This window comes from Leptodactylus fuscus, chromosome 1 (assembly GCF_031893055.1).
Source record: "Leptodactylus fuscus isolate aLepFus1 chromosome 1, aLepFus1.hap2, whole genome shotgun sequence".
NCBI lineage: Eukaryota > Metazoa > Chordata > Amphibia > Anura > Leptodactylidae > Leptodactylus > Leptodactylus fuscus.
The window spans coordinates 369,984,573-370,128,751 of NC_134265.1; the positions used below are offsets into that span (position 1 = coordinate 369,984,573).

The 144,179-nt window shown below is 47.1% G+C and overlaps 2 protein-coding genes across 2 annotated transcripts in view; one reads left to right on the forward strand and one right to left on the reverse strand.

Annotated features, from left to right (window-relative positions):
• Nucleotides 1–18,796: 18,796 nt before the first annotated feature.
• Nucleotides 18,797–82,101, forward strand: LOC142188720 (disintegrin and metalloproteinase domain-containing protein 33-like). Its single transcript, XM_075261963.1, has 23 exons — nt 18,797–18,930; nt 41,250–41,329; nt 59,899–59,972; nt 67,263–67,341; nt 67,932–68,008; nt 68,095–68,284; nt 68,657–68,722; nt 71,816–71,887; nt 72,173–72,339; nt 72,563–72,647; nt 73,762–73,904; nt 74,311–74,488; nt 74,569–74,658; nt 74,779–74,974; nt 75,192–75,300; nt 75,609–75,813; nt 76,310–76,387; nt 76,764–76,872; nt 77,896–78,034; nt 78,924–79,026; nt 79,162–79,407; nt 79,494–79,618; nt 79,916–82,101. The coding sequence occupies exons 1-23, from the start codon at nt 18,834–18,836 to the stop codon at nt 79,971–79,973; spliced, it is 2,766 nt and encodes a 921-aa protein (XP_075118064.1). The 5' UTR covers nt 18,797–18,833; the 3' UTR covers nt 79,974–82,101.
• Nucleotides 82,102–90,045: 7,944 nt separating this feature from the next.
• LOC142189559 (uncharacterized) overlaps nt 90,046–144,179 on the reverse strand; it is a 222,967-nt gene continuing 168,833 nt past the window's right edge. Inside the window, exons 4-15 of the mRNA XM_075262174.1 lie at nt 129,671–129,903; nt 129,453–129,594; nt 128,963–129,203; nt 128,731–128,817; nt 115,484–115,585; nt 105,708–105,812; nt 100,708–100,806; nt 97,401–97,499; nt 95,164–95,262; nt 92,888–92,986; nt 90,398–90,496; nt 90,046–90,254 (exon numbers count right to left, since the gene is read on the reverse strand). Of these exons, the coding sequence (XP_075118275.1) occupies nt 90,046–90,254; nt 90,398–90,496; nt 92,888–92,986; nt 95,164–95,262; nt 97,401–97,499; nt 100,708–100,806; nt 105,708–105,812; nt 115,484–115,585; nt 128,731–128,817; nt 128,963–129,203; nt 129,453–129,594; nt 129,671–129,903 (1,614 nt within the window). The remainder of the gene's footprint in view (nt 90,255–90,397; nt 90,497–92,887; nt 92,987–95,163; nt 95,263–97,400; nt 97,500–100,707; nt 100,807–105,707; nt 105,813–115,483; nt 115,586–128,730; nt 128,818–128,962; nt 129,204–129,452; nt 129,595–129,670; nt 129,904–144,179) is intronic.

Below are 144,179 nucleotides of genomic sequence, written 5' to 3' on the forward strand. Positions count from 1 at the left end.
ATATTCCCTGTTAGAGTTTGGTATCTCTATCCTGTCAGGGGTCAGTATGTGGGGGCAGGTTTTGCACCTCTTCTGTCCACATGGGAATGTTGCTTTGTTAGTTGGAGGTGACAGTGAGCTGCTAATCACCATATTCCTGAGGTTTGGTGTCTGTAGCACAGGAGAGGGGGGTCTGGAAATATGGATGTTAGACGATTGTCTTTTTGCAGTAGTGGATGTAATTTGCGTGTGATTCCTCTCAGCGTCTCCAGGTGGGGGTTGTATGTGACAACCAGGGGCACCCGAGTGTTCTCCTGTTTGGTATTGTATTTTAATAACTCCGATCTTGGTATTCTTGTGGCCCTGGTGATTTGGTTATCAATTGTTCTATGATGGTAACCCTGCCTCAAGAATGTGTTTTTGAGGCCCCCAAGGTGTTCGTCCCTATCTGCAGGGTCTGAACACATGCGATGGTATCTGATGGCCTGGCTGTAGACAATGGAGTTCTTTATGTGTTTGGGATGAAAGCTATCCCATCTTAGGTACATAGGGCGGTCAATTGGTTTCCGATACAGCGATGTCTCAATTTTGTTGTCCTGTATCTTGATATAGGAAATACTGTGTGATAGGAAACCATTCACACCATTCCACCGATGGTTACTGAGCCTTTCCCCCTGGTGGTCAGGGGGGAGCAGGGGTTCTGACCTCTTATAGGGGTCTGCTTCTCTCCTCCCTCTTACCTGACAGCAGAAGACCTTTTTTTGTTCTTTCTTCTTTTTCGGGCTACTTCGTCTCCCCCCGCCGGGGGAGCTCTCTGGCTTGCGCACACGCTGGCCGCGTCTGCCGCGCTGGAGTCCGGTGCTTCCCTGTGTAAGGGGGAAACTTCCAGACCTAGGAACCTTTCTCTAGGTTCCCGGGTACGCCACTAGAAACGAGCGGTTTTTACTTGAGGAAGGTCAGGGGGGGTCCCCCTCCCAAGAAGGACCTGCATCCTAGAAGTTTTTTTTTTGGGGGGGTCCCATTAGCCGCAGTTCACTTGTTTGCCCCAAACAAACAGAAGGGGCGGTTCCCTCCAGAAGGCCCCACCATGGGGGCAAGTTGGTTTAGTGCCGTTTATCTCTCTTCTTCCTCAGAATGTCTTCTTCTTCCTCTTCTGTTATCCCTCCACGGAGGAAAGCGATGTCAAAGAGGAAGCACCTTGCGTGTGCCACCTGCAGAATCCCGCTTCCTGACGACTCCAAGTACCGCTTTTGTCAGGGATGTAGAGCTCCCTCCTCTGACCCCCATGCGAGAGATGGTATCCTGGGTGAAGGGATTTGTCCAGGATTCCATGAATAGAATGGAAACGGCCGTCTCCCACCTGGCCAAGAGACCGCGCCTGGAACCGTGTGAATTGTTCCTTCCACCCCTGGAGAACCTGCGCCTCAGAGATGTGGAGGAGTCGCCGGATTCTGAGGAGGAAAAAGATTTTCCCCATGGAGAAGATGTCTAGAGTGTTTAAGACACTCAGGATCAGAGACCGGGATGGCGGAGAAGGCTCAAGCCGCAGATCCCGCACCTTTAAGCCTTCTTCGGAGATGCTCTGCCTGATGGAACGAGAGTGGAGGCGCCCAAAAAAACCTTTCGCCCCGTTCAGACGGTTTAAAGCCTTATTCCCAATCTCTGACGGCCAGTTAAAATCGTAGGGTCCTCTGCCCAAGGTAGATGTGGCAGTGGCGAAGCTATCTAGACGCACGGTCCTCCCGACTGAAGACGGGTCGAGTCTAAGGGATCCTATGGATCGACGAGTGGAAGGATCCCTGAGGCGAGTTTATTCGGCCTCCTCTGCCCAGGCCTCTCTTGGCATTGTTGCCAATGAGGTAGTCACTGGCCTGCGGGCAGAGCTCTCGTCTCTCGCCAAGGACATCGACTCCGGAGTGGATCGGGACGACCTCCTGGCGGCGATGTCAGACATTACCTTGCTGGTGGATCACCTAACGGAGGCCACCCACTTCCAGACCCGATTCGCCGCCAAATCTATGGCATTATCCACTGCCGCTCGCCGGCTGAAGCCTTGGAGAGCTGACCTCACCTCCAAGAACAGCCTATGTAGACTCCCCTTTGAACCCGGCCGGCTGTTTGGAAAGGAGCTCGACCGCATTATGGAGGGATTGGCCGACTCCAAGGGCAAAAACCTACCGCAGCCCTTTGAAGGACAGAGCTCCTCCTTTCGGAGTCGGGGAGCCTCTAGAAGAGGATCCAGAGGCGGTCCGGCAGAGGAAGAGGTCGGGGCTCCTCGCGTGGGCGTAAGAGAACCTCCTTCTAAATTCCCCACCTCTTCCCCAACCTTCCCTGTGCTGGGCGGTCGTCTTTCCCACTATGTGGATGCCTGGCCCCAAAGTATTCTGGACCCCTGGGTCATCCAGACGATGCAGGAGGGTTATAAAATCAATTTTATTTCCCAGCCGCCAGAGAAGATGGTAAGAACCCGCCCTCTTCAGGGCTCCAAACAACTTCATCTGGATAAATCGATTCACGAGTACCTGAATCGCTTTATCTGCAAAGTGCGCTTCCGCATGGAAACCATCAGGTCAGTGCTGCCATTTCTACAGCTTGGAGATCACTTCGTCACTCTGGACCTGCAGGACGCCTATCTCCACGTACCCATCTTTCCGGCACACCGAAAGTTCCTAAGGATTGCCGTATACATAGACGGGAAAGAGGCGCACTTCCAGTTCGCAGCCCTCCCGTTCGGCATATCCTCCGCCCCCCACACCTTTACAAAGGTCATAGCTCCGGTCGCTGCCGCCCTGCGCCTTCAAGGCATATTCATAGTCCCGTATCTGGATGACTGGCTTCTGAAGGCTCATTCAAAGGAGGTTCTTACCACGCAGGTGCAGACCGTCGTAGCTCTACTAGACAAGCTGGGGTGGCTGGTAAACTGGCAGAAGTCAGTGGTGGTGCCATCAACTCAAGTTCAGTTCCTGGGACTTATTCTAGACTCTCTCTCAACATGACGATCTCTCTACTCTCCTCTCGTACGGAAGATTGCTCGGGCGGTTCATCACTTATCTACTACACGGAAGGTCACCATCATGACGGCGATGAAGGTCCTCGGATTGATGTCCGCCACCATAGAAGCAGTTCCTTGGGCTATGGCTATGGCATATGCGCCCATTACAGAACGAGATCTTGAGAGTCTGGAATCACAGTCCTTCAGGTTTACAGAAGCCAATCCAGTTAACCATCAGCAAGCCGGTAAACTCTGCCCTGGTGGACCCATCTGCGAGATGGGAAGTCCTCGGTCCAGCCCGCCTGGACCCTGTTGACGACAGATGCCTCCCTCACAGGATGGGGAGCTCATCTGGAGGAGACCCCGGTACAAGGTACATGGAATCAGCGGGAGAGGACGCACTCATCCAACTGGCGCTAGCTTACCGCAGTTCATTGAGCCCTTCTGTCGTTTGCACCGGTTCTGCAAGGAAAAGCGGTCAAAGTAAGATCAGACAATCTGACGACAGTCCATTATATCAACAAGCAGGGAGGAACCAGGTCCCCTCGCTCATGCAAGTCACCAACCTGATCTTCTCCTGGGCAGAACGGAACCTCTCCCAGCTGGCCGCAGTACATATCCAGGGCCGCCTGAACATCCTAGCGGATCAACTCAGCAGAGGCCGGCCGACCGCAGGCGAATGGTCCCTGAATCAGGACATCTTCCACTACCTGACCAGGAGGTGGGGTCTCCCCGAGGTGGATCTGATGGCCACCCAACACAATGCCAAAGTAGAAAGGTTTTGCTCCCTGTACCGGGAAGACAACCCTTTGGCTGTGGATGCCATGTCAATACCATGGAGGTTCGAACTGGCATACGTGTTCCCTCCCATCCCGATGATACCGAAGGTATTGGCGAAACTCAGGCAGGACCAGACTTCGGCTATAGTGATCATGCCGTTCTGGCCAAAGAGGGCATGGGACTGTTGTACAGGAACAGCTAAGAGGGTTAGCAAACTACAGGCCTTAGCGGCCTCCAAACCCTTCATAACCTTCTTTCCAGACAGAGTACAGCTGAAGTTCATCCCAGGATTCTTGCCGAAGGTACCCACACTTCAGAATACCAACCAGGTAATCGCCTTGCCGGCTTTCTTTCCCTTGCCTGCTTCAGAGCAGGAGGAGAAGCTACACACACTGGATCTGGTAAGAGCACTACGTAGTTACCTGGATCGTACAGCACCGTTCCGAAGATCAGAGAATCTTCTAGTTAATGTGTTTGGCCACAATAGAGGCTCTAAAGCATCAAAGGTAACCCTGTCTAGATGGATCAGAGAGGCCATTAGTTGTTCCCTACGGGCTCAGAATCTTCCTGTTCCAGATTTCCTACGAGCCCATGCCACCCGAGCAGTGGCGACATCATGGGCAGAGACACGGTTCCTCTCTCTAGAGCAGATATGTGCTGCAGCCTCTTGGAGCTCACAGCTGACTTTTGCCAAACACTACAGACTGGACTGGCGTACAGCCGATGCTACAGCATTTGGGCACTGCGTCTTGGCATCAGTCTGCCAGGAGGTCCCGCCCTAGGGGAGATAATACTTGCTAAATCCCCAGTTGTGCTGCTGTTGGGCGTAGGGGGAAAGAAGGATTATGAATGATAATGTGTTTTCCCTTAGCCCAAACAGCAGCACAAGGCTCCCTCCCTAGGAGGTGCTATTGTACAGATTTTGTGTATGTGTGTGTACCACTTTGTAGTTACTCTCTGTATACTATACTTGTTACTAACACAAGGGAGGAGCAGGTCTTCCGGCCTCTTATAGGGGTCAAAAGCTGTTAGGTAATTAAAAATTCCACCTGTCCTAACAGCTCATAGGGGCAGGAATACCCCAGTTGTGCTGCTGTTTGGGCTCAGGGAAAACAGATTATCATTCATAATCTTTCTTTCCCACAGCCAAAGGATTATTTTATCCTATCCTATCTTATCCTGCACAGGCAACAGAATAGATGTAACCACCCCATGGGCCCCATTGAAGGTCGTCATACGATTCTGTGTCTATGAGGGCGCAAGCTTTCCCATCTTTGGTGCGTGAACCTCCAGGCCCCGGCTTGTGCCACCTTGATGATCACTTGTGGGTAATGTCTCCAAATCTTTCAGATCTAATCTTACTGTGAGTGAGAGAATCCTCATCCCTTCAACTATTTCTCGTACCCTTTTTATTTGGCTGAGGGGGCCTTTGTCCTTCCACCATCCATAATGCGAGCTGTGACAGTGTAAGGACAGTCAGTCGACCTTCTTTGTACAGTATTACTGACGCTCATCAGTAGAAGGTCCAAATATTCCAATTCTATGGGATGGATCTCCCCAACTATTCCAATTCTATGGGATGGATCTCCCCAAATATCCCAATTCTATGGGATGGATCTCCCCAAATATTCCAATTCTATGGGATGGATCTCCCCAAATATTCCAATTCTATGGGATGGATCTCCCCAAATATTCCAATTCTATGGGATGGATCTCCCCAAATATTCCAATTCTATGGGATGGATCTCCCCAAATATTCCAATTCTATGGGATGGATCTCCCCAAATATCCCAATTAAGATAATTAGTCCATTCCAAAAACCATTCAGATGACCCCTCCCAAATAAACAGAACGTATCACTGTATCTCTTGTATAATTTGATACATTGTGACCACTGATGACAACTACAAATAAATAACCCCTGAATAAATTTGCAGAGCTGGGGGGGGGGGGGGGTCGTCCCAGTGCCCAGTCATGTTCCCTTTGTTTGCAAAAAGATCTTCTGCTCAAAAGTGCTGTAAGAAAATCCTGCTACTTCTTAGGATAAACTCCTTTGGTTTAGGAGACGTCTTCAGTTATCAGTTATATAGGTTGAGACTTCCTCCATACCCATATCATGTATAAGGGTGCATTCAGACTACGTAACGCCGGGCGTTTACGAGCGCTCCCATTGAAGTGAATGGGAAGTGTTCGGCAGTCTGCCGTAATGCTGGCGTGTACGGCTCTCATACACGCCCGGCGTTACGTAGTCTGAATGCACCCTAATACTGTACAATGCAGTAACGTCTAGGTATACGCTGCTCAGGACTAGTGATCTAGGTATATATTCTGGTGAGCCATATCTATAGTGGTCAGGATGACGCTGGTGAGTCCCAGTGCTCCGGTATATAGGCTTCCACCTCTTACCAATATCCTCAAAAGAAGTCGCTCTATCTCTGACACCACCACCACAGCAGCACAGGGTATTTCAGGAGAGGGGTGACCTGTCCAGTCATGTGATGCTGTTGGTGACCTCAGTATAGCCTGCGCCTCCTGTCCTACATAATGATGTCATCAAAGATCTTCTCCATCTGTAAACATTTCCTGCCCAGTTCCTGAGACATCTGGAATAACAAGATCACGTGTCCGACCAAAGAGAACATCTGCAGCCGCAACCACCGCCGCACCGCACCCTGGTGTACACAAGTGACCTGACAGCAAGCAAATATACTGTATATACCGTATACTATGGAATCAGAGTATAGAGAAACCAAGTGCAGATGTATCTAATCCTATCCTGTGTGATACTGTATACTGAGCCGTGTATCTAATCCTATCCTGTGTGATACTGTATACTGAGCCGTATCTAATCCTATCCTGTGTGATACTGTATACTGAGCCGTATCTAATCCTATCCTGTGTGATACTGTATACTGAGCTGTGTATCTAATCCTATCCTGTGTGATACTGTATACTGAGCTGTGTATCTAATCCTATCCTGTGTGATACTGTATACTGAGCTGTATCTAATCCTATCCTGTGTGATACTGTATACTGAGCTGTGTATCTAATCCTATCCTGTGTGATACTGTATACTGAGCTGTGTATCTAATCCTATCCTGTGTGATACTGTATACTGAGCCGTGTATCTAATCCTATCCTGTGTGATACTGTATACTGAGCCGTGTATCTAATCCTATCCTGTGTGATACTGTATACTGAGCTGTGTATCTAATCCTATCCTGTGTGATACTGTATACTGAGCTGTATCTAATCCTATCCTGTGTGATACTGTATACTGAGCCGTATCTAATCCTATCCTGTGTGATACTGTATACTGAGCTGTGTATCTAATCCTATCCTGTGTGATACTGTATACTGAGCTGTGTATCTAATCCTATCCTGTGTGATACTGTATACTGAGCCGTGTATCTAATCCTATCCTGTGTGATACTGTATACTGAGCTGTATCTAATCCTATTCTGTGTGATACTGTATACTGAGCTGTATCTAATCCTATCCTGTGTGATACTGTATACTGAGCTGTGTATCTAATCCTATCCTGTGTGATACTGTATACTGAGCTGTATCTAATCCTATCCTGTGTGATACTGTATACTGAGCTGTATCTAATCCTATCCTGTGTGATACTGTATACTGAGCTGTATCTAATCCTATCCTGTGTGATACTGTATACTGAGCTGTGTATCTAACCCTATCCTGTGTGATACTGTATACTGAGCCTTGTATCTAATCCTATCCTGTGTGATACTGTATACTGAGCCTTGTATCTAATCCTATCCTGTGTGATACTGTATACTGAGCTGTATCTAATCCTATCCTGTGTGATACTGTATACTGAGCTGTGTATCTAACCCTATCCTGTGTGATACTGTATACTGAGCCGTGTATCTAACCCTATCCTGTGTGATACTGTATACTGAGCCTTGTATCTAATCCTATCCTGTGTGATACTGTATACTGAGCTGTATCTAATCCTATCCTGTGTGATACTGTATACTGAGCGGTGTATCTAATCCTATCCTGTGTGATACTGTATACTGAGCTGTGTATCTAATCCTATCCTGTGTGATACTGTATACTGAGCTGTGTATCTAATCCTATCCTGTGTGATACTGTATACTGAGCTGTGTATCTAATCCTATCCTGTGTGATACTGTATACTGAGCTGTGTATCTAATCCTATCCTGTGTGATACTGTATACTGAGCTGTGTATCTAATCCTATCCTGTGTGATACTGTATACTGAGCTGTGTATCTAATCCTATCCTGTGTGATACTGTATACTGAGCTGTGTATCTAATCCTATCCTGTGTGATACTGTATACTGAGCTGTATCTAATCCTATCCTGTGTGATACTGTATACTGAGCTGTATCTAATCCTATCCTGTGTGATACTGTATACTGAGCTGTATCTAATCCTATCCTGTGTGATACTGTATACTGAGCTGTGTATCTAATCCTATCCTGTGTGATACTGTATACTGAGCTGTATCTAATCCTATCCTGTGTGATACTGTATACTGAGCTGTGTATCTAATCCTATCCTGTGTGATACTGTATACTGAGCTGTGTATCTAATCCTATCCTGTGTGATACTGTATACTGAGCTGTGTATCTAATCCTATCCTGTGTGATACTGTATACTGAGCTGTGTATCTAATCCTATCCTGTGTGATACTGTATACTGAGCTGTATCTAATCCTATCCTGTGTGATACTGTATACTGAGCTGTATCTAATCCTATCCTGTGTGATACTGTATACTGAGCTGTATCTAATCCTATCCTGTGTGATACTGTATACTGAGCTGTATCTAATCCTATCCTGTGTGATACTGTATACTGAGCTGTGTATCTAATCCTATCCTGTGTGATACTGTATACTGAGCCGTGTATCTAATCCTATCCTGTGTGATACTGTATACTGAGCTGTGTATCTAATCCTATCCTGTGTGATACTGTATACTGAGCTGTGTATCTAATTCTATCCTGTGTGATACTGTATACTGAGCTGTATCTAATCCTCTCCTGTGTGATACTGTATACTGAGCTGTATCTAATCCTATCCTGTGTGATACTGTATACTGAGCCGTGTATCTAATCCTATCCTGTGTGATACTGTATACTGAGCCGTGTATCTAATCCTATCCTGTGTGATACTGTATACTGAGCTGTGTATCTAATCCTATCCTGTGTGATACTGTATACTGAGCTGTATCTAATCCTATCCTGTGTGATACTGTATACTGAGCTGTATCTAATCCTATCCTGTGTGATACTGTATACTGAGCTGTATCTAATCCTATCCTGTGTGATACTGTATACTGAGCTGTGTATCTAATCCTATCCTGTGTGATACTGTATACTGAGCTGTATCTAATCCTATCCTGTGTGATACTGTATACTGAGCTGTGTATCTAATCCTATCCTGTGTGATACTGTATACTGAGCTGTGTATCTAATCCTATCCTGTGTGATACTGTATACTGAGCTGTGTATCTAATCCTATCCTGTGTGATACTGTATACTGAGCTGTGTATCTAATCCTATCCTGTGTGATACTGTATACTGAGCTGTATCTAATCCTATCCTGTGTGATACTGTATACTGAGCTGTGTATCTAATCCTATCCTGTGTGATACTGTATACTGAGCTGTATCTAATCCTATCCTGTGTGATACTGTATACTGAGCTGTGTATCTAATCCTATCCTGTGTGATACTGTATACTGAGCTGTGTATCTAATCCTATCCTGTGTGATACTGTATACTGAGCTGTGTATCTAATCCTATCCTGTGTGATACTGTATACTGAGCTGTGTATCTAATCCTATCCTGTGTGATACTGTATACTGAGCTGTATCTAATCCTATCCTGTGTGATACTGTATACTGAGCTGTATCTAATCCTATCCTGTGTGATACTGTATACTGAGCTGTATCTAATCCTATCCTGTGTGATACTGTATACTGAGCTGTATCTAATCCTATCCTGTGTGATACTGTATACTGAGCTGTGTATCTAATCCTATCCTGTGTGATACTGTATACTGAGCCGTGTATCTAATCCTATCCTGTGTGATACTGTATACTGAGCTGTGTATCTAATCCTATCCTGTGTGATACTGTATACTGAGCTGTGTATCTAATTCTATCCTGTGTGATACTGTATACTGAGCTGTATCTAATCCTCTCCTGTGTGATACTGTATACTGAGCTGTATCTAATCCTATCCTGTGTGATACTGTATACTGAGCCGTGTATCTAATCCTATCCTGTGTGATACTGTATACTGAGCCGTGTATCTAATCCTATCCTGTGTGATACTGTATACTGAGCCGTGTATCTAATCCAATCCTGTGTGATACTGTATACTGAGCTGTATCTAATCCTATCCTGTGTGATACTGTATACTGAGCCGTGTATCTAATCCTATCCTGTGTGATACTGTATACTGAGCTGTATCTAATCCTATCCTGTGTGATACTGTATACTGAGCTGTATCTAATCCTATCCTGTGTGATACTGTATACTGAGCTGTATCTAATCCTATCCTGTGTGATACTGTATACTGAGCTGTGTATCTAATCCTATCCTGTGTGATACTGTATACTGAGCTGTGTATCTAATTCTATCCTGTGTGATACTGTATACTGAGCTGTATCTAATCCTCTCCTGTGTGATACTGTATACTGAGCTGTATCTAATCCTATCCTGTGTGATACTGTATACTGAGCCGTGTATCTAATCCTATCCTGTGTGATACTGTATACTGAGCCGTGTATCTAATCCTATCCTGTGTGATACTGTATACTGAGCCGTGTATCTAATCCTATCCTGTGTGATACTGTATACTGAGCTGTATCTAATCCTATCCTGTGTGATACTGTATACTGAGCTGTATCTAATCCTATCCTGTGTGATACTGTATACTGAGCCGTGTATCTAATCCTATCCTGTGTGATACTGTATACTGAGCTGTGTATCTAATCCTATCCTGTGTGATACTGTATACTGAGCTGTGTATCTAATCCTCTCCTGTGTGATACTGTATACTGAGCTGTATCTAATCCTATCCTGTGTGATACTGTATACTGAGCTGTGTATCTAATCCTATCCTGTGTGATACTGTATACTGAGCTGTGTATCTAATCCTATCCTGTGTGATACTGTATACTGAGCTGTGTATCTAATCCTCTCCTGTGTGATACTGTATACTGAGCTGTCAGAGGTCTCGGCATACATTGCGGGTCACATGTCTTATGTTAACCATTTCACAACCTCTTCTTGCGCTGCATTGATCCTCCTAGCAGTGGGGGGAGGGGGTGCCTATAGCAGGACGTATAGGAGGGTCCCATAAGGGCTGGTCAGTGATGTCTCCTGCAGAGTTCCAGGGAACAGTCTAACATGAATGCAAAGTGTGTCCCCTGCAGATATCGGCCCTGACGGATGTGACTGACATCTGGTCTCCGCATCATCATCGTCTATATGTCCCAGTAATTACCGGAGATGAGAAAATCAGTGTAAAGACATGTGAGGAGCGGTGCCCGGGTGGACTGATGGGGGCGCTGTACGTATGTGAGGAGCAATGCCCGGGTGGACTGATGGGGGCGCTGTACGTATGTGAGGAGCAATGCCCGGGTGGACTGATGGGGGCGCTGTACATATGTGAGGAGCAATGCCGGGGTAGACTGATGGGGGCGCTGTACGTGTGTGAGGAGCAATGCCGGGATATACTGATGGGGGCGCTGTACGTATGTGAGGAGCGGTGCCGAGGTAGACTGATGGGGGCGCTGTACATATGTGAGGAAAGATGCCGGGATAGACTGATGGGGGTGCTGTACGTATGTGAGGAAAGATGCCGGGGTAGATTGATGGGGGCGCTGTACGTATGTGAGGAAAGATGCCGGGGTAGACTGATGGGGGCGCTGTACGTATGTGAGGAGCGGTGCCGAGGTAGACTGATGGGGGCGCTGTACGTATGTGAGGAAAGATGCCGGGGTAGATTGATGGGGGCGCTGTACGTATGTGAGGAAAGATGCCGGGATAGACTGACGGGGGCGCTGTACGTATGTCAGGAAAGATGCCGGGGTAGACTGACAGGGGCGCTGTACGTATGTGAGGAAAGATGCCGGGGTAGATTGATGGGGGCGCTGTACGTATGTGAGGAAAGATGCCGGGATAGACTGACGGGGGCGCTGTACGTATGTCAGGAAAGATGCCGGGGTAGACTGATGGGGGCGCTGTACGTATGTGAGGAAAGATGCCGGGGTAGATTGATGGGGGCGCTGTACGTATGTGAGGAAAGATGCCGGGATAGACTGACGGGGGCGCTGTACGTATGTGATGAAAGATGCCGGGGTAGATTGATGGGGGCGCTGTACGTATGTGAGGAAAGATGCCGGGGTAGACTGATGGGGGCGCTGTACATATGTGAGGAATGCTGCCGGGTTAGACTGATGGGGGTGCTGTATGTATGTGAGGAAAGATGTCGGGGTAGACTGACAGGGGCGCTGTACATATGTGAGGAAAGATGCCGGGGCAGACTGATGGGGGCGCTGTACGTATGTGAGGAAAGATGTCGGGGTAGACTGACAGGGGCGCTGTACGTATGTGAGGAGCAATGCCGGGATAGACTGATGGGGGCGCTGTACATATGTGAAAAGCGATGCCGGGATATTCTGATGGGGGCGCTGTACGTGTGTGAGGAGCGGTGCCCGGGTAGACTGATGGGGGCGCTGTATGTATGTGAGGAGCGGTGCCGAGGTAGACTGATGGGGGCGCTGTATGTATGTGAGAAGCGATGCCGGGATAGACTGATGGGGGCGCTGTACTTTTGTGATGAAAGATGTCGGGGTAGATTGATGGGGGCGCTGTACGTATGTGAGAAGCGATGCCGGGATAGACTGATGGGGGCGCTGTACATATGTGAGTAGCGGTGCCGAGGTAGACTGATGGGGGCGCTGTACGTATGTGAGGAGTGGTGCCGAGGTAGACTAATAGGGGCGCTGTACGTATGTGAGGAGCGGTGCCGGGATAGACTGATGGGGGCACTGTACTTTTGTGATGAAAGATGTCGGGGTAGATTGATGGGGGCGCTGTACGTATGTGAAGAAAGATGCCAGGGTAGACTGACGGGGGCGCTGTACGTATGTGAGAAGCGATGCCGGGATAGACTGATGGGGGCGCTGTACGTATGTGATGAAAGATGCCGGGATAGACTGATGGGGGCGCTGTACATATGTGAGGAATGCTGCCGGGTTAGACTGATGGGGGTGCTGTATGTATGTGAGGAAAGATGTCGGGGTAGACTGACAGGGGCGCTGTACATATGTGAGGAAAGATGCCGGGGCAGACTGATGGGGGCGCTGTACGTATGTGAGGAAAGATGTCGGGGTAGACTGACAGGGGCGCTGTACATATGTGAGAAGCGATGCCGGGATATTCTGATGGGGGCGCTGTACGTGTGTGAGGAGCGGTGCCCGGGTAGACTGATGGGGGCGCTGTATGTATGTGAGGAAAGATGCCGGGGTAGACTGATGGGGGCGCTGTATGTATGTGAGGAGCGGTGCCGAGGTAGACTGATGGGGGCGCTGTATGTATGTGAGGAGCGGTGCCGGGATAGACTGATGGGGGCGCTGTACTTTTGTGATGAAAGATGTCGGGGTAGATTGATGGGGGCGCTGTACGTATGTGAGAAGCGATGCCGGGATAGACTGATGGGGGCGCTGTACGTGTGTGAGGAGCGGTGCCGAGGTAAACTGATGGGGGCGCTGTACGTATGTGAGGAAAGATGCCGGGGTATACTGATGGGGGCGCTGTACGTATGTGAGGAGCAATGCCGGGATATACTGATGGGGCGCTGTACGTGTGTGAGGAGCTGTGCCGAGGTAAACTGATGGCGGCGCTGTACGTATGTGAGGAAAGATGCCGGGGTAGACTGATGGGGGCGCTGTACGTATGTGAGGAAAGATGCCGGGGTAGACTGATTGGGGAGCTGTATGTATGTGAGGAGCAATGCCGGGGTAGACTGATGGGGGCGCTGTACATGTGTGAGGAGCTGTGCCGAGGTAAACTGATGGCGGCGCTGTACGTATGTGAGGAAAGATGCCGGGGTAGACTGATGGGGGCGCTGTACATATGTGAGGAATGCTGGGGTAGACTGATTGGGGTGCTGTATGTATGTGAGGAGCAATGCCGGGGTAGACTGACAGGGGCGCTGTACATATGTGAGAAGCGATGCCGGGATATTCTGATGGGGGCGCTGTACGTGTGTGAGGATCGGTGCCCGGGTAGACTGATGGGGGCGCTGTATGTATGTGAGAAACGGTGCTGAGGTAAACTGATGGGGGTGCTGTATATGTGTGAGGAAAGATGCTGGGGTAGACTAACGGGGCGCTGTACGTATGTGAGAAGCGATGCCGGGATAGACTGATGGGGGCGCTGTACGTATGTGAGGAGTGGTGCCGAGGTAGACTAATAGGGGCGCTGTACATATGTGAGTAGCGGTGCCGAGGTAGACTGATGGGGGCGCTGTACGTATATGAGGAGTGGTGCCGAGGTAGACTAATAGGGGCGCTGTACGTATGTGAGGAGCGGTGCCGGGATAGACTGATGGGGGCACTGTACTTTTGTGATGAAAGATGTCGGGGTAGACTGATGGGGGCGCTGTACGTATGTGAGGAGCAATGCTGGGGTAGACTGATTGGGGCGCTGTACGTATGTGAGAAGCGATGCCGGGATAGACTGATGGGGGCGCTGTACGTATGTGATGAAAGATGCCGGGGTAGATCGATGGGGGCGCTGTATGTATGTGAGGAAAGTTGCCGGGATATACTGATGGGGGCGCTGTACGTATGTGAGTAGCGGTGCCGAGGTAGACTGATGGGGGCGCTGTACGTATGTGAGGAGTGGTGCCGAGGTAGACTAATAGGGGCGCTGTACGTATGTGAGGAGCGGTGCCGGGATAGACTGATGGGGGCGCTGTACGTATGTGAGGAAAGATGCCGGGGTAGACTGATGGGGGCGCTGTACGTATGTGAAGAAAGATGCCAGGGTAGACTGACGGGGGCGCTGTACATATGTGAGAAGCGATGCCGGGATAGACTGATGGGGGCGCTGTACGTATGTGATGAAAGATGCCAGGGTAGACTGACGGGGGCGCTGTACGTATGTGAAGAAAGATGCCAGGGTAGACTGACGGGGGCGCTGTACGTATGTGAGAAGCGATGCCGGGATAGACTGATGGGGGCGCTGTACGTATGTGATGAAAGATGCCGGGATAGACTGATGGGGGCGCTGTACGTATGTGAGAAGCGATGCCGGGATAGACTGATGGGGGCGCTGTACGTATGTGAGGAAAGATGCCGGGGTAGACTGACGGGGGCGCTGTACGTGTGTGAGGAGCTGTGCCGAGGTAAACTGACGGGGGCGCTGTACGTATGTGAGGAAAGATACCGGGGTAGACTGATGGGGGCGCTGTACGTATGTGAGGAGCAATGCTGGGGTAGACTGATTGGGGCGCTGTACGTATGTGAGGAAAGATGCCGGGGTAGACTGACGGGGGCGCTGTACGTGTGTGAGGAGCTGTGCCGAGGTAAACTGACGGGGGCGCTGTACGTATGTGAGGAAAGATGCCGGGATAGACTGATGGGGGCGCTGTACGTATGTGAAGAAAGATGCCAGGGTAGACTGACGGGGGCGCTGTACGTATGTGAGAAGCGATGCCGGGATAGACTGATGGGGGCGCTGTACGTATGTGATGAAAGATGCCGGGATAGACTGATGGGGGCGCTGTACGTATGTGAGGAAAGATGCCGGGGTAGACTGACGGGGGCGCTGTACGTGTGTGAGGAGCTGTGCCGAGGTAAACTGACGGGGGCGCTGTACGTATGTGAGGAAAGATGCCGGGATAGACTGATGGGGGCGCTGTACGTATGTGAAGAAAGATGCCAGGGTAGACTGACGGGGGCGCTGTACGTATGTGAGAAGCGATGCCGGGATAGACTGATGGGGGCGCTGTACGTATGTGATGAAAGATGCCGGGATAGACTGATGGGGGCGCTGTACGTATGTGAGAAGCGATGCCGGGATAGACTGATGGGGGCGCTGTACGTATGTGATGAAAGATGCCGGGGTAGATCGATGGGGGCGCTGTATGTATGTGAGGAAAGATGCCGGGATATACTGATGGGGGCGCTGTACGTATGTGAGAAGCGATGCCGGGATAGACTGATGGGGGCGCTGTACGTATGTGAGGAAAGATGCCGGGGTAGACTGACGGGGGCGCTGTACGTGTGTGAGGAGCTGTGCCGAGGTAAACTGACGGGGGCGCTGTACGTATGTGAGGAAAGATACCGGGGTAGACTGATGGGGGCGCTGTACGTGTGTGAGGAGCAATGCTGGGGTAGACTGATTGGGGCGCTGTACGTATGTGAGGAAAGATACCGGGGTAGACTGATGGGGGCGCTGTACGTATGTGAGGAGCAATGCTGGGGTAGACTGATTGGGGCGCTGTACGTATGTGAGAAGCGATGCCGGGATAGACTGATGGGGGCGCTGTACGTATGTGAGGAAAGATGCCGGGGTAGACTGACGGGGGCGCTGTACGTGTGTGAGGAGCTGTGCCGAGGTAAACTGACGGGGGCGCTGTACGTATGTGAGGAAAGATGCCGGGGTAGACTGATGGGGGCGCTGTACGTATGTAAGGAAAGATACCGGGGTAGACTGACGGGGGCGCTGTACATATGTGAGAAGCGATGCCGGGATAGACTGATGGGGGCGCTGTACGTATGTGATGAAAGATGCCGGAGTAGATCGATGGGGGCGCTGTATGTATGTGAGGAAAGATGCCAGGATATACTGATGGGGGCGCTGTACGTATGTGAGGAGCAATGCTGGGGTAGACTGATTGGGGCGCTGTACGTATGTGAGAAGCGATGCCGGGATAGACTGATGGGGGCGCTGTACGTATGTGAGGAAAGATGCCGGGATATACTGATGGGGGCGCTGTACGTGAGAAGCGATGCCGGGATAGACTGATGGGGGCGCTGTACGTATGTGATGAAAGATGCCGGGGTAGACTGACGGGGGCGCTGTACGTGTGTGAGGAGCTGTGCCGAGGTAAACTGACGGGGGCGCTGTACGTATGTGAGGAAAGATGCCGGGGTAGACTGACGGGGGCGCTGTATGTATGTGAGCAGCAATGCCGGGATAGACTGATGGGGCGCTGTACGTATGTGAGGAAAGATACCGGGGTAGATTGATGGGGGCGCTGTACGTATGTGAGGAGTGGTGCTGAGGTAGACTGATGGGGGCGCTGTACGTATGTGAGAAGCGATGCCGGGATAGACTGATGGGGGCGCTGTAAGTTTGTGATGAATGATGCCGGGGTAGACTGATGGGGGCGCTGTACGTATGTGAGAAGCGATGCCGGGATAGACTGATGGGGGCGCTGTACGTATTTGAGGAAAGAGGACGGGATAGACTGATGGGGGCGCTGTACGTATTTGAGGAAAGATGCCGGGGTAGACTGACGGGGGCGCTGTACGTATGTGAGGAGCAATGCTGGGGTAGACTGATGGAGGCGCTGTACGTATGTGAGGAGCAATGCCGGGATATACTGATGGGGGCGCTGTGAAGGCATCTTTATTTTTCAGGATATTATTAATGAGGGGCGTTATTATTATTAAGGAGGGGTGTTGCTATTAAGGAGGGGTGTTATTATTATTATTGAGGGGTGTTGTTATTATTAATGAGGGGTGTTATTATTATTATTGAGGGGTGTTGTTATTATTAATGAGGGGTGTTATTATTATTAAGGAGGGGTGTTGCTATTATTAAGGAGGGGTGTTGTTATTATTATTATTGAGGGGTGTTACTATTATTAAGGAGGGGTGTTGCTATTAAGGAGGGGTGTTATTATTATTATTGAGGGGTGTTGTTATTATTAATGAGGGGTGTTATTATTATTATTGAGGGGTGTTGTTATTATTAATGAGGGGTGTTATTATTATTATTGAGGGGTGTTGTTATTATTAATGAGGGGTGTTATTATTATTAAGGAGGGGTGTTACTATTATTAAGGAGGGGTGTTGTTATTATTATTGAGGGGTGTTGTTATTATTAATGAGGGGTGTTATTATTATTATTATTGAGGGGTGTTGCTATTATTAATGAGGGGTGTTATTATTAATGAGGGGCGTTACTATTATTAAGGAGGGGTGTTATTAATATTAAGGAGGGGTGTTACTATTATTAAGGAGGGGTGTTACTATTATTAAGGAGGGGCGTTACTATTATTAAGGAGGGGTGTTACTATTATTAATGAGGGGTGTTACTATTATTAAGGAGGGGTGTTGCTATTAATGAGGGGCGTTACTATTATTAAGGAGGGGTGTTGCTATTAATGAGGGGTGTTATTATTATTATTATTGAGGGGTGTTACTATTATTAATGAGGGGTGTTCTTCTTTCTGAGGATCCTGCATTTGGGTGTAGGGGGGGGGGGGCCCTGGCAGGTGAGGAGACCTGGGGGATCCCTTTTGCTCATTTCTGAAGCTACTTGCCCCCCTTTTTGGTGTATTTGGGCCTCTTTGAGGACTTTTGTTTTGTTTCGCTGCTTTCACCACTTTTGCTTTTTGGCAAGAAAAGTGGGTGTGGCCTAAATGGAGATTTTTTTTTTTTTTTAATAAGGCGCAAAATGGTGCAAATGCCCCCAGACCGTGGGCAGGTTAGAAAGGGGCGAAGCGCCCAAACTAACATGTGCACAAGATACCGTCAGGGGGGCTCAGTGACACCGGCCACATGACTGGTATTAATGAGGGGCTGCTATTATTAGTAATGAGGGTCCGGCTTCCTCCCCCTCCCCCTGTAATCCGCCTCTAACATTAACCCCTCGCCCGCCGCCTGCAGACTCTCTGACAGCTGCGGCTCCGGAGGAGTTTCAGGGGCCGGGTCTGTACAGAGGTTTAGGGGCCGGCAGATGTAGGGGGAGGAGAGCAGGCAGGATATATATATATATACACATATACACAGGCCACAGAGGGGAGCTGGAAGATGAGGGCAAGACTAAAAGCTCTGACATGAGGACACACTGGAGGAGTCGGCTGCAGACTGGGATATGGATTATGGTCATTTATCTTGTGCTGTCCCCTTTAACTGCCCCACAGAAGACCCTCGGTGAGTACCCCAACTTCTGGGCTCTCCTCTTATCTCCTGGGCAGGGGAGCCGGCGCTGTGTATCCCCCCGGCTCATATAGGGGGCACCCTACAGACAATGAGGTGAAGTTACAGCCGGTCCTGTGGTGTATATACTGTATACTGTAGTAATCACTGAACACTGCCCCGACTCAGATCAGGAGATACAATGGAACTACAACATAACATGTAATATAAGAATATCATAAACATGTAACCAAACAGTGCGGGAATAGAATATCATATAAAGCGACAGAACTCTGATACACTGTAACAAATCCCTGCTATAAAACAGCACAGCGTATTGTCTGATAAAGCCACAGGACATGATCTAGGATCAGCTGATACATTGTAACCGCTCCCTGCTGTATAATATTAGGAATACTTACATATATATATATATATACACACACACAATATAACCGCTGCTATAGGAGGAGAAGGAAGCAAATACAAAGTAACCAATCTCCGAATATACTGCCCTGAGGCTTCATATAGAAATATACAATATACACAGTATACATGGTAACCGCTCCCTGCTGGGAGTCACAATGTATATGGAAACAATGTAACACGTCTATATCGTACACTAATAACGATACAATGTAACACGTCTATATCGTACACTAATAACGATACAATGTAACACGTCTATATCATACACTAATAATGATACAATGTAACACGTCTATATCGCACACTAATAACGATACAATGTAACACGTCTATATCATACACTAATAACATAATACAATGTAACACGTCTATATCATACACTAATGACACATGATACAATGTAACACGTCTATATCATACACTAATGACACATAATACAATGTAACACGTCTATATCATACACTAATAACACATAATACAATGTAACACGTCTATATCATACACTAATAACACATAATACAATGTAACACGTCTATATCATACACTAATGACACGATACAATGTAACATGTCTATATCATACACTAATAACACATAATACAATGTAACACGTCTATATCATACACTAATGACACGATACAATGTAACACGTCTATATCATACACTAATGACACGATACAATGTAACATGTCTATATCATACACTAATAACACATAATACAATGTAACACGTCTATATCATACACTAATGACACGATACAATGTAACATGTCTATATCATACACTAATAACACATAATACAATGTAACACGTCTATATCATACACTAATGACACGATACAATGTAACATGTCTATATCATACACTAATAACACATAATACAATGTAACACGTCTATATCATACACTAATGACACGATACAATGTAACACGTCTATATCATACACTAATAACACATAATACAATGTAACACGTCTATATCATACACTAATAATGATACAATGTAATATTATAATGTATTGTACAAGATCTATAGGAGCCCAGATTTGTATATTATTAGAGGAGAGACAGAAACTGATACACTGTAACAAAGCTCTGCTGTGAGACATGTAAGGAATGTGTATCTGCTAACTGCAGGGATCAGCTATATGTGATAAGAGACAAACAGAGAAGACTGCAGTATAGATAACACCACAGCAGATAATGGACAGTGTGTCAGTCATTGCTTCTCTGTACAGGTCTGGCCATTGATAAGGAGCACATTGGTCTACTGTAGAGTGTCAGCTCTTCTGGTCAGCAGGGTCTTCTCTCTCTTATTAGATTGTCAGCTCTTCTGGTCAGCAGGGTCTTCTCTCTCTCTTATCAGATTGTCAGCTCTTCTGGTCAGCAGGGTCCTCTCTCTCTCTTATCAGAGTGTCAGCTCTTCTGCTCAGCAGGGTCCTCTCTCTCTTATCAGATTGTCAGCTCTTCTGCTCAGCAGGGTCCTCTCTCTCTTATCAGATTGTCAGCTCTTCTGCTCAGCAGGGTCCTCTCTCTCTCTCTCATTAGATTGTCAGCTCTTCTGGTCAGCAGGGTCCTCTCTCTCTTATCAGATTGTCAGCTCTTCTGGTCAGCAGGGTCTTCTCTCTCATTAGATTGTCAGCTCTTCTGGTCAGCAGGGTCTTCTCTCTCTCATTAGATTGTCAGCTCTTCTGGTCAGCAGGGTCTTCTCTCTCTTATCAGATTGTCAGCTCTTCTGGTCAGCAGGGTCCTCTCTCTCTCTCTTATCAGATTGTCAGCTCTTCTGGTCAGCAGGGTCCTCTCTCTCTCTTATCAGATTGTCAGCTCTTCTGGTCAGCAGGGTCTTCTCTCTCTCTTATCAGATTGTCAGCTCTTCTGGTCAGCAGGGTCTTCTCTCTCTCTTATCAGATTGTCAGCTCTTCTGGTCAGCAGGGTCCTCTCTCTCTCTCTCATTAGATTGTCAGCTCTTCTGGTCAGCAGGGTCCTCTCTCTCTTATCAGATTGTCAGCTCTTCTGCTCAGCAGGGTCTTCTCTCTCTCTTATCAGATTGTCAGCTCTTCTGGTCAGCAGGGTCTTCTCTCTCTCATTAGATTGTCAGCTCTTCTGGTCAGCAGGGTCTTCTCTCTCTTATCAGATTGTCAGCTCTTCTGGTCAGCAGGGTCTTCTCTCTGTTATTAGATTGTCAGCTCTTCTGGTCAGCAGGGTCTTCTCTCTGTTATTAGATTGTCAGCTCTTCTGCTCAGCAGGGTCTTCTCTCTCTTATCAGATTGTCAGCTCTTCTGGTCAGCAGGGTCCTCTCTCTCCCTTATCAGATTGTCAGCTCTTCTGCTCAGCAGGGTCTTCTCTCTCTCTTATCAGATTGTCAGCTCTTCTGGTCAGCAGGGTCTTCTCTCTCTCTTATCAGATTGTCAGCTCTTCTGGTCAGCAGGGTCCTCTCTCTCTCTCTCATTAGATTGTCAGCTCTTCTGGTCAGCAGGGTCCTCTCTCTCTTATCAGATTGTCAGCTCTTCTGGTCAGCAGGGTCTTCTCTCTCATGAGATTGTCAGCTCTTCTGGTCAGCAGGGTCTTCTCTCTCTCATTAGATTGTCAGCTCTTCTGCTCAGCAGGGTCCTCTCTCTCTCTCTCATTAGATTGTCAGCTCTTCTGCTCAGCAGGGTCCTCTCTCTCATGAGATTGTCAGCTCTTCTGGTCAGCAGGGTCTTCTCTCTCATGAGATTGTCAGCTCTTCTGGTCAGCAGGGTCTTCTCTCTCTCATTAGATTGTCAGCTCTTCTGGTCAGCAGGGTCCTCTCTCTCTCATCAGATTGTCAGCTCTTCTGGTCAGCAGGGTCTTCTCTCTCTTATCAGATTGTCAGCTCTTCTGGTCAGCAGGGTCTTCTCTCTCTTATCACATTGTCAGCTCTTCTGGTCAGCAGGGTCTTCTCTCTCTCATTAGATTGTCAGCTCTTCTGGTCAGCAGGGTCCTCTCTCTCTTATCAGATTGTCAGCTCTTCTGCTCAGCAGGGTCTTCTCTCTCTTATCAGATTGTCAGCTCTTCTGGTCAGCAGGGTCTTCTCTCTCTCTTATCAGATTGTCAGCTCTTCTGGTCAGCAGGGTCTTCTCTCTCTCATTAGATTGTCAGCTCTTCTGGTCAGCAGGGTCTTCTCTCTCTCATTAGATTGTCAGCTCTTCTGCTCAGCAGGGTCCTCTCTCTCTTATCAGATTGTCAGCTCTTCTGCTCAGCAGGGTCTTCTCTCTCTCATTAGATTGTCAGCTCTTCTGCTCAGCAGGGTCCTCTCTCTCATCAGATTGTCAGCTCTTCTGGTCAGCAGGGTCTTCTCTCTCTTATCAGATTGTCAGCTCTTCTGGTCAGCAGGGTCTTCTCTCTCTCATTAGATTGTCAGCTCTTCTGGTCAGCAGGGTCTTCTCTCTCTTATCAGAATGTCAGCTCTTCTGGTCAGCAGGGTCTTCTCTCTCTCATTAGATTGTCAGCTCTTCTGGTCAGCAGGGTCCTCTCTCTCTTATCAGATTGTCAGCTCTTCTGCTCAGCAGGGTCCTCTCTCTCTCTTATCAGAGTGTCAGCTCTTCTGGTCAGCAGGGTCCTCTCTCTCTCTTATCAGAGTGTCAGCTCTTCTGGTCAGCAGGGTCCTCTCTCTCTCTTATCAGATTGTCAGCTCTTCTGCTCAGCAGGGTCCTCTCTCTCTCTTATCAGATTGTCAGCTCTCTGGCCCAGGGTCTGATGTTCTTTTAACCTTGTGTAATCTAATCCCTGATGTTTGAGGCTTCTCCTGTGAGTGTAAACACTGGTGGGGGAAGGGTTAATGAGATGAGGAGTGTGGTAGTGGGGGGTAGTTGTGTCTGGGGTCTGGGCTGATACATGACATTACACTCAGCTCTTCTGGTCCCAGGAGCTGACAGTCTAGTCCTCAGCCGGATGACAGAGCGGCACTCACAATTCTCTAGCTTCAGAGCTGAAATCTCCCAGCACCCTCTGCAGAACTTACTTCAGTGATTTTCATTTAAAGAACTGTCATCTTTTGTGGGGAATACCAATCCCCCCCCCCATTTATGGGATGACATCCTTGCTGACTCTTTCCAATAAGCTCCAGCAGATTGCTAAATGCAGCAATACCCCTCACCCACCATGCTGACTGCATCCAGCCATATCTCACATGAAGGATGACTTGTCCTCCAAGTGAGGGCCCTGCAGCACATCGCACCATGTTGTCCATGTGACCTGGCGTGTCTGTATCTCATGATATCAGTGTCAGATACCAGAACAGCCCCCCCTCCCCCCCCCCTCAGGAGGAATAGCTGAGCCCAGTGTGTGTGTGTGTATGGGGGAGTCAGGAGGAATAGCTGAGCCCAGTGTGTATGTGTATGGAGGAGTCAGGAGGAATAGCTGAGCCCAGTGTGTATGTGTATGGGGGAGTCAGGAGGAATAGCTGAGCCCAGTGTGTGTGTGTATGGGGGAGTCAGGAGGAATAGCTGAGCCCAGTGTGTATGTGTATGGAGGAGTCAGGAGGAATAGCTGAGCCCAGTGTGTATGTGTATGGAGGAGTCAGGAGGAATAGCTGAGCCCAGTGTGTATGTGTATGGGGGAGTCAGGAGGAATAGCTGAGCCCAGTGTGTATGTGTATGGAGGAGTCAGGAGGAATAGCTGAGCCCAGTGTGTGTGTGTATGGGGGAGTCAGGAGGAATAGCTGAGCCCAGTGTGTATGTGTATGGAGGAGTCAGGAGGAATAGCTGAGCCCAGTGTGTGTGTGTATGGGGGAGTCAGGAGGAATAGCTGAGCCCGGTGTGTATGTGTATGGGGGAGTCAGGAGGAATAGCTGAGCCCAGTGTGTATGTGTATGGGGGAGTCAGGAGGAATAGCTGAGCCCAGTGTGTATGTGTATGGGGGAGTCAGGAGGAATAGCTGAGCCCAGTGTGTATGTGTATGGGGGAGTCAGGAGGAATAGCTGAGCCCAGTGTGTATGTGTATGGAGGAGTCAGGAGGAATAACTGAGCCCAGTGTGTATGGAGGAGTCAGGAGGAATAGCTGAGCCCAGTGTGTATGTGTATGGGGGAGTCAGGGGGAATAGCTGAGCCCAGTGTGTGTGTGTATGGGGGAGTCAGGAGGAATAGCTGAGCCCAGTGTGTGTGTGTATGGGGGAGTCAGGAGGAATAGCTGAGCCCGGTGTGTATGTGTATGGGGGAGTCAGGAGGAATAGCTGAGCCCAGTGTGTATGTGTATGGGGGAGTCAGGAGGAATAGCTGAGCCCAGTGTGCAGGTGTATGGGGGAGTCAGGAGGAATAGCTGAGCCCAGTGTGTATGTGTATGGAGGAGTCAGGAGGAATAGCTGAGCCCAGTGTGTATGTGTATGGAGGAGTCAGGAGGAATAGCTGAGCCCAGTGTGCAGGTGTATGGGGGAGTCAGGAGGAATAGCTGAGCCCAGTGTGTATGTGTATGGGGGAGTCAGGGGGAATAGCTGAGCCCAGTGTGTATGTGTATGGGGGAGTCAGGAGGAATAGCTGAGCCCGGTGTGTATGTGTATGGAGGAGTCAGGAGGAATAGCTGAGCCCGGTGTGTATGTGTATGGGGGAGTCAGGAGGAATAGCTGAGCCCAGTGCGTGTGTGTATGGGGGAGTCAGGAGGAATAGCTGAGCCCAGTGTGTATGTGTATGGGGGAGTCAGGAGGAATAACTGAGCCCAGTGTGTATGTGTATGGGGGAGTCAGGAGGAATAGCTGAGCCCAGTGTGTATGTGTATGGAGGAGTCAGGAGGAATAGCTGAGCCCGGTGTGTATGTGTATGGAGGAGTCAGGAGGAATAACTGAGCCCAGTGTGTATGGAGGAGTCAGGAGGAATAGCTGAGCCCAGTGTGTATGGAGGAGTGAGGAGGAATAGCTGAGCCCAGTGTGTATGTGTATGGAGGAGTCAGGAGGAATAGCTGAGCCCAGTGTGTATGTGTATGGGGGAGTCAGGAGGAATAGCTGAGCCCAGTGTGTATGTGTATGGAGGAGTCAGGAGGAATAGCTGAGCCCAGTGTGTATGTGTATGGGGGAGTCAGGAGGAATAGCTGAGCCCAGTGTGTATGTGTATGGAGGAGTCAGGAGGAATAGCTGAGCCCAGTGTGTATGTGTATGGAGGAGTCAGGAGGAATAGCTGAGCCCAGTGTGTATGTGTATGGGGGAGTCAGGAGGAATAGCTGAGCCCAGTGTGTGTGTGTATGGAGGAGTCAGGAGGAATAGTTGAGCCCGGTGTGTATGTGTATGGGGGAGTGAGGAGGAATAGCTGAGCCCGGTGTGTATGTGTATGGGGGAGTCAGGAGGAATAGCTGAGCCCAGTGTGTGTGTGTATGGGGGAGTTAGGGGGAATAGCTGGGCCCGGTGTGTATGTGTATGGAGGAGTCAGGAGGAATAGCTGAGCCCAGTGTGTGTGTGTAAGGGGGAGTCAGGAGGAATAGCTGAGCCCGGTGTGTATGTGTATGGAGGAGTCAGGAGGAATAGCTGAGCCCGGTGTGTATGTGTATGGGGGAGTCAGGAGGAATAGCTGAGCCCAGTGTGTGTGTGTAAGGGGGAGTCAGGAGGAATAGCTGAGCCCAGTGTGTATGTGTATGGAGGAGTCAGGAGGAATAGCTGAGCCCGGTGTGTATGTGTATGGAGGAGTCAGGAGGAATAGCTGAGCCCAGTGTGTGTGTGTATGGGGGAGTCAGGAGGAATAGCTGAGCCCAGTGTGTATGTGTATGGAGGAGTCAGGAGGAATAGCTGAGCCCAGTGTGTATGTGTATGGGGGAGTCAGGAGGAATAGCTGAGCCCAGTGTGTATGTGTATGGAGGAGTCAGGAGGAATAGCTGAGCCCAGTGTGTGTGTGTATGGGGGAGTCAGGAGGAATAGCTGAGCCCAGTGTGTATGTGTATGGAGGAGTCAGGAGGAATAGCTGAGCCCAGTGTGTGTGTGTATGGGGGAGTCAGGAGGAATAGCTGAGCCCAGTGTGTGTGTGTATGGGGGAGTCAGGAGGAATAGCTGAGCCCGGTGTGTATGTGTATGGGGGAGTCAGGAGGAATAGCTGAGCCCAGTGTGTATGTGTATGGGGGAGTCAGGAGGAATAGCTGAGCCCAGTGTGCAGGTGTATGGGGGAGTCAGGAGGAATAGCTGAGCCCAGTGTGTGTGTGTATGGGGGAGTCAGGAGGAATAGCTGAGCCCAGTGTGTATGTGTATGGAGGAGTCAGGAGGAATAGCTGAGCCCAGTGTGTATGTGTATGGAGGAGTCAGGAGGAATAGCTGAGCCCAGTGTGCAGGTGTATGGGGGAGTCAGGAGGAATAGCTGAGCCCAGTGTGTATGTGTATGGGGGAGTCAGGGGGAATAGCTGAGCCCAGTGTGTATGTGTATGGGGGAGTCAGGAGGAATAGCTGAGCCCGGTGTGTATGTGTATGGAGGAGTCAGGAGGAATAGCTGAGCCCGGTGTGTATGTGTATGGGGGAGTCAGGAGGAATAGCTGAGCCCAGTGCGTGTGTGTATGGGGGAGTCAGGAGGAATAGCTGAGCCCAGTGTGTATGTGTATGGGGGAGTCAGGAGGAATAACTGAGCCCAGTGTGTATGTGTATGGGGGAGTCAGGAGGAATAGCTGAGCCCAGTGTGTATGTGTATGGAGGAGTCAGGAGGAATAGCTGAGCCCGGTGTGTATGTGTATGGAGGAGTCAGGAGGAATAGCTGAGCCCAGTGTGTATGTGTATGGGGGAGTCAGGAGGAATAGCTGAGCCCAGTGTGTATGTGTATGGAGGAGTCAGGAGGAATAGCTGAGCCCAGTGTGTATGTGTATGGGGGAGTCAGGAGGAATAGCTGAGCCCAGTGTGTATGTGTATGGAGGAGTCAGGAGGAATAGCTGAGCCCAGTGTGTATGTGTATGGAGGAGTCAGGAGGAATAGCTGAGCCCAGTGTGTATGTGTATGGGGGAGTCAGGAGGAATAGCTGAGCCCAGTGTGTATGTGTATGGGGGAGTCAGGAGGAATAGCTGAGCCCGGTGTGTATGTGTATGGGGGAGTCAGGAGGAATAGCTGAGCCCGGTGTGTATGTGTATGGGGGAGTCAGGAGGAATAGCTGAGCCCAGTGTGTATGTGTATGGGGGAGTCAGGAGGAATAGCTGAGCCCGGTGTGTATGTGTATGGGGGAGTCAGGAGGAATAGCTGAGCCCAGTGTGTGTGTGTATGGGGGAGTTAGGGGGAATAGCTGAGCCCAGTGTGTATGTGTATGGAGGAGTCAGGAGGAATAGTTGAGCCCGGTGTGTATGTGTATGAGGGAGTGAGGAGGAATAGCTGAGCCCGGTGTGTATGTGTATGGGGGAGTCAGGAGGAATAGCTGAGCCCAGTGTGTGTGTGTATGGGGGAGTTAGGGGGAATAGCTGGGCCCGGTGTGTATGTGTATGGAGGAGTCAGGAGGAATAGCTGAGCCCAGTGTGTGTGTGTAAGGGGGAGTCAGGAGGAATAGCTGAGCCCGGTGTGTATGTGTATGGAGGAGTCAGGAGGAATAGCTGAGCCCGGTGTGTATGTGTATGGGGGAGTCAGGAGGAATAGCTGAGCCCAGTGTGTGTGTGTAAGGGGGAGTCAGGAGGAATAGCTGAGCCCAGTGTGTATGTGTATGGAGGAGTCAGGAGGAATAGCTGAGCCCGGTGTGTATGTGTATGGAGGAGTCAGGAGGAATAGCTGAGCCCGGTGTGTATGTGTATGGAGGAATCAGGAGGAATAGCTGAGCCCAGTGTGTGTGTGTATGGGGGAGTCAGGAGGAATAGCTGAGCCCAGTGTGCAGGTGTATGGGGGAGTCAGGAGGAATAGCTGAGCCCGGTGTGTATGTGTATGGAGGAGTCAGGAGGAATAGCTGAGCCCAGTGTGTATGGGGGAGTCAGGAGGAATAGCTGAGCCCAGTGTGCAGGTGTATGGGGGAGTCAGGAAGAATAGCTGAGCCCGGTGTGTATGTGTATGGGGGAGTCAGGAGGAATAGCTGAGCCCGGTGTGTATGGAGGAGTCAGGAGGAATAGCTGAGCCCAGTGTGTGTGTGTATGGGGGAATCAGGAGGAATAGCTGAGCCCGGTGTGTATGTGTATGGGGGAGTCAGGAGGAATAGCTGAGCCCAGTGTGTATGTGTATGGAGGAGTCAGGAGGAATAGCTGAGCCCAGTGTGTATGTGTATGGAGGAGTCAGGGGGAATAGCTGAGCCCAGTGTGTGTGTGTATGGGGGAGTCAGGAGGAATAGCTGAGCCCGGTGTGTATGTGTATGGGGAAGTCAGGAGGAATAGCTGAGCCCGGTGTGTATGTGTATAGAGGAGTCAGGAGGAATAGCTGAGCCCAGTGTGCAGGTGTATGGGGGAGTCAGGAGGAATAGCTGAGCCCAGTGTGTATGTGTATGGGGGAGTCAGGAGGAATAGCTGAGCCCAGTGTGTATGGGGGAGTCAGGAGGAATAGCTGAGCCCAGTGTGTATGTGTATGGAGGAGTCAGGAGGAATAGCTGAGCCCAGTGTGTATGTGTATGGAGGAGTCAGGAGGAATAGCTGAGCCCGGTGTGTATGTGTATGGAGGAGTCAGGAGGAATAGCTGAGCCCAGTGTGTATGTGTATGGGGGAGTCAGGAGGAATAGCTAAGCCCAGTGTGTGTGTGTATGGAGGAGTCAGGAGGAATAACTGAGCCCAGTGTGTATGGAGGAGTCAGGAGGAATAGTTGAGCCCAGTGTGTGTGTGTATGGAGGAGTCAGGAGAAATAGCTGAGCCCAGTGTGTATGTGTATGGAGGAGTCAGGAGGAATAGCTGAGCCCAGTGTGTATGTGTATGGGGGAGTCAGGAGGAATAGCTGAGCCCAGTGTGTGTGTGTATGGGGGAGTCAGGAGGAATAGCTGAGCCCGGTGTGTATGTGTATGGAGGAGTCAGGAGGAATAGCTGAGCCCGGTGTGTATGTGTATGGAGGAGTCAGGAGGAATAGCTGAGCCCGGTGTGTATGGAGGAGTCAGGAGGAATAGCTGAGCCCAGTGTGTGTGTGTATGGAGGAGTCAGGAGGAATAGCTGAGCCCAGTGTGTATGTGTATGGAGGAGTCAGGAGGAATAGCTGAGCCCAGTGTGTATGGAGGAGTGAGGAGGAATAGCTGAGCCCGGTGTGTATGTGTATGGAGGAGTCAGGAGGAATAGCTGAGCCCGGTGTGTATGTGTATGGAGGAGTCAGGAGGAATAGCTGAGCCCGGTGTGTATGGAGGAGTCAGGAGGAATAGCTGAGCCCAGTGTGTGTGTGTATGGAGGAGTCAGGAGGAATAGCTGAGCCCAGTGTGTATGTGTATGGAGGAGTCAGGAGGAATAGCTGAGCCCAGTGTGTATGGAGGAGTGAGGAGGAATAGCTGAGCCCAGTGTGTATGTGTATGGGGGAGTCAGGAGGAATAGCTGAGCCCGGTGTGTATGTGTATGGGGGAGTCAGGAGGAATAGCTGAGCCCAGTGTGTGTGTGTATGGGGGAGTTAGGGGGAATAGCTGGGCCCGGTGTGTATGTGTATGGAGGAGTCAGGAGGAATAGTTGAGCCCAGTGTGTGTGTGTGAGGGGGAGTCAGGAGGAATAGCTGAGCCCAGTGTGTATGTGTATGGAGGAGTCAGGAGGAATAGCTGAGCCCGGTGTGTATGTGTATGGGGGAGTCAGGAGAAATAGCTGAGCCCAGTGTGTATGTGTATGGGGGAGTCAGGAGGAATAGCTGAGCCCAGTGTGTGTGTGTATGGAGGAGTCAGGAGGAATAGTTGAGCCCAGTGTGTATGTGTATGGGGGAGTGAGGAGGAATAGCTGAGCCCGGTGTGTATGTGTATGGGGGAGTCAGGAGGAATAGCTGAGCCCAGTGTGTGTGTGTATGGGGGAGTTAGGGGGAATAGCTGGGCCCGGTGTGTATGTGTATGGAGGAGTCAGGAGGAATAGTTGAGCCCAGTGTGTGTGTGTAAGGGGGAGTCAGGAGGAATAGCTGAGCCCAGTGTGTATGTGTATGGAGGAGTCAGGAGGAATAGCTGAGCCCGGTGTGTATGTGTATGGGGGAGTCAGGAGGAATAGCTGAGCCCAGTGTGTGTGTGTAAGGGGGAGTCAGGAGGAATAGCTGAGCCCGGTGTGTATGTGTATGGAGGAGTCAGGAGGAATAGCTGAGCCCGGTGTGTATGTGTATGGAGGAGTCAGGAGGAATAGCTGAGCCCGGTGTGTATGTGTATGGGGGAGTCAGGAGGAATAGCTGAGCCCAGTGTGTATGTGTATGGAGGAGTCAGGAGGAATAGCTGAGCCCGGTGTGTATGTGTATGGAGGAGTCAGGAGGAATAGCTGAGCCCAGTGTGTATGGGGGAGTCAGGAGGAATAGCTGAGCCCAGTGTGCAGGTGTATGGGGGAGTCAGGAAGAATAGCTGAGCCCGGTGTGTATGTGTATGGGGGAGTCAGGAGGAATAGCTGAGCCCGGTGTGTATGGAGGAGTCAGGAGGAATAGCTGAGCCCAGTGTGTGTGTGTATGGGGGAGTCAGGAGGAATAGCTGAGCCCGGTGTGTATGTGTATGGGGGAGTCAGGAGGAATAGCTGAGCCCAGTGTGTATGTGTATGGAGGAGTCAGGAGGAATAGCTGAGCCCAGTGTGTATGTGTATGGAGGAGTCAGGGGGAATAGCTGAGCCCAGTGTGTGTGTGTATGGGGGAGTCAGGAGGAATAGCTGAGCCCGGTGTGTATGTGTATGGGGAAGTCAGGAGGAATAGCTGAGCCCGGTGTGTATGTGTATAGAGGAGTCAGGAGGAATAGCTGAGCCCAGTGTGCAGGTGTATGGGGGAGTCAGGAGGAATAGCTGAGCCCAGTGTGTATGTGTATGGAGGAGTCAGGAGGAATAGCTGAGCCCAGTGTGTATGTGTATGGGGGAGTCAGGAGGAATAGCTGAGCCCAGTGTGTATGTGTATGGAGGAGTCAGGAGGAATAGCTGAGCCCAGTGTGTATGTGTATGGAGGAGTCAGGAGGAATAGCTGAGCCCAGTGTGTATGTGTATGGGGGAGTCAGGAGGAATAGCTGAGCCCAGTGTGTATGGGGGAGTCAGGAGGAATAGCTGAGCCCAGTGTGTATGTGTATGGAGGAGTCAGGAGGAATAGCTGAGCCCAGTGTGTATGTGTATGGAGGAGTCAGGAGGAATAGCTGAGCCTAGTGTGTATGTGTATGGAGGAGTCAGGAGGAATAGCTGAGCCCGGTGTGTATGTGTATGGAGGAGTCAGGAGGAATAGCTGAGCCCAGTGTGTAGGTGTATGGAGGAGTCAGGAGGAATAGCTGAGCCCAGTGTGTATGGAGGAGTCAGGAGGAATAGTTGAGCCCAGTGTGTGTGTGTATGGAGGAGTCAGGAGGAATAGCTGAGCCCAGTGTGTATGTGTATGGAGGAGTCAGGAGGAATAGCTGAGCCCAGTGTGTATGTGTATGGGGGAGTCAGGAGGAATAGCTGAGCCCAGTGTGTGTGTGTATGGGGGAGTCAGGAGGAATAGCTGAGCCCGGTGTGTATGTGTATGGAGGAGTCAGGAGGAATAGCTGAGCCCGGTGTGTATGTGTATGGAGGAGTCAGGAGGAATAGCTGAGCCCGGTGTGTATGGAGGAGTCAGGAGGAATAGCTGAGCCCAGTGTGTGTGTGTATGGAGGAGTCAGGAGGAATAGCTGAGCCCAGTGTGTATGTGTATGGAGGAGTCAGGAGGAATAGCTGAGCCCAGTGTGTATGGAGGAGTGAGGAGGAATAGCTGAGCCCAGTGTGTATGTGTATGGGGGAGTCAGGAGGAATAGCTGAGCCCAGTGTGTATGTGTATGGGGGAGTCAGGAGGAATAGCTGAGCCCAGTGTGTATGTGTATGGAGGAGTCAGGAGGAATAGCTGAGCCCAGTGTGTATGTGTATGGGGGAGTCAGGAGGAATAGCTGAGCCCAGTGTGCAGGTGTATGGGGGAGTCAGGAGGAATAGCTGAGCCCGGTGTGTATGTGTATGGGGGAGTCAGGAGGAATAGCTGAGCCCAGTGTGTGTGTGTATGGAGGAGTCAGGAGGAATAGCTGAGCCCAGTGTGTATGTGTATGGAGGAGTCAGGAGGAATAGCTGAGCCCAGTGTGTGTGTGTATGGGGGAGTCAGGAGGAATAGCTGAGCCCAGTGTGCAGGTGTATGGGGGAGTCAGGAGGAATAGCTGAGCCCAGTGCGTGTGTGTATGGGGGAGTCAGGAGGAATAGCTGAGCCCAGTGCGTGTGTGTATGGGGGAGTCAGGAGGAATAGCTGTTATCTATAGTGATGGATTTGGTGTTTATTTACGGGGTGTCCCTAGGTAGGGGCAGCTCCATCCCCCGCTTCTCATGTGACTACATTAACCCCGTCATCCCCTGGCTATTGTGACTTCCAGCTGATACATTTATCGGAATTGCAGTACCAGGAGCAGCCACTGCCAGCCATGAGGCGCTGTGTAATGTAAGTGATCAACAATGGATGTGCGCAGTGACTGGGGGGATCCTGGGGGGGGTTATGAAGCATCCCTAGAACACCCCCAGATTTATGTCCACCCCCACCTTGTGACAGGAAGCCCCCTCTCTGCTCAGTCATTAGTCCTGCATTCTTTCCCATAAAGTAGCTATTAGGGCCTGGCGTGACCTCCCCTCATATGAAACAAGACGCTCCCTCCCCCCCCCCACTCCACGAATCCCCCAACCCCCCTTTCCCCTTAGATCTATTTATAGTGGCCGTTAATTACAGGGCATGAGAGTGGACCATGAAGGGTTAAAGGGAGCAAATTGTGGAGCTCAGAGCATGTTCACACAGTGCAGGGGAGTGGAGACCCTTACATGTTACTGGGGAGGGGGGGGGGGGGGTAAAGTTGTATCCAGTGTAACAAATCCTCCTGACTGATACATTGGAACAAACTGGATTGTCTGCACTGATACAATTGTTACTACTGTATACAGTGGGGGAGGGGCACACTGCAGGTAAAAGGGGTTGTCATGGAGCTGAGAGAGGGGACCCCGAAAGCTGCACCCCCTCCCTGCTCTGAACATCACCACCCCAAAATATCTGGAAACCCCATAGTTTAGGCTTTAATCCCCCACCCCATGAAGCTTGGTGCGGGGGATGGGGGGCAGGATGTTACTCATATATCAGGATGTGTATATATATATATATATATATATATATATATATATATATATTTACCCTCACTGCCACCCCTCCCCCACTGTAGAGGCCAAGTACTGTATGATAAGTAACCATTTCAACCATTTCCCAAGGGTTAAATAATCCCGGGGCAGTCTCTAGGTCAGAGGTCGCGAGTCCTATATATAATATATACCAGGAGGACCCGGCTCCACATGCCGATATTTCATTTTTGGTTTGCGTAATGGCCTCGTAAGAATAGGTTGGTTGCTATAGAAACCTGGTGTAAAGCTGCGTGTATGTGAAAACTGAAGAACCTGCAAGTGTACATTGGTCCATTAGCGTCATGTGACCATGTGTATCTCAATTTGGATATCAGTGAAAAACCTGCGATCGATTGTTATGGAGACCTGGAGTAAAGCTGTGTGTATGTGACCTTCTGTAACAGTGTCATCCACAGCGCCCTGCCCCATTAAAGCTAACCTACAGCAGTGAAGAAAATTAGCTGGGTTGAAATTGAAACCTGGAGTAAAATTCAGATATGTGGTACTCTGTACAGAGCCGCATATCTAATCCCCTGGCGTGTGGTACTGTGTGCTGAGGAGTGTATCTAATCCCCTGGCGTGTGGTACTGTGTAGTGAGGCGCATATCTTATCTTCTGGCATGTGGTACTGTGTGCTGAGGAGTGTATCTAATCCCCTGGCGTGTAGTACTGTGTGCTGAGGCACGTGTCTAATCCCCTGGCGTGTAGTACTGTGTGCTGAGGCACGTGTCTAATCCCCTGGCGTGTAGTACTGTGTGCTGAGGCACGTGTCTAATCCCCTGGCGTGTAGTACTGTCTGCTGAGGCACGTGTCTAATCCCCTGGCGTGTGGTACTCTGTGCAGAGGAGTGTATCTAATTCTCTAGTGTGACGTACTGTGTGGTGAGGCGTGTATCTAATCCCCTGGCATGTGGTACTGTGTGCTCAGCTGTATATCTAATCCTCTGACATGTGATACTGTGTGCTGATCTGTGTATCTAATCCTGTGATGCGTGTATCTAATCCTAAAAAATATACAAACATATACCACATATAGGTACACTCTCTGGTGTAATTTGAATAGAAAATCATAAAAAACCACCAGGTACAAAAAAATATTTTTTTTTTAGCAAAAATGAAAAAAGGCTTTATTATATAAAATCCACATATAACAGTACAACATATAACAATGCATATAACTATCCATGGGCCTATATGTTTATTACATCTTGATAGGAGATTAACTATTGTGGCACGTGGCTTCTGCTATTATAGCAATACACTTTGTCCCTTATTAGCTGCAATTGTTTCATATCTGCTGCTTTATATACACCTGTGGACCTATGGTTATGTTATTTATACCAATTCATCTTCAATGTGCATACTTTCCACTTTTCCCATCTTCACTCCTATTTATTGGGTAATTCAGTTGCCCCCTTCCTCCTGTTTGTGTACCTTTCTTGCATTGTTATATGTTGTACTGTTATATGTGGATTTTATGTAATAAAGCCTTTTTTCATTTTTGCTTAAAAAAATAATTTTTTTTTGTACCTGGTGGTTTTTTATGATTTTCTATTCTGTATCTAATCCTCTGGCGTGTGATACTGTGTTCTGATCTGTGTATCTAATCCTCTGATGTGTGTATCTCAGTTTGGATATCAGTGTTGTATTGTACATGTGTTGTGACCGTGTGTATTGCAGTTGGAATATGAGTGAAAGACTTGCAGGTTCGTATTGGCTAATGGGGGTCAGGGTGTTGGGAAAGCTGTATCTCCAGAATGGAACGTCCGACATCCGCCTTGTTTTGCTGTATCTGTGCAGAGGATTTGCAGCCGTGTACCAGGAAAGTGAGCTGTAGCCACTACAAAGATACAGCAAGAAGTGAGGACTCAGGTCAGAGAGGGACTGTGAGCGCCCCCCGGCTTCCTCCTCGCTATAAGGGACTGTGAGCGCCCCCCGGCCTCCTCCTCGCTATAAGGACTGTGAGCGCCCCCTGGCGTCCTCCTCGCTATAAGGACTGTGAGCGCCCCCCGGCCTCCTCCTCGCTATAAGGACTGTGAGCGCCCCCTGGCGTCCTCCTCGCTATAAGGGACTGTGAGCGCCCCCCGGCTTCCTCCTCGCTATAAGGGACTGTGAGCGCCCCCCGGCTTCCTCCTCGCTATAAGGGACTGTGAGCGCCCCCCGGCCTCCTCCTCGCTATAAGGACTGTGAGCGCCCCCCGGCTTCCTCCTCGCTATAAGGGACTGTGAGCGCCCCCCGGCCTCCTCCTCGCTATAAGGACTGTGAGCGCCCCCTGGCGTCCTCCTCGCTATAAGGGACTGTGAGCGCCCCCCGGCTTCTTCCCCGCTATAAGGGACTGTAAGCGCCCCCCGGCCTCCTCCTCTGCTCCCTATGTTGTACCCCCGGCCCCTCCACAGGGAAATCCCTAACAATGTGGGGATTATTCTCTGCTGCACAACAGGTGCAATATCATGAAACTGATCTGGTCGGATGTCCCAGTGCAGATATAATGTACATCCCCCACCAGTGTATAATGTCCCCACCACTATATATTGCCCCATCACTATATATTGCCCCATCACTATATATTGCCCCATCACTATATATTGCCCCACACACACTACTGAGGCAGATAAGGACAACCCTTGTACCTGGGGGGCTGCTCTGACAATAGTAATTGAACATCTCCTGCCCCCGCACGCTGTGGTTTCCTGTGTTTGTGTCACTTCCTCTTAGTAATCTACAATCTGGATGATGGGTGTGAATCCTGCAGATTTACTAAGAGCGCCCTCTCCACCGGCAGATGCCGATTATACTCCTCAGCCCTCAGTTCTAGACTAGATTAGGTCAAAGAACCAGAAATATAAAGGTATATACAATATATATCACCCTGTGCACATCTTATCTGGGGTAAGTGATGGCGTTCTGGAAGCTTCCACCAGGGCCTGACCAGGGGGTCACAGGAGTCTGTCAGGGGACCCAAATCAGGAGAGCAGCTGCACATGGCTGGGGTAGGGGGTCACATCCCAGAGACCCTGAGCAGCCCTACAGGATGGCCAAAAGCCAACAAGGACTGTAGTAAACCTAGCGTAGTATGTCAGGACCCGCTGCAGGGACCGCTCTGCCCTGTCATTGGTTTAGTGTGCCAGTATTCTACAGAACAGGGTTATTTGTAGTGTCATTCCTAAGGGGAGACCCCGACCCCCTGACAAATCTGCTGACGGAGTAAATAAAGCTGTCACCACCGGACGCTGCCCAGATCCTCTATGAAATCTCCATCTCAATAAACAAGAGACAGCTGCATCCTGCCCAGCACCTGCCACAGACACCACTGCCGGCTCATGATGACATTCATCTTCCTTCCTCCTCCACTGCAGAACTCCAAATCTAGAGCTACAACTGATCTGCTCCAACTGTACAGCTACAACTGATCTGCTCCAACTGTACAGCTACAACTGATCTGCTCCAACTGTACAGCTACAACTGATCTGCTCCAACTGCACAGCTACAACCGATCTGCTCCAACTGTACAGCTACAACTGATCTGCTCCAACTGTACAGCTACAACCGATCTGCACCAACTGTACAGCTACAACCGATCTGCTCCAACTGTACAACTACAACCGATCTGCTCCAACTGTATAACTACAACCAATCTGCTCCAACTGTATAGCTACAACCAATCTGCTCCAACTGTATAGCTACAACCAATCTGCTCCAACTGTACAGCTACAACCGATCTGCACCAACTGTACAGCTACAACCGATCTACTCCAACTGTACAACTACAACCGATCTGCACTAACTGTACAACTACAACCGATCTGCTCCAACTGTACAGCTACAACCGATCTGCTCCAACTGTACAACTACAACCGATCTGCACCAACTGTACAGCTACAACCGATCTGCACCAACTGTACAGCTACAACCGATCTGCACCAACTGTACAGCTACAACTGATCTGCTCCAACTGTACAGCTACAACCAATCTGCTCCAACTGTACAGCTACAACCGATCTACTCCAACTGTACAACTACAACCGATCTGCACCAACTGTACAGCTACAACCGATCTGCACCAACTGTACAGCTACAACCGATCTGCACCAACTGTACAGCTACAACCGATCTGCTCCAACTGTACAGCTACAACCGACCGATCTACCCCAACTGTACAGCTACAACCGATCTACTCCAACTGTACAACTACAACCGATCTGCACCAACTGTACAGCTACAACCGATCTGCACCAACTGTACAGCTACAACCGATCTGCTCCAACTGTACAGCTACAACTAATCTGCTCCAACTGTACAGCTACAACTGATCTGCTCCAACTGTACAGCTACAACCGATCTGCTCCAACTGTACAGCTACAACTGATCTATTCCAACTGTACAGCTACAACCGATCTGTTCCAACTGTACAGCTACAACTAATATGCTCCAACTGTACAGCTACAACGGATCTGCACCAACTGCACAGCTACAACCGATCTGCTCCAACTGTACAGCTACAACGGATCTACACCAACTGTACAGCTACAACCGATCTGCACCAACTGTACAGCTACAACCGATCTGCACCAACTGTACAGCTACAACTGATCTGCTCCAACTGTATAGCTACAACCGATCTGCTCCAACTGTACAACTACAACCGATCTACTCCAACTGTACAGCTACAACCGATCTGCACCAACTGTACAGCTACAACCGATCTGCTCCAACTGTATAGCTACAACCGATCTGCTCCAACTGTATAACTACAACCAATCTGCTCCAACTGTATAGCTACAACCAATCTGCTCCAACTGTACAGCTACAACCGATCTGCACCAACTGTACAGCTACAACCGATCTACTCCAACTGTACAACTACAACCGATCTGCTCCAACTGTACAACTACAACCGATCTGCTCCAACTGTACAGCTACAACCGATCTACTCCAACTGTACAACTACAACCGATCTGCACCAACTGTACAGCTACAACCGATCTGCACCAACTGTACAGCTACAACCGATCTGCTCCAACTGTACAGCTACAACCGATCTGCACCAACTGTACAGCTACAACCGATCTGCTCCAACTGTACAGCTACAACCGATCTGCACCAACTGTACAGCTACAACCGATCTGCTCCAACTGTATAGCTACAACCGATCTGCTCCAACTGTATAACTACAACCAATCTGCTCCAACTGTATAGCTACAACCAATCTGCTCCAACTGTACAGCTACAACCGATCTGCACCAACTGTACAGCTACAACCGATCTACTCCAACTGTACAACTACAACCGATCTGCTCCAACTGTACAACTACAACCGATCTGCTCCAACTGTACAGCTACAACCGATCTACTCCAACTGTACAGCTACAACCGATCTGCACCAACTGTACAACTACAACCGATCTGCTCCAACTGTACAGCTACAACCGATCTGTTCCAACTGTACAGCTACAACCGATCTGCTCCAACTGTACAGCTACAACCGATCTGTTCCAACTGTACAGCTACAACCGATCTGCACCAACTGTACAGCTACAACCGATCTGCTCCAACTGTATAGCCATAAAAATATTACTAAATTTTCTAATCCTAATATGGAATCAGTACCTATGTATACTATATAGCAAGCCACATGTCCCAGGAAGTAGCAATGATGTCCCCATATCTAGAGCTGCGCTCACTATTCTGCTGGTACAGTCACTGTGTACATACATTACATTACTTATCCTGTATTATACTGCAGAGCTGCACTCACTATTCTGCTGGTACAGTCACTGTGTACATACATTACATTACTTATCCTGTATTATACTCCAGAGCTGCCCTCACTATTCTGCTGGTGCAGTCACTGTGTACATACATTACATTACTTATCCTGTATTATACCCCAGAGCTGCGCTCACTATTCTGCTGGTACAGTCACTGTGTACATACATTACATTACTTATCCTGTATTATACTCCAGAGCTGCGCTCACTATTCTGCTGGTGCAGTCACTGTGTACATACATTACATTACTTATCCTGTATTATACTCCAGAGCTGCGTTCACTATTCTGCTGGTGCAGTCACTGTGTACATACATTACATTACTTATCCTGTATTATACCCTAGAGCTGCGCTCACTATTCTGCTGGTGCAGTCACTGTGTACATACATTACATTACTTATCCTGTATTATACTCCAGAGCTGCGCTCACTATTCTGCTGGTACAGTCACTATGTACATACATTACATTACTTATCCTGTATTATACTCCAGCGCTGCGCTCACTATTCTGCTGGTGCAGTCACTGTGTACATACATTACATTACTTATCCTGTATTATACTCCAGAGCTGCGCTCACTATTCTGCTGGTACAGTCACTATGTACATACATTACATTACTTATCCTGTATTATACTCCAGAGCTGCGCTCACTATTCTGCTGGTACAGTCACTATGTACATACATTACATTACTTATCCTGTATTATACTCCAGAGCTGCGCTCACTATTCTGCTGGTGCAGTCACTGTGTACATACATTACATTACTTATCCTGTATTATACTCCAGAGCTGCGCTCACTATTCTGCTGGTGCAGTCACTGTGTACATACATTACATTACTTATCCTGTATTATACTCCAGAGCTGCGCTCACTATTCTGCTGGTGCAGTCACTGTGTACATACATTACATTACTTATCCTGTATTATACCCCAGAGCTGCGCTCACTATTCTGCTGGTACAGTCACTGTGTACATACATTACATTACTTATCCTGTATTATACTCCAGAGCTGCGCTCACTATTCTGCTGGTGCAGTCACTGTGTACATACATTACATTACTTATCCTGTATTATACTCCAGAGCTGCGCTCACTATTCTGCTGGTACAGTCACTGTGTACATACATTACATTACTTATCCTGTATTATACTCCAGAGCTGCGCTCACTATTCTGCTGGTACAGTCACTGTGTACATACATTACATTACTTATACTGTATTATACTCCAGAGCTGCGCTCACTATTCTGCTGGTGCAGTCACTGTGTACATACATTACTTTACTTATCCTGTATTATACTCCAGAGCTGCGCTCACTATTCTGCTGGTACAGTCACTGTGTACATACATTACATTACTTATCCTGTATTATACTCCAGAGCTGCGCTCACTATTCTGCTGGTACAGTCACTGTGTACATACATTACATTACTTATACTGTATTATACTCCAGAGCTGCGCTCACTATTCTGCTGGTACAGTCACTGTGTACATACATTACATTACTTATACTGTATTATACTCCAGAGCTGCGCTCACTATTCTGCTGGTACAGTCACTGTGTACATACATTACATTACTTATACTGTATTATACTCCAGAGCTGCGCTCACTATTCTGCTGGTACAGTCACTGTGTACATACATTACATTACTTATACTGTATTATACTCCAGAGCTGCGCTCACTATTCTGCTGGTACAGTCACTGTGTACATACATTACATTACTTATACTGTATTATACTCCAGAGCTGCGCTCACTATTCTGCTGGTACAGTCACTGTGTACATACATTACATTACTTATACTGTATTATACTCCAGAGCTGCGCTCACTATTCTGCTGGTACAGTCACTGTGTACATACATTACATTACTTATACTGTATTATACTCCAGAGCTGTGCTCATTATTCTTATTGTACCTGGACAGACCCCCTTCCCCAATAACTGGGCTCCAATAATGTGGCTGGGAGATCACTGAGTATTTTTTTTTATTATTTCTTTGTTAGGGGACATTCAGGGCGAGGCTGTGACAGTACAATGGCTGCTGAATGGACGAACACGGAGGTCGATGAATGCACAAAACAAGGTAACTGAGGGACCAGAGAGACTGGTTGCAGGGGGCTGAGGACATGAGGTTGCAGAGGAGAGAACATGAGGTTGCACAGGGGACTGAGGACCTTAGGTGTAAGGGGCTTGAGGACATGAGGTTGTAGAGGGCTGAGGTCCTGAGGTTGCAGAGGGCTGAGGTCCTGAGGTTGCAGAGGGCTGAGGTCCTGAGGTTGCAGATGGCTGAGGTCCTGAGGTTGCAGAGGGCTATGGCCCTGAGGTTGCAGAGGGCTATGGCCCTGAGGTTGCAGAGGGCTATGGCCCTGAGGTTGCAGAGGGCTATGGCCCTGAGGTTGCAGAGGGCTATGGCCCTGAGGTTGCAGAGGGCTGAGGTCCTGAGGTTGCAGAGGTCCTGAGGTCGCAGAGGGCTGAGGTCCTGAGGTCGCAGAGGGCTGAGGTCCTGAGGTTGCAGAGGGCTATGGCCCTGAGGTTGCAGAGGGCTGAGGTCCTGAGGTTGCAGAGGGCTGAGGTCCTGAGGTTGCAGAGGGCTGAGGTCCTGAGGTTGCAGAGGGCTATGGCCCTGAGGTTGCAGAGGGCTATGGCCCTGAGGTTGCAGAGGGCTATGGCCCTGAGGTTGCAGAGGGCTGAGGTCTGAGGTTGTTGAGGTTGCAGAGGGCTGAGGTCCTGAGGTTGCAGAGGGCTGAGGTCCTGAGGTTGCAGAGGGCTGAGGTCCTGAGGTTGCAGAGGGCTGAGGTCCTGAGGTTGCAGAGGGCTGAGGTCCTGAGGTTGCAGAGGGCTGAGGTCCTGAGGTTGCAGAGGGCTGAGGTCCTGAGGTTGCAGAGGGCTGAGGTCCTGAGGTTGCAGAGGGCTGAGGACATGAGGCTGCAGAGGGCTGAGGTCCTGAGGTTGCAGAGAGCTGAGGTTGCAGAGGGCTGAGGTCCTGAGGTTGCAGAGGGCTTAGGTCCTGAGGTTGCAGAAGGCTGAGGTCCTGAGGCTGCAGAGGGCTGAGGACCTGAGGTTGCAGGGGGGCTGAGGACCTGAGGTTGCAGGGGGGCTAAGGACCTGAGGTTGCAGGGGGGCTAAGGACCTGAGGTGGTGCAGGGGTGGAGGTCCTGAGGTGGTGCAGGGGGTTGAGGTCCTGAGGTGGTGCGGGGGGTTGAGGTCCTGAGGTGGTGCGGGGGGTTGAGGTCCTGAGGTGGTGCGGGGGGTTGAGGTCCTGAGGTGGTGCGGGGGGTTGAGGTCCTGAGGTGGTGCAGGGGGTTGCGGTCCTGAGGTGGTGCGGGGGGTTGAGGTCCTGAGGTGGTGCGGGGGGTTTGAGGTCCTGAGGTGGTGCAGGGGGTTGAGGTCCTGAGGTGGTGCAGGGGGTTGAGGTCCTGAGGTGGTGCAGGGGGTTGAGGTCCTGAGGTGGTGCAGGGGGTTGAGGTCCTGAGGTGGTGCGGGGGTTTGAGGTCCTGAGGTGGTGCGGGGGGTTGAGGTCCTGAGGTGGTGCAGGGGGTTGAGGTCCTGAGGTGGTGCGGGGGGTTGAGGTCCTGAGGTGGTGCGGGGGGTTGAGGTCCTGAGGTTGCAGGAGTTGAGGACATTGGGGGTCACGTGCAGAGGTTGCTGTGTGCAGTCTGTTTATACTTGTTGCTTCGTTGCGGTGACTTGTGTAAGTGGTCGGTGTCACCACATTTAGAGAAGTGAGACCCATATAGGAATTAACCCTTTCTATTCCGCTGTATATAATGGGCTGTTGCACTGCTGCATTGTGGGATGTCGTTTCCTGTAGTGGTCGGCAGATAATGGGGTGTCAGGCAGGGACCCCCGTATCCTGCTCTGTGCTGTATAGTGATATGTAGCAGAGCCCACACGGTACAACCATCTGGACTGTGCAGCACATTCTGCAGGATTTTGGGCCCTCCCCTGTCTCGGAGCCGCGGCCGCAGCGTGGGGTTGTCTGCCGTACTCCGACGCCGGCCAAATAACACAAACCCAGAGAAAGAGCCGAGACGTCTTATTATTACATCTCAGGAGTCTGGAAGATGAAGGACAGGCCGGGCACTCCCATCATTGTACGAGACCGCTAAGGGTTAACAACTCTTCGCCAAATCCCATGGTGACGCTCCGAGCCCTGGCCGCAGATTCCGGCTGTGATGTCATCGGGGGGCGAAGAAAAGGGAGAAAACGAAATAAACACAAACATATTAGAGGAGGAGATCCAGGGGCGCCCGGTTATGAGGCCGCGCTACCCCCAGATAAGCCTGAGGGTCTGCTGATACCCCCCCAAATCCCATGGGAACCCCCAGATAAGCCCCGTCCTCCATCTCCTCCCCCTGAGGTCTGCTGATCCCCCCAAATCCCATGGGAACCCCCAGATAAGCCCCGTCCTCCATGCTGTAAGTCCCCCCGGTCTATAATACTGATGTGTTATCCCCTGATCTGGCACGGCAGCCACTATGGCCTCCTCAGGGGCCCCGGGCTCCTCTTCTGCCCCCTATCTCCTGCTGTCACACCTGCAGGTCACTTTGTAACATTTCACCCGCTTTGTTCTGCGGTTACCGCGGTGCTGGGCGCGGACTGTTATTATAAGAGATCTGGCATGTGGCGAGCGTTATTACAGACCGCCCGCCGGTATATTACATACCCCAATAGTAACCCTTCCCTGACACTATGAAGCTCCCGACTAATACATTGTGTGCAATACAGAAGCCTTGTATAATGACACTCGGGGTACAGGGTAATGACAGGCTGATACTTGGGGTACAGGGTAATGACAGGCTGATACTCGGGGTACAGGGTAATGACAGGCTGATACTCGGGGTACAGGGTAATGACAGGCTGATACTTGGGGTACAGGGTAATGACAGGCTGATACTCGGGGTACAGGATAATGACAGGCTTATACTTGGGGTACAGGATAATGACAGGCTGATACTCGGGGTACAGGGTAATGACAGGCTGATACTCGGGGTACAGGATAATGACAGGCTGATACTTGGGGTACAGGATAATGACAGGCTGATACTCGGGGTACAGGATAATGACAGGCTGATACTTGGGGTACAGGATAATGACAGGCTGATACTTGGGGTACAGGATAATGACAGGCTGATACTTGGGGTACAGGATAATGACAGGCTGATACTTGGGGTACAGGGTAATGACAGGCTGATACTCGGGGTACAGGATAATGACAGGCTGACACTTGGGGTACAGGATAATGACAGGCTGATACTTGGGGTACAGGATAATGACAGGCTGATACTTGGGGTACAGGATAATGACAGGCTGATACTCGGGGTACAGGATAATGACAGGCTGATACTTGGGGTACAGGATAATGACAGGCTGATACTCGGGGTACAGGATAATGACAGGCTGATACTTGGGGTACAGGATAATGACAGGCTGATACTTGGGGTACAGGATAATGACAGGCTGATACTTGGGGTACAGGATAATGACAGGCTGATACTTGGGGTACAGGGTAATGACAGGCTGATACTCGGGGTACAGGATAATGACAGGCTGACACTTGGGGTACAGGATAATGACAGGCTGATACTTGGGGTACAGGATAATGACAGGCTGATACTTGGGGTACAGGATAATGACAGGCTGATACTCGGGGTACAGGATAATGACAGGCTGATACTTGGGGTACAGGATAATGACAGGCTGATACTTGGGGTACAGGGTAATGACAGGCTGATACTCGGGGTACAGGATAATGACAGGCTGATACTCGGGGTACAGGATAATGACAGGCTGATACTCGGGGTACAGGGTAATGACAGGCTGATACTTGGGGTACAGGGTAATGACAGGCTGATACTCGGGGTACAGGGTAATGACAGGCTGATACTTGGGGTACAGGATAATGACAGGCTGATACTCGGGGTACAGGATAATGACAGGCTGATACTTGGGGTACAGGATAATGACAGGCTGATACTCGGGGTACAGGATAATGACAGGCTGATACTCGGGGTACGGGATAATGACAGGCTGATACTTGGGGTACAGGGTAATGACAGGCTGATACTCGGGGTACAGGATAATGACAGGCTGATACTCGGGGTACAGGATAATGACAGGCTGATACTCGGGGTACAGGATAATGACAGGCTGATACTTGGGGTACAGGGTAATGACAGGCTGATACTCGGGGTACAGGATAATGACAGGCTGATACTCGGGGTACGGGATAATGACAGGCTGATACTTGGGGTACAGGGTAATGACAGGCTGATACTCGGGGTACAGGGTAATGACAGGCTGATACTCGGGGTACAGGATAATGACAGGCTGACACTCGGGGTACAGGATAATGACAGGCTGATACTCGGGGTACAGGATAATGACAGGCTGATACTCGGGGTACAGCGTAATGACAGGCTGATACTTGGGGTACAGGATAATGACAGGCTGATACTTGGGGTACAGGGTAATGACAGGCTGATACTTGGGGTACAGGACAATGACAGGCTGATACTTGGGGTACAGGATAATGACAGGCTGATACTCGGGGTACAGGATAATGACAGGCTGATATTCGGGGTACAGGATAATGACAGGCTGATACTTGGGGTACAGGATAATGACAGGCTGATACTTGGGGTACAGGGTAATGACAGGCTGATACTCGGGGTACAGGGTAATGACAGGCTTATACTTGGGGTACAGGATAATGACAGGCTGATACTCGGGGTACAGGATAATGACAGGCTGATACTCGGTGTACAGGATAATGACAGGCTGATACTTGGGGTACAGGATAATGACAGGCTGATACTTGGGGTACAGGATAATGACAGGCTGATACTCGGGGTACAGGATAATGACAGGCTGATACTCGGGGTACAGGATAATGACAGGCTGATACTTGGGGTACAGGATAATGACAGGCTGATACTTGGGGTACAGGATAATGACAGGCTGATACTTGGGGTACAGGATAATGACAGGCTGATACTCGGGGTACAGGATAATGACAGGCTGATACTTGGGGTACAGGATAATGACAGGCTGATACTCGGGGTACAGGATAATGACAGGCTGATACTTGGGGTACAGGGTAATGACAGGCTGATACTCGGGGTACAGGGTAATGACAGGCTGATACTTGGGGTACAGGATAATGACAGGCTGATACTCGGGGTACAGGATAATGACAGGCTGATACTCGGGGTACAGGATAATGACAGGCTGATACTCGGGGTACATGATAATGACAGGCTGATACTTGGGGTACAGGATAATGACAGGCTGATACTCGGGGTACAGGATAATGACAGGCTGATACTCGGGGTACAGGATAATGACAGGCTGATACTCGGGGTACAGGATAATGACAGGCTGATACTTTGGGGTACAGGATAATGACAGGCTGATACTTGGGGTACAGGGTAATGACAGGCTGATACTCGGGGTACAGGATAATGACAGGCTGATACTCGGGGTACAGGATAATGACAGGCTGATACTCGGGGTACAGGATAATGACAGGCTGATACTCGGGGTACAGGGTAATGACAGGCTGATACTCGGGGTACAGGGTAATGACAGGCTGATACTTGGGGTACAGGATAATGACAGGCTGATACTCGGGGTACAGGGTAATGACAGGCTGATACTCGGGGTACAGGATAATGACAGGCTGATACTCGGGGTACAGGATAATGACAGGCTGATACTTGGGGTACAGGATAATGACAGGCTGATACTCGGGGTACAGGGTAATGACAGGCTGATACTTGGGGTACAGGATAATGACAGGCTGATACTCGGGGTACAGGGTAATGACAGGCTGATACTTGGGGTACAGGGTAATGACAGGCTGATACTCGGGGTACAGGATAATGACAGGCTGATACTCGGGGTACAGGATAATGACAGGCTGATACTTTGGGGTACAGGATAATGACAGGCTGATACTTGGGGTACAGGGTAATGACAGGCTGATACTCGGGGTACAGGGTAATGACAGGCTGATACTCGGGGTACAGGATAATGACAGGCTGATACTCGGGGTACAGGACAATGACAGGCTGATACTTTGGGGGTACAGGATAATGACAGGCTGATACTTGGGGTACAGGATAATGACAGGCTGATACTTGGGGTACAGGGTAATGACAGGCTGATACTCGGGGTACAGGATAATGACAGGCTGATACTCGGGGTACAGGATAATGACAGGCTGATACTCGGGGTACAGGATAATGACAGGCTGATACTCGGGGTACAGGGTAATGACAGGCTGATACTCGGGGTACAGGGTAATGACAGGCTGATACTCGGGGTACAGGATAATGACAGGCTGATACTTTGGGGTACAGGATAATGACAGGCTGATACTTTGGGGGTACAGGACAATGACAGGCTGATACTTTGGGGGTACAGGCACATCCAGGAGGAGGACCCCGCTTCCAGCCCCCATGTCTGCGTTCCCTGGCAGTCCTCTGCTTGTGTCCTGGGATAACTCGCACCATCTGTTCGCCCTCGGCCATGGTCGGGGTCTCCGCTGCCCCCTCACGTGTAATCGGATCTCAGCACTTCCTCAGGTTGTATGGAAACCATTAGGGCTGATATTGGGTTGGGGGCGGACGTGTTGCCGGTTCTCACGGTCGGGTGTGGATACTGCAGGGAAATCATTGGCAGGATGTAACTAAAGCTGGACCCGGGGCCCCAATTGATGACTGGTGTATCTTCTGGAGGAGACATTGGGGTCTCCTGAGCCCCATAAGTTATGAGTTCCCGCTATGACGTGAGTGTCTGGACTCCCCATTATCTGGCCCCATATCTCGGTCTCTACCTCGCTGGCGGGGGCGGGGGACACTAACCCCTCACTATAGGGTTTACTGTCTGACTTTCTTCCTCTGGGATCCTTTACTTTATATAATCCTGCAAAAGAGCAAAACTGTGACCCCCGACCCCTAGAGACAGGGCTGCTTAAAGGGGCGGACAGTCTTCTTTAAATAAAGCACAATCCTTAAAGGTTCTGCTGCTTTCAAAGTGATGCTAAACAGGCGGGACCACAGACTGACACATTGTAACAAACTAGGAGAGAGTCGTCAGCAGCTGCTGCTCATGTATCCAGTCTATACAATGCTCTATGAGCTAAATAAGCTGGACTGACACATTGTAACAAACTAGGAGACATCCTTCAGCAGATGCTGGGCATTGTATGGACTGGATACGTCAGCAGCTGTACACATTTCTCTGCTAGTTTGCTACAATGTGCTGGTCTGGGCTGTGTCACTCACAGAGCATTGTCTTGAATGAGTCGGTTAGATAGTTGCAGAACTTCTTGTGTCACTGTATACACCTGGTAGTAATAAGCCTGGGGGGGGGGATACAGCAGAGATTAGATACATGTGCTTCTGCCCCATCTGTCACTGCCCCCACCTGGTCTCCATAGGATGAAACATACGGAAAGACTTTGAAGTCGCCATCAAGTAATGACATCATCCGTCTTTATCCCAATGAAACCTTTATAGGACACACATGGGGGGAGGGGCACCAATAAAAGAGGGGGCCTGAGGCAAACGTCCAAGTAGAGCCCCCTACTGCTCAAACCACATCTGGGAGGAAATCCTGACATCTAGTATCCCCCCCCCACCTCATACCCCTTACAGGGACCCTAAGGAGGCCCCCCCCGTCATATAAAAGATCAGCAGTGGGAATGGGGGGGGGTTATATAATATACAGAGAAGACGAGTCAATAAAAGTCATATCACAGCCGGCAATCTGTTATCAGGAAACTCCCCGCATGTTATTTCCTGTAATCACTTCTCATTGTATCTGTAACTACTGCCAAATCACCTGAACCCCATCCAAACCGCGCCCCGCTATATACTGTACTCACACCCTTCCTGCCAACATCTGGCTTCTGCTTACAATAATACAACCCGGTACCTGTGATATATATACCGCAGCACGTAAGACACCCTATAGAGAGAAAGTCAATACTTATATAATATATAATATATATATAACTACTATAATACTACTACTATGTACAAGAATATAACTACTATAATACAACCTCCTATGTACAAGAATATAACTACTATAATACTACTCCTATGTACAAGAATATAACTACTATAATACTACTCCTATATACAAGAATATAACTACTATAATACTACTCTTATGTACAAGAATATAACTACTATAATACTACTCCTATATACAAGAATATAACTACTATAATACTACTCCTATGTACAAGAATATAACTACTATAATACTGCTCCTATGTACAAGAATATAACTACTATAATACTACTCCTATGTACAAGACTATAACTACTATAATACTACCTCCTATGTACAAGTATATAACTACTATAATACTACTCCTATGTACAAGAATATAACTACTATAATACTACCTCCTATATACAAGAATATAACTACTATAATACTGCTCCTATGTACAAGAATATAACTACTATAATACTACTCCTATATACAAGAATATAACTACTATAATACTACCTCCTATGTACAAGAATATAACTACTATAATACTACTCCTATGTACAAGAATATAACTACTATAATACTGCTCCTATGTACATGGATATAACTACTATAATACTACTCCTATGTACAAGAATATAACTACTATAATACTACTCCTATGTACAAGAATATAACTACTATAATACTACTCCTATGTACAAGAATATAACTACTATAATACTGCTCCTATGTACAAGAATATAACTACTATAATACTACTCCTATGTACAAGAATATAACTACTATAATACTGCTCCTATGTACAAGAATATAACTACTATAATACTGCTCCTATGTACAAGAATATAACTACTATAATACTACCTCCTATGTACAAGAATATAACTACTATAATACTACCTCCCATGTACAAGAATATAACTACTATAATACTGCTCCTATGTACAAGAATATAACTACTATAATACTACTCCTATGTACAAGAATATAACTACTATAATACTACCTCCTATGTACAAGAATATAACTACTATAATACTACCTCCTATGTACAAGAATATAACTACTATAATACTACTCCTATGTACAAGAATATAACTACTATAATACTACTCCTATGTACAAGAATATAACTACTATAATACTACTCCTATGTACAAGAATATAACTACTATAATACTACCTCCTATGTACAAGAATATAACTACTATAATACTACTCCTATGTACAAGACTATAACTACTATAATACTGCTCCTATGTACAAGAATATAACTACTATAATACTGCTCCTATGTACAAGAATATAACTACTATAATACTGCTCCTATGTACAAGAATATAACTACTATAATACTACCTCCTATGTACAAGAATATAACTACTATAATACTACCTCCCATGTACAAGAATATAACTACTATAATACTGCTCCTATGTACAAGAATATAACTACTATAATACTACTCCTATGTACAAGAATATAACTACTATAATACTACCTCCTATGTACAAGAATATAACTACTATAATACTACCTCCTATGTACAAGAATATAACTACTATAATACTACTCCTATGTACAAGAATATAACTACTATAATACTACTCCTATGTACAAGAATATAACTACTATAATACTACTCCTATGTACAAGAATATAACTACTATAATACTACCTCCTATGTACAAGAATATAACTACTATAATACTACCTCCTATGTACAAGAATATAACTACTATAATACTACTCCTATATACAAGAATATAACTACTATAATACTGCTCCTATGTACAAGAATATAACTACTATAATACTACTCCTATGTACAAGAATAAAACTACTATAATACTACTCCTATGTACAAGAATATAACTACTATAATACTACCTCCTATGTACAAGAATATAACTACTATAATACTACTCCTATGTACAAGAATATAACTACTATAATACTACTCCTTTGTACAAGAATATAACTACTATAATACTACCTCCTATGTACAAGAATATAACTACTATAATACTGCTCCTATGTACAAGAATATAACTACTATAATACTACTCCTATGTACAAGAATATAACTACTATAATACTACTCCTATGTACAAGAATATAACTACAATAATACTACCTCCTATGTACAAGAATATAACTACTATAATACTACTCCTATGTATAAGAATATAACTACTATAATACTGCTCCTATGTACAAGAATATAACTACTATAATACTACTCCTATGTACAAGAATATAACTACTATAATACTACTCCTATGTACAAGAATATAACTACTATAATACTGCCCCTATGTACAAGAATATAACTACTATAATACTGCTCCTATGTACAAGAATATAACTACTATAATACTACTCCTATGTACAAGAATATAACTACTATAATACTACTCCTATGTACAAGAATATAACTACTATAATACTGCTCCTATGTACAAGAATATAACTACTATAATACTACCTCCTATGTACAAGAATATAACTACTATAATACTGCTCCTATGTACAAGAATATAACTACTATAATACTGCTCCTATGTACAAGAATATAACTACTATAATACTACTCCTATGTACAAGAATATAACTACTATAATACTGCTCCTATGTACAAGAATATAACTACTATAATACTACCTCCTATGTACAAGAATATAACTACTATAATACTACCTCCTATGTACAAGAATATAACTACTATAATACTGCTCCTATGTACAAGAATATAACTACTATAATACTACTACTATGTACAAGAATATAACTACTATAATACTACTCCTATGTACAAGAATATAACTACTATAATACTACTACTATGTACAAGAATATAACTACTATAATACTGCTCCTATGTACAAGAATATAACTACTATAATACTACCTCCTATGTACAAGAATATAACTACTATAATACTGCTCCTATGTATAAGAATATAACTACTATAATACTACTCCTATGTACAAGAATATAACTACTATAATACTACTCCTATGTACAAGAATATAACTACTATAATATTACCTCCTATTTACAAGAATATAACTACTATAATACTACTCCTATGTACAAGAATATAACTACTATAATACTGCTCCTATGTACAAGAATATAACTACTATAATACTGCTCCTATGTACAAGAATATAACTACTATAATACTGCTCCTATGTACAAGAATATAACTACTATAATACTGCTCCTATGTACAAGAATATAACTACTATAATACTACTCCTATGTACAAGAATATAACTACTATAATACTACTCCTATGTACAAGAATATAACTACTATAATACTGACTCCTATGTACAAGAATATAACTACTATAATACTGCTCCTATGTACAAGAATATAACTACTATAATACTACCTCCTATGTACAAGAATATAACTACTATAATACTACTACTATGTACAAGAATATAACTACTATAATACTACTCCTATGTACAAGAATATAACTACTATAATACTACTACTATGTACAAGAATATAACTACTATAATACTGCTCCTATGTACAAGAATATAACTACTATAATACTACCTCCTATGTACAAGAATATAACTACTATAATACTGCTCCTATGTATAAGAATATAACTACTATAATACTACTCCTATGTACAAGAATATAACTACTATAATACTACTCCTATGTACAAGAATATAACTACTATAATATTACCTCCTATTTACAAGAATATAACTACTATAATACTACTCCTATGTACAAGAATATAACTACTATAATACTGCTCCTATGTACAAGAATATAACTACTATAATACTGCTCCTATGTACAAGAATATAACTACTATAATACTGCTCCTATGTACAAGAATATAACTACTATAATACTGCTCCTATGTACAAGAATATAACTACTATAATACTACTCCTATGTACAAGAATATAACTACTATAATACTGCTCCTATGTACAAGAATATAACTACTATAATACTACCTCCTATGTACAAGAATATAACTACTATAATACTACTCCTATGTACAAGAATATAACTACTATAATACTGACTCCTATGTACAAGAATATAACTACTATAATACTGCTCCTATGTACAAGAATATAACTACTATAATACTACCTCCTATGTACAAGAATATAACTACTATAATACTACCTCCTATGTACAAGAATATAACTACTATAATACTACTCCTATGTACAAGAATATAACTACTATAATACTACCTCCTATGTACAAGAATATAACTACTATAATACTACCTCCTATGTACAAGAATATAACTACTATAATACTGCTCCTATGTACAAGAATATAACTACTATAATACTACCTCCTATGTACAAGAATATAACTACTATAATACTACTCCTATGTACAAGAATATAACTACTATAATACTGCTCCTATGTACAAGAATATAACTACTATAATACTACTTCTATGTACAAGAATATAACTACTATAATACTGCTCCTATGTACAAGAATATAACTACTATAATACTGCTCCTATGTACAAGAATATAACTACTATAATACTACTCCTATGTACAAGAATATAACTACTATAATACTGCTCCTATGTACAAGAATATAACTACTATATTACTACCTACTATGTACAAGACTATAACTACTATAATACTGCTCCTATATATAGTCCTGTATCCTCCCCCTCCGTCTATGTAGTAGTATGGCGGTGACATTATATGCAGACTCTTCATTCATTGCTTTGGCTCGGTCTGGTGAGTGTAAGTCTCCTTGGACATATATATTTATGTAGGTGGGGGGGTCTCGGGGGTGATGTCACTTTCTTGGTATCTTCCCAGCAGGGCACTGGGCTCTGGGAACTTGTAGTGTGAAGGACATTATCGGAGATGTCTGCTCTCCTTATTTGGCCATATAAAGTGACTGTTCCGCGCCGCTCCGCTCTACTAATAGCTTACAAATCCTATAAAAATTACCGCGATATGAGGAAAACTGCTGGAATACGCCCAACATTGTTAGAGGACGACTCAGAACATGGGCGGTGGGGATTAACCCCTGATGGGGCCGCTCGGGGCCACACTGCACAACTCTGCAGAATCGGGGAGAATTCCTGAGTAAGACTGACGGATTGTGAATAACTGGGAGGCTCCAGCAGATCACACGAGAGGGGCGAAGCCTCCTGAGATGTCTCCAGTGCAGAGTGTCAGTGGAAATCTATGAAGTGCTGTAATATAGCAGACTATACAGTCATGAATAAACCGTCCACATAACAGACCACGTTATCATAGGACATAGCGCCAGGCTCATCACACATCTACAATATACCGTATTATTGTCACCTGGAGCCTCATCACCATCAATGGTCACCATTAACGTTATAAATGTATCAGCAACATCATTCCCCCGACTTCCTGCGCTGATCACTCACCATCGATTCACAGCCAAAATATGTCTGGAGCGATGAGACAGACTGAGGGATCAGGTGACATGCTGCCTATAGAGGTCTATGTAAGAGGAGGAGACAGAGGCCCACAGACGTGCCAATATGATGAGAGGGAGTCATGGAGCAGGATCTCCTCTATTGTCTATGTGTAGGAGAGATATTATAGTCTCCTGAGAAGTAGCGCCTGCAGAGGGTATATAAAGTCATATCAAAGCCCAAAATCGTGTCACTCTTCATGTAGACATGCGGCAGATCCATCAACTCAACAATCAGCCCCATTACTTCATGCTGTAGGTCCATCACCCCATACTACAGGTCCATCACCTCCACATTCAGTCCCATCACCCCATACTACAGGTCCATCACCTCCACATTCAGTCCCATCACCCCATACTACAGGTCCATCACCTCCACATTCAGTCCCATCACCCCATACTACAGGTCCATCACCTCCACATTCAGTCCCATCACCCCATACTACAGGTCCATCACCTCCACATTCAGTCCCATCACCCCATACTACAGGTCCATCACCTCCACATTCAGTCCCATCACCCCATACTACAGGTCCATCACCTCCACATTCAGTCCCATCACCCCATACTACAGGTCCATCACCTCCACCATCAGCCCCATCACCTCACACTACAGGTCCATCACCTCCACATTCAGCCCCATCACCCCATACTACAGGTCCATCACCTCCACATTCAGCCCCTTCACCCCATACTACAGGTCCATCACCTCCACATTCAGCCCCATCACCCCATACTACAGGTCCATCACCTCCACATTCAGTCCCATCACCCCATACTACAGGTCCATCACCTCCACATTCAGTCCCATCACCCCATACTACAGGTCCATCACCTCCACATTCAGTCCCATCACCCCATACTACAGGTCCATCACCTCCACATTCAGTCCCATCACCCCATACTACAGGTCCATCACCTCCACATTCAGTCCCATCACCTCACACTACAGGTCCATCACCTCCACATTCAGTCCCATCACCTCACACTACAGGTCCATCACCTCCACATTCAGTCCCATCACCCCATACTACAGGTCCATCACCTCCACATTCAGTCCCATCACCCCATACTACAGGTCCATCACCTCCACATTCAGCCCCATCACCCCATACTACAGGTCCATCACCTCCACATTCAGTCCCATCACCCCATACTACAGGTCCATCACCTCCACATTCAGTCCCATCACCCCATACTACAGGTCCATCACCTCCACATTCAGCCCCATCACCTCACACTACAGGTCCATTACCTCCACATTCAGCTCCATCACCTCACACTACAGGTCCATCACCTCCACATTCAGCCCCATCACCTCACACTACAGGTCCATCACCTCCACATTCAGTCCCATCACCCCATACTACAGGTCCATCACCTCCACATTCAGTCCCATCACCCCATACTACAGGTCCATCACCTCCACATTCAGCCCCATCACTTCATGCTATTACTCCGTCACCTCCACATTCAGCCCCATTCCTTCATGCTATTTCCCCATCCGTTTATACTACAGGTCCATCACCTCCACATTCAGTCCCATCACCCCATACTACAGGTCCATCACCTCCACATTCAGTCCCATCACCCCATACTACAGGTCCATCACCTCCACATTCAGTCCCATCACCCCATACTACAGGTCCATCACCTCCACATTCAGTCCCATCACCCCATACTACAGGTCCATCACCTCCACATTCAGCTCCATCACCCCATACTACAGGTCCATCACCTCCACATTCAGTCCCATCACTTCATGCTATTTCCCCATCCGTTTATACTACAGGTCCATCACCTCCACATTCAGTCCCATCACCCCATACTACAGGTCCATCACCTCCACATTCAGTCCCATCACCCCATACTACAGGTCCATCACCTCCACATTCAGCCCCATCACCCCATACTACAGGTCCATCACCTCCACATTCAGTCCCATCACCCCATACTACAGGTCCATCACCTCCACATTCAGTCCCATCACCCCATACTACAGGTCCATCACCTCCACATTCAGTCCCATCACCCCATACTACAGGTCCATCACCTCCACATTCAGTCCCATCACCCCATACTACAGGTCCATCATCTCTGCATTTTGCCCATCCCACCTCATGCTGTAGATCATGCTATCGGCTCAATCAGAGGCATGACTCCTGTACCCCAATACAAATTCTTTAATGGGCCCCCACTTACCTTGTGGAATATTTTAGGTGTCAGAGGGACCTTTGGGACGCCCACAAGGTCTGGTGCCCCCACAGGGTTAGGACCAGGTAGTGTCCGTTACCACCCCACATTGCTATGTCCCTGAGACCTTCAGCCACATGATATAGAGACCATAGAAAGACTGGCTATATGGTGACCGGGCCTCATATACAGTCCCACGTCTGCTCCCTATGGCCCCATAGCCTCACGCGTCTTATTCATTTCACACACCATACAGTATGATCACGAATGGTTAACCACCACATATAGCTTCACATCCCATCTAACCTTCTCTGGAAATCTCATAGGAAACAATCCGGAGCTGGCATGAAGCCCCATGACGGTGGTATTAATCAGCAGGAGCCTGCGCTGTCCCACATTCCAGAGATATGAGGGCTTTCTATATACACACCGCCCTTATCTCCAATACAACATGGACCATAGAGAGGCATCCAAGACACGTGGTCACCACAGGACACCTATAGGTGCCTACACCGCCCCCCTCGTACCATATAGAAGCCCCAATAAGTACGAGCCCTTGACTTGTCTTCTGCTGTCTTGGTGGCCACAATTTCCACCCAGATTTCTTTGTTGCTGTTTAATTGATACTCTTCTCTTCTTGGTGGACAAGCAGGGGTTAAGACTTGAGGACCTCCTACCCCGAGCAGTACTCGTGTCACATTGACAGGAAGTGTAACTGATAATTATGGCCCCCAGTAGCCCTGTGGTTAAGGACCTAGATTACTATTATTGTTGGAAGTCATGGGGAGATAATAGACTTTCCATTTTCTCGGCAGATGTAGACTGTGGCGCTGAGGAGCTCCGGTGGCTAATGACCAGCTTCATGTCTTAGAAGCCTCCTCGGGGAGCGCTCTTCTCACATCTTACTAAAGTCCACATGAGAACCTTGGTCACACATCTGGATGGTGGAGTCCCTGTTTCAGGCCTTTCTGTGCCTGCAGTTTCTTCAGAGACTGCCTTTATATTGATGGGGATTCAAGTAGGAGGAGAAGTAAGAAGTAAGCTACTTCCTCCTACATCAATGGCGCCAGCGAGCAGAAAAACATTCCCATCCCACCCAAGTGGTCACAATGCAATCCCAAGGTCTTACCTGTCTGCTCCTGCAGTTTCTTTGAAGGCTTCGTCTATATTGATAGGAATTTAGGGAATTGTAGAAGTTAGCTACTTCCTCCTACGTACAGGTCAGCGGTGAGCAGCAAAAATCTGGATCTAACTCCAGTAGACCTGTTATCATCCCAAAGTTTTATACCTTTCTGCTCCTGCAGTCTTTTGCAGTCTGGTAGTAGAAGAAGTTAGCTACTTCCCCGACATTCAGGTCACCAGTGAGGAGTAAAACAATCTCAATAATCTCAAAGTATTACCTTTGTGTTCCTGCAGTTGTTTCCAGATTGGTGCTGTATTGATAGGAGGAGAAGTAGGAGGAGAAGTTAGCTACTTCCTCTACACTAAAGTCCCACCTAAAGAGTCCTGGTAGGCTTAAGTAGCTCGGTATTATGTCCTCAATGGGGGACTGTGATTTATCGCCAGGAAGAGCTGAGAGCAGGAGATAAGAGGAGCCTGGGTGACCAGGTGACAGAATACACAGCTGCAGGAGAGCTGATGGGACCGCTTCAGAGTATTGGGGGGGGGGCAGGGTTGGTATTATTAGTCTTACAGGGAATTCTTAGAGCACAGCAGGACAAGGCCCCTCAGGACACGGCTGTACATGTGATCACACCCTGCCGCTCACATGACCCGCGGCGATCAGCTGTCACGACTGAGCGCTGTGCAATGTCAGTGTGTCAGACATGAGATCCGCACCCTTATACTACAGTACAGCTACTCATGTATTACTGCTGACAACCAGCCTGTATGTATCATGTCTGAGAGGTTGTCACAGCCCCGCCCCCTCTAAGTGACATCACTGATATAATGACATGTGATCAGACATGAGATCTGCCCCCTTATACTACAGTACAACTATTCATCTATTACTGACAACCAGCTGTATATATCATGCCTGAGATGTTGTCAGTGGGGTTCTGCCCCCCTGGGGCCCCTGATTTGATGGTGCGGTACTCTATCTGACAGCTGACCTGACATTCTTCACATATTCTGCCTGTGCCAGACTTTATGTAGAGCTCAGAATAACAAAGCCGCACTAATGAGGCCGGAGATGGCGGGGTATTAATACCTGGGCTGGCGCTAGTGCCCCTTGTTCTTGTTTTTATTGTTCTTGTTGTTTGTGTTGTTCTTGTTGTACTTTTAGGTGTTGTTCTTGTTTTTATTGTTCTTGTTTTTTTATTGTTGTTCTTGCTGTTGGTCTTGGTGTTGTTGTTTACGTTGTTCTTGTTCTTATTGTTGGTCTTGTTCTTATTGGTTTTATTGTTGTTCTTGCTATTGGTCTTGTTGTTCTTATTGTTGGTCTTGTTCTTATTGGTTTTATTGTTGTTCTTGCTATTGGTCTTGTTGTTCTTATTGTTGGTCTTGTTCTTATTGGTTTTATTGTTGTTCTTGCTATTGGTCTTGTTCCTGACTTTTATTCACAGTTTGGGATGGGGGGTGAAAACTTCTACTTTATCTACAAATAAACAGAGGGAGAGAAGGTTCCTTATGGAGGTCTTTGGACACTGAGCTGTGATGAGAACCTTGTACAGTAGGCATCTCCATGGCTCTGTCTGAATCCTCACATCTGCTGTCTGGTTATATCTGGTGATATCGGGAATAAAGCCAAAGTGCCCACAATTGTTCTCTTCTTGTTGTCAGAGACGTGACATAGCTGGTGGCCAGATCATCTAAGTGGTCCAGGCCAGCAGAGGACTATAGGGGACGTGTAAGGCCAGATTCACACTTGCAGCTTCTCCTTCCTCACCAGGCAGGACTTCTAAGCTTCAGTTCTCCTGATTCTATTGATGATTTTGTCTCCACCAGATGGCGCCAGCTCGGGGACAGATCTCTGTAAAGTCAGAAGGAAGACATCTTATCTTGGAGGTGGAGAGGAACCAGTAAGTGTTTATGTTTCAGTGTGTTTGTCCTTGTTACCCTTGTGTGAACATGTGGCTTGATTAGATAATTTCTTGCTATTGTCCTACAATGCTGTTGATGGATCTCGGTTAGTCTGCGGTGAGTGTAATATGAATGAAGCTTCTTCCACCATCTCCAGCAACAGATAACGTTATCATAAGATCATATGGATCTACAGTGATCACTACCCGCACCACAGCTGGAAATGCGCCCCCTCACTGTATGTGGCCATAGTTGTGTGTAGGAGCCTTCTCTAGGGGGCCGGTATATCACCTTCCCAGCAGATCTAGCACCTGGTATCCTATGGAAGCACTCTACACGCTTAGGGATTAATGTGCTCGTACGCAAGATTTTTTTTTTTGCTAATCTCTTTTATGTATTCCCATGTGGAAACATGTCCTTCTGCCTGACATACACTTGCCCGGGCCCTCCTCCTCCCTCTGACATACACTTGCCCGGGCCCCCTCCTCCCTCTGACATACACTTGCCCCGGCCCCCTCCTCCCTCTGACATACACTTGCCTCGGCCCCCCTCCTCCCTCTGACATACACTTGCCCGGGCCCTCCTCCTCCCTCTGACATACACTTGCCCGGGCCCCCTCCTCCCTCTGACATACACTTGCCCCGGCCCCCCTCCTCCCTCTGACATACACTTGCCTCGGCCCCCCTCCTCCCTCTGACATACACTTGCCCCGGCCCCCCTCCTCCCTCTGACATACACTTGCCTCGGCCCCCCTCCTCCCTCTGACATACACTTGCCCTGTACCTCCACTTCACTCTGACATACACTTGCCCCGACCCCCCACTTCAGTCTGACATACACTTGCCCGGGCCCCCCTCCTCCCTCTGACATACACTTGCTCGGGCCCCCCTCCTCCCTCTGACATACACTAGCCCGGGCCCCCCTCCTCCCTCTGACATACACTAGCCCGGGCCCCCCTCCTCCCTCTGACATACACTTGCTCGGGCCCCCCTCCTCCCTCTGACATACACTTGCCCCGGCCCCCCTCCTCCCTCTGACATACACTTGCCCCGGCCCCCCTCCTTCCTCTGTCATACACTTGCCCCGGCCCCCCTCCTCCCTCTGACATACACTCGCCCAGGGCCCCCCTCCTCCCTCTGACATAAACTTGCCCTGGCCCCCCACTTCTCTCTGACATACACTTGCCCAGGGCCCCCCTCCTCCCTCTGACATACACTTGCCCCGGCCCCCCTCCTCCCTCTGACATACACTTGTCCCGGCCCCCCACTTCTCTCTGACATACACTTGCCCCGGCCCCCCACTTCTCTCTGACATACACTTGCCCTGGCTCCCCACTTCTCTCTGACATACACTTGCCCGTGTCCCCCACTTCTCTCTGACATACACTCGCCCCGGCCCCCCACTTCTCTCTGACATACACTCGCCCAGGGCCCCCTCCACCCTCTGACATACACTTGCCCTGGCTCCCCACTTCTCTCTGACATACACTTGCCCCGGTCCCCCACTTCTCTCTGACATACACTTGCCCTGGCTCCCCACTTCTCTCTGACATACACTCCCCCAGGGCCCCCTCCTCCCTCTGACATACACTTGCCCTGGCTCCCCACTTCTCTCTGACATACACTCGCCCCGGCCCCCCACTTCTCTCTGACATACACTCCCCCAGGGCCCCCTCCTCCCTCTGACATACACTTGCCCTGGCTCCCCACTTCTCTCTGACATACACTCGCCCCGGCCCCCCACTTCTCTCTGACATACACTCGCCCAGGGCCCCCTCCTCCCTCTGACATACACTTGCCCTGGCTCCCCACTTCTCTCTGACATACACTTGCCCCGGCCCCCCACTTCTCTCTGACATACACTTGCCCTGGCCCCCCACTTCTCTCTGACATACACTTGCCCTGGCCCCCCACTTCTCTCTGACATATACTTTCCCCGGCCCCCCACTTCTCTCTGACATATACTTGCCCAGGGCCCCCCTCCTCCCTCTGACATACACTTGCCCTGGCTCCCCACTTCTCTATGACATACACTTGCCCAGGGCCCCCCTCCTCCCTCTGACATACACTTGCCCCGGCCCCCCACTTCTCTCTGACATACACTTGCCCCGGCCCCCCACTTCTCTCTGACATACACTTGCCCTGGCCCCCCACTTCTCTCTGACATACACTTGCCCCGGCCCCCCACTTCTCTCTGACATACACTTGCCCCGGCCCCCCACTTCTCTCTGACATATACTTGCCCCGGCCCCCCACTTCTCTCTGACATATACTTGCCCCGGCCCCCCACTTCTCTCTGACATACACTTGCCCTGGCCCCCCACTTCTCTCTGACATACACTTGCCCTGGCCCCCCACTTCTCTCTGACATATACTTGCCCCGGCCCCCCACTTCTCTCTGACATACACTTGCCCAGGGCCCCCTCCTCCCTCTGACATACACTTGCCTCGGCCCCCCACTTCTCTCTGACATACACTTGCCCCGGCCCCCCACTTCTCCCTGACATACACTTGCCCCGGCCCCCCACTTCTCTCTGACATACACTTGCCCCGGCCCCCCACTTCTCTCTGACATATACTTGCCCCGGCCCCCCACTTCTCTCTGACATACACTTGCCCCGGCCCCCCACTTCTCTCTGACATACACTTGCCCTGGCCCCCCACTTCTCTCTGACATATACTTGCCCCGGCCCCCCACTTCTCTCTGACATACACTTGCCCAGGGCCCCCCTCCTCCCTCTGACATACACTTGCCCCGGCCCCCCACTTCTCTCTGACATACACTTGCCCCGGCCCCCCACTTCTCTCTGACATACACTTGCCCTGGCCCCCCACTTCTCTCTGACATACACTTGCCCTGGCCCCCCACTTCTCTCTGACATACACTTGCCCCGGCCCCCCACTTCTCTCTGACATATACTTGCCCCGGCCCCCCACTTCTCTCTGACATATACTTGCCCCGGCCCCCCACTTCTCTCTGACATACACTTGCCCTGGCCCCCCACTTCTCTCTGACATACACTTGCCCTGGCCCCCCACTTCTCTCTGACATATACTTGCCCCGGCCCCCCACTTCTCTCTGACATACACTTGCCCAGGGCCCCCCTCCTCCCTCTGACATACACTTGCCTCGGCCCCCCACTTCTCTCTGACATATACTTGCCCCGGCCCCCCACTTCTCTCTGACATATACTTGCCCCGGCCCCCCACTTCTCTCTGACATACACTTGCCCTGGCCCCCCACTTCTCTCTGACATACACTTGCCCTGGCCCCCCACTTCTCTCTGACATATACTTGCCCCGGCCCCGCCACTTCTCTCTGACATACACTTGCCCAGGGCCCCCCTCCTCCCTCTGACATACACTTGCCTCGGCCCCCCACTTCTCTCTGACATACACTTGCCCCGGCCCCCCACTTCTCCCTGACATACACTTGCCCCGGCCCCCACTTCTCTCTGACATACACTTGCCCTGGCCCCCCACTTCTCTCTGACATATACTTGCCCCGACCCCCCACTTCTCTCTGACATACACTTGCCCAGGGCCCCCCTCCTCCCTCTGACATACACTTGCCCCGGCCCCCCACTTCTCTCTGACATACACTTGCCCCGGTCCCCCACTTCTCTCTGACATATACTTGCCCCGGCCCCCCACTTCTCTCTGACATACACTTGCCCGGTCCCCCACTTCTCTCTGACATATACTTGCCCAGGGCCCCCCACCCCCCTGTCCTGAGACGACTGTAAGTGATCCGTCTTGCTTGTCTGTATCCACTCTGCCTTCTTGGCCTGAGATCCAGACAGGACGTGTATGGGATGAGGAAGTAGCAGAGGGCAGAAGTGGATGAATCAGCAGCCTGGGAAGACACAATGTAGCAAATGAGATGCTGTGGAACCCAAATATAAAGCTACATATCAGGAGTCCATACACCCCAAACACCCTGATGTGACCCTAGAGGGCGACTCTCCACCCACCCTCACGTCTATACTCACCTATTAATGTCAGAACCGCACTGACACAGTAGACGACACACCGCTATATCCAAACTACTCAATATGGCGCCCCATGGCGGGCAATAGCAAACAATAAGAGAACAAGCCCCAGTCCCTCAATGGATTTGTGAGGACGATTAGAGACAAAGACAATAGTAATAGATTATAGATTATAGATTATACATTATAGATTATAGATCCACAAAAAGGGACAGAAAGTCAAGTGATAAAAAACTAAGAGCAGGTCTGTGGCCAAGTCTGTGCGGCAGGAGATCCGGCACGGCACACCACAGGCTGTGTCTGTAAGACTCCGATCCTACACATCACCCTCTTACTGCACCCCAAAACCCAACCCCCTACCTGGAGCCTCCCACCTGGGGCTGCACCGAATCCATGGGGGATAGTCACACCCCATATAGATATATATAGATCATCACACATAAACTGTAAGAGCGGTCACACTACATACCATATACTGTTATAGCGGTCACACTATATACTGTATACTGTAAGAGAGGTCACACTATATACTGTATACTGTTATAGCGGTCGCACTATATACCGTATACTGTTATAGCGGTCACACTATATACTGTATACTGTAAGAGAGGTCACACTATATACTGTATACTGTTATAGCGGTCACAATATATACCGTATACTGTTATAGCGGTCACACTATAGAGCTGCATACTGTTATAGCGGTCACAATATATACCGTATACTGTTATAGCGGTCGCACTATATACCGTATACTGTTATAGCGGTCACACTATAGAGCTGCATACTGTTATAGCGGTCACAATATATACCGTATACTGTTATAGTGGTCGCACTATATACCGTATACTGTTATAGCGGTCACACTATAGAGCTGCATACTGTTATAGCGGTCACAATATATACCGTATACTGTTATAGCGGTCACAATATATACCGTATACTGTTATAGCGGTCGCACTATAGAGCTGCATACTGTTATAGCGGTCACAATATATACCGTATACTGTTATAGCGGTCGCACTATTTAGGGTGTTGCTGACTTCAGGCTCTCAGTTTCGGGGCTGACCTCGTTTCTTCCTCTGGAATATGAAGCAGTTTTATCAGTTCCATGTGTGGACGCCCAGATGTGTCCTGAGATAATGGGGCTGTTGTTCAGGGACCACGGCGGACACTGGGGGCGGCCCCATAATGTACAGGAGTATACCATTATACTGGACACCTATAGAAAGGGTTAATCTCCGGAGGACCCGCACACATTCTAAGGGATTGAGGTCACGTCTGACTGCGAGGCTCATAGACACAACATGGACATTCGGTACTGAGGGGATGTATTTAGGGTTCTGGTGTCTTCAGCTCCAGGTTTGGCCGTCTCATTATTGCCCCTGTTAGGACTCTTGTTGCCTCCTGTGATGTGTCTTTGCCCCCTCCCAGGGCACATTATGGCCCCCATATGTCTTACACATTACTTTACTATCTGGTGGATTTGATGTTTTTCTGCAGATTTGTCTTCTCTCCAGAACTTTCTGCTGACGCCGAGGAAAGACAAAAACATTTCCCGACAGCGAGAAAGTACAGACAGGAAATGTCATATAGTGATCAGATCATATATGTATATACTGATATATAGGTGCTCCATGTGTTACACGGGTCATCATATATGCACACAGACAGTATATACTGATATATAGGTGCTCCATGTGTTACACGGGTCATCATATATACACACAGACAGTATATACTGATATATAGGTGCTCCGTATGTTACACGGGTCATCATATATACACACAGACAGTATATACTGATACATAGGTGCTCCATATGTTACACGGGTCATCATATATACACACAGACAGTATATACTGATATATAGGTGCTCCATATGTTACACGGGTCATCATATATACACACAGACAGTATATACTGATATATAGGTGCTCCATATGTTACACGGGTCATCATATATACACACAGACAGTATATACTGATACATAGGTGCTCCATATGTTACACGGGTCATCATATATACACACAGACAGTATATACTGATATATAGGTGCTCCTTGTGTTACACGGGTCATCATATATACACACACAGACAGTATATACTGATATAGAGGTGCTCCATGTGTTACACGGGTCATCATATATACACACAGACAGTATATACTGATATATAGGTGCTCCGTATGTTACACGTGTCATCATATATGCACACAGACAGTATATACTAATATATAGGTGCTCCATGTGTTACACGTGTCATCATATATACACACAGACAGTATATACTGATATAAAGGTGCTCCGTATGTTACACGGGTCATCATATATACACACAGACGGTATATACTGATATATAGGTGCTCCATGTGTTACACGTGTCATCATATATACACACAGACAGTATATACTGATATAAAGGTGCTCCGTATGTTACACGGGTCATCATATATACACACAGACAGTATATACTGATATAAAGGTGCTCCGTATGTTACACGGGTCATCATATATACACACAGACGGTATATACTGATATATAGGTGCTCCATGTGTTACACGTGTCATCATATATACACACAGACAGTATATACTGATATAAAGGTGCTCCGTATGTTACACGGGTCATCATATATACACACAGACAGTATATACTGATATAGAGGTGCTCCGTATGTTACACGGGTCATCATATATACACACAGACAGTATATACTGATATATAGGTGCTCCGTATGTTACACGTGTCATCATATATGCACACAGACAGTATATACTGATATATAGGTGCTCCGTATGTTACACGGGTCATCATATATACACACATACAGTATATACTGATATATAGGTGCTCCGTATGTTACACGGGTCATCATATATACACACAGACAGTATATACTGATATATAGGTGCTCCATGTTACATGTGTCATTATGTAATGTATATACACACAGACAGACAGTATATACTGATATATAGGTGCTCCATATGTTACATGTGTCATATATACACACATACAGTATATACTGATATATAGGTGCTCCATATGTTACACGGGTCATCATATATACACACAGACAGACAGTATATACTGATATATAGGTGCTCCATATGTTACATGTGTCATATATACACACAGACAGTATATACTGCTTATATAAATATATAGGTGCTCCATCTATTACATCTATAACACTTTATATGATACTTTATAGATCTCTGACCCTTCCTATATCATACCCTATAGATGGCTTCCTATATGTCTCCTCACTGATATTCCTTCTTCCTTCTCAGCCTCCTGCTCTCTCCAGGCTTCTCGGAGACGCACTATACTGAGCTCGGGGAGATGGTGACTTTGACCCCAAACCACACAGTAAGTTCTTCACAAATTTCACATCTTCTTTGTGATAAGGATCTTGTCGAGGCGCCGTTTATCTGCGGCAGGATCTGGGTCACGTCTTGACACATATCTAGATAGTTCCTAGAAGTCAGGAGGATATCCTAGAAGATGTGTCAGATCTCTTCTTTCCTGTATAGCAGCAGACTGACACTGTGTATGTAACCGTTAAAGGGGAAGTCTTAATTAACCCCTTCCCAACATCCACTGCACTATTACGGCCGATTCCGGGTGTTTAACTAAGGCGACCGCTCGGAAGCTGGACAACCGCCATAGCTGCCAGGTGTCTACAGTTTTATACAGTAAACCCCCAGCGCTACTGCCTACAATCGGTGCCCGCACCAATCATGGGCATTAACCCTTCTGGGGCCTTGGTCAAAGCTTACTTAGGTGCCATTTTCTCCATGATTGCCGGCACTCGGAGTGGAAGGGGGGGGGGGGGGGGAGTCAAAAATCAAAAAATACCGTTGGCGGGAAGGGGTTAAAGCATTTCTGCGGGCGTCTGAGATGTTGGGATGATGAGAGTTGTAGCCGCACAATCACTCCCATTCTCCTTCCATCTATAGGAGCACTGCTACTACCACGGCCAGGTGAAGGGTCACGACCAATCTTCGGTGGCTCTTAGTACCTGCTCAGGGATCAGGTAAGACTAGAAGGCCATGAAGTGAGGACATCTGGGTCTTGTGTCCATTATAGGAGGATTCTCAGCATTTCTGCTCTTATTTCCAGCGGCCTCATCGTCCTGAGTGCCAACGACAGCTTCTACCTCCACCCTCGGGATGGGCCGAGCTCCAGGAGCCACATGTTGTACCAGACCAAGCACCTGCCCATTAAACAAGGGGGCTGTGGACATGACGGACACTCCTATTCTGCTACCTCTCACCTAGAGGACTACATCGCCCAGCCTGGACACCACAGGGTAAAGCACAGAGAGAAGAGCGAGGCAGGAGGGTGACAAGGAGGGGCCAAGTCTATGGATGGCCCATTATAGATGGACCTCATGGACTGGAGGTTCTCAGCCACTCCCCGCCATAGTATACTAATGTGTAAACCATCAGATTGATGTCTTCGTCTCCATTATCGGGGATGAGCTCTGTAGTGACCTGTAGAGGTTAGACCGCCATCTAGTGCTGATTGTATAGAAGAGATCTGGCCATTTGTCATCATGTATCTCCACCTGCTGGCCGAGTGTTATTAAACAGTCTGTACATTCCATGTATGCGATTCTATAGATATAGCAGAACGCCCCCTTCTGGCTGATCTAAACTCACTGGTATCTCCCACATTGCAGATGAAGAGGAATGTCTGGGGGGCTCAGAAGTACATGGAGCTGTTTATTGTGGCCGACCACTCACTGGTGAGTTTTATCTTACATATTGGAGATACAAGCCTGACTCAGATCTGACGGTGACCCCAAATTGGTCCATCTCGATTTCATCTGCTGTCTAATTTCTCTGCAAGACTGTCTCGCTCTCTGATTCTATAGTCTCAGCCTTCCTGTATGCTTGTAATGTCCTCACTTTATAATATTCTGACTGTCTGTATGCCCCCCTTCTTCATCTCCTCATAGTGATTTGTCCTGGGGTAGTTTGGGACCCCATTGCTGTCTCCTCTTTTCTACTGTCTCTGTCCATCTTCTTTCTATCTCACATATGGTTTCACACACAGATATGTCCTGGCGTTGTTGGTGACCCCATTGCTGTCCCCTCTTTCCTACTATCTCTGTCCTTCTTCTTTCTATCTCACATATGGTTTCACATACAGATATGTCCTGGCATTGTTGGTGACCCCATTGCTGTCCCCTCTTTTCTACTATCTCTGTCCTTCTTTCTATCTCACATATGGTTTCACATACAGATATGTCCTGGCATTGTTAGTGACCCCATTTCTGTCCCCTCTTTTCTACTATCTCTGTCCATCTTCTTTCTATCTCACATATGGTTTCACATACAGATATGTCCTGGCATTGTTAGTGACCCCATTGCTGTCTCCTCTTTTCTACTATCTCTGTCCTTCTTTCTATCTCACATATGGTTACACATACAGATATGTCCTGGCATTGTTAGTGACCCCATTTCTGTCCCCTCTTTTCTACTATCTCTGTCCATCTTCTTTCTATCTCACATATGGTTTCACACACAGATATGTCCTGGCGTTGTTGGTGACCCCATTGCTGTCCCCTCTTTTCTACTATCTCTGTCCTTCTTTCTATCTCACATATGGTTACACATACAGATATGTCCTGGCATTGTTAGTGACCCCATTTCTGTCCCCTCTTTTCTACTATCTCTGTCCATCTTCTTTCTATCTCACATATGGTTTCACACACAGATATGTCCTGGCGTTGTTGGTGACCCCATTGCTGTCCCCTCTTTTCTACTATCTCTGTCCTTCTTTCTATCTCACATATGGTTTCACACACAGATATGTCCTGGCGTTGTTAGTGACCCCATTTCTGTCCCCTCTTTTCTACTATCTCTGTCCATCTTCTTTCTATCTCACATATGGTTTCACACACAGATATGTCCTGGCGTTGTTGGTGACCCCATTGCTGTCCCCTTTTTTCTACTATCTCTGTCCTTCTTTCTATCTCACATATGGTTTCACATACAGATATGTCCTGGCATTGTTGGTGACCCCATTGCTGTCCCCTCTTTTCTACTATCTCTGTCCTTCTTCTTTCTATCTCACATATGGTTTCACATACAGATATGTCCTGGCATTGTTGGTGACCCCATTGCTGTCCCCTCTTTCCTACTATCTCTGTCCTTCTTCTTTCTATCTCACATATGGTTTCACATACAGATATGTCCTGGCATTGTTGGTGACCCCATTGCTGTCCCCTCTTTCCTACTATCTCTGTCCTTCTTCTTTCTATCTCACATATGGTTTCACATACAGATATGTCCTGGCATTGTTGGTGACCCCATTGCTGTCCCCTCTTTCCTACTATCTCTGTCCTTCTTTCTATCTCACATATGGTTTCACATACAGATATGTCCTGGCGTTGTTGGTGACCCCATTGCTGTCCCCTCTTTCCTACTATCTCTGACCATCTTCTTTCTATCTCACATATGGTTTCACATACAGATATGTCCTGGCATTGTTGGTGACCCCATTGCTGTCCCCTCTTTTCTACTATCTCTGTCCTTCTTTCTATCTCACATATGGTTACACATACAGATATGTCCTGGCGTTGTTGGTGACCCCATTGCTGTCCCCTCTTTTCTACTATCTCTGTCCTTCTTTCTATCTCACATATGGTTACACATACAGATATGTCCTGGCGTTGTTGGTGACCCCATTGCTGTCCCCTCTTTCCTACTATCTCTGTCCTTCTTCTTTCTATCTCACATATGGTTACACATACAGATATGTCCTGGCATTGTTGGTGACCCCATTGCTGTCCCCTCTTTCCTACTATCTCTGACCATCTTCTTTCTATCTCACATATGGTTTCACATACAGATATGTCCTGGCATTGTTGGTGACCCCATTGCTGTCCCCTCTTTCCTACTATCTCTGTCTTCTTCCTTCTCCACACATGGTTTCATGCACAGATGTGTCCTGGGGTACTTGGTGACCCCATCACTGTTCCCCTTATATTAGCTATGGCCAGGTCTTGCCTATTTTACACAAGTTCTATTTTCCTTTCTTATAGTTCTGGTCTCTTCTTTTCCTTCTTAGGTTTGGTGTCTCTAATCTTGATTTCCCATCTCTCACTGTCTCTTATGTCTCTTTTCTGTCTCCCTTGTGTTTTCACATACTGATTTCTCCTAGAATATTTAGGGACCTCATTGTTTTTTTTTCCTGTTTTTACTACATTTTGCAGATAAGCTGTTTTGTTCTCTTCTTTACAGTTCTGTCTCTCTCTTTCCTTGTATACATTATCTCAGTCTCTTTGTATGTCTCTTCTCTGTCTCACATATGGTTTCACATACAGATGGGGGTAGTTGGTGACCCCATTGCAGTTCCTTTTTCATAGCTTTCATTAACACTTACCATTACAAGCTTTGTTTTCCTCTCTTATCTTGATTCCCCTTCACTCACTGTCTCTTCTGTCTCTTTTCTGTCTCATGTACAGACATACTGATTTGTTCTGGACTATTTTGGGCCCCATCACTATCCATATGTTTTACTTTTGACTATATTTTACACCCATTTTTCTTCCTTACAGTTCTGGTCTCCTTCCTTAGGACCCCCGTTCCTCTCTACATGTGTCTATTTACCATGTGTTTCACAGACTCATGTAGGACTTGGGTTTATCAGGTCATGGTTGGTTCTTTACCACTGTCTGCGCCGTAGATCTCCAGCCATCTTCTTATTGTTACATACCGGTGTATACTGTGCAATGTTTTATACTCTGTATTACTACCTGGGGTGCGGCTGCTTTTTAGGGGCCACAGTATACGAGGACTTACAGTATATCAATGGTTTCTCTGCTTGACAGTACCTGAAACAAAACAAGAATCTGGGCCAAACCAAGCACCGTATTATGGAGATCGCCAACTTTGTAGACAAGGTGAGTCTGAAACTGACTGATCCTGGTGCAGCCAAAGACTGGCTGATCGGGCAGAACCCAGGAATAGAGACCAGCAGGGACCAGATGGGGAGGATTGGGAAAGTCAGTAATGCTTAGTCCACCACTTTTGTAAAACCAGTAGAGAACCCCTTTAGTCGATTGTTCCCATCTAACAAAAATGGGGTGCGAGTCCCCTGTCCAAGCTACCAGTCACATAGGTGGCTCTGATTCCCTCCGACTCCAGGTCACGGCTATAACTATTTCTCTCTGTTGTCACCTGAACAGTTTTACATGTCAATGAACATCAAAATTGCTCTCATCGGCTTGGAGGTGTGGACGGAGAGGGACCAGTGCGAAGTCCGGGACGACGCCAACTACAGTCTGAAGACATTCCTGACCTGGAAGCAGAAACTGAGGAGCCGGAGAAAGCATGACAATGCCCAGCTGGTCACGTGAGTGTCATTGCACTATCATCACTACTGAATGAAGTACTTTCCATGTCACAGAGGGCGCCCCCTGCTGCTTCACTTCCCATACACCCCAACGTATCACCACCAGACCCCATTCCCATCTGTTGTTCTATAACCTTCAGATTTTTAACCTCTTCACTACTATTGCTCTGCATGCGATTGCACTTTATGTATTGGTGATTGATTATGTCTATGTCTCTTTAAGGGGTGTGACCTTCAAAGGAACGACAATCGGGATGGCGCCCCTAGAGGGAATGTGCACTGCAGATAACTCGGGGGGAGTCAGTATGGTAAGAACTGGTCTTTAGTCATTAGTTATCAAGGTCTAATTATATCTTATTAAACTACTTACACTTTAGTCCCGCCCCCGAGGAGCATCGCTCTACTTACAGGGGATATACTACAAACCACATCTATCATAGAGCTGATCATGGAGGGGTGACAGCTGAGATCCCCACTGATCCTGACAACAGGGATTGTTGTACCTCCCATGGAATAAGTGTCTGAATCCCTGATGGACCCCGACGCAGGGACCCCTCCACTCCCATTCACTTCAGTGGAAGCACCAAGGCTGTACTTACATTATCTCTGGAGCGTCCATCAGGGATGCCACCACTTTTACCATGGCTGCATTCACATTGAGAAAAAAATACCCCCCATTCTCAGAATCGGGGAGGGGGGGGGGCTCATATAATCTGACCTTTGTCGTTTTTAATAATAGAGGAGTGGGCAAGTTATTTAAAGGGGAATTGTCTTCCTAGACCTCATAATGCCCTAAATCTCTAATGACATTGCCCATGACCAAATGTGCAGCCTAAGACCCCCCTAAAGGGGCCTCGATGCCCCATTAGATAATTATAGAGCAATTCCCATTCTGATCCATAGCAATAGAATGGACCCTCCCCCCATTGAAATCAATGCAGGACAGAAGACACTTGGATGTCATCTGAGTTCTTTCTGCCCAAAAGTCAGAGCCCCCCCCTTGGCCTGGACACTCAGTCGTGGGCAAGAGGCTTTATAAATGCAGTGCCCACCTGTAGCCTTCACCTAATCTTTCTGAACCCACTTCTTGCCTGGAGAGGTTTATATGGAGAGCGGCCGCTCACCTGCACGAGCGAGTCCTATATAAGTGAATACACATATGGAATCGCCTCTCTAGCCATTGTCCGCCTGGATCTACTTTCCCATACTCGGTCGGTTGCTCCTTAGCAGCACACTAATACATAATAGTGACTACTGACTGCAACCGCTTGTAGTCCGGTGCTGAGGAGCAAGTGTCAGCAATATAATAAATCCCGGGTGCGGTGCAGACTCATCGGACCGGTAATAAGAGGCTCAATAAGCTCTTTGATACTTCTTGAAATCCTTGAGGTTCTGGTTTTATGGGACGTTCTCCGTTTTTAGGACCACTCTGAGCTGGCGATTGGAGCAGCGGCCACCATGGCTCATGAAATTGGCCACAACTTTGGGATGAGCCATGACAAGGACTACTGCTGTGTGGAGGCCACTGCTGAACAAGGAGGATGCATCATGGCTGCCGCCACCGGGTGAGTGAGGACAGGGGGTGATAGTAAGGTGTGAGGGCTCAGCAGGGGATGTGTGTTACTAGGACAGGGGAATTGTCCTGTATGGGGGACATTATGGTGGACTTGCTGGACCATAGGTAGACAATATCATTACAATGGTTGTCACTACATTTTCTGAGGGGCACGGGCTCAGGGGTCAGTGGGTTGTAGTACGAATCTGCACCAAACTGCAGCAAACACTCAGCAGTGAGCCAACACGTTACGTCTCTGCGTCTTCCATGTATTACAATACACTGCATGCTGCTCGGTGCCGACCATGAATTGACATGGTATTGCTGGACTGACTTGGAGCGGGTAGCGCTTGATAGTCAGCAGTCGCAGCAGTCGGAGCACCAGCTCTAACAATCCGCCCTTTCCCCTCCTCCAGACACCCCTTTCCTCGTAAGTTCAGCTCGTGCAGCCAGCAGCAGTTGCGCAATTACTTCCAGAAGGGCGGCGGTATGTGTCTCTTCAATATGCCAGACACCAAGGACCTGGTGATGGGGAAGAAGTGTGGAAATGGCTTCTTGGAGCAGGGAGAGCAGTGTGACTGTGGAGAGCCGGAGGTAAGTCCTGGCCTGCCAGACGCTGCTACTCTCACTTACCTGAGTACTCACTGCTGACTAATGGAGACTGTCCCCAACAGGAGTGCACCAATCCCTGCTGTAACGCTAAAGACTGCACCTTAAAGGAAGGAGCCCAGTGTGCCCATGGAGACTGCTGCCAGGACTGCAAGGTGAAGCAGGGGGGACTCTAGGATATGACTGCAGAGATGTTCTGGGGTTGGAGAACCTTCCATGGTCTGAGACCTTTTATGACATGTCTTATACAAATCTTCTTTCTTCTATCTTGTTAGTTAAAATCTGCCGGGACCCTCTGTCGTGAGAAGTCAGGAGCCTGTGACCTGCCCGAATTCTGCCGAGGAGACAACCCCTTCTGCCCAGCCAATGTGTACATGTTAGACGGCTCTCCATGTGCCTATGGCGAGGCGTACTGTATGAATGGCATGTGTCTGACACACGGACAGCAATGTGTGCACCTCTGGGGACCAGGTATGTATGAAGTAATGTAACATATATGTAACCTGTAACTTCCCATCACCATGTTACAGCTCTCCGTATATACCTGTACTGATCCTGTACTGATCCTGAGTTATATCCTGTACTATACTCCAGAGCTGCGCTCACAATTCTGCTGGTCACTGTGTACATACATTACATTACTAATGCCTTCCTCTCCATCTTGGTTTCATCTCCTCCCATGGTGCAGGAGCTCGGCCGGCCCCGGACATCTGCTTCATTGACGTGAACAAGGCTGGAGATAGATACGGGAACTGCGGAAAGGACGGCCAGGGGCAGTTTGTGAGGTGCAGACCCAAGTGAGTGTCGTGTAAGCCCTAATGGGTAATGTTATAATGTGCAGAGATTGTAGAGGGCTGTATGACCAAGAGAAGACTTCCCCTCCCCCCCATACCGCACCAGGGAGCCATGGAGTGGAGGACACAAGTCTGTGGCTTTGGTTAGTCTTGGGCTTCGCTGGGCCACATCTATCTGACTGGAGCCAGTGACAATGGGAGGAGTAATATTTTGATGTGGGATGTTCTTTGTGACCCTTTTGTGCATTGGTCACCAGATCTGCGGTTACGGCTGTGCCCACCTTAGAGAATTTCTCTTGATATTTTGACAGAGATGCCAAGTGTGGAAAAATTCAGTGTCAGAGCAGCGCTCAGAGGCCCAAACACGACAATACAGTGTCCATGGACACCACCATCCAGATCAATGGCCATGAGGTGAAGTGCCGAGGAACACATTCCTATTCATTACAGGAGGAAGAAGGCGACTCTTCTGACCCAGGGCTAGTCATGACAGGCACCAAATGTGGAGATGGCATGGTGAGTATACGTATAGGATGGCGATACACATAGTACGGGGCCAACGAGATCTACCTGGATCATATCTACTATCCAGGAAGTGTGACCCATGGATGGAGACTACGTGAGGAGTTGCATGGTCCAACTATGGAGATTCTTATATTTCTAGAATCACACATGTTCAATACCTGCCCCCCCCCCCATCGTATAGACTATGAGCAGAACATATACACTGAGCCTTAGTGCGAACCACGGCTTGGTAAGTGAATGGATGGAGATGGACATGTGACTTACCTCATGCAGTAACAAGGAGTGATCATGTCAATCATCTTCCCACAACTCCCATCAGGACCAGTCGACCCTCAAACTCAATGTTTGTAGGTCTCCATGTCTTTGTCCTCCTCCCAGTAGTGGGACATGTTTCCTATTCCTATTAGGATATTACGTATCCGCTATATAGATGACGTATTTCTGTATATGAGACCTCAGTGTGACATCGCTTCATGTTCTCTTCTAGGTCTGTAAAGATAGACAGTGCCAGAATGCTTCTTTCTTTGAGTGGGATCAATGTATAGCTCGATGCAACGGGCACGGGGTGAGTCCACAGAAAGTACAACGATGTATATAGAAAGTCATGTGTATAATGAGAACCACTGCCGATGGTGGACTATACGTATATAGATCCCTCCATACATTCATGCCTACATCAGCAGAGGGTTCCTTACAATGTATCACTGGAGACAATGACTATATCAAGTGTATTACAAAGGTAAAGAACTTTTTTCAATCTAAACATTGGATTTGGTAAGGGGAGACAATCATGTGAGATCTGGAGCTGTCCTTGTGTGACATGGCGGCTCCGCGCTCAGTGACATCACTACTGACAGATTAGACATTGTGTCTGTGTTTTATACAGTTTTGCTTCTCTGTGTTTCCATTGCACACTGACCGGACCTTTCCCCATTCTCTAGGTGTGCAACAGTAACAGAAACTGCCATTGTAACGCTGGCTGGGACCCGCCATACTGTGAAGCGTCTGGTCGTGGGGGAAGCATCGACAGTGGACCTGTCCCAGATGACTGTGAGTTAGTCCTATGTGTGACCTCTCTGTGCCTGGTCTATGTCATGACTTGGGTTGAGCCGATCTTGACTTTTCAGGATCGATTTTGAAATCCAATTTCTGATCATTTTTCATTCGAACCCAATCTCGATTCCAATTCCGATCCCAATGCAAGTCAATGGGATTTTTTTACAAATCGGAGATCGAATTTTAAAAACAATCCTAATCACTATACAGCATGGAATCTAACGATTGAACGCTTTAATTGTTAGTATCCACGCTGTGTAGTGATTTTTTTTTAATCCTCTGGCTACTTAGTCCCCCCTGGTGTCCACTTACCTGCAGAGACGGCTGCTCCGGTGCCCGGTGTTCTCGTTCTTCGCCTCGCTGTCCCTGACTCCCAGGTTAGGAGAATGTGGGCAGGTACTGGGAGGTGAGACGTCACGTCTCCCCACCCTGTACCCGCCCACACTCTCCTAAGCCACAAGCCCTACCTTCTTCCTAGCTCTTTAACACTAACCTGGGAGGCGGGGGCAGCGAGGCGAAGAAGAACGAGAACATCGGACACCGGACCAGCCATCTCTGCAGGTAAGTAGCTACTAGAGATGTTAGATAGTCTCCCATTAGAATGAATGGATGCAGCCGGCGTGCAGGGGGTTAAGGCTGTGTGCCGGCTGCTTCCATTCATTCCTATGGAACCGCAACGGAGCCTTCATACTGAGTATACACTCCGCTCAGATTGAGTGGAGCGTATACTCAGTGTGAAGTCTAACATTGTTAGCTTTTCCCTCAATGCTTGGCCAGTAGCAAAGCATTGTGGGAAATAATCACCGATCTCGATCCCACCTAAAAAGATCATGTTCAGAATTCCGATCGTGATTGTGAAATTTTCTCGATCGCCGATCGGAATCCGATCTTTTCCGAACACGATCGCTCAACCCTAGTCATGACCATTAATAGTCACCAGGCAGGTGGAGAACCTGTCAGACTGTTTACCCTCCTCCGTTATACTAGTGTCAGCTAATCCGATGTTTGCTCTGACAGTTCAAGAAGGTCTCATCGTCTTCCTACTGCTCCTCTTCCTGGTCATCCTCCCACTGGTTGGGTTCGGGATCTACTATTGGTACAGAAAACCAGATTCTTCTCTAAAGAAATGGGTCCAAAAGAGCCGAGCAAAGTGCAGGTGAGTGAGATTATGGATAAACGTCATCAATATATCCCCACCATTGTCATAGGTTGACCTGGAGGCTACAGCTGTAATTTATAGGACACCTGGTCAGTGGCTTAAATAGTGAACGTCTTCGGTCCTTCGTCAGGTTGAGTTCTCATAGAGGTGCGATCTGCTTAATACTTACCTCCATGCTCTATTCCTCTATTCCTCTATGTCTTCGCCAATGCGATGGTCTGAAGAAGCTTCTATAAGGACCAACAATGATCACTATTTATGGATTGCTTATGAATAAATCGCCAATATTGAAGATACCGAGTGCCCGAAATGTGTTTATAAACTAAAAAACCCTGTCAGTGAACCAAATCTCTCAACATACTGGAGGACCGGGATATTTTCTAAAAATAACCATGTTCATTAGCAGACAAGGATTTTGGGGTACAGGGCAATGTCCTTTCCAAAATAATGGCCTTTGGACCTTGGAAGACTACAGCCCCAGACATCGAGTCCTTAATGGAACCATTCAGTGGTCTTGGTTTTGATTAAAGTAATTGGCGTAGATGTTACTCTAGGAGAAGGCTCAATGTCTTACTCAACACCAATGTAGAGTGGCGTATGGAAAGCCGGGTCCCATTGTTCAAGAGTCCTTTGTTGAAGTGATCATGCTTTTGGTGAATGGGTGATTGTTCATAGGTCTATAGTTAGCCCATAAGAGAAGAGGCTCCATGTCCTACCATTGTCTTCTCCATGAGAGCTGAATGGTGGTGTAGTGCAATACTCTCGATGGGGTCAATAGACCACACTTCTAGACTTTCATAGTGATGAAGGCATCTGACAAGAGATTACATTTCTAGGGGAAATACTACGTGTGAGCTTCTTCTGTAATTGTGTTCTCATTTTGCAGAATGGGAAGCTCTCATCGCCAGCAGACGGGCAGAGGACCTTCTAAAACAATCTTCACTCAGCACAATTTTCCTCCTCCATCCACATCCCCAGCAACACAAAAGGTAATGATGGCAGACCCCATGTGTAACCCTAAGCTCAGTCAGTCCTTGGGGTATCTAGAGACCTGAGGACTCTCTTGTTCACCGCAGTGAGCCTGTTCACTTTTTGGGTTATTGACTATACTTCTTTTTCTACAGAGTTCATGGTCCACTTTCCATGGGAAAAATGGAGCCACACAAGTCAACTCCCAGCCAGTCAACATTGTGCGTCCACTATTAACTCCAAGCAACCAGACTGTGAAGACCAGCATACAGCTGAAGCCAACAAGACCTCCTCCACCGGTCACGTCCTCCCCAGTCATCCCACCAAAGCAGGAGAACCAGTACACCAAGCTCCTGCCACCTAAGAAACCTTTACCCTCATGTCCCGTCCGGACCCCTCAGGTACCAGTGACCATGTTCTGCTCAGATTGGAAGCCCTTTCACTCCGTAACTTGTGTAGTCAATTTGTTGTTTGATTTTTTTTTAAGCTGAATCCCCCCCGAAAGCCATTGCCTGGGAATCCTGTCCACAAGGAAATTCTGGTGAAGACGCCTTCTACAAATGTCAGACCTCCTCTCACCAACAAAGCCATGCAGATGAAGTCCTCTCAATGGTAGGTCATATATCATTGTTCTTATGGGGTCTTTACCAGTGGAAACGTCCGCTGGCCTAAGGGAGTCTTATAAAAGCAAGGTTCTTCTAAGCTCTTGTCTAGAACAAAGAAAACCTTGTAAGTCGATGTCCAACTCACTATTAAGCCTTGGAACATAACTAGAGAATCCAGTCTGATGGACAGCCATTGGTAGACCGCTTTCTTCTCATACTGGGTGCAAGGGGTTTTGAACTAGCGCTCCTTCAGAAGGAGAAACAAAACCCCATTTGTAAAACTCACTTCTCTTCTTTCTTGAAGGCCAAAGCCGGGGAGTCGAGTTCAGGCGACAGCTGCAGCCTTTCAACAGAAGCAATGATGTGGACAATGATCCAGGAGTGGGAAATGAAACCAGGAACCAGGAGATACGCCATCCTGATATTTGCACTTTGAGGATGACAAGACCCTAAAACTTCTGAAATTTCGATTTTGCGACTCTTGAGGTGAGATGAGGATCAGTGATGGTACTGGAGCCTTCGTTGGTACTTCATTGTCCACAGTCTTCTGTTATGTCCTTAGAATGGAGACTCTGAATCCCGATGTAGACTCCAATGATGTCCTACTGGACCTGGTTTGAGCATCAAGAAGACTTTCCATGCTTTGTATGGACCATTATTAGACCTCCGTCAGTGCCTTATACAATTAGGAAACACGAGGATATTTGGGGTACATAAAGAATGATTCTACTCAATGTCAATCCTGTATATCCCATCCTTCATGTCCTGAGGAAACTGGAGAAAAGTAACGCTCCTCACCATGACCTTGTTATGTCCTTCAACATTTGCTTTGCTTGATACCAATGCCATCTCCTGTGGACCTCTGAGGATATCCATCAAATCAGTCCTAGAAGTCCATGACATCTCCATTGCTTGAGAAGAAAGGTGTAAAAGCAATGGACACTCTTTGTTCCAGTGGATTATAGAGTAGTCGTTCTTTCCGCCGTGACCTTGTTGTTCTCTTCCACATTTTCTGCTCCAGTTTTTCCAATGATAATTTCACTATGGGTCCATCTTTTCAATCATTGCATGTGAAATCCATGTCTGGAACTTATGAAGAGCCTGCCTCGATCACAAAGCATGTGAGGTCCATCATATACTGGTGGTCATATTGTTACACCCTGAGCCTGGCGATATACATCTCTATGCCAGCTATATACGGTATACAGTGTTACTGTACATACATATATACATGCCCATGGATCTTGGTGTGACCCAGTGTTCAGTGCAGACATTACGATAGGTAGTCAGAGGACTATATTATATACTGTCTATGTCCCGTAAGTTTCACTAAGAGTTTACATTGTTCTCCGATATCATAGGAAATGTGAATGGTGCAATATGGTCAGTGTAAGACCTGGTGCTGATCTCTGGATCCTTGCATGGTCATGTTGGTCATCTTCTCTGGACTAGTGCTTTGTAGCTTTCCAGTTGTCCCAGAACTACTACTCCCAGCATGTCGTGTGGTTGTCAGCGTATGCTGGTAGTCGTAGGTTTGTCACCGACTGGGGTTGAGCCGCTCTTGAGATTTCAGGATCGATTTTAAAATCCGATTTCCGATCATTTTCCAGCCGATCCTGATCGCCGATCGGAATCCGATCTTTTCCGATCCCAATCGCTCAACCCTAGTCAATCCTTCTCTATGGGAAAAGTCACTTTTAGGGTTGAGCCGATCTTGTGATAACCTCCGACCTCCATCCCGCTGGAAAAGATCGAGTCAGAATTCCCATGGCGATGGTGAAATTTACTCAATCGCCGATCGGAATCCGATCTTTTCCGATCCCGATCACTCAGCCCTATTGCTGACCACTGCTCACGACATGCAGAAGTTTTGTCTTCTAGGACTTTCTATGGTCACGGTTTAGACCCTGGTACTTTCATATGAGGTCACTGCTGCGTTTTTACCTCCACAGAGTGATGACATTATTTTTGATATAATAATAGGATGTGTCTACGTCTATAATGATCTATAGTGTTGATATTTAAGGTGTCCCTTTATTTATTGTCTATGGGATTCACTAGCGTCAGTCTATGGGCAGCCGTGCATTATAAGACCGATGGGTGAGGTCGTATCCAGATGGCAGATATATAGGAAACAAATGGTTTATACTGAGCTTAATATGAAATATGGTGGTCGTGTGTCCTGCGTGAAAGACCACTGGAAGTATAGGGGACGGCCATGGGGTCTGCACTGATGCCAGATTATTATAGTATTCTCATAATCCTCTTCCTGATCATAGAGCTTCATCCCTCTGTTTTGTCTTTGTATCTCCTGATATTGACCCCAGACTGCCGCGCCGGACAGCCTGACAGGTGCCTACCCCCGTACTGCTGAATGTTTACAAGGCCCCGGAGCCGACGCGTGTTACGATGTGCTGATCAGTTTGTATTGTATTTAATTCTGTGGTACAAAAAGAGTTCGTTTTTAATAAAGTTCCTTTTTTACTGGTATATTGTTTGGTTTTCTATCGATTGTCTTCTTATTCCTTGCATGAAGTTCTCCAAATATCTTCATCTATAGGAAGGGTTCCCAAACTTTTTTTTCTCGTAGACCACTTTCAAAATGTTACTGGTTTGGGTGGACCCCCTGCTGCAACATTTCTACCATATTCCCAAAACTCATCAAAAAATGTGAAGATTAGATCTAACGATGACCCCCGTCGAGTCTCCCGTGGACCCCTGGGGGTCCACCTGGACCACTTTGGGAATCACTGATCCAAACCAACAGAAGACAGACAGGGTCACCATGGTCACCTATAAATCTTGGTTTGTTGATTTTGGTACACTTTTGCGCACAGTTTGTTGTATTAAATGTAGCATACAAACCATCACCTGACATGATCTACGTGACGCCATACAAGATACTCTGATAACTTTATGGTTAACAGATTTGCAGGAGGTAGTGGAGTCTGGATGGGGATAGAAGTGTCTGGAGAAGGAGAGAAGAGGTCTACAGATGTGTCCACTAAGAGGGTGTTACAGGGTGCAAGGTGAGGACAAGACTCTGATACAATATACCAATGGTCTACAGGAACTCCTCAGCATGTAGCGGAGAAGGGCCGGAGTAAGGACTTATCTGACCACTGTGCTGTAGGACCAGGCCATCATGGAGCTGTGTAACCAGCAGCTCCATAATGCAGAAGTATAGTATAGTATAGATTGTATATAGTATAGCATAGCTATAGATTGTATACAGTATAGTATAGATTATATACAGTGTAGTGTATAGTATAGATTGTATATAGTATAGCATAGCTATAGATTGTATACAGTATAGTATAGATTGTATACAGTATAGTATAGGTATAGATTATATACAGTGTAGTGTATAGTATAGATTGTATATAGTATAGCATAGCTATAGATTGTATACAGTATAGTATAGATTGTATACAGTATAGTATAGATTGTATACAGTATAGTATAGATTGTATACAGTATAGTATAGGTATAGATTATATACAGTGTAGTGTATAGTATAGATTGTATATAGTATAGCATAGCTATAGATTGTATACAGTATAGTATAGATTGTATACAGTATAGTATAGATTGTATACAGTATAGTATAGATTGTATACAGTATAGTATAGGTATAGATTATATACAGTGTAGTGTATAGTATAGATTGTATACAGTATAGCATAGCTATAGATTGTATACAGTTTAGTATAGATTGTATACAGTAGGGGCCACACGGTGGCTCAGTGGTTAGCACTGCAGCCTTGCAGCGCTGGAGTCCTGGTGTTCAAATCCCACCAAGGGCAAAAAACCATCTGCAAGGAGTTTGTATGTTCTCCCTGTGTCAGCATGCATTTCCATCCCATATTCCAAAAAAGACATACTGATAGGGAAAAATGTACATTGTGAGCTCTGTGTGGGGCTGGCAGTCTACATTAAAAAAAAAAAAAAAAAAAGATTGTATACAGTATAGATTGTACAGTCATGGCCAAAAGTTCTGAGAATGCCACAAATCTCCTCTTGTCACATGATCTGCTCCCTCTGGTTTCTGGGTGTTTGTCAGATGTTTTTATCACATACAGAAATAGAATTGCAATCATATTCTGAGTAATAAAAGCTTATAGTGACAGTTAGAAGGAGTTAGTGCAGCGGTGTAATATTTGCAGTGTTGCCCCTTCTTCTTCAGGACCTCTGCAATTCTCCCTGGCAGCTCTCAATCACCTTCTGGACCAAATCCTGACTGATAGCCGTCCATTCTTGCACAATCAATGCTTGCATTTTGTCAGAATTTGTAGGTTTTTGTTTGTCCACCCGTCTCTTGATGATTGACCACAAGTTCTCAACGGGATTAAGATCTGGGGAGTTTCCAGGCCATGGACCCAAAATCTCTCTGTTTTGTTCCCTGAGCCATTTAGTTCTCCCCTTTGCTTTATGGCAAGGTGCTCCATCATGCTGGAGAAGGCATTGTTGATGGCCAAACTGCTCTTGGACGGTTGGGAGAAGTTGATCTTGGAGGACATTCTGGTCCCATTCTTTATTCATGGCTGTGTTTTTAGGCAAGACTGTGAGAGAGCCGATTCCCTTGTCTGAGAAGCCACCCCACACATGAATGGTTTCAGGACGCTTTACAGTTGGCATGAGACAAGACTGGTGGTAGCGCTCACCTCCTCTTCTCCCAATAAGATGTTCTCCAGATGTCCCAAACAATCGAAAAGGGGATTCATCAGAGAAAATGACTTTCCCCCAGTCCTCAGCCGTCCACTCCCTGGACCTTCTGCAGAATATCAGTCTGTCCCTGATGTTTTTTCTGGAGAGAAGTGGCTTCTTTGCTGCCCTCCTTGAGACCAGGCCTTGCTCCAAGAGTCTCCGCCTCACAGTGCGTGCAAATGCACTCACACCTGCCTGCTGCCATTCCTGAGCAAGCTCTGCACTGCTGGTAGCCCGATCCCGCAGCTGAAACACATTTAAGAGACGGTCCTGGCGCTTGCTGGTCTTTCTTGGGCGCCCTGGAGCCTTTTTGCCAACAATGGAACCTCTCTCCTTGAAGTTCTTGATGATGCGATAGATTGTTGACTGAGGTGCAATCTTTCTAGCTGCGATACTCTTCCCTGTTAGGCCATTTTTGTGCAGTGCAATGATGACTGCACGTGTTTCTTTAGAGATAACCATGGTTAACAGAAGAGAAACAATGATGCCAAGCACCAGCCTCCTTTTACAGTGTCCAGTGATGGCATTCTTACTTAATCATGACAGATTGATCTCCAGCCCTGTCCTCATCAACACCCACACCTGTGTTACTGGAGCAATCACTGAAACGATGTTAGCTGGTCCTTTTAAGGCAGGGCTGCAGTGATGTGGAAATGTGTTTTGGGGGATAAAGTTCATTTTCTAGGCAAATATTGACTTTGCAAGTAATTGCTGTTAAGCTGATCCCTCTTTATAACATTCTGGAGTATATGCAAATTGCCATTAGGAAAACTGAAGCCGTAGACTTTGTAACAATTACTATTTGTATCATTCTCAGAACTTTTGGCCATGACTGTATACAGTATGGTATAGATTGTATACAGTATAGTATAGGTATAGATAAGTAATGTAATATGAGTTGGTGACCGGTCCATCCACACGACCAGTTTCCGGTCACCTCAGGTCACACACCAGGTATTCGGGTTTGTACATGAAGAATAAATCATCGGCCTTTAATGTAAAACTTTATTCCATAAAAGAAGTAAATGACATTATAAAAACAAAATGATAATCGTCCTTTCTAATATCCATGGCCTAGATTTTAGGTGTGCGGGGTCTGACAGCCAGCACCCCCACAGATCAGCCGTCCTCACTCGCAGTACAATGTGTAGTGCAGGCTTAGGTGGTCCAGCAAAGTTCTATCTATGGGACAGTACAGCAGTCCCTAAAACCACCGCAGCAGACTGTACCACGAGTGATCGATCTGTGGGGGTGCCGGCCAACATATCTATAACAGGTGACCTAGGGCAGGCCATCAAAATTAGAAAGGTGGAAGATCCCTTTAAAGTAATGACCCTTCAGCTGCAGCCCTTATATATAGAGACCTGTCTATATACCTCTGGCACCTCCACCAGGGAGGGGCCGCCAGTCACGTGAAATGTAAAGACACAAACAGTTACTTCAGCCTCATATAAAATTACAAAAAGTATCAAAAATATTGTTCACAGCAAATTAGGGAAGGGGGGGGTTAATACTTTCCTCATTGTGCAGATACAGAGAGGTCAGCAGAACACAGCACAGGCAGCGACAACGTCCACCAGGCCGCTATGACATATACCACCCTATAGGGGGCAGTCCAGGGGTGTCCTTAGGACCTACGTACAGCCTCCGATCCACAGGGGCGTGAATACTTTATCAAACTCTAGACAGCAGATGTAACAGAGGACACTGTGACCTGGCTCAGGGTCCTGAAATAAGTCACATGATCCTGGAGGACCTGGTCCGATTATCTCAGGAGGTCCTGGGTGGTTACATTGGAGGGCGAGGGTACGGGTGGGTCAGGAGCCCCCTTGACCTCCCTCTTCTTGACATCATCTTCCTATTCCAGTCTTCTTGTGGGTACGGGCCATTGAGAGGAAACGGGGAGAAGTTCATGGATTGCGGCAAGTTGGGGAGGAGGAAGTTCTTACCGGCAAATGGAGGGAATGCAGGGCCTGGAAGAGGAGAAGGAGGCGGCGTTACATCACAAGCTCCACCCAAAACCTAAAATCTGCATCAAATAACATTGAGCTGAATCCAGTCCACCACCCGAGCTTGGCCCAGGTATGTTCTGATGTTGGGGCTCTGCATTGGCGGGAATCATGACTATCAGCACAACTTGCACTCTGATGTCCCCTTGTAACCCAGTCGCCAGGTCCTATGTACAACAGAGTCATCGCAGGGAAGGTCGTTGTAAGCGCTATGACCAACTAATACAGGTGCCTCATCACCGGTCACTGCTAGAGAGGAGCGAGTAGTATGCCATAGAGTAGGTATTCGCAGTAAAGATTCGATTCAGAGCCAGCGTTGACTGGCCGAATGCTATACAGGGTACAGTTTATGGCATTCGGCCAATCAGCGCTGGTTCTTGCTGTTATGAGGGAGCTTACTTTTTTATCAGCGCAACGGCAAGTGCTGTACAGTTAAAGCGCACGGACCCCATAGACTATAATAACTGCACCGCGCTCCTCCTAAACACTCTCCTCCTGCTACTCGTGGACTTGGTGACTCTCCTTTAGTGAATAGTGGTTTCCCCTGAAACGAGAATTTCTCCCATAGACTGTAATAGGATTCGATATTCGATCAGGTAGTCAGATATTGAGGCTCCACTCGAAACGAATATCGAATCTGGAATATTTCACTACTCGCTCATCTCTAGTCACTACTAGATCCATCACCAAATGACTCATACCATTCATCAAGAAGAGGGAGACTTGGACTAGAAGGAATATCTCTCTAAACAGGGATCAGTGTTAGTGAAGATGAAGAAGGCATGGCTGACAGAGCAGGAAAGCTGTGCGGTAAATTAAGCATTACAACAGCAGAGGAGGAACACACAGAACCCTCACAAAAAGCGACATAGACAATTTCTCCATTCTCAGAAACTACAACAAGCCTTCGGCTACTGGCTGAGCTGCCAAGAGTAGAAGTAGTGTTGCTGTTGCCACCCACATTCTTATTGTTACTAGCAGTGGTGGATGGCATGATAGCAGCACAAGTTTATTTTTGCAGGCATCTTGCTGTTCTTCTTTTATGATACGTATGCGTATGAATGTGATTTAGAGGAGGATGGGCATGGCCATAGAACAAGGAATAACTAAATACATCAATGTGACACGGGTGAATTGGGCTTACAAACAGCAGTGGCAGTACTACAGGAAATAATACTACTTGGGCCAGAAAAGATGGCAGACTGTAAAGATACAGTGTGTGCGATTTCACAGAATTATCCATTTTTGGCTACCCAGGGCCAGTTGTCACTATCTCCTATATCTACCTCTCCTCTTTTCCCCACCCTCCGGTGTCTCCAGTATCTCCTATATCTACCTCTCCTCTTCTCCCCGCCCTCCGGTGTCTCCAGTATCTCCTATATCTACCTCTCCTCTTCTCCCCGCCCTCCGGTGTCTCCAGTATCTCCTATATCTACCTCTCCTCTTCTCCCCGCCCTCCGGTGTCTCCAGTATCTCCTATATCTACCTCTCCTCTTCTCCCCGCCCTCCGGTGTCTCCAGTATCTCCTATATCTACCTCTCCTCTTCTCCCCGCCCTCCGGTGTCTCCAGTATCTCCTATATCTACCTCTCCTCTTCTCCCCGCCCTCCGGTGTCTCCAGTATCTCCTATATCTACCTCTCCTCTTCTCCCCGCCCTCCGGTGTCTCCAGTATCTCCTATATCTACCACTCCTCTTCTCCCCGCCCTCCGGTGTCTCCAGTATCTCCTATATCTACCCCTCCTCTTCTCCCCGCCCTCCGGTGTCTCCAGTATCTCCTATATCTACCTCTCCTCTTCTCCCCACCCTCCGGTGTCTCCAGTATCTCCTATATCTACCTCTCCTCTTCTCCCCGCCCTCCGGTGTCTCCAGTATCTCCTATATCTACCTCTCCTCTTCTCCCCGCCCTCCGGTGTCTCCAGTATCTCCTATATCTACCCCTCCTCTTCTCCCCGCCCTCCGGTGTCTCCAGTATCTCCTATATCTACCTCTCCTCTTCTCCCCGCCCTCCGATGTCTCCAGTATCTCCTATATCTACCTCTCCTCTTCTCCCCACCCTCCCGTGTCTCCAGTATCTCCTATATCTACCTCTCCTCCCCACCCTCCGGTGTCTCCAGTATCTCCTATATCTACCTCTCCTCTTCTCCCCGCCCTCCCGTGTCTCCAGTATCTCCTATATCTACCTCTCCTCTTCTCCCCGCCCTCCGGTGTCTACAGTATCTCCTATATCTACCTCTCCTCTTCTCCCCACCCTCCCATGTCTCCAGTATCTCCTATATCTACCTCTCCTCTTCTCCCCGCCCTCCCGTGTCTCCAGTATCTCCTATATCTACCTCTCCTCTTCTCCCCACCCTCCCATGTCTCCAGTATCTCCTATATCTACCTCTCCTCTTCTCCCCGCCCGCCCGTGTCTCCAGTATCTCCTATATCTACCTCTCCTCTTCTCCCCGTCCTCCGGTGTCTCCTATATCTACCTCTCCTCTTCTCCCCACCCTCCGGTGTCTCCAGTATCTCCTATATCTACCTCTCCTCTTCTCCCCGCCCTCCGGTGTCTCCAGTATCTCCTATATCTACCTCTCCTCTTCTCCCCGCCCTCCGGTGTCTCCAGTATCTCCTATATCTACCTCTCCTCTTCTCCCCGCCCTCCGGTGTCTCCAGTATCTCCTATATCTACCTCTCCTCTTCTCCCCGCCCTCCGGTGTCTCCAGTATCTCCTATATCTACCTCTCCTCTTCTCCCCACCCTCCGGTGTCTCCAGTATCTCCTATATCTACCTCTCCTCTTCTCCCCGCCCTCCGGTGTCTCCAGTATCTCCTATATCTACCTCTCCTCTTCTCCCCGCCCTCCGGTGTCTCCAGTATCTCCTATATCTACCTCTCCTCTTCTCCCCGCCCTCCGGTGTCTCCAGTATCTCCTATATCTACCTCTCCTCTTCTCCCCGCCCTCCGGTGTCTCCAGTATCTCCTATATCTACCTCTCCTCTTCTCCCCGCCCTCCGGTGTCTCCAGTATCTCCTATATCTACCTCTCCTCTTCTCCCCGCCCTCCGGTGTCTCCAGTATCTCCTATATCTACCTCTCCTCTTCTCCCCGCCCTCCGGTGTCTCCAGTATCTCCTATATCTACCTCTCCTCTTCTCCCCGCCCTCCGGTGTCTCCAGTATCTCCTATATCTACCTCTCCTCTTCTCCCCACCCTCCGGTGTCTCCAGTATCTCCTATATCTACCTCTCCTCTTCTCCCCGCCCTCCGGTGTCTCCAGTATCTCCTATATCTACCTCTCCTCTTCTCCCCGCCCTCCGGTGTCTCCAGTATCTCCTATATCTACCTCTCCTCTTCTCCCCGCCCTCCGGTGTCTCCAGTATCTCCTATATCTACCTCTCCTCTTCTCCCCGCCCTCCGGTGTCTCCAGTATCTCCTATATCTACCTCTCCTCTTCTCCCCGCCCTCCGGTGTCTCCAGTATCTCCTATATCTACCTCTCCTCTTCTCCCCACCCTCCGGTGTCTCCAGTATCTCCTATATCTACCTCTCCTCTTCTCCCCACCCTCCGGTGTCTCCAGTATCTCCTAGGTGGATCTTCTTTAATAATGCCATCATTTTTGCACAGTCCCTGCTGGCTGAGGCCCGTCCCTGCTCTCTCCTATATACACATCAGTGACTACTGGAAGGCCCGCCTCCGCCTCAGGTGGGGAGGAGTTCACCGGTCTCCAGGTAATAAAGGGTTACAATGGGATGGTGCGGGGTGTGATAGCAGATTCCTGACCTGTGTCTAACATGGATAGAGCTGCGGAGGAGATAAATTCAGATAAGGCAATGCCTATGTTATCCTGGGTGTGGCGCCCTTGCTTTTTGAATGGGGGGCGCATTGGCCGGGGACAGGGATCTTCATGAAGAGGAAACATGTGGGGACGCCGAGGACGAACAGAAGCGCCTAAAAGACAGAAAGAGCAACAAGAAACAGTAGAATTGTGACCGCAGATTTGGATGTGACTGGAGTATTAGACATGATGCTGGTAATAGTGCTGGTAGTAGCTCTGGTAGTAGTGGTAATAGTACTGTCTATAACTCTCTTACCCTGCAGGAGGCGCTCTTCCTCTAGGAATGGGGGGCACATTGGCCGGGGACAGGGATCTTGTTCAAGAGGAAACATGTGAGGAAGCCGAGAAGAAGAGCCTGGAAGACAGAAAGAGCAACAAGAAACAGAATTGTGACCGCAGATTTGGATGTGACTGGAGTAGAAGATGTGATGCTGGTAACTGTATTGGTGGTAGTGCTAATAGTCCTGGCAGTACTGGTAATAGAGCTGTTAGTAGTGGTAATAGTACTTGTAGTACTGGTAGTAGTGGTAATAGTGCTTGGTAGTAGTGGTAATAGTACTTGTAGTACTGGTAGTAGTGGTAATAGTGCTGGTAGTAGTGGTAATAGTACTTGTAGTACTGGTAGTAGTGGTAATAGTGCTGGTAGTACTGGTAATAGTACTTGTAGTATTGGTAATTGTGCTGGTAGTAGTGGTAATAGTACGTGTAGTACTGGTAGTGGTAATAGTGATGTTAGTAGTGGTAATAGAGCTGTTAGTAGTGGTAATAGTGCTGGTAGTAGGGGTAATAGTCCTGGTAATAGTGGTAATAGTACTTGTAGTACTAGTAGTAGTGGTAATAGTACTTGTAGTACGGGTAGTAGTGGTAATAGTGCTGGTAGTAGTGGTAATAGTGCTGGTAGTAGTGGTAATAGTACTTGTAGTACTGGTAGTAGTGGTAATAGTGCTGGTATTAGTGGTAATAGTACTTGTAGTACTGGTAGTAGTGGTAATAGTACTTGTAGTACTGGTAGTACTGGTAATAGTGCTGGTAGTAGTGGTAATAGTACTTGTAGTACTGGTAGTACTGGTAATAGTGCTGGTAGTAGTGGTAATAGTACTTGTAGTACTGGTAGTAGTGGTAATAGTGCTGGTAGTACTGGTAATAGTACTTGTAGTACTGGTAATTGTGCTGGTAGTAGTGGTAATAGTACTTGTAGTACTGGTAGTGGTAATAGTGATGTTAGTAGTGGTAATAGTACTTGTAGTACTGGTAGTAGTGGTAATAGTGCTGGTAGTAGTGGTAATAGTACTTGTAGTACTGGTAGTAGTGGTAATAGTGCTGGTAGTACTGGTAATAGTACTTGTAGTACTGGTAATTGTGCTGGTAGTAGTGGTAATAGTACTTGTAGTACTGGTAGTGGTAATAGTGATGTTAGTAGTGGTAATAGTACTTGTAGTACTGGTAGTAGTGGTAATAGTGCTGGTATTAGTGGTAATAGTACTTGTAGTACTGGTAGTAGTGGTAATAGTGCTGGTATTAGTGGTAATAGTACTTGTAGTACTGGTAGTGGTAATAGTGCTGGTAGTACTGGTAATAGTACTTGTAGTACTGGTAATTGTGCTGGTAGTAGTGGTAATAGTACGTGTAGTACTGGTAGTGGTAATAATGATGTTAGTAGTGGTAATAGAGCTGTTAGTAGTGGTAATAATGCTGGTAGTAGGGGTAATAGTCCTGGTAATAGTGGTAATAGTACTTGTAGTACTGGTAGTAGTGGTAATAGTACTTGTAGTACGGGTAGTAGTGGTAATAGTGCTGGTAGTAGTGGTAATAGTGCTGGTAGTAGTGGTAATAGTACTTGTAGTACTGGTAGTAGTGGTAATAGTACTTGTAGTACTGGTAGTACTGGTAATAGTGCTGGAAGTAGTGGTAATAGTACTTGTACTGGTAGTAGTGGTAATAGTGCTGGTAGTACTGGTAATAGTACTTGTAGTACTGGTAATTGTGCTGGTAGTAGTGGTAATAGTACTTGTAGTACTGGTAGTGGTAATAGTGATGTTAGTAGTGGTAATAGAGCTGTTAGTAGTGGTAATAGAGCTGGTAGTAGGGGTAATAGTGCTGGTAGTAGGGGTAATAGTCCTGGTAATAGTCCTGGTAGTAGTGGTAATAGTCCTGGTATTAGTGCTAGTAGTAGTGGTAATAGTGCTGGTATTAGTGGTAATAGTACTTGTAGTACTGGTAGTAGTGATAATAGTGCTGGTAGTAGTGGCAATAGTACTTGCAGTACTGGTAGTAGTGGTAATAGTGCTGGTAGTAGGGGTAATAGTATTTGTAGTACTGGTAGTAGTGGTAATAGTGCTGGTATTAGTGGTAATAGTACTTGTAGTACTGGTAGTAGTGGTAATTGTGCTGGTAGTAGGGATAATAGTACTTGTAGTACTGGTAGTAGTGGTAATAGTGCTGGTAGTACTGGTAATAGTACTTGTAGTACTGGTAGTAGTGGTAATTGTGCTGGTAGTAGTGGTAATAGTGCTGGTAGTAGTGGTAATAGTACTTGTAGTACTGGTAGTAGTGGTAATAGTGCTGGTAGTAGTGGTAATAGTACTTGTAGTACTGGTAGTAGTGGTAATTGTGCTGGTAGTAGTGGTAATAGTGCTGGTAGTACTAGTAATAATACTGGTAATAGTGGTGGTAGTGGTAATAGTGCTGGTTATAGTATTAATAACACTGGTGGTAGTGGTAATATTACTGGTAATAATCCTCTTACCCTGCATGAGGCGCTCTTCCTCTAGGAATGGGGGGCGCATTGGCCGGGGACAGGGATCTTCTTCAAGAGGAAACATGTGAGGAAGCCGAGAAGAAGAGCCTGAAAGACAGAAAGAGCAACAAGAAACAGTAGAATTGTGACCGCAGATCTGGATGTGACTGGAGTAGAAGACGTGATGCTGGTAACTGTATTGGTGGTACTGGTAATTGTGCTGGTAGTAGTGGTAATAGTACTTGTAGTACTGGTAATTGTGCTGGTAGTAGTGGTAATAGTACTTGTAGTACTGGTAGTAGTGGTAATAGTGCTGGTAGTACTGGTAGTAGTGGTAATTGTGCTGGTAGTAGTGGTAATAGTACTTGTAGTACTGGTAGTAGTGGTAATAGTGCTGGTAGTAGTGGTAATAGTACTTGTAGTACTGGTAATTGTGCTGGTAGTAGTGGTAATAGTACTTGTAGTACTAGTAGTAGTGGTAATAGTGCTGGTAGTAGTGGTAATAGTACTTGTAGTACTGGTAATTGTGCTGGTAGTAGTGGTAATAGTACTTGTAGTACTGGTAATTGTGCTGGTAGTAGTGGTAATAGTACTTGTAGTACTGGTAGTAGTGGTAATAGTGCTGGTAGTAGTGGTAATAGTACTTGTAGTACTGGTAGTAGTGGTAATAGTGCTGGTAGTACTGGGAATAGTACTTGTAGTACTGGTAGTAGTGGTAATAGTGGTGGTAGTAGTGGTAATAGTACTTGTAGTGCTGGTAGTAGTGGTAATAGTACTTGTAGTACTGGTAGTAGTGGTAATAGTGCTGGTATTAGTGGTAATAGTACTTGTAGTGCTGGTAGTAGTGGTAATAGTACTTGTAGTACTGGTAATTGTGCTGGTAGTAGTGGTAATAGTACTTGTAGTACTGGTAGTAGTGGTAATAGTGCTGGAAGTAGTGGTAATAGTACTTGTAGTACCGGTAATTGTGCTGGTAGTAGTGGTAATAGTACTTGTAGTACTGGTAGTAGTGGTAATAGTGCTGGTAGTAGTGGTAATAGTACTTGTAGTACTGGTAGTAGTGGTAATAGTGCTGGTAGTACTGGTAATAGTACTTGTAGTACTGGTAATAGTGCTGGTAGTAGTGGTAATAGTACTTGTAGTACTGGTAGTGGTAATAGTGATGTTAGTAGTGGTAATAGAGCTGTTAGTAGTGGTAATAGTGCTGGTAGTAGGGGTAATAGTGCTGGTAGTAGGGGTAATAGTCCTGGTAATAGTCCTGGTAGTAGTGGTAATAGTGCTGGTAGTAGTGGTAATAGTACTTGTAGTACTGGTAGTAGAGGTAATAGTGCTGGTAGTAGTGCTGGTAGTAGTGGTAATAGTGCTGGTAGTAGTGGTAATAGTACTTGTAGTACTGGTAGTAGTGGTAATAGTGCTGGTAGTAGTGGTAATAGTACTTGTAGTACTGGTAGTAGTGGTAATAGTGCTGGTATTAGTGGTAATAGTACTTGTAGTACTGGTAGTAGTGGTAATAGTACTTGTAGTACTGGTAGTAGTGGTAATAGTGCTGGTAGTAGTGGTAATAGTACTTGTAGTACTGGTAGTAGTGGTAATAGTGCTGGTAGTACTAGTAATAGTACTTGTAGTACTTGTAGTAGTGGTAATAGTGCTGGTAGTAGTGGTAATAGTACTTGTAGTACTGGTAGTAGTGGTAATAGTGCTGGTAGTAGTAGTAATAGTACTTGTAGTACTGGTAGTGGTAATAGTGATGTTAGTAGTGGTAATAGAGCTGTTAGTAGTGGTAATAGTGCTGGTAGTAGGGGTAATAGTCCTGGTAATAGTCCTGGTAGTGGTAATAGTGCTGGTATTAGTGCTAGTAGTAGTGGTAATAGTGCTGGTATTAGTGGTAATAGTCCTGGTAGTAGTGCTGGTAGTAGTGGTAATAGTGCTGGTAGTAGTGGTAATAGTACTTGTAGTACTGGTAGTAGTGGTAATTGTGCTGGTAGTAGTGGTAATAGTACTTGTAGTACTGGTAGTAGTGGTAATAGTGCTGGTAGTAGTGGTAATAGTACTTGTAGTACTGGTAGTAGTGGTAATAGTGCTGGTAGTAGTGGTAATAGTGCTGGTAGTAGTGGTAATAGTACTTGTAGTACTGGTAGTAGTGGTAATTGTGCTGGTAGTAGTGGTAATAGTGCTGGTAGTACTGGTAATAATACTGGTAATAGTAGTGGTAGTGGTAATAGTGCTGGTTATAGTATTAATAACACTGGTGGTAGTGGTAATAATACTGGTAATAATCCTCTTACCCTGCATGAGGCGCTCTTCCTCTAGGAATGGGGGGCGCATTGGCCGGGGACAGGGATCTTCTTCAAGAGGAAACATGTGAGGAAGCCGAGAAGAAGAGCCTGAAAGACAGAAAGAGCAACAAGAAACAGTAGAATTGTGACCGCAGAATTGGATGTGACTGGAGTAGAAGACGTGATGCTGGTAACTGTATTGGTGGCAGTGGTAATAGTGCTGGTAGTAGTGGTAATAGTGCTGGTAGTAGTGGTAATAGTACTTGTAGTACTGGTAGTAGTGCTGGTAGTAGTGGTAATAGTACCTGTAGTACTGGTAGTAGTGGTAATAGTGCTGGTAGTACTGGTAGTAGTTGTAATAGTGCTGGTAGTAGTGGTAATAGTACTTGTAGTACTGGTAGTAGTGGTAATAGTACTTGTAGTACTGGTAGTAGTGGTAATAGTGCTGGTAGTAGTGGTAATAGTACTTGTAGTACTGGTAGTAGTGGTAATAGTACTTGTAGTACTGGTAGTAGTGGTAATAGTGCTGGTAGTAGTGGTAATAGTACTTGTAGTACTGGTAGTAGTGGTAATAGTACTTGTAGTACTGGTAGTAGTGGTAATAGTGCTGGTATTAGTGGTAATAGTACTTGTAGTACTGGTAGTAGTGGTAATAGTACTTGTAGTACTGGTAGTAGTGGTAATAGTGCTGGTAGTAGTGGTAATAGTACTTGTAGTACTGGTAGTAGTGCTGGTAGTAGTGGTAATAGTACTTGTAGTACTGGTAGTAGTGGTAATAGTGCTGGTAGTACTGGTAATAGTACTTGTAGTACTGGTAGTAGTGGTAATAGTACTTGTAGTACTGGTAGTAGTGGTAATAGTGCTGGTAGTACTGGTAATAGTACTTGTAGTACTGGTAATAGTGCTGGTAGTAGTGGTAATAGTACTTGTAGTACTGGTAGTGGTAATAGTGATGTTAGTAGTGGTAATAGAGCTGTTAGTAGTGGTAACAGTGCTGGTAGTAGTGGTAATAGTCCTGGTAATAGTCCTGGTAGTAGTGGTAATAGTGCTGGTATTAGTGCTAGTAGTAGTGGTAATTGTGCTGGTAGTAGTGGTAATAGTACTTGTAGTACTGGTAGTAGTGGTAATTGTGCTGGTAGTAGTGGTAATAGTACTTGTAGTACTGGTAGTAGTGGTAATAGTGCTGGTAGTAGTGGTAATAGTACTTGTAGTACTGGTAGTAGTGGTAATTGTGCTGGTAGTAGTGGTAATAGTACTTGTAGTACTGGTAGTAGTGGTAATAGTGCTGGTAGTAGGGGTAATAGTCCTGGTAATAGTCCTGGTAGTAGTGGTAATAGTGCTGGTATTACTGCTAGTAGTAGTGGTAATAGTGCTGGTATTAGTGGTAATAGTACTTGTAGTGCTGGTAGTAGTGGTAATAGTACTTGTAGTACTGGTAATTGTGCTGGTAGTAGTGGTAATAGTACTTGTAGTACTGGTAGTAGTGGTAATAGTGCTGGTAGTAGTGGTAATAGTACTTGTAGTACTGGTAGTAGTGGTAATAGTGCTGGTAGTAGTGGTAATAGTACTTGTAGTACTGGTAATTGTGCTGGTACTAGTGATAATAGTACTTGTAGTACTGGTAGTAGTGGTAATAGTGCTGGTAGTAGTGGTAATAGTACTTGTAGTACTGGTAATTGTGCTGGTAGTAGTGGTAATAGTGCTGGTAGTAGTGGTAATAGTACTTGTAGTACTGGTAGTAGAGGTAATAGTGCTGGTAGTAGTGGTAATAGTACTTGTAGTACTGGTAGTAGTGGTAATAGTGCTGGTAGTAGTGGTAATAGTACTTGTAGTACTGGTAGTAGTGGTAATAGTGCTGGTAGTAGTGGTAATAGTACTTGTAGTACTGGTAGTAGTGGTAATAGTGCTGGTAGTAGTGGTAATAGTACTGGTAGTAGTGGTAAAAGTGCTGGTAGTAGTGGTAATAGTACTTGTAGTACTGGTAATTGTGCTGGTAGTAGTGGTAATAGTACTTGTAGTACTGGTAGTAGTGGTAATAGTGCTGGTAGTAGTGGTAATAGTACTTGTAGTACTGGTAGTAGTGGTAATAGTGCTGGTAGTAGTGGTAATAGTACTTGTAGTACTGGTAGTAGTGGTAATAGTGCTGTTAGTAGTGGTAATAATATTGGTAGTAGTGGTAATAGTGCTGGTTATAGTATTAATAACACTGGTGGTAGTGGTAATAATACTGGTAATAATCCTCTTACCCTGCATGAGGCGCTCTTCCTCTAGGAATGGGGGGCGCATTGGCCGGGGACAGGGATCTTCTTCAAGAGGAAACATGTGAGGAAGCCGAGAAGAAGAGCCTGAAAGACAGAAAGAGCAACAAGAAACAGTAGAATTGTGACCGCAGAATTGGATGTGACTGGAGTAGAAGACGTGATGCTGGTAACTGTATTGGTAGTACTGGTAATAGTGCTGGTAGTAGTGGTAATAGTGCTGGTAGTAGTGGTAATAGTACTTGTAGTACTGGTAGTAGTGGTAATAGTACTTGTAGTACTGGTAGTAGTGGTAATAGTGCTGGTAGTAGTGGTAATAGTACTTGTAGTACTGGTAGTAGTGGTAATAGTGCTGGTAGTACTGGTAATAGTACTTGTAGTACTGGTAATTGTGCTGGTAGTAGTGGTAATAGTACTTGTAGTACTGGTAGTGGTAATAGTGATGTTAGTAGTGGTAATAGAGCTGTTAGTAGTGGTAATAGTGCTGGTAGTAGGGGTAATAGTCCTGGTAATAGTCCTGGTAGTAGTGGTAATAGTGCTGGTATTAGTGCTAGTAGTAGTGGTAATAGTGCTGGTATTAGTGGTAATAGTACTTGTAGTACTGGTAGTAGTGGTAATAGTGCTGGTAGTAGTGGTAATAGTACTTGTAGTACTGGTAGTAGTGGTAATAGTGCTGGTAGTACTGGTAATAGTACTTGTAGTACTGGTAATAGTGCTGGTAGTAGTGGTAATAGTACTTGTAGTACTGGTAGTGGTAATAGTGATGTTAGTAGTGGTAACAGTGCTGGTAGTAGTGGTAATAGTCCTGGTAATAGTCCTGGTAGTAGTGGTAATAGTGCTGGTATTAGTGGTAATAGTACTTGTAGTGCTGGTAGTAGTGGTAATAGTACTTGTAGTACTGGTAGTAGTGGTAATAGTGCTGGTATTAGTGGTAATAGTACTTGTAGTACTGGTAATAGTGCTGGTAGTAGTGGTAATAGTACTTGTAGTACTGGTAGTAGTGGTAATAGTGCTGGTAGTACAGGTAATAGTACTTGTAGTACTGGTAGTAGTGGTAATAGTGCTGGTAGTAGTGGTAATAGTACTTGTAGTACTGGTAGTAGTGGTAATATTTTGGTATTAGTGGTAATAGTACTTGTAGTACTGGTAGTAGTGGTAATAGTACTTGTAGTACTGGTAGTAGTGGTAATAGTGCTGGTCGTAGTGGTAATAGTACTTGTAGTACTGGTAGTCGTGGTAATTGTGCTGGTAGTAGTGGTAATAGTACTTGTAGTACTGGTAGTAGTGGTAATTGTGCTGGTAGTAGTGGTAATAGTACTTGTAGTACTGGTAGTAGTGGTAATAGTGCTGGTAGTAGGGGTAATAGTCCTGGTAGTAGTGGTAATAGTGCTGGTATTAGTGCTAGTAGTAGTGGTAATAGTGCTGGTATTAGTGGTAATAGTACTTGTAGTGCTGGTAGTAGTGGTAATAGTACTTGTAGTACTGGTAATTGTGCTGGTAGTAGTGGTAATAGTACTTGTAGTACTGGTAGTAGTGGTAATAGTGCTGGTAGTAGTGGTAATAGTACTTGTAGTACTGGTAGTAGTGGTAATTGTGCTGGTAGTAGTGGTAATAGTACTTGTATTACTGGTAGTGGTAATAGTGATGTTAGTAGTGGTAATAGAGCTGTTAGTAGTGGTAATAGTGCTGGTAGTAGGGGTAATAGTCCTGGTAATAGTCCTGGTAGTAGTGGTAATAGTGCTGGTATTAGTGCTAGTATTAGTGGTAATAGTGCTGGTAGTACTGGTATTCGTGGTAATAATGCTGGTAGTAGTGGTAATAGTGCTGGTATTAGTACTTGTAGTGCTGGTAGTAGTGGTAATAGTACTTGTAGTACTGGTAATTGTGCTGGTAGTAGTGGTAATAGTACTTGTAGTACTGGTAGTAGTGGTAATAGTGCTGGAAGTAGTGGTAATAGTACTTGTAGTACCGGTAATTGTGCTGGTAGTAGTGGTAATAGTACTTGTAGTACTGGTAGTAGTGGTAATAGTGCTGGTAGTAGTGGTAATAGTACTTGTAGTACTGGTAGTAGTGGTAATAGTGCTGGTAGTACTGGTAATAGTACTTGTAGTACTGGTAATAGTGCTGGTAGTAGTGGTAATAGTACTTGTAGTACTGGTAGTGGTAATAGTGATGTTAGTAGTGGTAATAGAGCTGTTAGTAGTGGTAATAGTGCTGGTAGTAGGGGTAATAGTGCTGGTAGTAGGGGTAATAGTCCTGGTAATAGTCCTGGTAGTAGTGGTAATAGTGCTGGTAGTAGTGGTAATAGTACTTGTAGTACTGGTAGTAGAGGTAATAGTGCTGGTAGTAGTGCTGGTAGTAGTGGTAATAGTGCTGGTAGTAGTGGTAATAGTACTTGTAGTACTGGTAGTAGTGGTAATAGTGCTGGTAGTAGTGGTAATAGTACTTGTAGTACTGGTAGTAGTGGTAATAGTGCTGGTATTAGTGGTAATAGTACTTGTAGTACTGGTAGTAGTGGTAATAGTACTTGTAGTACTGGTAGTAGTGGTAATAGTGCTGGTAGTAGTGGTAATAGTACTTGTAGTACTGGTAGTAGTGGTAATAGTGCTGGTAGTACTAGTAATAGTACTTGTAGTACTTGTAGTAGTGGTAATAGTGCTGGTAGTAGTGGTAATAGTACTTGTAGTACTGGTAGTAGTGGTAATAGTGCTGGTAGTAGTAGTAATAGTACTTGTAGTACTGGTAGTGGTAATAGTGATGTTAGTAGTGGTAATAGAGCTGTTAGTAGTGGTAATAGTGCTGGTAGTAGGGGTAATAGTCCTGGTAATAGTCCTGGTAGTGGTAATAGTGCTGGTATTAGTGCTAGTAGTAGTGGTAATAGTGCTGGTATTAGTGGTAATAGTCCTGGTAGTAGTGCTGGTAGTAGTGGTAATAGTGCTGGTAGTAGTGGTAATAGTACTTGTAGTACTGGTAGTAGTGGTAATTGTGCTGGTAGTAGTGGTAATAGTACTTGTAGTACTGGTAGTAGTGGTAATAGTGCTGGTAGTAGTGGTAATAGTACTTGTAGTACTGGTAGTAGTGGTAATAGTGCTGGTAGTAGTGGTAATAGTGCTGGTAGTAGTGGTAATAGTACTTGTAGTACTGGTAGTAGTGGTAATTGTGCTGGTAGTAGTGGTAATAGTGCTGGTAGTACTGGTAATAATACTGGTAATAGTAGTGGTAGTGGTAATAGTGCTGGTTATAGTATTAATAACACTGGTGGTAGTGGTAATAATACTGGTAATAATCCTCTTACCCTGCATGAGGCGCTCTTCCTCTAGGAATGGGGGGCGCATTGGCCGGGGACAGGGATCTTCTTCAAGAGGAAACATGTGAGGAAGCCGAGAAGAAGAGCCTGAAAGACAGAAAGAGCAACAAGAAACAGTAGAATTGTGACCGCAGAATTGGATGTGACTGGAGTAGAAGACGTGATGCTGGTAACTGTATTGGTGGCAGTGGTAATAGTGCTGGTAGTAGTGGTAATAGTGCTGGTAGTAGTGGTAATAGTACTTGTAGTACTGGTAGTAGTGCTGGTAGTAGTGGTAATAGTACCTGTAGTACTGGTAGTAGTGGTAATAGTGCTGGTAGTACTGGTAGTAGTTGTAATAGTGCTGGTAGTAGTGGTAATAGTACTTGTAGTACTGGTAGTAGTGGTAATAGTACTTGTAGTACTGGTAGTAGTGGTAATAGTGCTGGTAGTAGTGGTAATAGTACTTGTAGTACTGGTAGTAGTGGTAATAGTACTTGTAGTACTGGTAGTAGTGGTAATAGTGCTGGTAGTAGTGGTAATAGTACTTGTAGTACTGGTAGTAGTGGTAATAGTACTTGTAGTACTGGTAGTAGTGGTAATAGTGCTGGTATTAGTGGTAATAGTACTTGTAGTACTGGTAGTAGTGGTAATAGTACTTGTAGTACTGGTAGTAGTGGTAATAGTGCTGGTAGTAGTGGTAATAGTACTTGTAGTACTGGTAGTAGTGCTGGTAGTAGTGGTAATAGTACTTGTAGTACTGGTAGTAGTGGTAATAGTGCTGGTAGTACTGGTAATAGTACTTGTAGTACTGGTAGTAGTGGTAATAGTACTTGTAGTACTGGTAGTAGTGGTAATAGTGCTGGTAGTACTGGTAATAGTACTTGTAGTACTGGTAATAGTGCTGGTAGTAGTGGTAATAGTACTTGTAGTACTGGTAGTGGTAATAGTGATGTTAGTAGTGGTAATAGAGCTGTTAGTAGTGGTAACAGTGCTGGTAGTAGTGGTAATAGTCCTGGTAATAGTCCTGGTAGTAGTGGTAATAGTGCTGGTATTAGTGCTAGTAGTAGTGGTAATTGTGCTGGTAGTAGTGGTAATAGTACTTGTAGTACTGGTAGTAGTGGTAATTGTGCTGGTAGTAGTGGTAATAGTACTTGTAGTACTGGTAGTAGTGGTAATAGTGCTGGTAGTAGTGGTAATAGTACTTGCAGTACTGGTAGTAGTGGTAATTGTGCTGGTAGTAGTGGTAATAGTACTTGTAGTACTGGTAGTAGTGGTAATAGTGCTGGTAGTAGGGGTAATAGTCCTGGTAATAGTCCTGGTAGTAGTGGTAATAGTGCTGGTATTACTGCTAGTAGTAGTGGTAATAGTGCTGGTATTAGTGGTAATAGTACTTGTAGTGCTGGTAGTAGTGGTAATAGTACTTGTAGTACTGGTAATTGTGCTGGTAGTAGTGGTAATAGTACTTGTAGTACTGGTAGTAGTGGTAATAGTGCTGGTAGTAGTGGTAATAGTACTTGTAGTACTGGTAGTAGTGGTAATAGTGCTGGTAGTAGTGGTAATAGTACTTGTAGTACTGGTAATTGTGCTGGTACTAGTGATAATAGTACTTGTAGTACTGGTAGTAGTGGTAATAGTGCTGGTAGTAGTGGTAATAGTACTTGTAGTACTGGTAATTGTGCTGGTAGTAGTGGTAATAGTGCTGGTAGTAGTGGTAATAGTACTTGTAGTACTGGTAGTAGAGGTAATAGTGCTGGTAGTAGTGGTAATAGTACTTGTAGTACTGGTAGTAGTGGTAATAGTGCTGGTAGTAGTGGTAATAGTACTTGTAGTACTGGTAGTAGTGGTAATTGTGCTGGTAGTAGTGGTAATAGTACTTGTAGTACTGGTAGTGGTAATAGTGATGTTAGTAGTGGTAATAGAGCTGTTAGTAGTGGTAATAGTGCTGGTAGTAGGGGTAATAGTCCTGGTAATAGTCCTGGTAGTAGTGGTAATAGTGCTGGTATTAGTGCTAGTAGTAGTGGTAATAGTGCTGGTATTAGTGGTAATAGTACTTGTAGTACTGGTAGTAGTGGTAATAGTGCTGGTAGTAGTGGTAATAGTACTTGTAGTACTGGTAGTAGTGGTAATAGTGCTGGTAGTACTGGTAATAGTACTTGTAGTACTGGTAATAGTGCTGGTAGTAGTGGTAATAGTACTTGTAGTACTGGTAGTGGTAATAGTGATGTTAGTAGTGGTAACAGTGCTGGTAGTAGTGGTAATAGTCCTGGTAATAGTCCTGGTAGTAGTGGTAATAGTGCTGGTATTAGTGGTAATAGTACTTGTAGTGCTGGTAGTAGTGGTAATAGTACTTGTAGTACTGGTAGTAGTGGTAATAGTGCTGGTATTAGTGGTAATAGTACTTGTAGTACTGGTAATAGTGCTGGTAGTAGTGGTAATAGTACTTGTAGTACTGGTAGTAGTGGTAATAGTGCTGGTAGTACAGGTAATAGTACTTGTAGTACTGGTAGTAGTGGTAATAGTGCTGGTAGTAGTGGTAATAGTACTTGTAGTACTGGTAGTAGTGGTAATAGTGTTGGTATTAGTGGTAATAGTACTTGTAGTACTGGTAGTAGTGGTAATAGTACTTGTAGTACTGGTAGTAGTGGTAATAGTGCTGGTCGTAGTGGTAATAGTACTTGTAGTACTGGTAGTCGTGGTAATTGTGCTGGTAGTAGTGGTAATAGTACTTGTAGTACTGGTAGTAGTGGTAATTGTGCTGGTAGTAGTGGTAATAGTACTTGTAGTACTGGTAGTAGTGGTAATAGTGCTGGTAGTAGGGGTAATAGTCCTGGTAGTAGTGGTAATAGTGCTGGTATTAGTGCTAGTAGTAGTGGTAATAGTGCTGGTATTAGTGGTAATAGTACTTGTAGTGCTGGTAGTAGTGGTAATAGTACTTGTAGTACTGGTAATTGTGCTGGTAGTAGTGGTAATAGTACTTGTAGTACTGGTAGTAGTGGTAATAGTGCTGGTAGTAGTGGTAATAGTACTTGTAGTACTGGTAGTAGTGGTAATTGTGCTGGTAGTAGTGGTAATAGTACTTGTATTACTGGTAGTGGTAATAGTGATGTTAGTAGTGGTAATAGAGCTGTTAGTAGTGGTAATAGTGCTGGTAGTAGGGGTAATAGTCCTGGTAATAGTCCTGGTAGTAGTGGTAATAGTGCTGGTATTAGTGCTAGTATTAGTGGTAATAGTGCTGGTAGTACTGGTATTCGTGGTAATAATGCTGGTAGTAGTGGTAATAGTGCTGGTATTAGTACTTGTAGTGCTGGTAGTAGTGGTAATAGTACTTGTAGTACTGGTAATTGTGCTGGTAGTAGTGGTAATAGTACTTGTAGTACTGGTAGTAGTGGTAATAGTGCTGGTAGTAGTGGTAATAGTACTTGTAGTGCTGGTAGTAGTGGTAATAGTACTTGTAGTACTGGTAATTGTGCTGGTAGTAGTGGTAATAGTACTTGTAGTACTGGTAGTAGTGGTAATAGTGATGTTAGTAGTGGTAATAGAGCTGTTAGTAGTGGTAATAGTGCTGGTAGTAGGGGTAATAGTCCTGGTAATAGTCCTGGTAGTAGTGGTAATAGTGCTGGTATTAGTGCTAGTAGTAGTGGTAATAGTGCTGGTAGTACTGGTATTCGTGGTAATAATGCTGGTAGTAGTGGTAATAGTGCTGGTATTAGTGCTAGTAGTAGTGGTAATAGTGCTGGTAGTACTGGTATTCGTGGTAATAATGCTGGTAGTAGTGGTAATAGTGCTGGTATTAGTGGTAATAGTACTTGTAGTACTGGTAGTAGTGGTGATAGTCCTGGTAGTAGTGGTAATAGTCCTGGTAGTATTGCTGGTAGTAGTGGTAATAATGCTGGTAGTAGTGGTAATAGTACTGGTACCGTGTTTCCCCGAAAATAAGACAGTGTCTTATATTAAATTTTGGTCCTAAAGATATGCTATGTCTTATTTTCAGGGGGTGTCTTATTTTATTTTTGTGTGCTGCTGCCACCACTGCGCTACGCTGAGATGCGCTTGCTGCACAAAGACTGTATGAAGAAAAACACTACTGCTGCGATACTGTCCGTTGTATCCAGTGTTCCTGCTGCTGTGGGATGAGCTGGGAGAGTGGACCCCCTGCCGCATACGATGCTTAGTATATGCACAGCGGGCAACTCCCAGCTCATCCTACAGCAGCAGGAACAGTGGATACAACGTATAGCAGCGGCGTCAGCAGCCGGCATACCTGTGCACACGGAACATCGCGCAGAATGTTCAGGCTGCAATGTTTTTCTTCATACAATCTTTGCGCAGAAAGATTATTATTGGGGGGATGTCTTACTTTTACTTACTTTTTTCTTACTTATATTAGGCAATTCATCAAAACTTCCGCTATGTCTTACTTTTGGGGGATGACTTATTTTCGGGGAAACAGGGTAGTAGTACTGGTAGTAGTAGTAATAGTGCTGGTAATAGTGTTAATAGTACTGGTAATAGTGCTGGTAGTACTGGTCATAGTGTTGGTTGTAGTGCTGGTAGTACTGGTCATAGTGTTGGTAGTAGTGGTAATAGTACTGTTAGTGCTGGTAGTAGGGATAATGATACTGGTGGTAGTGCTGATTTGTGACAGCAAATTTGGATGTGACTGAAGTATAAGTCATAATGCTGGTAGTAGTACTGGTAGTAGTGGTCATAGTATTGGTGGTAGTAGTAATAGTACTGGTAGTAGTATTGGTGAAAGTAGTAGTAGTGCTGGTAATAGCACTGGAAGCAATGGAAATAGTACTAGTAGTAGTGGTGGTACTAGTGTTAATTGTGCTGGTTGTAGTAATAGTAGTAGTAATATTACTAGTAGTGGCCATAGTGCAGTAAAGGAAGTAATACTGCTGATAGTAGTGCTAATAGTAGTGGTAGTAATAGTGGTAATAGTGCTGAAAGTAGTGCTAATAGAAATAGCAGTAATGTAATAGTACTGGTAGTAACTCTCTTACCCTGCATGAGGCGCTCTTCCTCTTGGAATGGGGGGGGCATCGGCCGGGGACAGGGATCATCATGAGGAGGAAACATATGAGGAGGCCGAGGATGAACAGAAGAGCCTGAAAAACAGAAAGAGCAACAAGAAATAGTAGAATTGTGACCGCAGAGTGCTTCTAGTAGTGCTGGTAGTAGCAGTAATAGTACTTGTAGTACTGGTAGTAGTGGTAATAGTGCTGGCAGTAGTGTTGGTAGTAGCAGTAATAATAATTGAAGTACTGATAGTAGTGGCAATAGTGCTGGTAGTAGCAGTAATAGTACTTTTAGTACTGGTAGTAGTGGCAATAGTGCTGGTAGTAGCAGTAATAGTACTTGTAGTACTGGTAGTAGTGTTGGTAGTTGCAGTAATAATACTTGAAGTACTGCTAATAGTGCTGGTAGTAGTGTTGGTAGCAGTAATAGTACTTGTAGTACTGGTAATATTGCTGGTAGTAGCAGTAATAATACTTGTAGTACTGGTAGTAGTGGTAATAGTGCTGGTAGTAGTGTTGGTAGTAGAAGTAATAGTACTTGTAGTACTGGTTGTAGTGGTAACAGTGCTGGTAGTAGCAGTAACAGTACTTGTAGTCCTGGTAGTAGTGCTGGTAGTAGCAGTAATAATACTTGTAGTACTGGTTGTAGTGGTAATAGTGCTGGTAGTAGTGTTGGTAGTAGAAGTAATAGTACTTGTAGTACTGGTTGTAGTGGTAACAGTGCTGGTAGTAGCAGTTATAGTACTTGTAGTACTGGTAGTAGCAGTAACAGTACTTGTAGTCCTGGTAGTAGTGCTGGTAGTAGCAGTAATAATACTTGTAGTACTGATTGTAGTGGTAATAGTGCTGGTAGTAGTGTTGGTAGTAGAAGTAATAGTACTTGTAGTACTGGTTGTAGTGGTAACAGTGCTGGTAGTAGCAGTTATAGTACTTGTAGTACTGGTAGTAGCAGTAACAGTACTTGTAGTCCCGGTAGTAGTGCTGGTAGTAGCAGTAATAATACTTGTAGTACTGGTTGTAGTGGTAATAGTGCTGATAGTAGCAGTAATAGTACTTGTAGTACTGGCAGTAGTGTTGGTAGTAGCAGTAATAGTACTTGTAGTAGTGGCAGTAGTGTTGGTAGTAGCAGTAATAGTACTTGTAGTACTGTTAGTAGTGGAAATAGTAGAGGCAATAGTAGTAAAAGTATTGATAATACTGGTAGTAATGGTAATAGTACTTGTAGTCCTGGTTGTAGTGGTAATAGTCCTGGTAGTAGTGCTGGTAGTAGCAGTAATAGTACTTGTAGTACTGGTAGTAGTGCTGGTAGTAGTGGTAATAGTCCTGGTTGTAGTGTTGGTAGTAGTAGTAATAATACTTGCAGTACTGGTAGTAGTGCTGGTAGTCCTGGTAGTAGTGGTAATAGTCCTGGTAGTAGAGGTAATAGTGTTGGTAGTAGTGCTGGTAGTAGTGGTAATAGTGTTGGTAGTAGTGCTGGTAGTAGTGGTAATAGTGTTGGTAGTAGTGGTAATAGTCCTGGTTTTTGTGTTGGTAGTAGCAGTAATAGTACTTGTAGTACTGGTAGTAGTGCTGGTAGTAGTGGTAATAGTCCTGGTAGTAGTGGTAATAGTCCTGGTAGTAGTGCTGGTAGTAGTGGTAATAGTCCTGGTAGTAGTGCTGGTAGTAGTAGTAATAGTCCTGGTAGTAGTGCTGGTAGTAGTGGTAATAGTCCTGGTAGTAGTGCTGGTAGTAGCAGTAATAGTACTTGTAGTACTGGTAGTAGTGCTGGTAGTAGTGGTAATAGTCCTGGTTGTAGTGTTGGTAGTAGTAGTAATAATACTTGCAGTACTGGTAGTAGTGCTGGTAGTCCTGGTAGTAGTGGTAATAGTCCTGGTAGTAGAGGTAATAGTGTTGGTAGTAGTGCTGGTAGTAGTGGTAATAGTGTTGGTAGTAGTGCTGGTAGTAGTGGTAATAGTGTTGGTAGTAGTGGTAATAGTCCTGGTTTTTGTGTTGGTAGTAGCAGTAATAGTACTTGTAGTACTGGTAGTAGTGCTGGTAGTAGTGGTAATAGTCCTGGTAGTAGTGGTAATAGTCCTGGTAGTAGTGCTGGTAGTAGTGGTAATAGTCCTGGTAGTAGTGCTGGTAGTAGTAGTAATAGTCCTGGTAGTAGTGCTGGTAGTAGTGGTAATAGTCCTGGTAGTAGTGTTGGTAGTGGCAGTAATAGTACTTGTAGTACTGGTAGTAGTGCTGGTAGTAGCAGTAACAGTACTTGTAGTACTGGTAGCAGTGGTAATAGTCCTGGTTGTAGTGTTGGTAGTAGCAGTAATAATACTTGTAGTACTGGTAGTAGTGCTGGTAGTCCAGGTAGTAGTGGTAATAGTCCTTGTAGTAGTGGTAATAGTGTTGGTAGTAGTGCTGGTAGTAGTGGAAATAGTCCTGATAGTAGTGCTGGTAGTAGTAGTAATAGTGCTGGTAGAAGTGTTGGTAGTAGTGCTAGTAGTAGTGGTAATAGTGCTGGTAGTAGTGGTAATAGTGCTGGTAGTAGTGGTAATAGTCCTGATAGTAGTGCTGGTAGTAGTAGTAATAGTGCTGGTAGAAGTGTTGGTAGTAGTGCTAGTAGTAGTGGTAATAGTGCTGGTAGTAGTGGTAATAGTCCTGGTTGTAGTGTTGGTAGTAGCAGTAATAGTACTTGTAGTACTGGTAGTAGTGCTGGTAGTAGTGGTAATAGTCCTGGTAGTAGTGGTAATTGTGCTGGTAGTAGTGTTGGTAGTAGTGGTAATAGTCCTGGTAGTAGTGCTGGTAGTAGTGGTAATAATACTTGTAGTACTGGTAGTAGTGGTAATAGTCCTGGTAGTAGTGCTGGTAGTAGTGGTAATAGTACTTGTAGTACTGGTAGTAATGGTAATAGTCCTGGTTGTAGTGGTAATAGTCCTGGTAGTAGTGCTGGCAGTAGCAGTAATAGTACTTGTAGTAGTGTTGGTAGTAGCAGTAATAGTACTTGTAGTACTGGCAGTAGTGTTGGTAGTAGCAGTAATAGTACTTGTAGTAGTGTTGGTAGTAGCAGTAATAGTACTTGTAGTAGTGTTGGTAGTAGCAGTAATAGTACTTGCAGTACTGGCAGTAGTGTTGGTAGTAGCAGTAATAGTACTTGTAGTACTGGCAGTAGTGTTGGTAGTAGCAGTAATAGTACTTGTAGTACTGGCAGTAGTGTTGGTAGTGGCAGTAATAATACTTGTAGTACTGGCAGTAGTGTTGGTAGTAGCAGTAATAATACTTGTAGTACTGGCAGTAGTGTTGGTAGTAGCAGTAATAGTACTTGTAGTACTGGCAGTAGTGTTGGTAGTAGCAGTAATAATACTTGTAGTACTTGCAGTAGTGTTGGTAGTAGCAGTAATAGTACTTGTAGTACTGGCAGTAGTGTTGGTAGTAGCAGTAATAGTACTTGTAGTACTGGCAGTAGTGTTGGTAGTAGCAGTAATAGTACTTGTAGTACTGGTAGTAGTGTTGGTAGTAGCAGTAATAGTACTTGTAGTACTGGCAGTAGTGTTGGTAGTAGCAGTAATAGTACTTGTAGTACTGGCAGTAGTGTTGGTAGTAGCAGTAATAGTACTTGTAGTACTGGCAGTAGTGTTGGTAGTAGCAGTAATAGTACTTGTAGTACTGGCAGTAGTGTTGGTAGTAGCAGTAATAGTACTTGTAGTACTGGCAGTAGTGTTGGTAGTAGCAGTAATAGTACTTGTAGTACTGGCAGTAGTGTTGGTAGTAGCAGTAATAATACTTGTAGTACTGGCAGTAGTGTTGGTAGTAGCAGTAATAGTACTTGTAGTACTGGCAGTAGTGTTGGTAGTAGCAGTAATAATACTTGTAGTACTGGCAGTAGTGGAAATAGTACAGGTAATAGTAGTAAAAGTATTGATAGTACTGGTAGTAATGGTAATAGAGATGAGCGAACACTAAAATGTTCGAGGTTCGAAATTCGATTCGAACAGCCGCTCAATGTTCGTGTGTTCGAACGGGTTTCGAACCCCATTATAGTCTATGGGGAACAGATACTCGTTAAGGGGGAAACCCAAATCCGTGTCTGGAGGGTCACCAAGTCCACTATGACACCCCAGGAAATGATGCCAACACCTCTGGAATGACACTGGGACAGCAGGGGAAGCATGTCTGGGGGCATCTAACACACCAAAGACCCTCTATTACCCCAACATCACAGCCTAACAACTACACACTTTACACACTCAATACCACCTCTCTGACAGTAGGAAAACACCTTGAAACATGTGTATTTGGCACTTGCAGTGAGGAGAGCTTGTCACCAGCAGTGAATTTGGCCCTTGTAGTAAGTTGAGGTTGGCACCAACATTTGTTTTGAAAATCAGGGTGGATTGAGCCTCTAACCAGCAGAGTTTGGGCAAATTCATGGTGGAGGGAGCCTCTAAACACCCCAGTTTGGACCAATTCATGGTGGAGGGAGCCTCTAACCAGCAGAGTTTGGGCAAATTCATGCTGGAGGGAGCCTCTAAACACCCCAGTTTGGACCAATTCATGGTGGAGGGAGCCTCTAAAAACCCCAGTTTGGACCAATTCATGGTGGAGGGAGCCTCTAACCAGCAGAGTTTGGGCAAATTCATGCTGGAGGGAGCCTCTAAACACCCCAGTTTGGACCAATTCATGGTGGAGGGAGCCTCTAAAAACCCCAGTTTGGACCAATTCATGGTGGAGGGAGCCTCTAACCAGCCCAGTTTGGACCAATTCATGGTGGAGGGAGCCTCTAAAAACCCCAGTTTGGACCAATTCATGGTGGAGGGAGCCTCTAAAAACCCCAGTTTGGACCAATTCATGGTGGAGGGAGCCTCTAAACAGCCCAGTTTGGGCAAATTCATGGTGGAGGGAGCCTCTAAACAGCCCAGTTTGGGCAAATTCATGGTGGAGGGAGCCTCTAAATACCCCAGTTTGGACCAATTCATGATGGAGGGAGCCTCTAAAAACCCCAGTTTGGACCAATTCATGGTGGAGGGAGCCTCTAAAAACCCCAGTTTGGACCAATTCATGGTGGAGGGAGCCTCTAACCAGCAGAGTTGGTGGAAATCAGGGTGGAGGGAGCCTCTAACCAGCAGAGTTGGTGGAAATCAGGGTGGAGGGAGCCTAGTATTAGCAGAATTGTGCAACGCTTATGGTGGATGAGTATGAGGATGCGGAGGAATTGGAGAGGTTGAGCAGACATGGAGTTTCATGTTGGGGTGCTATACACAGGTGGGCACAAAAATGAAGACTCTATCCAGTGGTGGTTCATTTTTATCAAAGTGAGCCGGTCGGCACTCTCAGCTGACAGACGGGTGCGCTTGTCAGTGATGATGCCACCGGCTGCACTGAACACCCTCTCAGATAGGACGCTGGCGGCAGGACAGGACAGCACCTCCAAGGCATATAGGGCAAGTTCAAGCCACAGGTCCAACTTCGACACCCAATACGTGTAGGGCGCAGAGGGGTCGGAGAGGACAGGGCTGTGGTCGGAAAGGTATTCCCGCAACATGCGCCTATACTTCTCACGCCTGGTGACACTAGGACCCTCTGTGGCGGCACTTTGGCGAGGGGGTGCCATCAAGGTGTCCCAGACCTTAGATAGTGTGCCCCTCGTTTGTGTGGACCGGTGAGAACTTGGTCGCCTACTGGAGGAACTGCCCTCCCTGCCGCCAACGTCACATGCTGGAAACATCTCCATCATATTCTGCACCAATTGCCTGTGGCAAGCATTGATGCGATTGGCCCTCCCCTCTACCGGAATAAAAGACGAGATGTTGTTTTTATACCGGGGGTCAAGAATAGCAAAGATCCAGTACTGGTTGTCCTCCATGATTTTGACAATACGCTTGTCGGTTGTAAAGCACCCCAACATGAACTCAGCCATGTCTGCCACAGTGTTAGTTGGCATGACTCCTCTGGCCCCACCGGAAAGTTCAATCTCCATTTCCTCCTCATCGTCCATGTCTACCCATCCGCGCTGCAACAATGGGACGATTCGAAGTTGCCCGGAAGCCTCCTGTATCACCATCACATCATCGGACAACTCTTCTTCCTCCTCCTCCTCCTCCTCTTCCTCCATTAAACGCGATGAAGCGGACAGATGTGTGGACCTACTCTCCAGCTGTGACGGATCGGATGCTATCCCTAACTCCTCTGTGTGATCTGAGTTATCCCTGATGTCAATCAGGGATTCTCTCAGAACACACAAGAGCGGGATTGTAAGGCTCACCATCGCATCCTCAGAGCTCACCCTCCTTGTGGACTCCTCAAACACCCGTAGGATGTCACAAAGGTCTCTCATCCATGGCCACTCATGGATGTGAAACTGAGGCAGCTGACTTTGTGGCACCCTAGGGTTTTGTAGCTGGTATTCCATCAAAGGTCTCTGCTGCTCAACCACTCTATTCAACATCTGAAACGTTGAGTTCCAGCGCGTGGGGACGTCGCACAAAAGCCGGTGTTGTGGCACATGCAGGCGTTGCTGGAGAGATTTTAAGCTAGCAGCGGCTACTGTCGACTTGCGAAAGTGGGCGCACATGCGCCGCACTTTCACCAGTAGCTCTGGAACATTGGGGTAGCTCTTTAGGAAACGTTGCACCACTAGGTTGAAGACGTGGGCCAGGCATGGAACATGTTGGAGTCCGGCAAGCTCCAGAGCTGCTACCAGGTTCCGGCCGTTATCACAAACGACCATGCCTGGGCCCAGGTGCAGCGGCTCAAACCATATTGCCGTCTCATCGAGGAGGGCATCCCTCACCTCGGAGGCAGTGTGCTGTCTGTCCCCCAAGCTGATCAGCTTCAGCACAGCCTGCTGACGTCTACCAACGCCAGTGCTGCAACGTTTCCAACTCGTAGCTGGGGTCAATCTAACAGCGGAGGAGGAGGCGGTGGCGGAGGAGGAGGCGGTGGCGGAGGAGGAGGCGGTAGAGGAGGAGGAGGAGGGGGGTGTTCTTCTCGTGTCCCTGCCAGGAATGTTAGGCGGGGAGACGAGGTACACCGGGCCAGTTTGGGAAGCAGTCCCAGCCTCAACTACATTCACCCAGTGTGCCGTCAGTGAAATGTAGCGTCCCTGTCCGCATGCACTTGTCCACGCGTCGGTGGTCAAGTGGACCTTTGTGCAAAGCGCGGAACTAAGGGCCCGCCTGATGTTGAGTGACACGTGCTGGTGCAAGGCGGGGACGGCACACCGGGAGAAGTAGTGACGGCTAGGGACGGCATAGCGAGGTGCCGCAGTTGCCATCAGGTCCAGGAAGGCGGGAGTTTCAACAAGCCGGAACGCCAACATCTCCTGGGCCAGCAGTTTAGCGATGTTGGCGTTCAAGGCTTGCGCGTGTGGGTGGTTAGCAGTGTATTTCTGCCGCCGCTCCAATGTCTGAGAGATGGTGGGTTGTTGTAAAGAAGCGCCTGATGGTGCCTTTGATGGTGCAGGAGAAGGAGATAAGACAGGACCAGGGGAGGATGAGGGAGAAGTCAACAAAGTGGCGGAGGCAGATGAAGTGGTGTCCTGGCTCATCCTCTGGAGTGCATCGCCAGCACAGTCAGCAGTGGCAGTGGCAGAGGCAGAGGCAGTGGCAGAGGCAGTGGCAGTGGCGTGAACGGCAGGCGGCCTTTGTCCTGCCGTTGCTGCCTGCCACTGATTCCAGTGCTTGGATTCCAAATGACGGCGCATTGAAGTGGTGGACAGGTTGCTCTTCTCAGAGCCCCTAATCAATTTCGAGAGGCAAATTGTGCAAACAACACTATATCTGTCCTCGGCGCATTCCTTGAAAAAACTCCACACCTTCGAGAAACGTGCCCTCGAGGTGGGAGTTTTTCGGGGCTGGGTACGAACTGGAACATCTTGGGAGATTCCGGGTGTGGCCTGGCTTCGCCTAAGCTGCTGACCCCTGCCTCTGCCTCTAGCTACCCTTTTTGGTGCTGCACCTGCCTCAACATCCACACTACTTTCCCCGCTTGACATCCCCCCTGTCCAGGTCGGGTCAGTGTCCTCATCATCCACCACTTCCTCTTCCAACTCCTGTCTCATCTCCTCAACTGGATGCCCTGACGGCAACTGCGTCACATCATCGTCGATGAGGGTGGGTTGCTGGTCATCCACCACCAAATCGAACGGAGATGGAGGAGACTCTAGTGTTTGAGCATCTGGACACAGATGCTCCTCTGTTAGGTTCGTGGAATCGTGACGTGGAGAGGCAGGTTGAGGGACAATGAAAGGAGCGGAGAACAGCTCTGGGGAGCAGGGACAGTTGGGGTTATTGTTCTGTGAAGCTTGGGAATTTTGGGAGGAAGGAGGACAAGACTGTTGGGTAATAGGAGGAGAGGAGGCAGAGTCTGACTGGCTGCTGGACAATGTGCTGTAAGCGTTCTCTGACAGCCATTGCAAGACCTGTTCCTGGTTCTCGGGCCTACTAAGGTTTGTACCCTGCAGTTTAGTTAATGTGGCAAGCAACCCTGGCACTGTGGAGTGGCGCAATGCTTGCTGCCCCACAGGAGTAGGCACGGGACGCCCTGTGGCTTCACTGCTACCTTGCTCCCCAGAACCATTCCCCCGACCTCGCCCACGGCCTCGTCCACGTCCCTTTCCGGGAGCCTTGCGCATTTTGAATTCCCAGTTAGAAATTGGCACTATATACCAGTAGCAAAAATTGTGGGTGCACGTAACCCCAATATATTCTTTGAATTACCAGTCAGACAATGGCACTGTATACCAGTAGCAAAAATTGTGGGTGCACGTAACCCCAATATATTCTTTGAATTCCCAGTCAGACAATGGCACTATATACCAGTAGCAAAAATTGTGGGTGTATATAGCCCCAATTCTATTGCTAGGGGACTTGCAGGGTATTTCTGAGGTGAAGGTGGGGGGGCACACTGTTGGAACGGGGATTTGGGGTGTATATATGGGGTATATGGGAATACACTGTCAGTGTGTTTCATTCAGGATCCTGGGAAAGCTGGGTTGCGGCGATTGAGCCCGTCAGTGCCACGTTACACTGACAAGCTTCTCCCTGGAATTGAAGTTATATGTAACCCCAATATATTCTTTGAATTCCCAGTCAGACAATGGCACTATATGGCAGTAGCAAAAATAGTGGGTGTATATAGCCCCAATTCTATTGCTAGGGGACTTGCAGGGTATTTCTGGGGTGAAGGTGGGGGGGCACACTGTTGGAACGGGTATCGGGGGTATATATCGGGTATACGGGAATACACTGACAGTGTATTCCATTCAGGATCCGCGGAAAGCTGGGTTGCGGCGATTGAGCCCGTCAGTGCCACGTTACACTGACAAGCTTCTCCCTGGAATTTAGCTCTTACAAGAGCTGTTGGTTGTCTTCTCCTTCCTATCCTAGCCTGTCCCTGCCTACCCAGAATCTAAGCCCTAGCTAACTGGACGGAAACCTCTGTCCTCGGTGAATTGCAAGCTCAGAATGACGCGAACCTGGGCGGCGCTGTTCTTTTAAATTAGAGGTCACATGTTTTCGGCAGCCAATGGGTTTTGCCTACTTTTTTCAACGTCACCGGTGTCGTAGTTCCTGTCCCACCTACCCTGCGCTGTTATTGGAGCAAAAAAGGCGCCAGGGAAGGTGGGAGGGGAATCGAGTAATGGCGCACTTTACCACGCGGTGTTCGATTCGATTCGAACATGCCGAACAGCCTAATATCCGATCGAACATGAGTTCCATAGAACACTGTTCGCTCATCTCTAGTAATAGTACTTGTAGTAATAATGGTACTAATAGTAACTGTCTTACCCTGCATGAGGCGCTCTTCCTCTAGGAATGGAGGGGGCATTGGCCGGGGACAGGGATTTTCAAGATGAAACATGTGAGGAGGCCGCGGATGAACAGAAGAGCCTGAAAGACAGAAAGAGCAACAAGAAACAGTAGAATTGTGACCGCAGATTTGGATGTGACTGGAGTAAAAGACGTGATGCTGGTAACTGTATTGGTGGTAGTGGTAATAGTGCTGGTTGTAGAATTAATATAATAATGTACAGAGCACCATGGGATTAATCTAATAATGTACAGAGCACCATGGGATTAATATAATAATGTACAGAGCACCATGGGATTAATATAATAATGTACAGAGCACCATGGGATTAATATAATAATGTACAGAGCACCATGGGATTAATATAATAATATACAGAGCACCATGGGATTAATATAATAATGTACAGCACCATGGGATTAATATAATAATGTACAGCACCATGGGATTAATATAATAATGTACAGAGCACCATGGAATTAATATAATAATGTACAGAGCACCATGGGATTAATATAATAATGTACAGAGCACCATGGGATTAATATAATAATGTACAGAGCACCATGGGATTAATATAATAATGTACAGAGCACCATGGGATTAATATAATAATATACAGAGCACCATGGGATTAATATAATAATGTACAGCACCATGGGATTAATATAATAATGTACAGAGCACCATGGGATTAATATAATAATGTACAGAGCACCATGGGATTAATATAATAATGTACAGAGCACCATGGAATTAATATAATAATGTACAGAGCACCATGGGATTAATATAATAATATACAGAGCACCATGGGATTAATATAATAATGTACAGAGCACCATGGGATTAATATAATAATATACAGAGCACCATGGGATTAATATAATAATGTACAGCACCATGGGATTAATATAATAATGTACAGAGCACCATGGGATTAATATAATAATGTACAGAGCACCATGGGATTAATATAATAATGTACAGAGCACCATGGAATTAATATAATAATGTACAGAGCACCATGGGATTAATATAATAATATACAGAGCACCATGGGATTAATATAATAATGTACAGCACCATGGGATTAATATAATAATGTACAGAGCACCATGGGATTAATATAATAATGTACAGAGCACCATGGGATTAATATAATAATGTACAGAGCACCATGGGATTAATATAATAATGTACAGAGCACCATGGGATTAATATAATAATGTACAGAGCACCATGGGATTAATATAATAATGTACAGCACCATGGGATTAATATAATAATGTACAGAGCACCATGGGATTAATATAATAATGTACAGAGCACCATGGGATTAATATGATAATGTACAGAGCACCATGGAATTAATATGATAATGTACAGGGCACCATGGGATTAATATGATAATGTACAAAGCACCATGGAATTAATATGATAATGTACAGAGCACCATGGGATTAATCTGATAATGTACAGAGCACCATGGGATTAATATGATAATGTACAGAGCACCATGGAATTAATATGATAATGTACAGGGCACCATGGGATTAATATAATAATGTACAGAGCACCATGGGATTAATATAATAATGTACAGAGCACCATGGGACTAATATAATAATGTACAGAGCACCATGGGATTAATATAATAATGTACAGAGCACCATGGGATTAATATAATAATGTATATCACCATGGGACTAATATAATAATGTACAGAGCACCATGGGATTAATATAATAATGTACAGCACCATGGGACTAATATAATAATGTACAGAGCACCATGGGACTAATATAATAATGTACAGAGCACCATGGGATTAATATAATAATGTACATCACCATGGGACTAATATAATAATGTACAGGGCACCATCGGATTAATATAATAATGTACAGCACCATGGGACTAATATAATAATGTACAGAGCACCATGGGACTAATATAATAATGTACAGAGCACCATGGGATTAATATAATAATGTACAGAGCACCATGGGATTAAAATAATAATGTACAGAGCACCATGTGATTAATATAATAATGTACAGCACCATGGGATTAATATAATAATGTACAGAGCACCATGGGATTAATATAATAATGTACAGAGCACCATGGGATTAATATAATAATGTACAGAGCACCATGGGATTAATATAATAATGTATAGCACCATGGGATTAATATAATAATGTACAGAGCACCATGGGATTAAAATAATAATGTACAGAGCACCATGGGATTAATATAATAATGTACAGCACCATGGGATTAATATAATAATGTACAGAGCACCATGGGATTAATATATTAATGTACAGAGCACCATGGGATTAATATATTAATGTACAGAGCACCATGGAATTAATATAATAATGTACAGAGCACCATGGGATTAATATAATAATGTATAGCACCATGGGATTAATATAATAATGTACAGAGCACCATGGGATTAAAATAATAATGTACAGAGCACCATGGGATTAATATAATAATGTACAGCACCATGGGATTAATATAATAATGTACAGAGCACCATGGGATTAATATATTAATGTACAGAGCACCATGGGAATAATATATTAATGTACAGAGCACCATGGAATTAATATAATAATGTACAGAGCACCATGGGATTAATATAATAATGTATAGCACCATGGGATTAATATAATAATGTACAGAGCACCATGGGATTAAAATAATAATGTACAGAGCACCATGGGATTAATATAATAATGTACAGCACCATGGGATTAATATAATAATGTACAGAGCACCATGGGATTAATATATTAATGTACAGAGCACCATGGGATTAATATATTAATGTACAGAGCACCATGGATTAATATAATAATGTACAGAGCACCATGGGATTAATATAATAATGTACAGAGCACCATGGGATTAATATAATAATGTACAGAGCACCATGGGATTAATATAATAATGTACAGAGCACCATGGGATTAATATAATAATGTACAGAGCACCATGGGATTAATATAATAATGTACAGAGCACCATGGGATTAATATAATAATGTACAGAGCACCATGGGATTAATATAATAATGTACAGAGCACCATGGGATTAATATAATAATGTTCAGAGCACCATGGAATTAATATAATAATGTACAGAGCACCATGGGATTAATATAATAATGTACAGAGCACCATGGGATTAATATAATAATGTACAGAGCACCATGGGATTAATATAATAATGTACAGAGCACCATGGGATTAATATAATAATATACAGAGCACCATGGGATTAATATAATAATGTACAGCACCATGGGATTAATATAATAATGTACAGAGCACCATGGGATTAATATAATAATATACAGAGCACCATCGGATTAATATAATAATGTACAGCACCATGGGACCTAATATAATAATGTACAGAGCACCATGGGACTAATATAATAATGTACAGAGCACCATGGGACTAATATAATAATGTACAGAGCACCATGGGATTAAAATAATAATGTACAGAGCACCATGGGATTAATATAATAATGTACAGCACCATGGGATTAATATAATAATGTACAGCACCATGGGATTAATATAATAATGTACAGAGCACCATGGGATTAATATATTAATGTACAGAGCACCATGGGATTAATATATTAATGTACAGAGCACCATGGAATTAATATAATAATGTACAGAGCACCATGGGATAAATATAATAATGTATAGCACCATGGGATTAATATAATAATGTACAGAGCACCATGGGATTAAAATAATAATGTACAGAGCACCATGGGATTAATATAATAATGTACAGCACCATGGGATTAATATAATAATGTACAGAGCACCATGGGATTAATATATTAATGTACAGAGCACCATGGGATTAATATATTAATGTACAGAGCACCATGGGATTAATATAATAATGTACAGAGCACCATGGAATTAATATAATAATGTACAGAGCACCATGGGATTAATATAATAATGTACAGAGCACCATGGGATTAATATAATAATGTACAGAGCACCATGGGATTAAAATAATAATGTACAGAGCACCATGGGATTAATATAATAATGTACAGAGCACCATGGGAATTAATATAATAATGTACAGAGCACCATGGGATTAATATAATAATGTACAGAGCACCATGGGATTAATATAATAATGTTCAGAGCACCATGGAATTAATATAATAATGTACAGAGCACCATGGGATTAATATAATAATGTACAGAGCACCATGGGATTAATATAATAATGTACAGAGCACCATGGGATTAATATAATAATGTACAGAGCACCATGGGATTAATATAATAATATACAGAGCACCATGGGATTAATATAATAATGTACAGCACCATGGGATTAATATAATAATGTACAGAGCACCATGGGATTAATATAATAATATACAGAGCACCATCGGATTAATATAATAATGTACAGCACCATGGGACTAATATAATAATGTACAGAGCACCATGGGACTAATATAATAATGTACAGAGCACCATGGGATTAATATAATAATGTACAGAGCACCATGGGATTAAAATAATAATGTACAGAGCACCATGGGATTAATATAATAATGTACAGCACCATGGGATTAATATAATAATGTACAGAGCACCATGGGATTAATATAATAATGTACAGAGCACCATGGGATTAATATAATAATGTACAGAGCACCATGGGATTAATATAATAATGTACAGAGCACCATGGGATTAATATAATAATGTATAGCACCATGGGATTAATATAATAATGTACAGAGCACCATGGGATTAAAATAATAATGTACAGAGCACCATGGGATTAATATAATAATGTACAGCACCATGGGATTAATATAATAATGTACAGAGCACCATGGGGATTAATATATTAATGTAAAGAGCACCATGGGATTAATATATTAATGTACAGAGCACCATGGGATTAATATATTAATGTACAGAGCACCATGGAATTAATATAATAATGTACAGAGCACCATGGGATTAATATAATAATGTACAGAGCACCATGGGATTAATATAATAATGTACAGAGCACCATGGGATTAATATAATAATGTACAGAGCACCATGGGATTAATATAGTAATGTACAGAGCACCATGGGATTAATATATTAATGTACAGAGCACCATGGGATTAATATAATAATGTACAGAGCACCATGGGATTAATATAATAATGTACAGAGCACCATGGGATTAATATAATAATATACAGAGCACCATGGGATTAATATAATAATGTACAGCACCATGGGATTAATATAATAATGTACAGCACCATGGGATTAATATAATAATGTACAGAGCACCATGGAATTAATATAATAATGTACAGAGCACCATGGGATTAATATAATAATGTACAGAGCACCATGGGATTAATATAATAATGTACAGAGCACCATGGGATTAATATAATAATGTACAGAGCACCATGGGATTAATATAATAATATACAGAGCACCATGGGATTAATATAATAATGTACAGCACCATGGGATTAATATAATAATGTACAGAGCACCATGGGATTAATATAATAATGTACAGAGCACCATGGGATTAATATAATAATGTACAGAGCACCATGGAATTAATATAATAATGTACAGAGCACCATGGGATTAATATAATAATATACAGAGCACCATGGGATTAATATAATAATGTACAGCACCATGGGATTAATATAATAATGTACAGAGCACCATGGGATTAATATAATAATGTACAGAGCACCATGGGATTAATATAATAATGTACAGAGCACCATGGGATTAATATAATAATGTACAGAGCACCATGGGATTAATATAATAATGTACAGAGCACCATGGGATTAATATAATAATGTACAGCACCATGGGATTAATATAATAATGTACAGAGCACCATGGGATTAATATATTAATGTACAGAGCACCATGGGATTAATATAATAATGTACAGCACCATGGGATTAATATAATAATGTACAGAGCACCATGGGAATAATATAATAATGTACAAAGCACCATGGAATTAATATGATAATGTACAGAGCACCATGGGATTAATCTGATAATGTACAGAGCACCATGGGATTAATATGATAATGTACAGAGCACCATGGAATTAATATGATAATGTACAGGGCACCATGGGATTAATATAATAATGTACAGAGCACCATGGGATTAATATAATAATGTACAGAGCACCATGGGACTAATATAATAATGTACAGAGCACCATGGGATTAATATAATAATGTACAGAGCACCATGGGATTAATATAATAATGTACATCACCATGGGACTAATATAATAATGTACAGAGCACCATGGGATTAATATAATAATGTACAGCACCATGGGACTAATATAATAATGTACAGAGCACCATGGGATTAATATAATAATGTACAGAGCACCATGGGATTAATATAATAATGTACATCACCATGGGACTAATATAATAATGTACAGGGCACCATCGGATTAATATAATAATGTACAGCACCATGGGACTAATATAATAATGTACAGAGCACCATGGGACTAATATAATAATGTACAGAGCACCATGGGATTAATATAATAATGTACAGAGCACCATGGGATTAAAATAATAATGTACAGAGCACCATGGGATTAATATAATAATGTACAGCACCATGGGATTAATATAATAATGTACAGAGCACCATGGGATTAATATAATAATGTACAGAGCACCATGGGATTAATATAATAATGTACAGAGCACCATGGGATTAATATAATAATGTATAGCACCATGGGATTAATATAATAATGTACAGAGCACCATGGGATTAAAATAATAATGTACAGAGCACCATGGGATTAATATAATAATGTACAGCACCATGGGATTAATATAATAATGTACAGAGCACCATGGGATTAATATATTAATGTACAGAGCACCATGGGATTAATATATTAATGTACAGAGCACCATGGGATTAATATATTAATGTACAGAGCACCATGGGATTAATATATTAATGTACAGAGCACCATGGAATTAATATAATAATGTACAGAGCACCATGGGATTAATATAATAATGTATAGCACCATGGGATTAATATAATAATGTACAGAGCACCATGGGATTAAAATAATAATGTACAGAGCACCATGGGATTAATATAACAATGTACAGCACCATGGGATTAATATAATAATGTACAGAGCACCATGGGATTAATATATTAATGTACAGAGCACCATGGGATTAATATATTAATGTACAGAGCACCATGGAATTAATATAATAATGTACAGAGCACCATGGGATTAATATAATAATGTATAGCACCATGGGATTAATATAATAATGTACAGAGCACCATGGGATTAAAATAATAATGTACAGAGCACCATGGGATTAATATAATAATGTACAGCACCATGGGATTAATATAATAATGTACAGAGCACCATGGGATTAATATAATAATGTACAGAGCACCATGGGATTAATATATTAATGTACAGAGCACCATGGGATTAATATATTAATGTACAGAGCACCATGGGATTAATATAATAATGTACAGAGCACCATGGGATTAATATAATAATGTACAGAGCACCATGGGATTAATATAATAATGTACAGAGCACCATGGGATTAAAATAATAATGTACAGAGCACCATGGGATTAATATAATAATGTACAGAGCACCATGGAATTAATATAATAATGTACAGAGCACCATGGGATTAATATAATAATGTACAGAGCACCATGGGATTAATATAATAATGTTCAGAGCACCATGGAATTAATATAATAATGTACAGAGCACCATGGGATTAATATAATAATGTACAGAGCACCATGGGATTAATATAATAATGTACAGAGCACCATGGGATTAATATAATAATGTACAGAGCACCATGGGATTAATATAATAATATACAGAGCACCATGGGATTAATATAATAATATACAGAGCACCATGGGATTAATATAATAATGTACAGCACCATGGGATTAATATAATAATGTACAGAGCACCATGGGATTAATATAATAATATACAGAGCACCATCGGATTAATATAATAATGTACAGCACCATGGGACTAATATAATAATGTACAGAGCACCATGGGACTAATATAATAATGTACAGAGCACCATGGGATTAATATAATAATGTACAGAGCACCATGGGATTAAAATAATAATGTACAGAGCACCATGGGATTAATATAATAATGTACAGCACCATGGGATTAATATAATAATGTACAGAGCACCATGGGATTAATATAATAATGTACAGAGCACCATGGGATTAATATAATAATGTACAGAGCACCATGGGATTAATATAATAATGTACAGAGCACCATGGGATTAATATAATAATGTATAGCACCATGGGATTAATATAATAATGTACAGAGCACCATGGGACTAATATAATAATGTACAGAGCACCATGGGATTAATATAATAATGTACAGAGCACCATGGGATTAAAATAATAATGTACAGAGCACCATGGGATTAATATAATAATGTACAGCACCATGGGATTAATATAATAATGTACAGAGCACCATGGGATTAATATAATAATGTACAGAGCACCATGGGATTAATATAATAATGTACAGAGCACCATGGGATTAATATAATAATGTACAGAGCACCATGGGATTAATATAATAATGTATAGCACCATGGGATTAATATAATAATGTACAGAGCACCATGGGATTAAAATAATAATGTACAGAGCACCATGGGATTAATATAATAATGTACAGCACCATGGGATTAATATAATAATGTACAGAGCACCATGGGATTAATATAATAATGTACAGAGCACCATGGGATTAATATAATAATGTACAGAGCACCATGGGATTAATATAATAATGTACAGCACCATGGGATTAATATAATAATGTACAGAGCACCATGGGATTAATATAATAATGTACAGAGCACCATGGGATTAATATATTAATGTACAGAGCACCATGGGATTAATATATTAATGTACAGAGCACCATGGAATTAATATAATAATGTACAGAGCACCATGGGATTAATATAATAATGTACAGAGCACCATGGGATTAATATAATAATGTACAGAGCACCATGGGATTAAAATAATAATGTACAAAGCACCATGGAATTAATATGATAATGTACAGGGCACCATGGGATTAATATGATAATGTACAAAGCACCATGGAATTAATATGATAATGTACAGAGCACCATGGGATTAATCTGATAATGTACAGAGCACCATGGGATTAATATGATAATGTACAGAGCACCATGGAATTAATATGATAATGTACAGGGCACCATGGGATTAATATAATAATGTACAGAGCACCATGGGACTAATATAATAATGTACAGAGCACCATGGGACTAATATAATAATGTACAGAGCACCATGGGATTAATATAATAATGTACAGAGCACCATGGGATTAATATAATAATGTACATCACCATGGGACTAATATAATAATGTACAGAGCACCATGGGAATAATATAATAATGTACAGAGCACCATGGGATTAATATAATAATGTACAGAGCACCATGGGAATAATATAATAATGTACAGAGCACCATGGGATTAATATAATAATGTACAGAGCACCATGGGATTAATATAATAATGTACAGAGCACCATGGGATTAATATAATAATGTACAGCACCATGGGATTAATATAATAATGTACAGCACCATGAGATTAATATAATAATGTACAGAGCACCATGGGATTAATATAATAATGTACAGCACCATGGGATTAATATAATAATGTACAGAGCACCATGGGATTAATATAATAATGTACAGCACCATGGGATTAATATAATAATGTACAGCACCATGGGATTAATATAATAATGTACAGAGCACCATGGGATTAATATAATAATGTACAGAGCACCATGGGATTAATATAATAATGTACAGCACCATGGGATTAATATAATAATGTACAGCACCATGAGATTAATATATTAATGTACAGAGCACCATGGGATTAATATAATAATGTACAGAGCACCATGGGATTAATATAATAATGTACAGAGCACCATGGGAATAATATAATAATGTACAAAGCACCATGGGAATAATATAATAATGTACAGAGCACCATGGGATTAATATAATAATGTACAGAGCACCATGGGATTAATATAATAATGTACAGAGCACCATGGGATTAATATAATAATGTACAGAGCACCATGGGAATAATATAATAATGTACAGAGCACCATGGGATTAATATAATAATGTACAGAGCACCATGGGATTAATATAATAATGTACAGCACCATGGGATTAATATAATAATGTACAGCACCATGGGATTAATATAATAATGTACAGCACCATGAGATTAATATAATAATGTACAGAGCACCATGGGATTAATATAATAATGTACAGCACCATGGGATTAATATAATAATGTACAGAGCACCATGGGATTAATATAATAATGTACAGAGCACCATGGGATTAATATAATAATGTACAGAGCACCATGGGATTAATATAATAATGTACAGAGCACCATGGGATTAATATAATAATGTACAGAGCACCATGGGATTAATATAATAATGTACAGCACCATGGGATTAATATAATAATGTACAGCACCATGAGATTAATATAATAATGTACAGAGCACCATGGGATTAATATAATAATGTACAGAGCACCATGGGATTAATATAATAATGTACAGAGCACCATGGGATTAATATAATAATGTACAGAGCACCATGGGAATAATATAATAATGTACAGAGCACCATGGGATTAATATAATAATGTACAGCACCATGGGATTAATATAATAATGTACAGCACCACAGAAGCAATATAATAATAAAACAAAGGACATGGCGCAGGTAGAAGAGGAGACAAGAACGTGGTGTGGAAAGAGGAGAAAAAGACACAGGAAGAGGAGAACGGGAGGACACGGTGCGGGAAGAGGAGGAGGGGAGGACACGGTGCGGGAAGAGGAGGAGGAGCAGACACGGTGCGGGAAGAGGAGGAGGAGCAGACACGGTGCGGGAAGAGGAGGAGGAGCAGACACGGTGCGGGAAGAGGAGGAGGAGCAGACACGGTGCGGGAAGAGGAGGAGGAGCAGACACGGTGCGGGAAGAGGAGGAGCAGACACGGTGCGGGAAGAGGAGGAGGAGCAGACACGGTGCGGGAAGAGGAGGAGGAGCAGACACGGTGCGGGAAGAGGAGGAGGAGCAGACACGGTGCGGGAAGAGGAGGAGGAGCAGACACGGTGCGGGAAGAGGAGGAGGAGCAGACACGGTGCGGGACGAGGAGGAGGAGCAGACACGGTGCGGGACGAGGAGGAGGAGCAGACACGGTGCGGGACGAGGAGGAGGAGCAGACACGGTGCGGGACGAGGAGGAGGAGCAGACAAGGTGCGGGACGAGGAGGAGGAGCAGACACGGTGCGGGACGAGGAGGAGGAGCAGACACGGTGCGGGACGAGGAGGAGGAGCAGACACGGTGCGGGACGAGGAGGAGGAGCAGACACGGTGCGGGACGAGGAGGAGGAGCAGACACGGTGCGGGACGAGGAGCAGACACGGTGCGGGACGAGGAGGAGGAGCAGACACGGTGCGGGACGAGGAGGAGGAGCAGACACGGTGCGGGAAGAGCAGGACGGGAGGACACGGTGCGGGAAGAGCAGAGGACACGGTGCGGGAAGAGCAGAGGAGGAGCAGACACGGTGCGGGACGAGGAGGAGGAGCAGACACGGTGCGGGACGAGGAGGAGGAGCAGACACGGTGCGGGAAGAGCAGGACGGGAGGACACGGTGCGGGAAGAGCAGAGGACACGGTGCGGGAAGAGCAGAGGAGGAGCAGACACGGTGCGGGACGAGGAGGAGGAGCAGACACGGTGCGGGAAGAGGAGGAGGAGCAGACACGGTGCGGGAAGAGGAGGAGGAGCAGACACGGTGCGGGAAGAGGAGGAGGAGCAGACACGGTGCGGGAAGAGCAGAGGACACGGTGCGGGAAGAGCAGAGGACACGGTGCGGGAAGAGCAGAGGACACGGTGCGGGAAGAGCAGAGGACACGGTGCGGGAAGAGCAGAGGACACGGTGCGGGAAGAGCAGAGGACACGGTGCGGGAAGAGCAGAGGACACGGTGCGGGAAGAGCAGAGGACACGGTGCGGGAAGAGCAGAGGACACGGTGCGGGAAGAGCAGAGGACACGGTGCGGGAAGAGCAGAGGACACGGTGCGGGAAGAGCAGAGGACACGGTGCGGGAAGAGCAGAGGACACGGTGCGGGAAGAGCAGAGGACACGGTGCGGGAAGAGCAGAGGACACGGTGCGGGAAGAGCAGAGGACACGGTGCGGGAAGAGCAGAGGACACGGTGCGGGAAGAGCAGAGGACACGGTGCGGGAAGAGCAGAGGACACGGTGCGGGAAGAGCAGAGGACACGGTGCGGGAAGAGCAGAGGACACGGTGCGGGAAGAGCAGAGGACACGGTGCGGGAAGAGCAGAGGACACGGTGCGGGAAGAGCAGAGGACACGGTGCGGGAAGAGCAGAGGACACGGTGCGGGAAGAGCAGAGGACACGGTGCGGGAAGAGCAGAGGACACGGTGCGGGAAGAGCAGAGGACACGGTGCGGGAAGAGCAGAGGACACGGTGCGGGAAGAGCAGAGGACACGGTGCGGGAAGAGCAGAGGACACGGTGCGGGAAGAGCAGAGGACACGGTGCGGGAAGAGCAGAGGACACGGTGCGGGAAGAGCAGAGGACACGGTGCGGGAAGAGCAGAGGACACGGTGCGGGAAGAGCAGAGGACACGGTGCGGGAAGAGCAGAGGACACGGTGCGGGAAGAGCAGAGGACACGGTGCGGGAAGAGCAGAGGACACGGTGCGGGAAGAGCAGAGGACACGGTGCGGGAAGAGCAGAGGACACGGTGCGGGAAGAGCAGAGGACACGGTGCGGGATGCAACTCCTGCGGACATAGATGATTGGGCGATGAGCTGCTGCCCCCATGCTGAGCCCCCAGTACACATCATCCTCTGACCAGCCTGCTCTCATCCCATAACTACCCCAGTGAGGGCGGGTCGGGGCAGAATCTTACCTTGGCTAAACAGCTCTTGCTCTTGGATCTCATAGCGCGGATGATTATTCAGTGGAACCATCTGAGGGGTGGGGAGAAGAGCAAGGCCTGAAAACATGGGGGAAAGCGGATTACAAGACTGAGCCCGGTAGGTCACTGTATACAACTCCAGATTATACGCTGACATTAGATTGTGAGCTCCCGAGACCACAGGGGTACACAACACATGGTGGAGATAACCAGTAGGACGCACCTTTCGGCATCTTGCCCTTCGGCAGTCCCACCCCCCAGGCCTTGGCAATGTGGCTCAGCAGGATCTGGGTGTACTTCCGATGTGCCAGCTGGTTCCAGTGGGTGACGTCGCGGCATCGGAGGTGCAGGTTACCTCGGAAGTGAAAGTGCATGTCCAAGACGTCCAGCTTGTGGAAATTTGCCAAAGTGGCGCTGAAGAAGTTCCCCTCAATGACCTCCCGCTTCAGGTTATGTACAATGCCCTGAAAACAGAAACCCATACAGGCAATGGCGTCACATGGGAGAAGGGGGTAGACATGGACACGCCCCCTGCGCAAAGTGACCCAACGGGTCCAACTGACAGATGCTGCAAACGTTCTCGAAGCCTGGTCCATCCATGAAGCAGAATGCTCAGACTACGGGAGGATCAGACACCAACAAGGAGCGTGCCGCTCTCATCACCATACACGTAGCCCTCATCCACCATGACACACGGACATTGGCGCACTTACCTCTGGCATTTCGTAATCCCTGTACCCGACTGGCATGGTCATGCTCCATATGATGAGGCACTCGGGGCTCAGGACCTCCTTGAGGCGCAGGAACAGAGAGTCCAGGTTGTTCTTGTACGCCTCCAGATGGTGGTCATTGTACCTGCAGGAGAAGAGGACAATGCGCATCTGCTGTACCAATATGGCGGCGGGGCTGGTACAATGTAACATAGAGTCACCTGTTGACATCCCAGACGCAGGAGTTGACTATCAGCACGTCGGGTTGGGGTCCGCTCTGGAAGTCTGACAGTATGCTCTCCAGGTAAGTAGAGTAGACGCGGGTCAGGAAGTAGAAGCGGACAAGATGGTGGCCGCTCCGGTACTGACGCACTTCTGTGAACGTGGTCCCGTTGTGCATTTGGCCCAGTTTGCCGCCCTCCACCAGTGTGTCCTCCTCAAACGTCAGCTCCCCCTGCGGAGACGAAACACAAGGACTGACCCATGTCCTGGAGGAGAAATTACACAGTGCTAAGAGCAGACAGCACAGAGGATTTCAGGAGGGAAAGACTGCTCCCCATGTCTCCTCTCTCACAGACTGCTCCCCGTGTCTCCTCTCTCACACAGACTGCTCCCCGTGTCTCCTCTCTCACACAGACTGCTCGCCATGCCCTCTCTCACACAGACTGCTCCGTCTCCTCTCTCACGCAGACTGCTCCCGATGTCTCCTCTCTCACGCAGACTGCTCCCTATGTCTCCTCTCTCACACAGACTGCTCCCCGTGTCTCCTCTCTCATAGACTGCTCCCCGTGTCTCCTCTCTCACAAAGACTGCTCCCCATGTCTCCTCTCTCATAGACTGCTCCCCGTGTCTCCTCTCTCATAGACTGCTCCCCGTGTCTCCTCTCTCATAGACTGCTCCCTATGTCTCCTCTCTCACACAGACTGCTCCCCGTTTCTCCTCTCTCACGCAGACTGCTCCCCGTGTCTCCTCTCTCACACAGACTGCTCCCTATGTCTCCTCTCTCTCACAGACTGCTCCCCGTGTCTCCTCTCTCATAGACTGCTCCCCGTGTCTCCTCTCTCATAGACTGCTCCCCGTGTCTCCTCTCTCACACAGACTGCTCCCCGTTTCTCCTCTCTCACGCAGACTGCTCCCCGTGTCTCCTCTCTCACACAGACTGCTCCCCGTGTCTCCTCTCTCACACAGACTGCTCCCCATGTCTCCTCTCTCATAGACTGCTCCCCATGTCTCCTCTCTCACACAGACTGCTCCCCGTGTCTCCTCTCTCATAGACTGCTCCCCGTGTCTCCTCTCTCATAGACTGCTCCCCGTGTCTCCTCTCTCACACAGACTGCTCCCCGTGTCTCCTCTCTCATAGACTGCTCCCCGTGTCTCCTCTCTCACACAGACTGCTCCCCGTGTCTCCTCTCTCACACAGACTGCTCCCCATGTCTCCTCTCTCATAGACTGCTCCCCATGTCTCCTCTATCACAGACTGCTCCCCGTGTCTCCTCTCTCACACAGACTGCTCCCAGTGTCTCCTCTCTCATAGACTGCTCCCCGTGTCTCCTCTCTCACACAGACTGCTCCCCATGTCTCCTCTCTCATAGACTGCTCCCCGTGTCTCCTCTCTCATAGACTGCTCCCCGTGTCTCCTCTCTCACACAGACTGCTCCCCGTGTCTCCTCTCTCACACAGACTGCTCCCCGTGTCTCCTCTCTCACACAGACTGCTCCCCGTGTCTCCTCTCTCTCACAGACTGCTCCCCGTGTCTCCTCTCTCATAGACTGCTCCCCGTGTCTCCTCTCTCACACAGACTGCTCCCCGTGTCTCCTCTCTCATAGACTGCTCCCCGTGTCTCCTCTCTCACACAGACTGCTCCCCGTGTCTCCTCTCTCACACAGACTGCTCGCCATGCCCTCTCTCACACAGACTGCTCCGTCTCCTCTCTCACGCAGACTGCTCCCCATGTCTCCTCTCTCACACAGACTGCTCCCCGTGTCTCCTCTCTCACACAGACTGCTCGCCATGCCCTCTCTCACACAGACTGCTCCGTCTCCTCTCTCACGCAGACTGCTCCCCGTGTCTCCTCTCTCACACAGACTGCTCCCCGTGTCTCCTCTCTCACACAGACTACTCCCCGTGTCTCCTCTCTCACGCAGACTGCTCCCTATGTCTCCTCTCTCACACAGACTACTCCCCGTGTCTCCTCTCTCACGCAGACTGCTCCCCATGTCTCCTCTCTCACGCAGACTGCTCCCCATGTCTCCTCTCTCACGCAGACTGCTCCCCATGTCTCCTCTCTCACGCAGACTGCTCCCTATGTCTCCTCTCTCACACAGACTGCTCCCAGTGTCTCCTCTCTCACACAGATTGCTCCCCGTGTCTCCTCTCTCATAGACTGCTCCCCGTGTCTCCTCTCTCACACAGACTACTCCCCGTGTCTCCTCTCTCACGCAGACTGCTCCCTATGTCTCCTCTCTCACACAGACTACTCCCCGTGTCTCCTCTCTCACGCAGACTACTCCCCGTGTCTCCTCTCTCACGCAGACTGCTCCCTATGTCTCCTCTCTCACACAGACTACTCCCCGTGTCTCCTCTCTCACGCAGACTGCTCCCCATGTCTCCTCTCTCACGCAGACTGCTCCCCATGTCTCCTCTCTCACGCAGACTGCTCCCCATGTCTCCTCTCTCACACAGACTGCTCCCCATGTCTCCTCTCTCACACAGACTGCTCCCAGTGTCTCCTCTCTCATAGACTGCTCCCCGTGTCTCCTCTCTCACACAGACTGCTCCCCATGTCTCCTCTCTCACGCAGACTGCTCCCTATGTCTCCTCTCTCACACAGACTGCTCCCCATGTCTCCTCTCTCATAGACTGCTCCCCGTGTCTCCTCTCTCACACAGACTGCTCCCCGTGTCTCCTCTCTCACACAGACTGCTCCCCGTGTCTCCTCTCTCACACAGACTGCTCCCCGTGTCTCCTCTCTCATAGACTGCTCCCCATGTCTCCTCTCTCACACAGACTGCTCCCCGTGTCTCCTCTCTCATAGACTGCTCCCCGTGTCTCCTCTCTCACACAGACTGCTCCCCGTGTCTCCTCTCTCATAGACTGCTCCCCGTGTCTCCTCTCTCACACAGACTGCTCCCAGTGTCTGCTCTCTCACAGACTGCTCCCCGTGTCTCTTCTCTCACACAGACTGCTCCCCATGTCTCCTCTCTCACAGACTGCTCCCCGTGTCTCCTCTCTCATAGACTGCTCCCCGTGTCTCCTCTCTCACACAGACTGCTCCCCGTGTCTCATCTCTCACACAGACTGCTCCCAGTGTCTGCTCTCTCATAGACTGCTCCCCGTGTCTCCTCTCTCACAGACTGCTCCCAGTGTCTGCTCTCTCATAGACTGCTCCCCGTGTCTCCTCTCTCACACAGACTGCTCCCCGTGTCTCCTCTCTCAGACTGCTCCCCGTGTCTCCTCTCTCACACAGACTGCTCCCCGTGTCTCCTCTCTAACACAGACTGCTCCCCATGTCTCCTCTCTCACACAGACTGCTCCCCATGTCTCCTCTCTCATGCAGACTGCTCCCCATGTCTCCTCTCTCACACAGACTGCTCCCCGTGTCTCCTCTCTCACACAGACTGCTCCCAGTGTCTGCTCTCTCATAGACTGCTCCCCGTGTCTCTTCTCTCACACAGACTGCTCCCCGTGTCTCCTCTCTCATAGACTGCTCCCCGTGTCTCCTCTCTCACACAGACTGCTCCCCATGTCTCCTCTCTCACACAGACTGCTCCCCATGTCTCCTCTCTCATGCAGACTGCTCCCTATGTCTCCTCTCTCACACAGACTGCTCCCTATGTCTCCTCTCTCATGCAGACTGTCCCCCATGTCTCCTCTCTCACACAGACTGCTCCCCATGTCTCCTCTCTCATGCAGACTGCTCCCTATGTCTCCTCTCTCACACAGACTGCTCCCTATGTCTCCTCTCTCACACAGACTGCTCCCTATGTCTCCTCTCTCACACAGACTGCTCCCTATGTCTCCTCTCTCACACAGACTGCTCCCCATGTCTCCTCTCTCACACAGACTGCTCCCCATGTCTCCTCTCTCACACAGACTGCTCCCCGTGTCTCCTCTCTCATAGACTGCTCCCCATGTCTCCTCTCTCATAGACTGCTCCCCATGTCTCCTCTCTCACGCAGACTGCTCCCCATGTATCCTCTCTCATAGACTGCTCCCCATGTCTCCTCTCTCACACAGACTGCTCCCCGTGTCTCCTCTCTCTCACAGACTGCTCCCCGTGTCTCCTCTCTCACACAGACTGCTCGCCATGCCCTCTCTCACACAGACTGCTCGCCATGCCCTCTCTCACACAGACTGCTCCCCGTGTCTCCTCTCTCACACAGACTGCTCCCCGTGTCTCCTCTCTCACACAGACTGCTCCCTATGTCTCCTCTCTCACACAGACTGCTCCCCGTGTCTCCTCTCTCTCACAGACTGCTCCCCGTGTCTCCTCTCTCACACAGACTGCTCGCCATGCCCTCTCTCACACAGACTGCTCGCCATGCCCTCTCTCACACAGACTGCTCCCCGTGTCTCCTCTCTCACGCAGACTGCTCCCTGTGTCTCCTCTCTCACACAGACTGCTCCCTATGTCTCCTCTCTCTCACAGACTGCTCCCCGTGTCTCCTCTCTCATACAGACTGCTCCCCGTGTCTCCTCTCTCACACAGACTGCTCCCCGTGTCTCCTCTCTCACACAGACTGCTCCCCATGTCTCCTCTCTCACACAGACTGCTCCCAGTGTCTGCTCTCTCATAGACTGCTCCCCGTGTCTCTTCTCTCACACAGACTGCTCCCCGTGTCTCCTCTCTCACAGACTGCTCCCCGTGTCTCCTCTCTCATAGACTGCTCCCCGTGTCTCCTCTCTCACACAGACTGCTCCCCGTGTCTCATCTCTCACACAGACTGCTCCCAGTGTCTGCTCTCTCATAGACTGCTCCCCGTGTCTCCTCTCTCACACAGACTGCTCCCCGTGTCTCCTCTCTCACACAGACTGCTCCCCGTGTCTCCTCTCTCACACAGACTGCTCCCTATGTCTCCTCTCTCACACAGACTGCTCCCCATGTCTCCTCTCTCACACAGACTGCTCCCCATGTCTCCTCTCTCACACAGACTGCTCCCCATGTCTCCTCTCTCATGCAGACTGCTCCCTATGTCTCCTCTCTCACACAGACTGCTCCCTATGTCTCCTCTCTCACACAGACTGCTCCCCATGTCTCCTCTCTCACACAGACTGCTCCCCATGTCTCCTCTCTCATAGACTGCTCCCCATGTCTCCTCTCTCACACAGACTGCTCCCCGTGTCTCCTCTCTCACACAGACTGCTCCCCGTGTCTCCTCTCTCACACAGACTGCTCCCCGTGTCTCCTCTCTCACACAGACTGCTCCCAGTGTCTCCTCTCTCATAGACTGCTCCCCGTGTCTCCTCTCTCACACAGACTGCTCCCCATGTCTCCTCTCTCATAGACTGCTCCCCGTGTCTCCTCTCTCATAGACTGCTCCCCGTGTCTCCTCTCTCACACAGACTGCTCCCCGTGTCTCCTCTCTCACACAGACTGCTCCCAGTGTCTCCTCTCTCATAGACTGCTCCCCATGTCTCCTCTCTCACACAGACTGCTCCCCGTGTCTCCTCTCTCATAGACTGCTCCCCGTGTCTCCTCTCTCACACAGACTGCTCCCCGTGTCTCCTCTCTCACACAGACTGCTCCCCGTGTCTCCTCTCTCTCACAGACTGCTCCCCGTGTCTCCTCTCTCACACAGACTGCTCCCCATGTCTCCTCTCTCACACAGACTGCTCCCCGTGTCTCCTCTCTCATAGACTGCTCCCCGTGTCTCCTCTCTCATACAGACTGCTCCCCGTGTCTCCTCTCTCACACAGACTGCTCCCCGTGTCTCCTCTCTCATAGACTGCTCCCCATGTCTCCTCTCTCACACAGACTGCTCGCCATGCCCTCTCTCACACAGACTGCTCCGTCTCCTCTCTCACGCAGACTGCTCCCCATGTCTCCTCTCTCACACAGACTGCTCCCTATGTCTCCTCTCTCACACAGACTGCTCCCTATGTCTCCTCTCTCACACAGACTGCTCCCTATGTCTCCTCTCTCTCACAGACTGCTCCCTATGTCTCCTCTCTCTCACACAGACTGCTCCCCGTGCCTCCTCTCTCACACAGACTGCTCCCCGTGCCTCCTCTCTCACACAGACTGCTCCCCGTGTCTCCTCTCTCATAGACTGCTCCCCGTGTCTCCTCTCTCACACAGACTGCTCCCCATGTCTCCTCTCTCACACAGACTGCTCCCCGTGTCTCCTCTCTCACACAGACTGCTCCCCGTGTCTCCTCTCTCACACAGACTGCTCCCCATGTCTCCTCTCTCACAGACTGCTCCCCGTGTCTCCTCTCTCATAGACTGCTCCCCGTGTCTCTTCTCTCACACAGACTGCTCCCCATGTCTCCTCTCTCACAGACTGCTCCCCGTGTCTCCTCTCTCATAGACTGCTCCCCGTGTCTCCTCTCTCACACAGACTGCTCCCCGTGTCTCCTCTCTCACAGACTGCTCCCCATGTCTCCTCTCTCACACAGACTGCTCCCCATGTCTCCTCTCTCACACAGACTGCTCCCCGTGTCTCCTCTCTCATAGACTGCTCCCCATGTCTCCTCTCTCATAGACTGCTCCCCATGTCTCCTCTCTCACGCAGACTGCTCCCCATGTATCCTCTCTCATAGACTGCTCCCCATGTCTCCTCTCTCACACAGACTGCTCCCCGTGTCTCCTCTCTCTCACAGACTGCTCCCCGTGTCTCCTCTCTCTCACAGACTGCTCCCCGTGTCTCCTCTCTCACACAGACTGCTCCCCGTGTCTCCTCTCTCATAGACTGCTCCCCGTGTCTCCTCTCTCTCACACAGACTGCTCCCCGTGTCTCCTCTCTCATAGACTGCTCCCCGTGTCTCCTCTCTCACACAGACTGCTCCCCGTGTCTCCTCTCTCACACAGACTGCTCCCCGTGTCTCCTCTCTCACACAGACTGCTCCCCGTGTCTCCTCTCTCACACAGACTGCTCCCAGTGTCTGCTCTCTCATAGACTGCTCCCAGTGTCTCCTCTCTCACACAGACTGCTCCCCGTGTCTCCTCTCTCACACAGACTGCTCCCCGTGTCTCCTCTCTCACACAGACTGCTCCCCGTGTCTCCTCTCTCATAGACTGCTCCCTATGTCTCCTCTCTCACACAGACTGCTCCCCGTGTCTCCTCTCTCATAGACTGCTCCCTATGTCTCCTCTCTCACACAGACTGCTCCCCGTATCTCCTCTCTCACACAGACTACTCCCCGTGTCTCCTCTCTCACACAGACTGCTCCCCATGTCTCCTCTCTCACGCAGACTGCTCCCTATGTCTCCTCTCTCACACAGACTGCTCCCTATGTCTCCTCTCTCTCACAGACTGCTCCCCGTGTCTCCTCTCTCATACAGACTGCTCCCCGTGTCTCCTCTCTCACACAGACTGCTCCCCGTGTCTCCTCTCTCACACAGACTGCTCCCCGTGTCTCCTCCCTCATAGACTGCTCCCCGTGTCTCCTCTCTCATAGACTGCTCCCCGTATCTCCTCCCTCTCACAGACTGCTCCCCGTGTCTCCTCTCTCACACATACTGCTCCCCATGTCTCCTCTCTCACACAGACTGCTCCCCATGTCTCCTCTCTCACACAGACTGCTCCCCGTGTCTCCTCTCTCATAGACTGCTCCCCGTGTCTCCTCTCTCATACAGACTGCTCCCCGTGTCTCCTCTATCTCACAGACTGCTCCCCGTGCCTCCTCTCTCACACAGACTGCTCCCCGTGTCTCCTCTCTCTCACAGACTGCTCCCCGTGTCTCCTCTCTCATAGACTGCTCCCCGTGTCTCCTCTCTCATACAGACTGCTCCCCGGGTCTCCTCTATCTCACAGACTGCTCCCCGTGCCTCCTCTCTCACACAGACTGCTCCCCGTGTCTCTTCTCTCACACAGACTGCTCCCCGTGTCTCCTCTCTCACACAGACTGCTCCCCGTGTCTCCTCTCTCATAGACTGCTCCCCGTGTCTCCTCTCTCACACAGACTGCTCCCCGTGTCTCCTCTCTCATAGACTGCTCCCCGTGTCTCCTCTCTCACACAGACTGCTCCCCGTGTCTCATCTCTCACACAGACTGCTCCCAGTGTCTGCTCTCTCATAGACTGCTCCCCGTGTCTCTTCTCTCACACAGACTGCTCCCCGTGTCTCCTCTCTCATAGACTGCTCCCCGTGTCTCCTCTCTCACACAGACTGCTCCCTATGTCTCCTCTCTCACACAGACTGCTCCCCATGTCTCCACTCTCACACAGACTGCTCCCCATGTCTCCTCTCTCACACAGACTGCTCCCCATGTCTCCTCTCTCACACAGACTGCTCCCCATGTCTCCTCTCTCACACAGACTGCTCCCCATGTCTCCTCTCTCATAGACTGCTCCCCCTGTCTCCTCTCTCACACAGACTGCTCCCCGTATCTCTTCCCTCTCACAGACTGCTCCCCGTGCCTCCTCCCTCTCACAGACTGCTCCCCGTGTCTCCTCTCTCACACAGACTGCTCCCCGTGCCTCCTCTCTCACACAGACTGCTCCCCGTGTCTCCTCTCTCACACAGACTGCTCCCCGTGTCTCCTCTCTCACACAGACTGCTCCCCGTGTCTCCTCTCTCATAGACTGCTCCCCGTGTCTCCTCTCTCTCACAGACTGCTCCCCGTGCCTCCTCTCTCACACAGACTGCTCCCCGTGTCTCCTCTCTCACACAGACTGCTCCCCGTGTCTCCTCTCTCACACAGACTGCTCCCCGTGTCTCCTCTCTCACACAGACTGCTCCCCGTGTCTCCTCTCTCACACAGACTGCTCCCCGTGTCTCCTCTCTCACACAGACTGCTCCCCGTGTCTCCTCTCTCACAGACTGCTCCCCGTGTCTCCTCTCTCTCACAGACTGCTCCCCGTGCCTCCTCTCTCACACAGACTGCTCCCTATGTCTCCTCTCTCACACAGACTGCTCCCCATGTCTCCTCTCTCACACAGACTGCTCCCCGTGTCTCCTCTCTCATAGACTGCTCCCCATGTCTCCTCTCTCACACAGACTGCTCCCCGTGTCTCCTCTCTCACACAGACTGCTCCCTATGTCTCCTCTCTCACACAGACTGCTCCCCATGTCTCCTCTCTCACGCAGACTGCTCCCTATGTCTCCTCTCTCACACAGACTGCTCCCTATGTCTCCTCTCTCTCACAGACTGCTCCCCGTGTCTCCTCTCTCATACAGACTGCTCCCCGTGTCTCCTCTCTCTCACAGACTGCTCCCCGTGTCTCCTCTCTCACACAGACTGCTCCCCGTGTCTCCTCCCTCATAGACTGCTCCCCGTGCCTCCTCTCTCACACAGACTGCTCCCTATGTCTCCTCTCTCACACAGACTGCTCCCCATGTCTCCTCTCTCACACAGACTGCTCCCCGTGTCTCCTCTCTCATAGACTGCTCCCCATGTCTCCTCTCTCACACAGACTGCTCCCCGTGTCTCCTCTCTCACACAGACTGCTCCCTATGTCTCCTCTCTCACACAGACTGCTCCCCATGTCTCCTCTCTCACGCAGACTGCTCCCTATGTCTCCTCTCTCACACAGACTGCTCCCTATGTCTCCTCTCTCTCACAGACTGCTCCCCGTGTCTCCTCTCTCATACAGACTGCTCCCCGTGCCTCCTCTCTCACACAGACTGCTCCCCGTGTCTCCTCTCTCATAGACTGCTCCCCGTGTCTCCTCTCTCACACAGACTGCTCCCCATGTCTCCTCTCTCACACAGACTGCTCCCCGTGTCTCCTCTCTCACACAGACTGCTCCCCGTGTCTCCTCTCTCACACAGACTGCTCCCCATGTCTCCTCTCTCACAGACTGCTCCCCGTGTCTCCTCTCTCATAGACTGCTCCCCGTGTCTCTTCTCTCACACAGACTGCTCCCCATGTCTCCTCTCTCACAGACTGCTCCCCGTGTCTCCTCTCTCATAGACTGCTCCCCGTGTCTCCTCTCTCACACAGACTGCTCCCCGTGTCTCCTCTCTCACAGACTGCTCCCCATGTCTCCTCTCTCACACAGACTGCTCCCCATGTCTCCTCTCTCACACAGACTGCTCCCCGTGTCTCCTCTCTCATAGACTGCTCCCCATGTCTCCTCTCTCATAGACTGCTCCCCATGTCTCCTCTCTCACGCAGACTGCTCCCCATGTATCCTCTCTCATAGACTGCTCCCCATGTCTCCTCTCTCACACAGACTGCTCCCCGTGTCTCCTCTCTCTCACAGACTGCTCCCCGTGTCTCCTCTCTCTCACAGACTGCTCCCCGTGTCTCCTCTCTCACACAGACTGCTCCCCGTGTCTCCTCTCTCATAGACTGCTCCCCGTGTCTCCTCTCTCTCACACAGACTGCTCCCCGTGTCTCCTCTCTCATAGACTGCTCCCCGTGTCTCCTCTCTCACACAGACTGCTCCCCGTGTCTCCTCTCTCACACAGACTGCTCCCCGTGTCTCCTCTCTCACACAGACTGCTCCCCGTGTCTCCTCTCTCACACAGACTGCTCCCAGTGTCTGCTCTCTCATAGACTGCTCCCAGTGTCTCCTCTCTCACACAGACTGCTCCCCGTGTCTCCTCTCTCACACAGACTGCTCCCCGTGTCTCCTCTCTCACACAGACTGCTCCCCGTGTCTCCTCTCTCATAGACTGCTCCCTATGTCTCCTCTCTCACACAGACTGCTCCCCGTGTCTCCTCTCTCATAGACTGCTCCCTATGTCTCCTCTCTCACACAGACTGCTCCCCGTATCTCCTCTCTCACACAGACTACTCCCCGTGTCTCCTCTCTCACACAGACTGCTCCCCATGTCTCCTCTCTCACGCAGACTGCTCCCTATGTCTCCTCTCTCACACAGACTGCTCCCTATGTCTCCTCTCTCTCACAGACTGCTCCCCGTGTCTCCTCTCTCATACAGACTGCTCCCCGTGTCTCCTCTCTCACACAGACTGCTCCCCGTGTCTCCTCTCTCACACAGACTGCTCCCCGTGTCTCCTCCCTCATAGACTGCTCCCCGTGTCTCCTCTCTCATAGACTGCTCCCCGTATCTCCTCCCTCTCACAGACTGCTCCCCGTGTCTCCTCTCTCACACATACTGCTCCCCATGTCTCCTCTCTCACACAGACTGCTCCCCATGTCTCCTCTCTCACACAGACTGCTCCCCGTGTCTCCTCTCTCATAGACTGCTCCCCGTGTCTCCTCTCTCATACAGACTGCTCCCCGTGTCTCCTCTATCTCACAGACTGCTCCCCGTGCCTCCTCTCTCACACAGACTGCTCCCCGTGTCTCCTCTCTCTCACAGACTGCTCCCCGTGTCTCCTCTCTCATAGACTGCTCCCCGTGTCTCCTCTCTCATACAGACTGCTCCCCGGGTCTCCTCTATCTCACAGACTGCTCCCCGTGCCTCCTCTCTCACACAGACTGCTCCCCGTGTCTCTTCTCTCACACAGACTGCTCCCCGTGTCTCCTCTCTCACACAGACTGCTCCCCGTGTCTCCTCTCTCATAGACTGCTCCCCGTGTCTCCTCTCTCACACAGACTGCTCCCCGTGTCTCCTCTCTCATAGACTGCTCCCCGTGTCTCCTCTCTCACACAGACTGCTCCCCGTGTCTCATCTCTCACACAGACTGCTCCCAGTGTCTGCTCTCTCATAGACTGCTCCCCGTGTCTCTTCTCTCACACAGACTGCTCCCCGTGTCTCCTCTCTCATAGACTGCTCCCCGTGTCTCCTCTCTCACACAGACTGCTCCCTATGTCTCCTCTCTCACACAGACTGCTCCCCATGTCTCCACTCTCACACAGACTGCTCCCCATGTCTCCTCTCTCACACAGACTGCTCCCCATGTCTCCTCTCTCACACAGACTGCTCCCCATGTCTCCTCTCTCACACAGACTGCTCCCCATGTCTCCTCTCTCATAGACTGCTCCCCCTGTCTCCTCTCTCACACAGACTGCTCCCCGTATCTCTTCCCTCTCACAGACTGCTCCCCGTGCCTCCTCCCTCTCACAGACTGCTCCCCGTGTCTCCTCTCTCACACAGACTGCTCCCCGTGCCTCCTCTCTCACACAGACTGCTCCCCGTGTCTCCTCTCTCACACAGACTGCTCCCCGTGTCTCCTCTCTCACACAGACTGCTCCCCGTGTCTCCTCTCTCATAGACTGCTCCCCGTGTCTCCTCTCTCTCACAGACTGCTCCCCGTGCCTCCTCTCTCACACAGACTGCTCCCCGTGTCTCCTCTCTCACACAGACTGCTCCCCGTGTCTCCTCTCTCACACAGACTGCTCCCCGTGTCTCCTCTCTCACACAGACTGCTCCCCGTGTCTCCTCTCTCACACAGACTGCTCCCCGTGTCTCCTCTCTCACACAGACTGCTCCCCGTGTCTCCTCTCTCACAGACTGCTCCCCGTGTCTCCTCTCTCTCACAGACTGCTCCCCGTGCCTCCTCTCTCACACAGACTGCTCCCTATGTCTCCTCTCTCACACAGACTGCTCCCCATGTCTCCTCTCTCACACAGACTGCTCCCCGTGTCTCCTCTCTCATAGACTGCTCCCCATGTCTCCTCTCTCACACAGACTGCTCCCCGTGTCTCCTCTCTCACACAGACTGCTCCCTATGTCTCCTCTCTCACACAGACTGCTCCCCATGTCTCCTCTCTCACGCAGACTGCTCCCTATGTCTCCTCTCTCACACAGACTGCTCCCTATGTCTCCTCTCTCTCACAGACTGCTCCCCGTGTCTCCTCTCTCATACAGACTGCTCCCCGTGTCTCCTCTCTCTCACAGACTGCTCCCCGTGTCTCCTCTCTCACACAGACTGCTCCCCGTGTCTCCTCCCTCATAGACTGCTCCCCGTGTCTCCTCTCTCATAGACTGCTCCCCGTGTCTCCTCTCTCTCACACAGACTGCTCCCCGTGTCTCCTCTCTCATAGACTGCTCCCCGTGTCTCCTCTCTCACACAGACTGCTCCCGTGTCTCCTCTCTCACACAGACTGCTCCCCGTCTCTCCTCTCTCACACAGACTGCTCCCAGTGTCTGCTCTCTCACACAGATTGCTCCCCGTGTCTGCTCTCTCATAGACTGCTCCCCGTGTCTCCTCTCTCATAGACTGCTCCCCATGTCTCCTCTCTCACACAGACTGCTCCCCGTCTCTCCTCTCTCACACAGACTGCTCCCAGTGTCTGCTCTCTCACACAGATTGCTCCCCGTGTCTCCTCTCTCATAGACTGCTCCCCGTGTCTCCTCTCTCATAGACTGCTCCCCATGTCTCCTCTCTCACACAGACTGCTCCCCGTGTCTCCTCTCTCTCATAGACTGCTCCCCGTGTCTCCTCTCTCATAGACTGCTCCCTATGTCTCCTCTCTCACACAGACTGCTCCCCGTGTCTCCTCTCTCACACAGACTGCTCCCTATGTCTCCTCTCTCACACAGACTGCTCCCCGTGTCTCCTCTCTCATAGACTGCTCCCTATGTCTCCTCTCTCACACAGACTGCTCCCCGTGTCTCCTCTCTCACACAGACTGCTCCCTATGTCTCCTCTCTCACACAGACTGCTCCCCGTGTCTCCTCTCTCATAGACTGCTCCCCGTGTCTCCTCTCTCACACAGACTGCTCCCTATGTCTCCTCTCTCACACAGACTGCTCCCCGTGTCTCCTCTCTCACACAGACTACTCCCCATGTCTCCTCTCTCACACAGACTGCTCCCCGTGTCTCCTCTCTCACACAGACTGCTCCCCGTATCTCCTCTCTCACACAGACTGCTCCCCGTGTCTGCTCTCTCATAGACTGCTCCCCGTGTCTGCTCTCTCATAGACTGCTCCCCGTGTCTCCTCTCTCACACAGACTGCTCCCTATGTCTCCTCTCTCACACAGACTGCTCCCCGTGTCTCCTCTCTCACACAGACTGCTCCCCGTGTCTCCTCTCTCATAGACTGCTCCCCGTGTCTCCTCTCTCACACAGACTGCTCCCAGTGTCTGCTCTCTCATAGACTGCTCCCCGTGTCTCCTCTCTCACACAGACTGCTCCCCGTGTCTCCTCTCTCACACAGACTGCTCCCCATGTCTCCTCTCTGACACAGACTGCTCCCCGTGTCTCCTCTCTCACACAGACTGCTCCCAGTGTCTGCTCTCTCATAGACTGCTCCCCGTGTCTCCTCTCTCACACAGACTGCTCCCCGTGTCTCCTCTCTCATAGACTGCTCCCCGTGTCTCCTCTCTCACACAGACTGCTCCCCGTGTCTCCTCTCTCATAGACTGCTCCCTATGTCTCCTCTCTCACACAGACTGCTCCCCGTGTCTCCTCTCTCACACAGACTGCTCCCAGTGTCTCCTCTCTCACACAGACTGCTCCCCGTGTCTCCTCTCTCACACAGACTGCTCCCCGTGTCTCCTCTCACACAGACTGCTCCCCGTGTCTCCTCTCTCATAGACTGCTCCCTATGTCTCCTCTCTCACACAGACTGCTCCCCGTGTCTCCTCTCTCATAGACTGCTCCCTATGTCTCCTCTCTCACACAGACTGCTCCCCGTATCTCCTCTCTCACACAGACTGCTCCCCGTGTCTCCTCTCTCACACAGACTGCTCCCCATGTCTCCTCTCT

Coding starts and splice junctions, on each gene's coding strand:
- LOC142188720 (XM_075261963.1), top strand. CDS start 18,834: ATGAGGACACACTGGAGGAGTCGGCTGCAGACTGGGATATGGATTATG. Junction 18,931..41,249: donor TGCCCCACAGAAGACCCTCG/GTGAGTACCCCA, acceptor TTTCTTTGTTAG/GGGACATTCAGGGCGAGGCT. Junction 71,888..72,172: donor TCGCCAACTTTGTAGACAAG/GTGAGTCTGAAA, acceptor TCACCTGAACAG/TTTTACATGTCAATGAACAT.